A 144,179-nucleotide genomic window follows, 5' to 3' on the forward strand; every position below is an offset into this window, starting at 1 on the left:
CACCATAGCCGAAGCAGTTTAAAAAAGATAAACATGTTTAGGTATTAAAAGGACAAAGTATATGGGAAATTTTCCTTTATTTGAATGAGGGGTGTCGAACCTCAGGCCCAGGGGCCAAATTCAGCTGTTGAGTTCCACAGAAGGCCCTGCTCCCTTTCTTTCCCTTCCACCACTTAGTGTTTGGTGATTCCCCAACTTTTGTGTAGCTTTTTATCCCCAATCTTAAAGCTCAAAAAGGCTCTCCTAAGGCTTAGTTACTGGCAGTATAAGAGCTTTAAGCTAAAATATGTTGTTGTTGGTGGTGGTGGTTTTGTATTTTGGCCCCAGCCCTTTTTCTTTTGGCCCTGCCCACTTTTCCCTTAAGCCCTGCCCGCCATTGGAATGCATCCCCCAAGAGCTTCTCCAGTACTGAATTGGGCCCTCAACCTGAAAGAGGTTCTGCTCTCCTGAGATAAACACATCTGCTCAAGTTTAAAGAGGGAATTCTCCTGCATGCTGCATGTTTCTGCTTCAGCTTCTTTTCCTGCAGCAATGTAGTCTGGGGCTAATTGGTGAGAGTGTGGTGTAGTGGCTAAAGTGTTGGACTAGGAGTCAAGAGATCCGGATTCTAGTCTCCACTTGGCCATGGAAACCCACTGGGGGGGGGGATCTACACTACTGCTTTTAAAGCGCTTTAAAGCACTTTGAAAACGTTTTAAAAACTGTATTTGCAGTGTGTCCTGGGCCCCAACAGTTGTCAAAACTGTTATAAAGCCCTTGCGGGGAGGGGTGAGGACAGAAAACCACCTTGCCTGGAGCCCCTTCAAATGTGGTGCTGGGCTAGTGGCAGAAGGCGCCCTTTAGCAATGCTGAGGCAACTGAGTTTCCACTATCAGCTCTATGTGGAATTAAAGCAGAGATTCCACGTGGCACTTAATAGAGGCCTGGCTCCATTGTAAAGGAAAGGTGGTGGCAAAGGAGGACAAATGTTGACAGCAGAAAAAAAATGAGTGAAGGAACTACTTGTTAATTTTCCTCCCCCCCCCCCCCAAGTACTTGTTATGAACTCACCAACAATATTTTTTAAAATGACATGTTTTAACTTTCACAATGAAGCCAGCAAAGTATCTTCCAGATTCGGAGAGGGGGGTATATTTGAGGAGGCAATTCAAAGCAGGACGAGGCTGAGGAAGGGTTAACCTTGAAGCTTTAGGCATTGAAGTGTAATAAGTATAATAAATTAATGTGCTAGTTTGTTTATATATATATCACTGTTTCACTTTTTCAAACCCCCAAAGGGAAGGGGGCACTTCCTGTCATGCGACATCTCACAGGTTTGCATATGAACCAGACATCTCGCTGTTTTGCAAACCTCTGGGGAGTATCAGTGCAGGTGTGGGGATTCCCCTATTCTTTCTCAGAGTTCTCCGATTCCCACGGTGATGCAGAGCTTGGAAAGCATCTGATTTCCAAGTGTTGTGCAAGTCAGAGAACACTGGGTTAAAGAATGCCACTTGCAGGGTAGCCATTCGGGGCTAATCCCATCGTACAGTTGCTGCCCCAACAAAAGTAGCCCTATTGTTCAAGTCAAAGTGGTCCTGCTGGCTCTCACGCACCGGCCCAACATACATGGCACCTCGAAGGATGGATTGTGGCACAGTCAAAAGGGCAACTGCCACACCCTGAGATATGTGACCACTCTCCTGAAGGGACAAACTCAGCATTTTGGGTTGGAAGAGCATGGTAATCATCAGCCACTGGTTTTTGCCTCTCTGTAAGCCCTTTCTCAAATGTCACCCCACGATTTGCTTTTGTGAAAAACCAGAATGAAGGAGGTTCGTTTGTTTGTTTGTTTTTAAATGCAACTCCAACTGTATCAATAGCATTTTGCTCAACCCCACTGCCTACGCTGGCACTGCAATTCTGATCAAAAACAAAAACACCAGATCAGGTCTGAAAAAACATCAGGAAGGGAAACACAGAAAACACTGGTAGTCAATGGTGTAGAAATGCCATAATTGATTTCCTGTCTACAGGAAGTGATCAAAGGATGACCAATCCAGAGAAAAGGGCCAGCATAAAAGCATGCACAAGCACATCACCTAGAAATGTGCCCATCATCACCTTTTACTGCAGCATTTTTCTCTTCCACTGGGTTTTGTCTGGAAGGATTATCTGCGGAGGTCTCATGACTTTGAGATAATGGTTCCATGTTTGCTCCTATAGGCACAAGATATTTTAAAAAAAAAAAAAAAAGCAAAAGGTGTGGCACTATCCTAAATGGATGCAGGAACATTCAGTTTTATGGAGTTCCATTCAGTTTTATGACGGCTCCACTGAGAATCAGCAAACAAACTCACATACGGAAAATGATCATTGACATTAATTTGCAGCACTCAGAAGCCAGGTAAAGACACATGAATAGGGGGGAAGTGGGATTGCAGCTATGTCCTGTCCTGATTTAGGTGCCTTCAATCCACTGTATACCACCCCTGTTCATGTCCAAACTGTGCATGCATAGACTGGTCCATGTGATCAGAAACCCTATAATCCTGCACCCCAACGAACACATACATTTGATTTTGATTGTCTGTAAAGCACTAACACTGGGATCTAAAAGTGTGGGAGGGCTGTTTACCACTTTCCCCAATATATGTTTAAAAAATGGGAAGACCTTACAGGTAAAGAACTCCATGTGTTTACACGGTGTCTGACTGCCAATATTTTTAGAGTCCTCCAAAACTGCTGACATCATCACATTATGCATTAACCTGCACCTGTCTCACATGACTAGCTGTCAGCAGTGGGAAAACACATAAATAACTGTGATAGTGTCATGTCATTTGTTTTAATATCACGTATTAGAAGGATGGAGAGAGAAAGGGGGAAAGAGCAGCAACAGCGCCACATTTCTTGTATATCTAGTTCTGCCCTATGACACCATATATACAGTACATCACTAGTATTAAACACATCACCACGCAGTGATAAGCTTAAGCACAGTTATTTGGAAGCGGGCACTTAATTCCAAGGAAATGTGCATAGGACTGCAGTGCTCCTTTATATTATATTACCTGTTTCATGAGGTTCAAGGTGCTCCTTTGAAACTACTGGGAAGCTGCTGTTTGCTGACGTTCTTGTGACACATTGCTGAAAGTTACACTTCATTATTAAGGGGTTGGTTTGTGAGCATCTCTTGTCCTGAACCTGTAAAGAATTCTTCAGAGGGAGTTGGGCCGGAAATAAAGCAGCTGGGACTCCTGGAAGGGATGGGATCATAGCAAGTAGGTGGGGAGGAATACCAGGAGAAACAGAAAAGCCTAGAAGAACAAACAAAAACAGTAACAATGATTAGTATAGCAATGGATGGCAAATGGATGATGTGGGGTCTGGAGACCAAGTTCTATGAGGAATGCTTGAAAGAGCTGGGTATGTTTAGCCTGGAAAATGGAGGTTAAGGGGAGATGTGATAGAGGCCTTCAAATACCTGAAGAGTTGCTATGCCAAAGATGGAACAGACATTGGCCATGGCTAGACCAGGCCTATATCCCGGGATTGTCCCGGGATCATCCCTGTACATCCAAATGACACACAGGGGATCCCGGGAGCAGGCAGGGATGACCCCTCCATTTGCCTGGGATAATCCTTAGGTCTAGCTAAGGCCATTTTCTGTTGTTCCAGAGGGCAGGAATAGAATAATGGGTGGAAATGGCAAAGAAGATTTCTGATAAACAGATGGAGAAACTCCCTGATGCCCTGACTGTAAACACTGTTCAACAGTGCCTCAGGAAGTGGTGGGCTCTCTGCCACAGGGATTTAAGCAGAGACTGGACACTATCAGGGATGCTGTAGTTGAAAGATACCTGCACTGAGCAGGAGGATGGACTAGGAGATCTCCAAGGTCCCTTGCAATTCTAACATTCTATGATTCTATGGATTCCATGGCCAGAAAATATCTATTAAACTGACTCTGTACTAAAAGAAAGCACTTTTTCAACCTTGGACATGACCCAGAGTGGCAACCACATAGTGCACCTGAATCTTTCTGAGGTTTTTTTGACAGCTCTGGCAAGAGATCACCTGAAGTGCTTCTTAAACTTCACAAGCTGGAAAGTGAACAGAGAATTTAGCACAACACTCTTAGGTGGAAATTTGCAAGAAACGCTGCTCACCACCTCCACCACCACCAGTTTCCTTTTAGCCCTGAATGCCAAACGAGTTGCCCATCCTTCCCCTATATGCTTTCCTAAGAATGCTTCCGAATACACATATGGTGAAACTATTCTGTCTACGTCCATCAATTAACAGAACAGTATATTTGGCATGTAACATTTCCATAGGCACTAGAATTGTTTTTGTACAGAAAATCAAAATACCATTTGAAGAAGAATCCCACCTATTCTCTCTTCCCGAAATCCACTGTAAGCCCTAGCATCTGTCCTGATACTTTCTGATGAGTTTAAAAAGTTGATATCCTTGATCAAGATGACCTAGATACCTGTGTTTATTTTCATGGCCTTTTGAAAGTACGCTAAGAAATACAGCAACTTCCTGTAGTACCTGGATTATAGAATGTAATGATTTTCTGCTGTTCTGTTACTAGCCGTTGCAGTTGCTCCATCCGATGCATCATGAGCTGTTCTTGCTCTCCTGGACTCTGAAAACATAAGATAACAAGCACAGCCAAATACAATCCAGAAAAAGTTGGACAAGGCTAATCCCTACTGAAAGGAATGTGATTAAAGATTAGTCATGGGATAACTAAGGCTACAATCCTGTACACACTTACATGAGAGTGAAATCCACTAAATCCAGTGTGATTTACTCCCAAGTACTCAAGTTTAGGATTGCAGTATATATCCCACTTCCTTGCTTTCAACAGAACTCAGACATGACTTACCTTTAGCTGCACTGTGCCCAGTATGAATCCATTTATGTTAATAGTCTAGAAAGGCAAATGCTCTCTTTAAGACATTCACCTTCAGACATCCTTGGTACTCCAGTGTGTGAATGTGTGAGATAGAATATGTGTGCACAGAGCAAAACAGAGATTCATGCAAACAGCCCCACAATACATTTTTCTTTTACATATACATTTACATGAACTTTCATACACAAGTATTCACGTACATGTCAGGAAAAAAATTAGTACTAGAACCAGCACTTACCCATAGAAGTGAAATCCCTAATAGTATTATACATTTTTTCAGAATACCTGAAAATATTGTAAACCATAAAGATATAATCATATGGTCAAAACACTTCAGGATTCATCATCTACTACCCAGCTCTCATGTTCTTGTGTATTTACATAATTAGCACAAGTACTATAAACATAAAGCATTAAAACACTCCCAAGGTCACTTTTATAAGACCATGATCGCTGCTTTGGATAACTGGTACTATATTGTACAACTGGAATCCTAGATCCTATGCAGAACACTGAAGTGGCATGATATCTCAGAGGGCTTATAATCCATGCCAAGTAGGTCAGGGATTTAACATACATAAGAGGGGATGGATCAGCGGAAAGTCAGGTGAAGAAGATGGATACCTAAAAAGACCAGGTTAACTGACCAGATTCCCACAAAGAATCCTAAAAGTTGCAGAGCTTGTTGAGAGCCCTGAGAATTGTGTTAAGGATTCCTAGCTTCCTTCACAAGAGCCCTGCTGTATCAGACCAAAGGCCAATCTAGTCCAACACCCCAACCAGATGCTTCTATGAAGCCCATAAGGAGGATGCAAGTGCAATAGTACCCTTATGCTCATGCTCCCCAGTAATAGGTTTTCAGATGTGGGAGTTACTAGGCAATATAATCCTGTAGCATAGTCTGAACATGAGCTTGTGCGAAACCTAGGGAGTGAGATGAAGTGTAAGAAGAGATAAGGGGGGGAAATGGAGAATAAAGAGGAAAAGAAGAAAAATAACTCCCCAAATAGCTCAAACAAAGTCAGTTATTTTTCATATCTGTATTCTGCCCTTCTAAGGAACTTTGTTGTTTGTTGTTTATTCGTTCAGTCGCTTCCAACTCTTCGTGACTTCATGGACCAGCCCACGCCAGAGCTCTTTCACAACAATCCGATGAGGTCCACTATGTTGAGAGTTGGTAACGGGCTTAAGGTCACCCAGTGAGTTTCAAGGAGGATGAAGGACTTGAACCCAGGTCTCCCTTGTTTAAGCAAAACACTTAATCCCCTAAAACACAGAGACCCATACTCCTTTTGCCACACCAGGGACTTTAGCATGCCAATCTCAGGGACAGTGCACATGGCTATCTTGTTGGCTGCTTTTGTTCTTAGCTAATAGCAATGTTCAGCATATGACAAATAGGTCATTGACTGGTTTACCATAAGCAAGTCGTAGAATCTTGCACCGCACAGCTCCAATCTCAAAGAAAGTATTATGCTTCTTTCTGTAGCATTTGCCATTACAGCCTCATTTTTGTTCTAAATAGACACTTATCTGTCAACCGGGATAGAGCCCAGCAGGTTGTATAGTCATTAGGGGATTTGAGTCATAACAAATGCAACTTATTTCAAATGAAGTACAAACTCACCTGTTCCTTGTTTTGACAAAATAAGCCTTCCTGAGCTGTCAAAAGAGGAGAAGTAGCAGCAGAACTTGGGATTCCCATGGTTTCATTATTTTTCCTGGCAGGGAGTACTCCTGCCTGAGTTGGTGGTAATAAATGAGAAGGGGAAATAAAGTTTGCCAAGTAATTGTATGGCTTAGCATTCTGAAAGGCTTGAGTGTAGCCCAGGTCACCAGGAAACCCAATATCTCTTCCCAGCATGTTGCTGTTTGGAGAAGTGTGCAAGGATGTAAACTGTTCAGAGGAGGAATCACTTATGTTGTTTACCCAGCCTAGACATAAGGAAGATGAAGAGCCCACTTTTTCATCAGTTGTGCTATGTGTGAATGGCTGATCTGGTGAATCATTTGCAGCCCACTGAGATGCACAGTCTTCACTCTTGAAGGTAGCTGCTTCCATTTCCCACCTTTCAAAATCCTTGTTAAAAAAATATGACGAATATAGCTGAAAACAAGGAAATCACACTGAAATTGATCCTATCATCTTCCATGTTGATTTTAACAGGAAAGCTTTGTTTTTGCACTGCAGGAGGTTCTTTCTTCCATAACAACTAGAAAAAATATTATGCAATAGTCAGGCCACAAGTAGCTAACTGCAAACATTAGATAATCTACATGTGTATGTATAAGTTTTGAGATGCTTTCCAATCTTTGTCATCCTCACAACAGATCCTGTTAGATGTTTTTCATGACTAGATTTTCATAGGCAGTAGTTTTTCACTACTTTTCAGATACACTCTCCAGTCCTAAGACCACCATGCTATCTGCTAGATCATTATGGCTTTCACCAACTGAGCAGCTGAGAGTTGGGAGGACAACTGAGAATTATTGAAGGCTGGGGACTAGAGTAATTGAGATAAATCAGGGAAGATTCAAGTTTGCTCTACTTCTGCCTCTTTATTACACTTTCTATGGTAATGAGAAAAAGAGGAAGGTAGAAGTATGAGGATGAAGTGGAGAGAGAAAATGACAAATGTCAGTAACCAAAGCCCAATATTTCTCTGAAAGTCCCTGCAAATAATTACTACATGCTTGGGCACGTGAAGACAGCAGTGGTTCTTCTGTCCTGAATCCAGCAGTAGCTGTCTTGGTGCAAACTAATCATGTTGATTGAGGCCTTTGCAGAGGCAGACTGTAGAAGTACTTGCATAGTATGGGTTGAGCCTCTTCCTTACACATACACACACCATCACCACTTGATAGCATTGGTCAAGTGCACAGACCCTTCCTGTCCTTCACCACCACTTAGTGATGGAGGTCAAAAGATGCTGTGCACACTACCACACTGCCCACTCCTGAAAGAATTTCAACCTGGAATAAGAACCAAGAGCCTTGGGGCATACCCTTTCATGAACTAGAGATTAATCTGGAACAAAGGTGGGCAACTTGTGGCCCTTCAGATGTTTTAGCCTACAACAATCTTTAGTCCTAGCTAGCTTAGTCAATGGGGAGGGATGATGAGAGTTGTAGGCCAAAACATTAGCTGGGCCACAAGTTGCCCACCCGTGGCCTAGAAGGTATCTCATGGGACATCTGGATATCCCTATACCTAAAGCAGCTCTGAAAAATTCTTGCCCTCTCTATGGTACATTACTTCACTACTGCCCTGAGCAGTTTAATCCACTACAGAATTATTTAAGGCATAATCCTATGTGGATGCTCATATTGGTGAGGTAGCCAGTGCAATTCTCTCCACACTGGTTGCAAGGGGGAGGGGGCTGGGACCTCAGACTGAGCACTGTCTCTGACCTCAGATCCAAGAATCCAAATTAACCTATGCCCCTCCCATGCTGTCCAGGGCGCATTGGATCATTTCCCAAGCACTCATGAATATTATTTTAATGTTTAACCCAGCTTCCCATTTTTTACCATGGGCATGTCTACACGAAGGGTTTGCCCCAGGGTGGCTTCACGGTAGCGGCACGTCATCTACATGATGCAGCTGCCATTGTGAAGCCACTCGGGGGCAAAACCTGAAAACTCTGCTCCAAAAAAGTCGGGCACTTACCCCAACTTTTTTGGCAGCGGAGCCCATGGCACCCCCTTACCGGTTGCCATGGGCAGCCCCGTGGCTCTGGAAAAGTATACAGAAAAAACGGGGGGGGGAGGAGAGGAATAGGGCCTTTCCTCCCCCCTTTTTTATTTTATAATCTGTATCTGCGGAGCTCCCCAGATTCAGATAATACAAATAAAAAGAAATGGGGGTGGGTGAGGAGGAACGGGCAGCCAGAGGGAAGAGACGTGGTTCGCCCAGTCCCGCTCATGTCCTCCTCTGGCTGCCTCGTTCCTCCCCCCACCAATTTTTTATTTTTATTATCTGTATCTGCAGAGCTCCGCAGATACAGATTATAAAATAAAAAGGGGGACGAATGGCCCCATTCAGGCCCAGTGCTGCCATAGAGGCAACTCAGGCGGCGGCCTAGAGCGCCAAGCAAACGAAGCCGCCAAACAGCGTACCCAGAAGCTGCTCTCCTAGAGCGGCTTCCGGGCGTGCTGTTCCAAAGCTGCCGCCCTGGCCTCCGCCCAACCCCAGCGTCCTGGCTCCTTTGAAGCCCGGACACTGGGGTTGGAGGCGGAGGTTTCAGTATGATGCGCGCCGCTTCAAAGTTTCCGTCCCAACCCCCAACCCCAGCATCCTGGCTTCAAAGCCAGGAACGGGCATGAAGGGGGCGGGGCGGAGGCTTCAGTAAAGCGTGCCGGGAAGCCACTTCTGGGTGCGCCGCTTCAAAGCCTCCGCCCCAACCCCAGCATCCTGGCTTCAAAGCCAGGAGAGGGTGGTGAGCGGGAAAGCGAGGGGGGAGCCGGAGCGGTGAGCGAGCGAGCGAGCCGGGGGTGGCGGGCGAGTGAGCGGGGAGCCAGAGTGGTGAGCGAGCAGGCGAGCAGGCGGGGAGCTGGAGCGGGGAGCAATTGAGCAAGGGGCGGGCGGGTGGGCGAGCGGTGAGTGAGCAAGTGGGTGGCAGGCAAGCGGTGAGCGAGCGGGCAGGGGGGGAGCGGTGAGTGAGCGAGCAGGCGAGTGAGGGGGGGCGGTGAGTGAGCGAGTGGGGTGGGTGGGGTGGAGGCTTTAGAACGCGCCTGCCTAGAGCACAATATAGTCTGGTGCCGGCCCTGGCCCCATTCCTCTCCTCTCCCCCCCCCCATTTTTACTTTTCCAGGGGTGCAGGGCCAGAAAATTCACACTTGCCTTCCTTCCCGTGCAGATGCCAGGAAGAAACGCCTCGCAGCGTCAAAGTGCCACCATAAAGATGGGGGACATGTGTTGTTGAGCGGGAGAACAATTATCAACACACACACACACACACAAGTTTTAAAACTACAGTGAGTGTAAACACGGGCTATGGTTATAACTATAGCCAAACAATGATAGTGTATTTGATGCATTTCAGCTGAAATTCTGAGAATCAGCTGATATTAACTACGATCCTGTGCAGAAATCTCCAGCTAACTGCTTTTCATAAATAATCCCTTTGTGTTCAGTTTGGAGTCACATTTTTCTCTTCATTGTTCAAGAGCATCAAGGTGCCAGAGGCAAACACACAACTGAAATGTGGGGACAGGAAGGGCTTTGTTGCACTACACTTGGGCTGCAATCCTAGTCACACTTACCTTGGAGTAAGCCCAATTGAAATCAATGGGATTTACTTCTGTGTATAGAGATGCATGGGATTGCCAACTAAACACAATTGGACATTCTTCAGAGTAACATGCATAGGATTGCACTGTTCTGCTTGCCGGGGGATACTATTGGGTGCACGGTTCATACATGACAAATGTGTGGTTTCCTCTCCTCTGGTTAATCAACCAACAACTCGATTTATATTAAGTGCAACTTCCAAATTCACTGGGATTTACTCCGGGGTCAAATTCTACACTACTGCTTTAAAGTTCTTTATAACAGTTTTGACAACTGTATATGGAGTGTGTCCTGGGCCCCAACAATTGTCAAAACTGTTATAAAGCGCTTTAAAGCAGTAGTTTAGATCCTGCCCGGAGAACCATCAGAATTGCAACATGCGAATATTATTAAAAACCCACAAAGCTTTTCTGGGGGACCTCATGATTGTGCATCATCTATATTACGGACGAAGTGTGTTCATATTAAGCCCTGAGGAGAAAGGGGGGTTGTGGCAGAGGAAAGATCCCGCCCCCCTGCCTCCCTGCAGCGCTCTTCCCAAGGGCTCCCCCCCCCGCCTCCCCGGACTCACTACGACTGTCTCTGGATTTGGCCAGCGCTGTTAAACCGCCTTGGACTTGAAGAGAGCAGAGAGAAGTCCTTCGAGCAGGCCGGAGGAGAAGAGGTGGAGAGAGGCTGTCGTAGCTACAGCAACTGTAAACAGTGGACGAGGCTGCAGCTTGGGGAAGCGGCGTAAGCGGCGGGGCCCCGGGGTGGGTGGGGAGTTGGACAGCCGTGGAGGGACTGGACTCGCTTCGCCCCCTGAAAAAGAGCCACTGCGCTTCTCCTTGCTGGGCGCAGCTGGACCTGGGGCTTCCCAGGGTTGCTCGCCTGGGGCTTCCACGGCCGCTGTCGGGCACACGAGGGGAGAAGAGGGCGGACTGGGAGAAGTGCACGGCTTGGCAGCTGGGAGGTCCTTCTCCCTGCCTCACGAGGCTCAACGCCCAGCCCCAGCCCCAGCCTCCGCGGCCAACGACAACCGCTCCAGCAGCGTCTCCTGGCCCCACGTGGCTCTGGGCAAGGCAAAAGGTGGGGCAGGGGGAGGAGGTGTTGCCCGACACCCCCCCGCCCCACCAGCAGCAATTTCAGCCAGTTAGGTGGAAAGTTCAGCAGGGAGCCCATATAATACGCGAGGGAACATTCCCACAGGAGCAGTGTGGCTGAATAGGAGCAGGCCAATACAGGGCTAGATACATGCAAGATCACAACCGCTCATGTGCAGGAATTTGCCACTCCAGAAGTGCAAACTCAAATTAGAATCTCCGCAGCATCTGCAAGTGGTCCACACCCTTCCAGCTACTAGTACCCTGGCTGCTTGTAGAAAAGGTGCTAAAGGGCAAGGTATCTGCATTAAAGAGATTTCAAGGTGCCTCCTTATTCGATCAGGGACCTAAAGCGACGTCTTTGTAATGTTGCAACGCAGGGGAGGCTGATGGCTCTGTGTCAGCAGGACAGTGAATCTGCTGCAGTCAGAACTCTAAAGGAGCTATCCAAGGTGCTGGACCTTTGTGGGGGCGCGCGAGGGTTCAGGACCTCGGATAGCTCCTTTAGAGTTCTGGCTGAAACCCAAAGTAGTTTCACAGCCCCACTGACCTCAGAGCTATTAGCCTCCACTGTTGCAAATACCAGAGTGTATGCTCGCCCAAACCCCTTCCCTTCCAGAATTTATATATGCACGCTCATTTTTTCCATAAGGCTTACAACAGTGACAATATTTTAAGCATTTCCCCAACTGAGACAGCCTTGATAGCAGTCCTGCTTTGCAGATGGGGGTGGGGAAGAGAGGGGGCTGGTTCATATATGCATATATGCCACTCATCACCCAGCAAGTTAAAAACCAAGCACTCATAAGAACTTTACTGTATGTAGGGCCCCTTCTGAAAAGTATTGCAGCTTAGAACATCATGCGAACATGAAGGATAGTGCCCCCCCCCCCCCATGTTCACCAGCAACTGATGTTCACAGGCATACCACATCTGATGCTCGAGGTAGCATATTGCCATGATCAGAAGCCACTGCTAGACTTGTCTTCCATGCATTCGTCTAACCACCCTTTAAAGCCATCCAAGTTGTTGACTATAGTGCCTCATCATGTGTAGATAATTCCATAGTTTAACTATTTGCTGTGTGAAGAAATATGCTTTTGTCTATCCTGAATCCCAACATTTAGCTTCATGGGATGACCCCAGGTTCTAGTATTATGAGAACATTTCTCCCTATCTACTTTTACTACACCAAGCATAATTTTATATACTTTTATCATATTAGTCAACTTTCTTCTAAGCTAAAAAGCCCCCAGTGTTATGATCATTCCTCATAGGAGAGCTGCTCCAGATGATCATTTCTGCTTTCCCTTTTCTACAATGCAAGCTGTGCTGAGAAACATCAGAAACAATGATTGGCCAAGGTGTCATATATTTTCTACATGCATTTGCATGTTTTTCAAATTTTACAAAAAAAGATGACACAAAGCTGTCATTCCCTACAATGCGTGAAACAAGCCTAAGATAATTAGCCTTGAACAGGGTAAAAGAAAAAAAGAAAAAGGGAAGATAAGGGGGAGACATGATTTTAAAAAGCTTACAAAATTATGCATGGGGTGGAGAATGTGGGTAGGGAGACATTTTTCTCCCCCTCTCAAAGTACTAGAACCTGTGTCATCCCATGAAGCTGGTTGGTAGGAGATTCAAGACAATTAAAAGAAAATTTATCACACAGCACGTAGTTAAACTGTGTAATTCGCTACCAACAAGATGTAGTGATGGCCACAAATTTGGATGGCTTTAAAAGGTGGTTAGAAAGCGATCACTCCTGATGGCTATGTGGTACCTCCAGTATCAGAGGGAGTAAACCTATCTAAACCAGTTGCTGGGGAACATGGACAAAGTTGTGCTATTGCATTTGTATCCAGTTTGTGGGTTCCTGATTGACAGCTGGTTGGCCACTGTGAGAACAGAATGCTGGACTAAATGGACCCTTGGCCTGATCCAGCAGGGCTCTTCTTATGCATATAATATAAACAAGGTAGAAAAATAAGTTTTAGAAGAAGCATGAGGTAGTAAGTCAGGAAATAAACAAGATTTCAAGACATCTTTCCATTTAAAGTACCAATTTGGACTAAGGTAGAATGGATGTACACTAGACATTGAGAACAGTTTAATAATATTAACAAAGCTGGAGATTTAAGTAGTCTTATCCAACACAGTATTCACACGTTCAATGGCAATAAGGAAGAGGAATTCTTTTCAGCACCATGTACATTGATGGTGCTATATAAATAAATAATAATAATAATAATAATTTTCTGCTTGGCCATTCAGGGCCATCCCTAAAGACAATTGTGTGATCAACCAATCATCCTTGTTTTAATGCATTCCAAATGCTATTCAGAAATACATCATGGAAATTCATAGTTGCCATTATCATGCCATCACCCTGCCACATTCACAAAGTTTTATTGGAGGGTGGGGTCCAAGCAATGTCATCATCTTCTATTTGTATTCCTCCCATGTTTTCCCAACACTTCTTTTTTCTAACTATAGAAAATCCGTGGAATAGCTGTACAGTGCCTGAGACACATCAAAACCCTGCTTCTTAAAACAGAAGAGTAGCACTAAAGAAATCTACACCTGTAGAGTTTATGCTGCTATTAGGCCTCTTCCCCCCACCCCCAAATCATCATCATCGTCATCATCAGATTTGGTAATCTCTCAAAAGAAATGGAAGAAGCATCAGGAAAATGGAGAACTTTTTTTTTAAGGAGAAGTGCTATCTTGATAAGCTGGAGTGTTGGGCTGAAAACAACAGAATGAAATTTAATAGGGAGAAATGCCAAGTTCTACATTTAGGAAATAGAAACCAAAGGCATAGTTACAAGATGGGAGATATTTGGGTCAGCAATACTAAAAACGAGAAGGATCTTGGAATTGTTGTAGATCACAAGCTGAATATGAGCCAACAGTGCAATATGGCTGCAAAAAAGGGAAATGCTATTTTGGGCTGCATTAATAGAAGTATAGCTTCCAAATCGCATGAGGTACTGGTTCCTCTCTATTCGGCCCTGGTTAGGCCTCATCTAGAATATTGTGTCCAGTTCTGGGCTACACAATTCAAGAAGGATGCAGACAAGCTGGAGCGTGTTCAGAGGGCAACCAAGATGATCAGGAGTCTGGAAACAAAGCCCTATGAAGAGTCTGAAAGAACTGGGCATGTTTAGCCTTGAGAAGAGAAGATTGAGGGGAGACATGATAGCACTCTTCAAATACTTAAAAGGTTGTCACACAGAGGAGGGCCAGGATCTCTTCTCGATCCTCCCAGAGTGCAGGACACGGAATAATGGGCTCAAGTTAAAGGAAGCCAGATTCCAGCTGGACATCAGGAAAAAAATTCCTCACTGTTAGAGCAGTACAACAATAGAACCAGTTACCTAGGGAGGTTGTGGGCTCTCCCACACTAGAGGCCTTCAAGAGGCAGCTGGACAACTCTCTGTCAGGTATGCTTTAGGGTGGATTCCTGCATTGAGCAGGGGGTTGGACTCGATGGCCTTATAGGTCCCTTCCATCTCTACTATTCTATGATTCTATGATGACCCACTTTTTATTAGATGCCCCATAAAGAATAAACAAACAATGGCAAATAAATGCCTAGGGCACTATCCTAGCTTGCCACTGCACTCCCATTCTATCTGTTGCACAAGCAGGACTCACCAGTAGCATAACACGAAGTTCGAAAAGCAACCCCGGTAACAAGCAGAAATGCTTGTTTCTGGATCAGGACGGATTAATGGAGCTTCTTTCTGCAAGCTTCACTGACTTGCCCCATTTTGGAATGAGTGTTTCTGCTTGTCTTTGGTTGTTTATAGAACCACTAGCATGCCAATGGCTGGACTGTATACTAAGACTGGTCTGTAACCAAGTTGTGCTCACACATAATCTCTGCCTCCCTCCTCCCGGATGTACCACACTTAGTACAGTTTTATTGCTATAAATGTAATTTAACTACCTTTGATATTTTAATAACCAGTGCTTTTTATACTGTATTTTGTATTTGTGCTTTTAACCTGTTGGTTGTTTTATTATGGTTTTAATTTTTGTGAGCCGCCCAGAGAGCTTCGGCTATTGGGCGGTATAAAAATGTAATAAATAAATAAAATAAATAAATAAATAAAAAGAGGTGTTGTTTTATTCCAAGTGACTGCTTCAAAATTATGTGCCTGGGGCATTCAAAGTTGAAGAGATTTTATTATACTCTAGTAACACGTTTTAGAATATGTTTACAATCTTGAAGTGCAAATACGTGGGTTAAGAACCAAGCCTCTTGAGCCTTTAACTATTTAAAAAGGCGTTATCAAATGCCATCTGATATAAGACTCAGGGGTGGTTGCAAGAACTAAGGGCTGCCCTTCGTTCTATGCACATTTTCCTAGGTGTAAATACCACTGAAAACAATGGAATTACTTTTGACTAGACATGCTTAGGATTGCCCTATAAATCAATTTTCAGCACCTTAGTTCCCTATATGGGTCAAAGGCTTTTATGTAACTGCTTCTCATTTTTAAAAATGTCAGATATTAACAATATTGCCTCTACTACCTCACTCATTCATCATACTTCTGAAATAGTGGGGATAGCAGTCTGGGTTTTGGTTAAATTAATCAGAAATATTATTTATGTATTTCATGTATCTCTCACCTATCTTCCATAAAACTCAAGAGAATGTGTATAGAATTCCTAGACAATCTCCCATGAAGACACTGACTAGATCTGCCTATCTTCAGCAAAGTTGCATCATTGTGTGATTTCACTGAGACCATGCCTTAGTAGCAGAGAGAAACCCTTCCCCTTGTCAATAATAAAGAACTGATAGTAGCCAAATATATGCCACATCACCATTTTCAATGTTGTGTTTATTATCGGACTGCCAAGTGTTCTTATTCAGAGCATGTTTAAAACCATGGACAATAATTTGTACGCATCTCTTCACACTGCTCCATCAGTATACTGATGATAAAACCACTGAAATACTATACCAACTAAAAAATTCCCCAGCACTGAAAAAACAACTAGATCTGTGGGCAATATGATGAATTTAAAAAATTCTCTTAATTTGTGTGAATGTGTATGCGTGCGTATGTGCGCGTGTGCATCTTCACTCTTCTACTGTAGCAAATCTCAGACAAACAAACATAAAATGTTCCAGCACAGGTTATTAATCACAAGCCATTCCAGCTATGAAAGGATAAAGAACGCAGGGGCTCCTTTATTTTTTAAAAAAGCAATCTGTCAAGTGTTAATCTCCAAACTGATTGTACATCTGAGTTACGAAAATTAATGTAAAACTAAAAGAAGTGCTTTTAAGAAATAATTATTTGTGAGTGCTACTCAGCCATCAAACAAGTGTACAGTGAAAGAGAGTAAGGTGCTTACTAGCAAGGCATGCAGATGTATAACTGATCAAGTTTCATTAATATTGTTGATGAACTCTGATCATTTCTGCTGATGCAATTGTTCATTGCCAACTGCATCAGCAGCAAATGCCACACTACCTTCTTTTCTGTGAGAAATGTGCCCTGCCTCTTTTACAGAGGCTGAAGTTTCACTTTCTGTTGTTGCTGTTCCTGATTTGGCTACATCTTCTGTAGACCTCAATACAGCTGTACTCTGAAGTGGCTTTTGTTGATGACTGCCATAGTCTCCAGTGTCCTCAAAGAAAGATACTCCGTCTTCTTTTCTGTGGAGGGTAGAATGTGTTTGCTCTCTCTGTCTTGCATGGCCTGAAGTTTCACCTTTGAAGGATGCTTGCACTGGTCTCAAATCAGTCTCATTCTCAAGTTGCTCTTCTTTACTGCCATCGTAGTCATCTACGAAAGCCACTCCATCTTCTTTCCTATGGGGAAGGCTTTCTGCCTGCTTTATAGATTTGGAAGTTTCGTTTTTGAGGGATGTTTCATCCGATATGTTTAGTTCTTCCACTGACCTCAACGTGGTGGTACTATCCATTTGTTTTTCTTCACCACTATCATACTCATCTACGAAAGCCACTCCATCTTCTTTTCTATGGGGAAGGCGTTCTGCCTGGTTCATAGAGACGGAAGTTTCATTTCCATCTGATATGTTTAGTTCTTCTGCTGACCTCAACGTGGTGGTACTATCCATTTGTTTTTCTTCACCACTATCATACTCATCTACGAAAGCCACTCCATCTTCTTTCCTATGGGGAAGGCTTTCTGCCTGCTTTATAGATTTGGAAGTTTCGTTTTTGAGGGATGTTTCATCTGATATGTTTAGTTCTTCCACTGACCTCAACGTGGTGGTACTATCCATTTGTTTTTCTTCACCACTATCATACTCATCTACGAAAGCCACTCCATCTTCTTTTCTATGGGGAAGGCGTTCTGCCTGGTTCATAGAGACAGAAGTTTCATTTCCATCTGATATGTTTAGTTCTTCTGCTGACTTCAACGTGATGGTACTATCCATTTGTTTTTCTTCACCACTATCATACTCATCTACGAATGCCACTCCATCTTCTTTTCTATGGGGAAGGTGTTCTGCCTGTTTTATACACTCCGAAGTTTCATTTTCAAGGAATACTTCATTTGATACATTTAGTCCTTGCACTGACTTCAACCCAGTTATACTACCAATTTGTTCTTCTTCATCACCATCATAGTCTTCTAAGAAAGCTACTCCATCTTCTTTTCTATGGGGAAGGCGTTCTGCCTGGTTTATAGACACTGTTTCACTTTGAAAGGATGCTGTCTCGGATACAGCTCGCTCTTGCACTGGCTTCAAATCAACTAAACTCCCACCTTGCTCTTGTGGATCACTGTCAGACATTCCAGCAGCTAAGGAAGCCATTAACTCAGCTCTTTTCTGGGGAGTCCAAGCCCCACGGTCCGAAACTGCGCTTTTAAAAGATGTTGCATCTGACTTCAATATGCTTTTAAAGGATTTCATACTAAATCTTTTTGAATATTCAGATGTACTCCCTTCATGAGAAATTGATTTTGTGTCTGAGGAACTTAGACTCTGTAAAAGAATTAATGAAATTATTATAGTGGCAGGATAACATTAAGAATCTGATGCAAACATAACTAAATCTATATATGTCCAATTTTGAAAATTCTCTCCATCTGCACCGCCATAAGTATCGTCACTGTTCTCAGAAATGAAAGAAGCTACACTCAACTGAAAATGAAACATTTCTCTCCTTCAAGTAACAACCCTCCCACAAGCAGGCAATAATTGAAACAATTTTCAGAGAGTATTCACTGCATCTAAATCAGCCTTCCCCAGCCTGGTGCCCTCCAGAAGAGTTGGACTACAATTCCCATCAACCCCAGATGGGGATGATAGTTGATATTGTCCAATTCATCTGGAAGGCTGGGGGAAGCTGATTTAACTCATAATTAATACTTATTTTTGTGGTACTTTTAATTAGTCGTAGAAATAGACCAACCTGGCATGAAGACTAACTCCATAACCAAGTTCATCTACACATTAGGCCGGCGTAGATGCAACTCACACAATACAAAATCCAATTGCATAGCCAGAACCTACTCGCGTAGAAAGTATAAAATAATGGTTTTTACCCCTAACGAAGGACTTGGAGATTGCCAAGGAACTATGGTGTTCGTTATTTCACATACGGAAGCATTAAGATAGTTTTTCTTCGATTGTACTGCTTCTTTTTTCAGCCACGGAATAAAAGCAAGTATATTTGCTGCTGCAATATTACAGACCCCAGTTACTACAAAGCCGATGGTGTAACTGCCATATATGTCATACATGGCTCCTGAAACAAATAACATTGTTTACGTTGTGTACTTATTCAGCAAATAATTTTATCTCATATGTTCCTATATCTTACATTATACTGACAAATGGAAAAGAGATTTAAAAACAGTACATTTCTATTTTTAAAGAGATTTTTTTAAAATAATAGGATGCACATAGCACAGGAAAGAGATTTGCTAAGCAATGCAAGGGTGATCAGCACTTGAACAGGACACAAATGTGGGGGGTTGTATGTGCTGCTAACAATGCTAAGTTATAATTGCATTAAAAAGACAACAGATTCACTTTGGTTGGTTTACCTGCAAAGGGTGGACCAAAACAACTAATTGCATTGACAGCCATCATAAATCCCCATGCAACAGGCATTTTCTCAGCCCCCATCAAATCAAAAGTAAGGACAGGTAAGAGAACATAGTTTCCTGCATCAAAAAATCCTAAAAGAGAGCAAATTGCTACTAGAGAGGCAAAGGTTTTGCAGTGAGGAATAATAAAGTACACCACACCTGGAAAACAAAACAAAAGTACATTGTTTATTTTATATGAACAAAACACATTTACTAATTCATTAAAACATATGACAGCCCACCTAGACAATTACTAAGAGAACCTAGTCCTGCTCACTCAACACATTTCTGTTTCTTAAACAGCAGCTCTCCTTCCACAATGCCACATATAAAGCTGTTCTTTAAACTCAGGAGTTTCCTAAGAAGTTTGTATCATGGTACAGACATTTGCTATTCAAAGGGGAGAAATGCTGAAATTCCACTAGGCTTAACGCTCCATCGACAGGTGAGGACAAATGTACCCCAACAGAATGGTGATGGGTGGGAGGAATTTTAAACTTTGCGCTAATCTTCTTTCACTATTCCTCAACCATGAGGAGCTGTGAATTGCCATGTAGTGTTTTCAGGAGCTCCCCTTCTAAATCTAGTGGGGAAAAATGATGTTTTAATTCTTACAGCTTGGTGGAGAGGAAGAGTCAATTCTACCCCTACTCTAATGACTGGGGCCATAGCTAAACCTAAGGTTTATCCCTGGATCATCCAGGGGTCAAACCTGTTCGTCTAGGTGACACACAGGGGATCCAGTGCTCAGGCAGGGGCGAACCCTGGATGATCCCAGGATAAACCTTATGTCTAGCTGTGGCCTAAGAAAACTGTTAAGCCATGAACATGAGATGCTAGGGTTCAAAGCGACTCCGCATAATGCCATTTAAACACATCCATTACTGGCTATGACTATAGATGCTTAGATGACAACCTGATCGTTGCATTTCCTATAAGGAAAGACAATTGGTGAAAAAACAATATTTTGGCCATTACCTTAATAGACAAATTACTCATTTGTCTTAGTATCACTGCAAATGGTATTAAGGATCAAAAGTACCCACAGGTTTACAATCTCCTTTATAAAGCTGAATGCTAAAAAGTTTGTTGTTAGACAGAACATTCCTTGTGACCCAACAAAACTGGGTGTTTCTTTCTTTGTTTGTTTTTTAATCATAGAGATCACATTAAGTAAAACTTATTAATTTGGCTTTGGAGGTCCTTTTGAACCCAACTGTGAGACTCTCTTGTAATGCTTTGGTACCATATAAGAATTTTACAACTGATGAACAATTAGTGCCATTCAAGGGAAGGTGTCGAATAAGGCAGCATATGCAATCTAAACCTGCAAAGTGTGGCATAAAATTCTGGCTGTGTTGAGATTCCAAACAATGTACGGTTATGATGCTGACATTAGACATAAGGGTAACACAACAGCTTGAAATAAGGGCCAGAAGTTGATAAACTAGCACACTTTCAGGGTTCCAAATGAACTATAACAACAGATTACTTCTTCACCAGTGGGAGGCAGGTTCGCAAAATGAAAAAGAAAAACCAAAACAGAAATCCCTCCCCCCTACTGTTTCTTGCCTACAGCTCCAGATATAGGAACATCAGCATTTTGGGTTTTCAAAAAGATTTGACAGTTCTTAGTTAGGTATCAAAGCAATTCTTAACAACATTTGTATGCCACCTTCGTTGAGGAGCTTATAATAAATGTACAAACAGACAGTGGCCAATTGTGATTTCCCACCCACCCCAAATATCATGGATATTAACTGGTGGAATCCTAGGGGTGGAATACTATGGATTGCAAGTTCATTTATTTATTTTGTTTATTTATTTATTTATTACATTTCTATACCGCCCAATAGCTGGAGCTCTCTGGGTGGTTCACAAAAATTAAAAACATTCAAAGTATAAAACAACAGTATAAAACCATAATATAAAATACAGTATAAAAGCTGCTTGGAAGTATTGGGAACTTGGAAGCATCTGAGTTTCCTCTGCCCTTCCAGGCTAACGTTGGCAGAGTGGAAAGAGTGGCAGAGGCCATCTTTGTCTCCCCATCCTCTGATTGTTGCTTTTTTCACTAGACAGGCTGGAGGAGACGGGAAGGAGACTGGAGCAGGCTCAGGATAAATCATAACCTGGCCTCTCCAGCCTCCTCCCTCTTCACTCACCAGAATGCCCCCTTTCCCTCCCTCTCTGAGGTCAATTTCCTGATGCCAGAGAGGCAGCCGGCATAGTTCTATCTGTGCCTGCTGCAAGGAGGTGGGGATGGATCTCTGGTTTCCCCTTCTGAGTTTGGAGCACTGTGTCCAACCTCAGAGGGAGGAATCCGAGCCATTCAATGGTCCCTGGGATGTGCGCCCAGGGACCATAGGATCACTTTCTAAATGTCTACACTGTTTGGAAGTTGAACAATCAATGATGGTGCGAACATCCTAAAAAGTATATCTTCCTAGTAGCCCTTGGCCTAGACCTGATCAAGTCCTATGTTGATTCTAGGGACATGGCCAGCTTGCCTGGGACATTCACAGGGGCAGCCTCAGGACTGGTAGCACTTGCTACTGTTGACACTAAGAGAAGAGGCGGGTGTCATCTCTGTTGGCAGCAGGATTATTTAAAATTAGAATAACAATGTGATCCATGTCACCATTTTGTCTAATTCTGCTGGCATCCACAAGAGGCATTGTTGTAGCATTGAATAACACCTTCATGTTATATTAAAAGCTTTCTGTTACTCAAACAAAGAAACAATCATTGCCAGAAACATAGAAGATTAAGTCAAACACTTACCAACAGACAATATGGATGCCTGGTTAAGATAAAGTCGGTCAATTCTTTCAATATCACATATCTTTCCAAATAGAAGACAACTAAACATGCTGCTTACTCCAATTCCTACCATAATGTAGGATGCATCATCCAATGAAATACCCAAGTCACCTGCAAGTTTAAACTGTAAGACAGAGGTCACTAATTTTAATTTCACACATTGCTTTTTCTGACACATCGGTTTACATTTTTCAAAATTTTATGAGCTAATTACAACTATGCTAACAAGGTCATTAAGTACTTCAACTGTTTCTTGTGAGTCACACAGGGTTTTAATGCACACTGCTATGAAGCAGCAAAACATACATTTATACGATTAACTGAGAACCTGCCAGATCTATGAATGTTGACTAAAACATTCTTAAACAAGAACAATTACCACTCAGGGTCCAAGGGTCTGTTTTTGAGCAAGGTGCTGGGGCATTTAGTGACCTCTCAAAACCAGGTAGACTTGAAGGAAACTGATTATTTGGATCCATCCCAATCCAATTTCAGGCCTGGTTTTGGATTGGAAACAGGCTTGGTAGCCCTAGAATGGTGGGGGCAATGAAATTCTATTAGTTCTCTGGGGCGAGGGGGGCATTAGGGAGTGGGACAGGGTCCGTCACAATTGGCAAGAACACAGTTGGGTCTCTGCCACCCTGCCCTGAGTGACAGACCACTCCTGCCACGAGGAGCTGGTGGACAAAAGCCATCTCTTCCTTCCTCATTCCCTTTTGAAGACAGGGACAACCCTCGCTACCACTTCTGGCAAAAACTGCTAGTAAGCAGTACTACCGAACCATTGCTGGCACTTTCTCCAATAGCCCACCTTCCTTTCCTCCTGATTATATGAGGTAGAATAGGTGGGTTTTTTTCCTACAGAGTTGAGTTTTTGAAGAAAGCACTTCCAACACCTTGCTGCTGCCTCCTGAAAAGAAGAAAAACAAAGGGAAGAGAAAGAAAAAGGACGGCCCTTTCTTTCCTCCACAGGGAAGAAAGGAAGTGTGGTTTGTCTCCCTACCCATCTCTCTCTCTCTCTCTCTCTCTCTCACACACACACACACACACCAGGAAGCAGCAGTGAGGCAGTCCTGGGTTGTTTCTACACCTGCCTTCCCCCCACCAACCCACCCGGGATCATCCCTGTGCATGCAAATGACACACAGGGGACCCTGGGAGCAGGCAGGGATGATCCCTCCATTTTCCTGGGATAATCTTTAGGTGTAGAAAGAGCCCTGGTGTTTTTGGAAGAGTTCAGCTTACAGAAGACAGAGCACCTTTCCTTTCCACCCCAGAGAACTGCAGGTGAAAGAAGAGATGGTTTAATGCAAGCAGGGCCGGATCTACACTATTGCTTTAAAGCGCTTTGTAACAGTTTTATAGCGCTTTAAAGCAGTTAAAGCGCTTTATAACTGTTATAAGGCGCTTTAAAGCAGTAGTGTAGATCCGGACTTTTGATGGAAGGCCAACAGTACTTGCCAGATTGAGGAGACCCCTTAGAAGTGGTGATGAGGAAGTTTATTGAATCCTGGCGGCTACAACAGCCATAACTCCGCCCAGAGAAAAAGGACCTAGCCAAAATCATGCATGCACTAGTTACATCCAGACTAGACTACTACAACATACTCTGTGTGGGGCTGCCTTTGAAGATAACCTGGAAACTTCACGAGGTGCAGAATGCAGTTGCTCATGTGTTTGTTGGAACCAGATAGTCAGAATGTCTTATACCAATTCTGTACCAGTTGGTTACTGGTAGATTTCCAGACCCAATTTGAAGTGCTGGTTCTGGCATATAAAACCCTACATTGTTTGGGGCCAGATTATTTGAAGGACTGTGTGCACCCATATGAACTTGCCCATGTTTTAAGCTCAGTGCTGGAGGCCCTGCTTGTTGGCCCACTTTCCCTTAGACTGATGAGCACTACAGATGGGGCCTTCGCCATAGCGGCTCCTACTGTATGCCACTCCCTCCCAAGGGATGCATGATTAACTCCTCCAGCTGCACTATCCTAAAATACTTTAAAATCTAGCTGTTAAAAATTACTTTTAATTGATGTGTTTGCTGGATATATCCTGCTGTTAAATTGCTTTATTGTCGTAACTAGGAGATGGTTTAATGCCGGCTTATATTTTAATGTACTGTGTTTTTGTGTGTGGGTGTTTTTTTTCCATTTTCAATTTTTCTTAATAATGTTGTCTTACATTGCATTTTATTGTTGTTTTGCTGTGAGCCATCTTGAGTGGAAAGACAAGTTTATAAAATATTTGAAAAAAACAAACAAGCAAATTTCCCTGGGGAAATCTGCCAGGGAAGGCACATACCAGTGATGGGTGGGGCGGCGGCCAAAGCCAGCCCTATTCTCTCTCTCTCTCTCTTTCTGTCTCCTGCCTAGTCCCCTGTTCTCACCAGAGACCTGAATTAATCACTTGCAGAGGAATTTTCAAATTAGCCTGAGGTCTTTTTGAAAACAAGCACATCTTACATGGGGATCTGATCTGAAGCATATTTGAATCAGATTGCCACATAAGACCCTAGTAATCACAATGAGGATTAGAAACTACATACCATTTTCGGTTTGGACTATGAATGGCAAGTGCTGCAGTAATAAGTAACTTATTATTAAACTTTTCAATGTGTACAAACACTTTGAGTTTACTCTTTTTTCAACCAAGATATTTATTTGAAAGACCGTATTCTCCCTTATGAACCTGCCCGAGCTTTGAGATCTTCTGGAGAAGCCCTTCTTTCAGTCCCACCATCTTCACAGGCGCACTTGGTGGGTACATGGGAGAGGGCCTTCTCGGTGGCTGCTCCAGTGCTTTGGAGCATTCTTCCCGGAGAAGCTAGACTGGCTCCCTCCTTGATGGGCTTTCGGAAGCAGGCTAAAACTTGTTTGTTCCAGCAGGCCTTTGGAGAATAATCTGGTCCTCCATCTATGTTAATGACTTATAATTTTGTTGTGTATTTTAAACGTTTATGTTTACTTTTTTTTTAAAAAAAAAAAATCTTTTCCTAGGTTTTACAATGTATGTTTTAAACTTTGTAAGGCTGCCTTGAGGCCCAGTATTGGGCAAAAGGCGGGATAATAATAATGATGATGATGATGATGATGATAATAATAATAATAATAATAATAATAATAATAATAAGTTATATTACTCAATTTTGATAATTTTAGACTATGTTGAACATTGATTTTTTTTGTTTTCAATTTTTCTAGTAAAGAGCAACATTTGCATTGCCCTATTCCTACCTAGATGTTTTTTTGTTTTTAGTCTATGTTTATTTTATTTATATTCCTCCTTTTACAATTTCTAAACCCAGGGCAGTTTACAGGTGATATTAAATCAAAAGAATAAAACCATCATATGGGAATTATGGAACCTTATTCTTATATATGGTAACAGCAGCGAGACTATTATATGCAGAAAAAGGGAAAGGATCAACATTACCTACAATGGATGAATGGCTGGTGAAGATGTTGGAGTTGGCAGAGATGGCAAAATTTATGTCAATAATTAGAAAAAAGTCAACATCAGGGTTTATAATCAAATGGAAACCTCTTACTGACTTTTTGCGGGAACTAGAAAAAAAGGATTTCTTTATCTGTGGATTCAACGACTAAGAAGAAAACTTTATGATAATAGAAAGAGAGGAACTTTCTTTGTTAGTTTGTTTTTTGTAATTATAGAGTAAGAGAAAATATTGTTACATAGCTTTGCTGTGGAGCAAATCAGAAGCCCGTTTTAATTTTGTATGTTTTTTTTTGTTTTTGTTTCTGTGGTGTTGGCTTGTTTGTTTGTGTTTTTTGAAACAATGAAACATTTAACAGGAAAAAATAAAACCATCATATGAAACAAAAATTAGAACAGGTTAACATTTTTCAGCTTTCAATGGTGAAAAGCAACACTGAGCTCTGTGCTGGGAGTAGACAACAGGCTATCATTCAAGGCTTCAAACTGAATTGAAGGTAAAGCACAGTGATGACCCACAGCCTCATCAAAATTTGAAAATTATCCAGAAATAAAAGAAGACTTTTAACAGACTAAATCCACTTTCACATTTGGAAAAATCAGATACAAGTGAAACAGAAAAAAAGAGATCGCACTATCCAGCTGAAAAAGAAAACCCCAACAATATATTTGCATTTATTTTGTGTTATTTAAATATTCTAAGATATTTAATATAGTATCATATAGTAATTTTTATATAAACTGAGCCTATCGAATCCATCAGCCTATCCAATCCTTCAGACACCTGCTCAGAGACCTCACTGGGATTAGAGGAGAAGAGATATAACTGGGTGTCATCAACATATATCCGTACATTTCAAAAGAAACGTGTAGCTTTTAGAGAGTACATATTCAATACTATGAGTGAGATGGGGGATAAATCCCATCTGAGATATCTCACATAATCAATATGCATAAGCTAATTCTTACCATATGCACAAAAGGTATGAAGAATCCAAATTTTGCTAATCCAAGAGAACAGACCCAGACCTCGAAGATGCGATCCTTCCACAAGCTTAAATCAACAATAAAACCTCTTAGTGGGGATGTTTTAAACTTTTCAACTACACTTGGATGAGTTCTGTCTTTAAAACAGAAAGTCAAAATAAAAATAATTATTGTTTCTATAAATGCCATAGCTAATACCAATGAAGTCCCACCATCAGTAAGCAATCAAAATGGCAAGAGGTGTTTTGAACCGTAGTAACTCAAGCCTCCCAAGTGAAGAGTTAATGCCCTGAAGTACACCATGAATTTCTTCCAGAATAACCTGAATAACTGAATTACCTTCCAGAAACGAGTGTTTGCGCTTGTCTCAGGGCGTGCCCGCAGAAGCACTACGTCGTGGCTGCGCGTGGACCAGGGATGGCAGGGCTAGGGACCCAGGGCCCAGCAGGCTGAGTGCACCCACAAGGCCCCAATTGGATTCTATCCTAGGAATGCTACACCCTTAAGTGCTGGGGGCACATTGTTTAGATACATTCCTGGGCACAAGTTCACAAGCCAGAACAGTTCATGGAGAGAAGTGGCACTGGAAGAGGAGGGGGTTACTAAAACTCTTTACTTGAGCATGTTAACAGTGGGGGTCTGAGAAGCTAGGACGGAGAATGAAGGGGCCAACAAAACTGACATGCTCTGGCCACCTGGTTCCAGCCATTTCAAGACCCAGGGGCCCCAATCACGCCAGCCACTTCCTTCTGAAGTCTATGGCTATGGCACAGTTATGGCATTTCAAGTCTCCATTCCCCAGCAATATTTACTTCAACTTACCCCATGGCCTGTTATCATTATGATGTACATTCCCTCCCCGTTCTACATTATTGTCTGCTAATATCATCAGGATACGGGGTAAGTTGAACTAGGGGAGGGGAGAGAACTTGGCATGTGGTCATCCTTTTCAACAGCAACCCTCTGTTCTTTGTAAGAACATAAGAAGAGCTGTATGGGATAGGACCAAGGGTCTATCTACTCCAGCATTCTGTAGTGAATGCCATAGTTTAACTACGCACTGTGTGAAGGAGTAATTCCTTTTACATATCTGTCCTGCGTCTTCCACCATTCAGCTTAATTGGAAGACCCCGTGTTCTACTATTATGGGAGAGGAATCAAACCTTCTCCCTATCCATTTTCTCCATACCATGTATAATTTTATATATCATGTCCCCCATTACTCTGAAGCTAAAAGACCCTAAACATTGTAACCTTTGCAAAGGGAGGATTTGTGCCAGAGCCTTAATCATTTCAGTTGCCCTTTTCTGCACTTTTCAAGCTCTACAACAGCCTTTTTGAGGCATGGTAATCAGAACAGTACAGAGTATTCCAAGTGTGGCCACACCATAAATTTATATACAGTCATTATATTGCTTATTTTATTTTCAATTCCTTTCCTCAGGAACTCCAAAATGGAATTTGTATTTTTTTTGCAGCAGCCACACACTGGGTCAACATTTTCATCAACAGGGTTTAATCCCCCACCTCAGGTAGTGGATCCAGAAGGTAGATATTACAGATGTGCCTCACTCTCAGACTGATACATAGCAGAGGAAGCCACTCTGGAGAGCCACGCTGACCACTCTCCAGCTGTAGCAAATACTGCAGCAATGGAGCAGCTGGCACAACTGCCTGGAGCAGCAGGCCAGTGTCTTGCTCTAGGGGGTCTCAAACCAAGGTGCTTCAAACCAAGGTGCCTACCTGGTGCTTCTCTCCTGCTATGGAAAATGCTCCAGCAGTGCTGTCTACCCAATGCCTCTTCTTGAGGACTCCTCAAAGCAAGGTATCAGGAGACAGGGGTCTGTGGGAAGCCCCACCAACTGTTTCCATGGTGCAGCAAATGCTGCTGCGATGGAGCAGCTGGCCCAGCTCTCCAGAGTGCCTCCAACTCATCTCAAATGCTGCATTCTGAGGGGTTCTCAGAGCAAGGCATTCTGGGTGAGGTGGCCTGGAGATCGCCTGTGTTGCCGGGGCATATATGGTCTCTAGGGACACCTACCTGCCAATGCCTCGCTCTGAAGGAGGACCCCTAATTCCAGATAATTCATGAACATTTTTAAAAGCCCTGGTCCCAATACAGACCCCTGTGATTCCTTGCTGTTTACATCCCTCCTTTTGGAGAGTTAACATTTATTCCTGCTTTCTATTTTTTAACTAGTTACCAACCCATAAAAGGACTTCTCTTATCCCTAAGTGCTAAACTTACTCAAGAGCCTTTGGTGAGGGCCACTGTCTTTTGAAAGTCCAAGTGAATAAACTACCACAAGTAAATATTTATTTCTACCCTTAGTTGCTTGTGCATCTTAACTAATGATCCTGAGTCAATGTTACTGATGCATTAACAAGAAAGGGGCCTTGGACAGCCATTAGCAAAGTGAGATAATCAGATACAAGAAACCATTTCAGCAAGTGCAGTTTTTCCTTACTGTTCAATGATAAACTAGTTGCCTAAAATTCCCTCTTCTATTTAAAGTAGAGCTGTACAACTTTTGGACCCCAAGGGCCAAATTTCTATTTGCTGGGGGCAGGGTGGATAGGGCTCTGGGGGCGCATGTGCACTCTTGAGTGCATGCACATGCACTTGGGTAGGAAGAAACAACACACCCCGCTTCAGGATGCAGCCTCCTTCTGGCCCGTGTCCCCAACATGATTGTGGCTTATCCTTGATCACTCATCTGAGATTGGAGATAAGCAAGGAATTGGCAATAGTGCCACTGTGGTAAGTGCAGAGGTGTGTGTCAGAAATAGCTTGGTGGGCCACATGTAGCCCCCAGGCTCTACTTTTTGCCCCCCCAAATTAAAGGAACAGGAGCCATCTGGTTGCCCTATTGAGAAGAATAACGTATCTGTAAAAGGCATATAATACAGGGAAGAAGAAACCCAACAAAAAAGGCCAAGGGCAGGTACATACGTTTCTGAAGAGGTTTGTATGCAAATCCAGCAAAAATACATATTGTTAGAATTCCACTATAGACACGTAGACTAGCTCTCCAGCCAAGCGTTTGAATTAGGTAATGATGAAGTTTATTCTGTACAAAGGTTCCTGCCGCCCCTCCGGCCATCACAATCCCAGTTGCAAATGAGCGCTTTTTAGTAAAGTAAAGGCTTACCATGATCAAGCCTACGAAGAACAGAGAGCAATTGAAATGTGTTCCATTTCAGAATAAATTAAGCACAGTATCACCTCTGTTTTCATTAACACAGGAAACAGACCTGTGACAGAAGAACCTACATTCACAGGTATTTCATTGCACTGGCCCCAGTTCAAAAGGAAGAAGTAGCAAAAAAAGACTGTGGGGGTCCAAGGGCTTGTCTTGACAAGGGGAAAGCCCCGAGGTGGATCTGTAGTGGCAGCAGGTCATTTATATGACGCAGCAATCATTGTGGAGCCATCCCAGGGCATTCCTCCAAACTTCCACTTTAAATAAGTCAGGCACTTAACCCCGACTTTTTCCTCTAAGCAAGGCGCAGACGTTCATTGATGGCTGTCGCCTTGCTCCAGTGTTACAGCGAAGGTGTGGCCCGGCCAATGACGATCCCTGATTGGTCGCCATCGGCTGGACATGGGTAGGGAGTGGTCCAGCGGAACATCACAATTAAATTTTAAAAAAATTAAATAAAAAAACTGGAGCCGAATGGCCACCAGGCCGCCTCCACAGGCCACCGAGGCTGCGCATTACAACAAAAAGGTAGAAAAATAAAGAAAATGGAGGAGCCGACTCCCCACTCCACAACTCCTTTCTCTTCAGCAACAGGGAGGAGGAGGAGGTAAACAATGGGGGGAGGAATGGGGTATTAGGGGTGGCCCCGTGAGGTCTCAAACCCAGCATTTGTGCTCCTTTCCATGGGATTACTCAGGAGGAGCGCAAGTGCGGGATGTCAAATAATGAGGCGCCAACACAACCTCATATAGACACGGCCTGCAACTCTCTCTTGAACTCCACCGCACTAAAAAAAAAGGCATATGCTGAGGCCATTTACAACCAGACTTTGATGTTAGGCACGCTAAATGAAAGCAAGATCCACTGAAATCACTGGAACTTACTTCATGATGGGCAGGATCCAAAGAATGTCAGGCTGAGATTCCTTGGGCAGTCTGCTTTGTAAGAGCAGCATGCCATCCCCCTTCAAAAGCCACTCCAGAAAGTCGTGAGATCTTCTGGAGAAGCCTTCAATGCAGTACAAGCTGTGTCAGTCAGGAGGGGAAATCCAGATAATCAAGTCCCAGTGTGTTTTCTTAACAGGTTCTGGCTGAAAGCCCCCTGCTGATGTGACTGATACAAAGTAAAGCTATCAATCTGATAACTGCTCTTCTGCTATAATCTACAAAAGGAGTTGCAACTGACTTTCCTTTCCACACTATTAGGGATATCATGCTTGTTAGAGGTGTAGATCCTGTTATGATTCGTCCACACTGATGAGAAGAAAATACAGTTTTGTCCACACTGAGCTGAGAAGAAGATACAGTTCACCTGAGCAGTCATTTTAGCGTGCAATCCTATGGTTTCGCCCTGGGTACCTGTAAGCCCCTGAATTCAGGGATTTACGACTATCCACTGCAGGGTGGCTGCAGCACAGAGAGAATCCTCTCCTCCATCCGCCCTGCTACTTTAAATTATTTAATTAATGCTATAGCAGCCTTTCATGTAAGTGCTATTGTGGACATATTTTGGTGTTGTTTCTTCAATATAGCAAAAAACAAACCAACCAAAAAACAACAACCACTCAACACCACTTATATATTGGTCTTAAGTAAAAGAACAATTTAAAAAAACCAGAGCAGTGCCAACTGGAAAGTTGATAAATAGAAATAATATCTCCTACGATGCTTATTTTCAAAGATTACATACATAGAAGTATGCCACGTTTTTATTTTCCAGATTTTTGTTAAACTCTAAATATTTCAAGCTCAAAATAGTAGCCCCAAAATATAATTAAAACCAGCATTTTGTTGTGTGGGTGGGTGGGTGGGTGGGAATCAATTTGTATACCTGTTATTCCAGTTATATATTATGTTCATTAATTGACATGTGCAATGTCTACAACTTTAAAATAAGTACAGAAAAAGTAGTAGGATTTTTTTCAGTCAGAACAATTCTGGTCCTCAGTGCAGTCTCTTCTAGATGAAAACAGACTAGTCACAGTTATTTATGCTCTGTTAACATCCTGCTTGGACTACTGCAATGCATTCTATGTGGGGCTGCCCTTGAAGATGCTCCAGAAACTACAGTTAGGGCTCTGTCCAATTGGGATGTCCATCAGCCACCGAACTCGAATTAGCTGGGGAGTGAGAGGGAAGGAGGCTGGGGACACTGGGGCCATAGCTAGACCTAAGGTTTATCCCTGGATCGTCCAGGGGTCAAACCTGTTCATCTAGGTGACACACAGGGGATCCAGCGCTCAGGCAGGGGCGAACCCTGGATGATCCCAGGATAAACCTTAGGTCTAGCTGTGGCCTGGGAGATTCTTTGTAAGCCGGCCTCCTCAGTCCCCTCCCTGGGCACAGAACCGCCCCTTTCTCTCCTCTCTGAGGTCTCCTTTGTGACCACAGAGGCAGCCGGTGCAGTTCTCTCAGTACTAGCTGTGAGAGGGAGGGAGAGGAGACGGGGAGCTCAGACTCCTGGTTCCAATTTTGCAGCAGTGTCTCCGACCTTGGGTCCAGGCATCTGAACTATCCTATGGCTCCATAGGCACTGTTTAGGGGGCACAGGTTTGCTCTCTTGGAGAGTAGTGTTATTTTTCTAATGAAAATTGTGCTGCCTACATTATGGCATAACTTTTTCCTTCACTAGCTGGCATACATCAAAATACTGAACTTTTCAGAATACTGAACAAATGTAGCTGTCTAATTTTATTTTATTTTAACTTAAATTACTGAATTACTTGACTGGTTAAATTTTTTAATTGTGTTACCTGGTGTGCTAGCCAAGCTTGATCCTACACCAACTATGATTCCATGGGTGAGAAATAGTACACGTAAATCATAGGTATAGGATGAACACACTAGACCAAATATGACAACCAGAGCTCCAATTATTGCTACTTTTATGGCTCCATGTTTCACCAGAAGTTTTCCAGAAATAGGACCAAAAATCATAATGAAAGCATAGCTGACAGATCCAATCCAGGCTAAAAAAGACAAAGAGTTGTAATTAAACATGGGGAAATATTTACATAATAATATATGATCAAGTTAATTACTGTATGCTTCACCAGTATAAATTAGTCTAATTTCCAAGATCTATAGAAAAGTGTTGACATATAAAAGCTATACTGTTTATTTTTAAACACACCATCAAGCTATACTGTTTATTTTAAAACACACCATGGAAAATATTAACTCCCTGTACTTTTTAAAAGCCTCAGTTCTAATATATAAAAGTCATAATTGACATGTGATGATGACCTACCTATCCGTGAGTTGCTTGACTCAAATGTCTCAAGGAGGGGCAGCATATAAACACCAAAAGCATTGTGGAAGCCAGAGACAAGCAAGCAATGGACAGCTGCTGCCAGCACCACAACCCAACCCCAGCCCCCATCTGGAGGAGGATATAAAAAAGAAGAATCTTTCCTGATCTCGTCCAAAGTGCGGATTCTCCTCAATCTGCGTTTAGTCAAGTGCATCACAGAACGGATTTTATAAAGTGACCACATGACTGGGAACTGAGACCTGTGAAAAAGTGAATAACTATTGTTAGTCTACCAAATAGAAAGGGGTTGGAATGCCTATTCCACAGCCTAAAAGGTTCCTCATTATTGAGACACAAATCACAGTGCTACAAGAAAAGCTGAACGGATTGTATTCACAGGACTTGTTCTAAAAAACGTGCCATATGGGCAATTCCCTAAAGCATAACAACAAAATTAATTTAATAGGAATGTGCAAGTAACTCTATTGATGGTTTTATTTTCTTAATGGAATATTAAAGAAATATTGTGTCTTTGAGTACCTACTATGGGACTGTTCACACAACACGCTAACCCACACTCAATGGTTAAGTGTGGGTTGTCTATTGAACCATGGGTTAGTGTGCTGTCTGAACCCAGGGCACTTTCTGCGGGGTGGTTTGTTAACCACCCTGAACGACCCAACAACAAATCATGTGTTCTTAAAGTGGTTTGTTTGAGAAAATAAGACACCCTGCAGAAAATTCCCTGGGTTCTGACAACACATTAACCCACAGTTCAACAAGCAACTCACACTCAATCACAATGTGTGGGTTAGCGTATTGTGAGAAGCCAGTCTATGGACCTGTTCACTTGCGCATGTGGTGGGTGGGTGGGAATGACGCTGCGGGGAGCTGGATGCAAAATACTACAAAGGGGAATGCCACGTGACACCATGTGCTTCCTGTACCCACCCCCCTCCCAGCAGCCGTGCATAGAGAAAGTCTGCAGTGGCAAGAGCATCACCAAAAGTGGTGGTGGTTCTTGCCAGCCGACTGTATGGTTGACCGGTTTTTTTGTTCCCGTAGTCAGGGCAAATTATGGGGCACCCATCAGGCAATACACTACCACAGCCCATTATACCCACTGTAGAAGATAGGTACTGGGGCTGGGTACTTGAACCATCGTGTGTGTGTGTGGGGGGGAACACACACAACACGACACACTAAACCACTGTAGATCGCATTTTGACCGACCCATGATGGCTTAGAGTGACATCTGAACAGGGCCTGAATCTTCCCTATCTTCCATCTGCTTTGCTGTTATAACATTTTATTACCTGGGAGCAATTCAGTGGGACTCGCTTCTAAGTATGTATAGGATTGGGATCTAATCCTCTTCTAATTAACAGTGCAATCCTGTTTATTCATGTCTACATTGAAGCACGCCTCACTGAGTTTAATCAGACTTACTCCTGTGTAAGTGTGTATGGGATTGCAACCTAGAATTATTAAGTTACCTCAAACCCAAATCACAAGAACGTGAAACTAGAAATCTGCTTGCTATTAAAACAGTGAATAATAGAATAATGCTATTCAGCTATCCTTTAGCGAGTTCTTTTTTCTTCCCAAATTACTCTTTTCAAAAATATTCTATGGATCAACATATCTGGACATGTTCAGACATACTCAAGTTGTTCAATAAGATATTCTGTCAGTACATCAAACAACTTGCTTGAAGAAAAAAACCCTTTAACCTTTGATTATACAAACAACAGTGTTAAATGGAAAATGTTATAAATACACAATCATCCCACAACACCTTTTCTTTCCTCATATTTTCTTAAATAGTAATTTGTTTCTTTTTACATAGAAGAGTAAGAGATCATATAGAAATTAACCAGGAAATAGGATTTATAGCTTTTAAACATCTCATGACCATTTTACAATTGAGGAAACTCCAACGAGTGATTTGAATACTTATATTTGTGTACCTGCCATTAGATGAAGCTCTTGGTGAATGTATACAGTACAGTCTATACAGTATTTTTTTGTGCAAAATTCAGAACATATTTCATTACTAATTTAGAAGAAGTTGGCAACCCACTGCTAATACGCAGCCCTCAGCCTTATTTTATGTAGCTGCCCAGCACACACACACCCCTCAGCATCTCTTGGTCCTTCCTCCATCAGCAGTCACCACTGTGGCAAACTCCACTACATACACACCACACACAAGAAAGGGACCAACAGGCAAGCAAGTACATTCGTCAACTTCAAGGCCCAATCACAGACCATGGTGGCTGGAGCAGCATAACCTCCTTCAGGAAGATGCTCTAACTCAGCGGTTCTCAACCTGTGGGTTGGGACCCCTTTGGGGGTCGAATGACCCTTTCACAGGGGTCACCTAAGACCATCGGAAAACACATATTTCCGATGGTTTAGGAAACTGTATTGATTGAACTATGTCATGTATCATCTTTTGTATTATTAAAGCTATTGTTATGTATTATTTTCATTAGCAAACCATCCCATGGCAATGGATCGTGTAGAGAAGAACGAAAATAATTTTATGGTTGGGGGTCACCACAACATGAGGAACTGTATTAAAGGGTCGCGGCATTAGGAAGGTTGAGAGCCACTGCTCTAACTGGTCATGACTGGTCCTCTTCTTTCACCTTTGCAGTTTCACCTCCCCAATAAAGACAGGTTGCCCCTCTCCTTGAAGCCCCTCATCTGTAGCCCTTCTGCTCCTTTCATTCCTTTCCAGGCATTTCTCATTTCTATCCTAGTGCCAGAGACAACTCCCACCCAGTCCCCAGTGATGCAGCTAAGCAATTTGGGCGGTTGTATTATTTAGGCTGTGAAGCACAACATTAACATTTTCTCTTCGTCAGCCCTTCGCCACCATCCCTGCTTTACAACTGTTTCTTGATTCTTCCCTGGAGGGTGGTGCCCCTGATGCCAGTGGGGCTGTACATCCATTCCGGGTTTTAGTCAAAACCAGCCAGAACTCTAAAGGAGCTATCGAAGGTACTGAACCCGTTATGGGGATAGGGTTCAACACTTTGGATAACTCCTTTAGTGTTCCGGCTGGTTCAGACGGAAACTCAGAATGGATCCACGGTCCCACCGACATCGGAACCACCAGCCACCACTGATATGCTTGTGATGTAGAACAAAACGAGAGCAACATGTTTGCCAAACCTGATTTTAAAAAGTAAAAAAGTAATACTCTGTGCATACTCTGTACGCCGCCTTGAGATCCTAGTGATATAGGGCGGGATAAAAATGTTTTAAATAAATAAATGTGCACTTTCACATTTGGAACTCACTTAAGTCATAGCACCATCCAGACTACAGGAAAGCGCAAACCTTTTTGCCACTCCCACCCCCATCACCTGCCTCTCTTTCGAGGGTCGGGGGTCGCGGCGGACTAGAGCTCCGGGGCCCTGGACTGTGGCCCCAGCTGCACCACTGGCCCCGCCTGGCAAAGCCTCCACCTCCCCGATCCCCATGGAAGCCCGCTCCCGTCCCCTCCTCCAAAGCCGTGCTCAGAAGGGGAGCTGACCAAGAGAGAAAGCCACGCCTCGCTTCTCAAAAGGGAGGGGAAGGGCGGCTTATGACGCATCCGGCCTTCCTCCACGCAAGGCCACCGTTAGAACCCCGACGACCGAGCGGGGCTGGCGCCACGCCCACCCAGCCCGTTCCAAAGCGGGGGCGGGGACAGTGAGAACGCGGGCCGACTTCTGGAAGGGGCGGGGGCTGCTCTGCGGTTTGCGGATAGAGACAGAAAAGATCACATCGCGCACCTGGCCTGGCTTCCGCCTGGGCTCGCCGTTTTCCGTTTAAGCTGAGTCCTGCCCGGAAGATTTGCGCGTCAGCCTGGAACGTGGGAGCAAATTGACTAACGTTACCTCTGTTGCCGTTTGCGGTGTGTTTTGTAACGCCCCCCCCCACCCGAAATTCAAAACAGTTACCGACAGAAAGTAACAGCGGAGGAGCGGTGCAGCGTTTTAAATCCATTTTTTCATCATTTTAAAGCATAAAAATCGCGCATTGATTGATCTCTCGCCTTTTTAAGGGAAATGCGTGCATGGTCTTGGTAGTGAGGGCTGTGACGTTGATCAAAACAGACGTTGCGGGGAGAGGACCATTAAATAAAACCTTTCCCGGGGGGTATTTCATTTCCCCTCGATCCAGTTCGCCTTCCCAGCTGTTTTCCGGGGGCGGGAATGGGGCTCCTGCGGGAGTGAAAGCAGCTTTGGAGTGAATTCGATCGCAAAAACATGTTCCCCCAGTGCAGATCCTGAAATCGACCTCGCAGCCCCCTCGCTACACTTTCTATAAAAGTAGAAATAAAAAAGACCGCCGTCCCACCTTCACCCTATTGTACAAAAGGGTGGCCAGAAGGTACGTAATAACGTTGCTAAGTTACACGTCGACATTGGAGGGTTATCTTGGCTGCGTCCGGTATAGGGAAATAACAACCCTGACTGGGCTACATTGCAAAATTGCTCCAATTCACTTTTCTCCAAGCTGATGCCGTCGAGATGTTTTTGGACTAGAATTCCCAGAATTTTTGCAACTTGCCATGCTGGCTGGACTGATGGGAGCTGGAGCCCCAAATATCCAGAGGGCACCACCTTGGGGAAGACTGCTCTAAATTAAACCACTGGGCTCCACCTCCGGCCTGTGATATTAACAGTGTTCTGTATTACAGGATTGTCACAAACTGTTCTTTGCTTCCCCACCCCTCCCAATCTGCAAGATGAGGGTAATAGTGGACAACATTGCAGAGTTGTTGTAAACCACTCACTGTCAGCCCCAGCCTACAATATGAAGATAATAAATGTGGCTTGCATTGGCAGCTGCAAACTCATTTTTTAAATGTATAGAAACTTTTGATCACACACACAGTAATACCTGAGCTTTAATAATGATTTTTAAAAGCATATTTGCTACTATCTTGGCAAGCTGCTGCCCAATCACATCTATGCTCAATTCCTCCATTGTGTCATATATATCAGTTTTATGCTGCGGGGTGGGTGTTTGAGAGTCAAAAATAACCAAGAACACCCTAGAGATAATGGGCTGCCAATTTATAGAGGTTTTTTTGCATCAAGCTTATGGGTTTGTAAGGTTGTGAGTGAGAGTCTGTTGCTTTGATGAGGCAAAAATGGAAGTTTTGAAATGCATAAGGAACTCCGAGAAAGGTAGGAAATGTGTCAGACCAGTGGTCCAAATGTAACCCAGTATTGACTACAGCAGGGCAGGTTGGGATCTCTTGGTAAATCTCAGGACGATTTGCTGTATACCTGCAAGAGTTTCTGGATCTGATAGGTTTAATAGCAGCAACAGACCCTTTAAATTAGGCTGGTGAAATGGAGAAAGACCAGTTCTGGAAACCGAAAACAAATTCCTAGTCAAAGCCATGTATTCAGACGCACTCTGTTCCTTAATTGTACTAGATGTATGTCTATTTTGCACCTTCATCCAACTGGTGGACACAGGTTCTAGTAAAAAAACAAAGTAAATCCTGGAAGGCCCAAGTCTGACCTCCCCTGATCTACAGTGACTGACAGCAGCTCTGTAAGGTTTTTCCCTACCTGGAGATGCTGAGGATTGAACCGGGAACTTTATTTATTTATTACATTTTTAAACCGCCCAGTAGCCGAAGCTCTCTGGGCGGTTCACAAAAATTAAAAACATGAAAAGCATAATAAAACAACCAACAGTCTAAAAACACAAATACAAAATACAATATAAAAAGCACAACCAGGATAAAACCACACAGCTGAAATTGATATAGATTAAAATATGGAATTAAAACAGCAAAGTTTAAATTTAAGTTAAATTAGGTGTTAAAATACTGAGAAAATAAAAAGGTCTTCAGCTGGTGACAGAAGGAATACAGTGTAGGCGCCAGGCAACCTCTCTGGGGAGCTCATTCCACAGCCGAGGTGCCACAGCAGAGAAAGCCCTCCTCCTAGTAGCCACCTGCCTCACTTCCTTTCTGCAAAGCACATGCTCTCTTGCTGAGCTATTGGCCTTTCCCAAAAATCCTTCCCTTATTGATATATTGCTAGTCCTCAAAAATTAAAACAGGATGTGTTTGTAATGGACTCCTCTTGGTTGTAACCTATGGACAAGATATCATCTTCAAGATGAACAACAACCTCAGTTTCAAGATTCTCCATAACATGGAAATAAAGTAGGATTTTTATTTATTTATTGTTGTTAATGTTTATATACCATCTTATTTGTTACAAAGCCATCAAGGTGGATTTTAAAGTAGTATACATCGAAAATGAATTTCGTCTGGTTGAGAAGAGAAATTAAGCAAAGTTTTATTATAAAATACAGCAGTCTTGGATTTCAATATGTTTTCAGTTCATTAGTTAACCTAAAAATTATTTCCCCCTTTTCTCTTGTTCAAACACTAGAATGTTATGTAGGTTTCAACTGAATGAATCAAAGTGGAACATGCAATAAAATACACACACACCCCATCAAAATGAGAACAATACTGACTTTATAGTCTCGCCACCCACCCCAGCCCAAATGTATAACAAAACTCCTGCAGATTTTGCTTGAGCAGCAGTTGGGACGAAATGGCTGTTCTTCTCAAACTGTCAATAGACTTGCTTCTTCAGCACTCTGCAATGCTCTCAGGTCAGAAATGCAAGCCTCTCCTCTCCCCTTTTTCTGACTAGCCATTTCAGTTGAGGACAGTGGATCTCTCCGTCTCTCACACCATCTGCACCTGTCTCTTTCTGAGTCCCACTCCCCACCCTGTAGTAGGTTGGGGGGGATCTTCAGGGGGCTGTCTAAACGCGCAGAAAGCCCTGGGGAGGTGCGCAGTGGTGCGGTGTTGATTATACCACACAGTGCCCATCCTGGGGCTTTCCAGCAAAGCTGTAGAGAAAAAATGTTGGAGACTAAGCCTGACTTTCCTTCAGAGCGAGGCGAGTATAGCGTATCTGCCATCTATCCTTGCTCCGTAGTCACAGCAGAGGTGTGGCCAGGCAGATGGTGACCCGATTGGTTGCCGTCCACTTGGGCAGAGGGCAGTTGTTGTAACCATTCAACCCCACTACCCTGCAGCTCCTTGCACTCTCCATAAATCTCTGGAGGGTTGGGGGAATCCTCCAGGACAACATGGGAGGTGGCACTGGGGGAATTAGCAAAAAATGCTGCCTTCCTCTTACAGCAACGGATTCGAATCCTTCCTGTGGACAGAAGGAGTTCAGGGCCTAGGTGTTTACACTGGAATTGCCACTTCTTCAAATCATTGTTCTATGTTTTCCGAAACCTTTTAGTGTTCCTTTTGAGCGCTCAAAAGATCTAACCTATTTTTATCCAAACGGCACAGCAACAGGGAATCCTAATCTCCGTGATCAACAGGTGTCATTTTAATAACATTATAATGATGTCGCTCAGTTCAATAAATCAATGTGGTAAATATCACACTTTCATCATTCTGTTCGACAACAAAAATGAAACTACTAAAAAGCATAAGCACAAGCGCCTGCTTCACACATTACAAGAAAAAGAGTCCCTACATTTCCACAACATGACAATGTTGTGTTTGTCTGGAATGTCAGAAGGGGACAGATGCACTTGCAAACACCTTGGGAGTCTGGTCCTAATGTGAAAACAGGAATTCATGTTATTTGAAATGTTTATTGTGGTATAAGCTCCTGTAGGGAAGATATATGAAGTGAAATGAGAAGTACAAAATTGTTGACCTGGTTCGCATGAAATGCCAATTCATGGGTTAAATAACCCATGAGTTGTTGGGGCCACACTAGAGCAAGCAAGTGTGCTGCCTCCTGCCCACTCACCACTTCCACATTGCATCTATTTTTCTAAATGATTGTCAGTTGTGACATCCAAACATGGCATCCTGGGTTGTTGTAGGTTAAATAACATAGACTTGAGTTGTTTAGCAAAGCAGTGAGAGGCAGCATACTTACTCATGCTCGGTCTCAACAACCCATGGATTAGCCAACCCAACAGGGCCAGTGTCTCTGTTTGTGATGTGATTAATGATGTTACCTGGTGAAGCTGATTTTGATGAAGATGTATGCACAGTAGCTCCACTGTGTCATTCACACATTTCACTTGTCTGTCTAGAATGGGCAGTATCAGAACTTACCCTTGAACAATTGGTGCTTCCACATTTTTTGGATTTTGCAAAGCACAGACTCATCATTATTTTCATAAAATAATTTCTAAATTTCACCCCAAGAAATGCATAGAGCACAGGGTTCATACAACAATGTAAGAAGGCCAGACTTTCTGTTATATATTTTGCATAGGCCATTTGCTTTTCACGTGGGCAAGTTTTATCCAGTTTTCCCATCGATGCTGCCGTCACAAGAAGAACCACATTATAAGGGATTTGACATATCAAAAAAACAATTACAATTGAGGCAATGACACGTATAGCTTTGCTCCTTTTGGAATTCTGAGCCTGCACTAAGGTTTTGACAATGAAGGTGTAGCAAAAAACCATGAATAGCAGAGGGATGAAAAATCCAAATAAAAGCTGGAGACTTAATATCAGTGATTTCAACATTACATTGGACTCTGTATTGGATTTATGTTCGCAAATGTGCTTTGTTCCATTTGTTGAAAGTGGGTAGCTTTCACTGAACATGAAGGAAGAACTTGAGATTAAAATTGATGATACCCACACTGCCAAGCAGATCGCTTTACTGTATGCTAGAGTCCTTGACCGCAGCTTAAATGACTTTGTCGCTTGCACAATAGCAATGTATCTGTCCATGCTTATACAGGCCAAGAGCAACATGCCACAGTTGAAGTTAATTGCATAGATACCTTTGATGAGCTTGCAGATGAAATCACCAAAGATCCACTCGTCCAGAGCATAGTTTACCGCCCAAAAAGGAAGAGTGAGAACAAACAAGATATCTACAATAGCCATATTGCAGAGGCATATGTCGGTCATTGATTCAGACTTCCTATATAAAGCAAATGTTATCACCACAAATATATTGCCCACAAGGCCCAAGACACATATCAGTGAGTAAGCAATAGGAAGAAAAGTTTTTGTAAAGTTTCTGACTTCAGTCTTGTCACATGGCATTGTCAAATCTGAGAAATAATCGGCAGTGGTTTGTTCTTCCTGAAAGGACAACACAATCAGTTAAAACTCAACATTTCAGCAAGTTCTGTTTGAGGCAAAGGAAATGCTTTGTGTAGAAATACTTGACCTTGAATTAGTTTGGAAACTGAAATACATAGGATTGTGTTCAGGGCTGCATGACTGGAAGTCTGCTCACACAAGGGGAATTCCCTTCCATCTTCCAGACAGGATTCCCCCCTTGTTCTCGGGGCAGGCCTGTGACATGGTGTGCAGAAAGGGGCAGTAAACTATGCTCTAGACCAGTATCCCTGACAATCAGGTAGAGGTAGCTGGTGAAAGGTTTTTTTTCTTAAGAGAGCATGTCACAAAGGGTGGGACGCATTTATAAGGCTCATCACACAGGGGGAAATCGTGTTTGCTTACTGTCACTTCTCCTGCATGTGTTTGTCCTTCATTACTTCCTCTTTTGAAAGACGAAATAAACAATGTGCACATGGCCCATTTTGATCCCACTGCTTTCCCTGCATACAGCAGGAGAGAGTGGTAACTTCCATCTTTAAAAATAAGTTAGACTTACTGGGGGTGTTTTTTTGTTGCAGGAAGAAGATGATGATGGAGTACAACGTTGAACAGAAATATTTTATACAGAAGAAATAAGCAGTTTTTACAATGTTATATATAGAAATATTTTATACAGAAGAAATAAGCAGTTTTTACAATGTTATATATGAAGAGAAATACAGGCTTCTAGCATATTTTCAACCCATTTCGTGAGTTGCATCTTTAGAGATTATTAATTATTAACACCATTGAGAAGGCTATTGCCATGGACAGATCGAGGGACCCATTCCTCAACTCCACACTTAAACTCACTTGAAGTCCCAGCCAGAACTGTAAAGCCTCAAGACGTGGTGATTATTATTTTTTTAAAAAAATTGTAATGAAATGGAGTTGAGGAATGGCTCCCTCTACCTGTCCATGGCAATAGCCTTCTTGATGGTGTTAATAATCAATCTCTGAAGAAGCAACTCGTGAAACAGGTTGAAAAATATACCAGAATATAACATATATAACATTGTAAAAACTGCTTATTTCTTCTGTATAAAATATTTGTGTTCAGCGTTGTGCTCCTTCTTTGACTGTTTAATTGTTTTTCAAATGATGTTATCTCAGCCTCAGCGATGATGTTATATGTATAGAATTTAAATAATTGTTATAGGCGGAAAAAACTATATGTGATAAAAGATAAAAAATATTCTCTCACCCCAGTTTTGTATATTATTATAAGTTTAGCAGTTGTGCACCCTGTGCATTACATAATTGTTTGACTTTATTTATTATTTATGCAGCCCAATAGCCGGAGCTCTCTGGGCGGTTCACAAAAAATTGTCAACTGCTGACTCCTACATAGGTTTTCATACATTATAATATACATATTTTAGATATGTGATCTCCCATGTGAAACTTGCAGTTAAGCAGGAAATATGTCATATGTGAGGCACACTGGTTAGCACACTGATCCTAAACTCATTGTGAAGTATCCAGTGTTAGTCCTATTTATAGCAGACCCATTGAAATGAATGGGAATTAAATTAGACTAACTTTGGATACAACTAATTATTGGGAAGTCCAAGCTATTGGAATCAATGGGGGTTGTTTCAGGTTATCAATGGACTTAGTTAGGACTGGAATGTTAGGAACTGTGGACATCTCAATGAAACATTATTCTTTCTCTGGAAAGGAAAACTTGGTTGGGCATTCTCATCCTAGTTCTGGTTATGCGTACCAACAGACATGTTTCAAACAATTGGTTATGGCCAAAATGGCAAGATATATATTTGAAATATTAAATAAACTTATTCTCTGATGGGATGCCATACTTGTCTTCCATACACTTAGTAAATCTGCTAGGGAGTAAAAAAAATAAAAAATACAAACTGCCGAATACAATCAGCTAGTAAAAGCTGTGATTTCCAGGCCTACAACAAGATCTTATAAGTGTCTACTCAGAAGTGGGGAGTGTATGGGAAATTCAGTTCAATTCATTTTTTACTAGACCTTACCCAACTTGCACTTCTTGGACCCAAATGCAGACTCAAATGCAATCTGCGGTCAATGTCCATATATTTTATATCTTGCAATTCGATTTGCAGATCCAACAAATGCATTTGGCAACATGTGTACATTTGAAAAACATGCATGAAAAAAATATTCTTTTGAAAATTTCTTTAGAAAAATATGCTTATAATCAATGGGAGAAAAATGCATACATTTGAAAAACGCACACCATCAATGTATACTTTTGGGGAAATGTGCACCAAATTATGCACAGATGTTTGTGTGAACAGAAAAAAAAAGAAGCAAAGATTGCAATCTGGTACCAACATGAGTCAGAAAGAGCTTCAAGGTAGAATTCGGAGAATATCTATGAGCACGAATTTTGCTGATTCATATATCCCTATTCAGAAGTAAATCCCACTCAGTTCAATGAGAATTATTCCCAGGTAGATGTGTGTAGCACTGCAGCCTCAGAAGAAGAAACAGAACTGGTGATCTCCCCCATCAGTTTTAGGGGGAAATGCCATTGCTTCCTCCTCTAACATCCCTGAAAAAGAGCAACAATCAAGAACTTACCCAGTTCATAATGCTGCTCTCTCTTTCTTTTGACCAGAAAAAAAATGGTGGCAGGGGCAATTCAGCAAGGTCTACAGGGAACCTCAGTAGAGAAAGGAAATGGATTATTAAAACAAAACAGAAAAAATACTAATGTCCAATAAATCAGAAACTGGATAAAATCTAATTAGTTATGGTCCCCTAACCCTTTAACTTTTTAAAATAATGTTAGTGGCAATTGTACTGTCTTTTGTTCCATAGGCAGTATTTTGGTTCTCATTCCAGAATACTATATACAATAAACTGGTCTTGTATATATGTGTAATAAATGTGGCTGGCTTCGTTCAGATGATTGTATGAATAATTTAAGCATTTTTGTTCCAATGCAGCAAGAGAAATCTCCATGCAGAAGTAGCTTCTACAGTGCAATGTTCACCCAGGTTCCCCAAAGATGACATAAAGGGTGAGTTCGCATGTCACGACAGCCCACCCTGGCATAACCATGCAGTGTGGGTTGTCCATGAAACAACCCACAATGAGCCAGACAGACAATCAGGCTTACCGTGGATTGTTCGAACACTCCTGTCCCCTCGACCCTGCAGCCAGCTCCAACATGTAACCCAGGATACTCGGCAGCAGAACCCATCTTGACAGCTTCCAAGTCTTCCTCCCCGCTCCAGTCATGACCCCAATCATGTTCCCTGGCTTTTTAAATTTAATTGTGTTGGGTTTTTTTAGCTCCAACATTTGCGCAATGGGGACCATAAAAAAATTAACATTATTTTTTCGGTCCCAGGAATTTGCACAAATGTCTTCATTATTTTGTTATTATCCCCCCTCCCCGATTGTTCACAGTTGCAAAAATGTGCACTTATGGCTGTCAAGCTATATATAGCTTTGCCTTGTCTGTTGCCTCGTCTGTTTTGTGTGTCAAAGGGAATGAAGTGTACTAGGAAACACACAAGGTAAAGGACAAGACGGGACTGTATATAGGCTTGTTGCACAGCTGTTAAGAGGTTGTGGAGGGAAAGGGGACCAGAGAAACGGCCCCTTAGCAAGGTGATCCCCAGGGTTTTAAGTGTTGCACTTAAAACCCCTGCTAATGCACACTTCCTTGAGTCTCCAGCAAGTCATTTTAATGGCGATCTAGGGTCTTATCCCATTTTTGCACCTACTATTTGCTGTAATAGGAGCTGCAGAAATTGGGTGGACCCAAACCACTTGTTGGAGACTCAGAGAAGTGTACAACTGTCAGTTCCACACTTCAAAATCACCTTGCTAAGGGGGCTATCTGGTCCCCTTCTCCTAAGCTGTCAGTGGGTAATTTGCGCACAATTACCCGCTGAGAGGAGAGCATATTTGAAGGAGAATTTTATGGAAATCATAGCGATTATAATTTAGATAGACTTACCTGCTCAGTAAGTTGCCTTTTATCCTTTTTATTAAAATCTAGTTGCAAAGATGTTCTCCAAGGCTTAAAAACATATATGGGTTATCTTCTAAAACATCGTGCCAAAAAGAAGAAAAAATCTGTAATTCATGCAAATAAAACCCACATGCTCAGCTTACGTATTTTCCTAATTTGAAAAGAAATACTTGCTTTTCATATAGGGTTTCTGTGGTTTTTTCAGATCTCACAACCTGACAGCTCTTAGCTACCACAAACCAAAGCAACAGAAAAGCGAGGGGGAAAGTCACATGCACCTCCAAATGGGTTCTCAGGTACACCCAGCTTTTCCTGTCCCCTTTTTAGCATACATCACCAGCATGGTTCATTTTAATAATTTGTATAATTCTGCATAATTACTGACTCATTTATATACAAATTGCAAACATACAAATTCTCTTCAGCAAAAGGCACATTAAAGTATTTTATGCATATTAAGTATCATGCAGATGTTTATGCAGATGAGCCGACAAATGAGGTTTAGTGCGGCTCTTTTGGGTTTTTTGCTGCAGAATCCATTTGGCTGCTCTCCAACCTTGCTCCCCAAATGAGGTATATACTGTGATTCCCATCTTGCCCCATGCTTCAGTGTTTCCAATATTTATATGATCAAATGCTTGTTTAACACTTTAATTTTATTTAGTTTTATTTTTAACGTGAAAAAAACATTCAATGTGGAATGTGTGTAGCTCTTAAGGTTCTGCAATGTTTGAAAGCATCTAGCATGCGCATAGCCAGATCCTATCTAAATAAGTTCCACTGGGCTTAAGGTCACTTACTTCCAAGTGGCATGTGTAATTAGTAAACAGACATCAGAATAGGCTATTATTGCTCTAGATTGAGCTACACTGGAAGGCATAGGCATCCTTATGAAAGGGCACACCTGGGCATGTGCCCCGGATTTCCTTTTTGAGATGCCCCAATGACATGATATGCCTTAATGCAAGCCTGCTTCTTCCCTCAGAGGTTGCAGTGACTTAGGACTCACTCCTTGGCCAGGCTAAGGGGTGTAGTATGAAGGTAGAAGCGTTTTAAATTATAGAAGGCACTGTCACCTTTTCTTCAACAGTCCAATCATCCCTCTCTCCCTCCCCCCCCACCCCCCAGCCACTCCTGGAAGTTTGCATGCAATAAAAGTTTGAAGAGGGAGGAGCAAGGGCAGGAATTCCCTGTGGAATAGTGCATTTATTTATTTATTTATTTATTTATTTATTTATTTATTTTTACAATATATATATAAAGATTTCAGAGCAGTGAATAGTGGTTTTTTATACAACATCTGGGGTTTTTTAAATACATTTTACCATTTTTTTAAAAAAGCAAAGCAAACCAAAAAGAGTCATCAGCCACCTTACTGCATAAAGTTCATTAAGGTATGTATAACCCTCCCATACCCTCTGAGATGCTGCCCCTCTGAAAATAGCTGCTTGGGTTGGGAAATTCTCTCCCCCCTTCTCCATTTCCAATTACCAGTCCACATTACCTCTTCTTTCCTCCTTTATCTTGTCCTGGTATTTCTTTCTCTTTTTTATTCCTTAAAGAGCAAGTGTTGGAATTCTCGGTAGGGTGGTGGGTAAGTAACATACTGAATGCCATTATCCAGCAATGCAATTACAAACTTTAATAAAACCAGGAGTTAAAGGTGGTGGTGGTGGTGGTGGTGAAGAGATAAATACTCACTTATACACTCCTACATGTCTACTCAGAAGTACGTGCCATTATGTTCAATGGTGCTTACTATCAGGAAAGTGTACATGTGACTGTAGCCCAAGTTGTTTTTTGCAGCTTGATCCTCTGTATGTTTACTCAGAAACAAGTCCTGAGTTGAGAGCATAGTACGACAAGTACAATGCACTGCTTACCCCATTCCACTCCAGTGACTTAGCTTCTCCTTCAGTTCCCTCCTGTGCATGTTTTGCCAATTGTGTTTTGTCATGGACTGTAGCTTTCCTGGTGAGGAAAAGGCATTTTGTGCATGCCCAGTGGTATTACTTACTTACTTACTTACTTACTTACACACACACACACACACACACACCCCTCTACCTTAGCCCTAATATTTAAAACAGACTTCTTGGCTCAACTGTGAAGAATTAAGTTATAGGAAGGAGGAGACAAAGAGTGTGCACATAACAAGGAGGCAGCATCTGTTTGATGAACCATTGCTGGAGGATGGGAAAATGAGGAGGGATTGGCGTTGGAAGGTACAGAATGTATGTGGTTTGGTTGTAGTTTTCTTGCAACAGGTTTGGTCAGTGCTTAATAGCTAAAAGGGGAATGCCAAGGCTTTGACTTGTGTCGGATATATTCTATCACTATTAATTGTGTGGGGAGAGGTGAGCACATACACATACAGCCACACATAAATATATACATATTTGTGTTTGTGTGCGTGCGTGTGTCCATATGTATGTGCATATACCAAGGGTGGGCAACATGCAGCTGTGCCCCACATGCAGTTCCTGCTGCCTCCCCAAACTTGTAAATACACACACACACACCTAGAGTGGTCATTTTGAAGCTTTTTGGCCCTTTGAGTGCTCTATAACTACTATAGAGCACCAAAGGGGGTCAAAATTAGCAGCAGCAGCAGCAGCAGCTAATTTTGATCCTTTTGGTGCTTTGTAGTGACTGGACACCATTAAAAAGAAGGGGGAAACGGCTCTATCTTTCAGCACCATGGAGGGGGGAGGTGCAGCCCATGGGGGTGCTTTGGGGAGTGAAAATCACCCCCAGACCTCCCAAAGTTGCCCATCCTTAGTAAAGACATATTTACAGTATGTATGCATATACAGTACATATGCAAATTTATATCTTGGGCTTGTACCCCAGATGTTTGATGTCGCTAGCAACACCCCTGGTTGGAAGTCCAGAATGCTTCCCCATAGTGGAAGGAGGAACAAAAATCAAAATTAACTTCAAAAAATTGCCACTTCGCTGCCAAAATTCAGCTGTAAATTGAATTTGCAAACAATGTACTAAATGAAATGAATGTATTTTTAATGGGTTTTAATCTCTGTAAAGCACTGAGAGCGCTTTGGCTATTGGGGAGTAGATAAATGTAACCAATAAAATGAAATGAGGGGGGAAAGCTGCAGCTTCCAGGAGCCTGAAACTCTGTTTATAAATTAACAATTTATCCTTTATAATTCTAGAATGGACAGCTCTCTTTGTGGACACTAAGTGCGCAAGGAATAGAGCAGGAAAAGCTACACTTGTCAATATGTCCCTGGCACTACACAGCTGTAAAATGCAAAACCAGCCGATCTTGTCTGACAGATAGGTTGTACTTGGATTAATGATGCAGTGCATGATTCGAACGAGTCAGAAAATCTGTTCCTTTTTTGTAAAACAGGAACCACAATATGAGCAACTCTTTTCAAGAGAAGACAAGAAGGCAGGGCAGGTCCCATGCACAGTCAAGTATTTTAGGGAACAGCCCACTCTTTTCAAGAGCTGGCCGCAATCACAGTATGAAATTCACATTACAAAACAGGGATATTTTAACTGTAAGCCACTTTGGGGGCCCTATTTGGGCCAAAAGGTGACTAATACATATATTAGCAAATTTTAAAATGATTACAATTTCAAGCATGAATTCCTCAGGTTTTATGTTTCCTTTTGTTTCAAACTGGAAGGTTCTACAACAGTAACATGTAATGAATCCGTCAGTCCTTCTTTAAATTGAGAAATAGCATTGGCAAGAGAGGTTTAACCATTTTCCTGCTCCCCAAGGAACTTCCATAGGGTGGGGGCCTTCTAAGGGTATAGATGTGTGTGCATAGCAGAGATAAAGAAATTATATTGGGACACTGTCAATAGCAAGAATTAGCTATAGCTCCTAGTTGGAGGGGAATCAACGAATGGTTGATTTACATCTAGTTTTGCATACAGTTCCAGATATAGTTACTCATTTGATTTATGTGGTTGCAAAATCTTACCCATCAGCAGATTTCCGTATTGTTTTCTCTCTCATCTTGCAGATCATATATGTGGTAAGAAAACGGTGTGGATAAGAAAATAGGTCATCCAGCATTTGACAATGATGAATTGCAGAGGCATTTCTTCCAACAGGAAGATGTTAAGAGAAAATGGTTAGCAGGGGTTGGATGTCGGTCAGTCTTGGGAAGCAGGATTCCTAGTCAAACAGGATTACCGATCAGTTCCTCTGTAAAGAGAGGACAAACTAGGAGGGGGAAATAGGATCCTTGCCTTCTCTTTGAAAGAGCAATTCATAAGCCAGCAAATAGTGGAGTGCTTTTGGAAGGGAAATATAAATGTAATTGTATGCCCAACACTAAACCGCCCTTTTCTGCTAACAAACAGCATGGTTAAAAAGAGGGGAATATGTAAACTTTCCCCCTGTCTTTGATGGGTAGAGAAAATCCTAACGAGTGATTATGGTTATAGAAGATGGGAAGCACGTCATTCATCCAGTGTGGAAGAGAATGATGTCTGCTTTCTTTAGAATTAGCCAGTTTATATTTTAAAAAAGCAAACTACTTTTTAAGATTTGTTTTAGATTTGCAGCCCCATCTGTTCTAACTAGAGCCAATTCAGTGCTCACTAAAAGCAGTCCTAGCAGTTGCAACCACTTTCTACACTGTTTCCTGATATGTATATAACTGTCATATGTTTGTGTACTCAGTAACATTGGCCTAAAGTCTTTTTGTAGCCTAGGAAGAAAAATAAATAAATTGTGGGTGTAATACCAGCATTAGGGTTGATGCTATCTCTCAGCCCTCCAAATAAGAGGAATCAGAGTTCTAAAATATCCACCAAACATCAGCCTGTTATCAATATTACCATATAAATATTGAATTGAATCCAATGCTTGCTATCCATCAACAGAATAGAAACTGCTGGTGGGACAGATTTTCCCCTCCACACTGCTGCCCCGAGGGCTTCCCAAATCTGCTGTAGTAACTGCATATTGTTACTCAAACAGGGTACTTTAAATTGTCTTGTCTAACACAGTAATAAATTAACCACCCTATGTTAATTTACCTGCAAGGAACTGTGGTGCATGCTGCCTGCCAATATGAGGATGCAAGCCTGGGCAAGTGGTTGCTGTGGCTTGTCATGTCATCCAAATCTGGGCAGAGCAGGTTATTTGAAGGTTAAACAACCTTGCATAACTCAGTCTGGTTTAGGGCTATGCAAGGGTTGCCTAACTCTCAAATAACCCCCACAACCCAGATTCAGACATGACAAGCCCTGGCTGGGGCTTGCATCTTCATATTGTCAGGTAGCATGTGCTGCAGCTCCTCACAGGTAAATTACTACACACACTTGATCTTAGCCAAAAGGCCAAGAAGGTAAATTAACCCACAATGGCCTGTGTCTTACAAACTGGCCCAGTGAGAAGTTCCTCGGCAGTATCCAATGAGGTCATTCCTCTAACATAAACTATGTTGGCTAGCATAGGGGACCTCCAGCACAATGCCAATACATTAGCTTGCTCAGCAGGATTTCCCAGAAAACCCGTTGAACAACTGAACACTATTGCTGTGGCACTAGAGTTCCTTTAAGCTAGCACAATTTAATTTGTGTTAGCAGGATGACATTGCTGGATACTACCCCTTGGGACAAGATGACCATCCCTTTTAAAATCATGTCATAAGAGTTCTTAAAAACAGATTCTATAAAGTATCTTAGATCTTTAAATGACTCCCAATAAAATGTTTCATTTCAAAACTAGTGTTCTTCTTCCACCCTCCTCTTTTTAAAGAGTGTTACAAACTGAGCTGTAATCTGGACACATTGCTTTTAATGCAATCCATTATTAAAGGCCTGGAGTGGGGGGTGGGGAAACCATGCAGCCTGCTGAAATGCTAGTAGCAGCTTGAAAAATAGAATAAGCTTTGGCTATAACATAAACAACATTCTAGAAAAGTGGAGAGGAGGGAGAACATATTCAGTAATATGTAAAGTAAAGGCAGTACTTGAGATGATGATTGCATTTATATCCCGCCTTTTTTTCCTACAATGAACCCAAGGTGGTGTACATCCTCCTCCTCTCCATTTTATCCTCACAACAACAACCCTGTAAGATAGGTTGGGCTGAGAGTTTGTGACTGCCCAGTCACCCAGTGGGTTTCCATGGCCGAGTGGGGACTAGAACACTGATCTCCCAACTCCCAGTCCAACACCTTAGCCACTACACCACACTGGCTCCCAAGTGTGTGTCATTAAGGTATTTAAGAGGGCCAATCAGGTGTCCACAGGAAACCCACACATGGAGTTGACATTTTCATTGAACTGTCCAACACAAACCTAAGATAATTTTCTTGATCGGTCACAAGCCTGGGTCTTATCAGGTTATATTTGAAGTTGGAATTTTTTGCCCCAGCGTGCGTCACTTCATTTCCATAGAAAAGCCTCCTTTAACTTAATGTATCTGGTAGAGACATTGATTTAGTTTAGAGACTGAATATAATTTAACATACTTATATCCAGATTATTTAATGTTAATCTGGTTGTTATTTAAGAGACAGTGACTGTACACTGGTACAATTTTGTTTCAATGCCAACAATTGTGAGAAAGGCAGATTATTTCTAAAAACCTCAGGGTGATGACTTTAATAATTTAGCATGGTGTTTCTATCTCTATAGGTCTACAGTAATTTTTCATATGAATTTGCCTATGTGTAGGTCAACATGTCCAAGGAGGATGTTTCTTGTACATTCTTATGTGAAATAAATTTAATGTTGGTATCCATTGTACTCAACCAATTTATAAAATCATCCATTATGCAACACACACAAACTATATAGATATCACCAATATATCAGCCATAATATGAAATCCATTTTGTCGGATTGAAAATTACCTTCCCTATGCCATGTACAAAATTGTACCAGTGCAAAAGTGTATAAATGCAATAGAGATCAATATAGCTGTTCATTGAAATTATAGGGTTATCCTCAAAAAATGATCTGTTGGTCTGGGAAATATTGTGTTGTCTGTTAGGAGTTTTATTTATTTATTTATTTAATTTATTTATTACATTTCTATACCGCCCAATAGCCGGAGCTCTCTGGGCGGTTTTGTACCAAGGTTGCCAACAATTATGTGGATACCTCTTTATTCAATTTGTGCAGGTCTTGCCTGAGAAATTTGATAATAACTTGCTATCCCTCGAAGTATTTTTTGGAATACTGAGTATTTTTTTTCATTATACAGAATATTTTCTGCAAAAAAAAATGCAACCACACCATTAGCCTAAATGCAGAATATATGGCATTGTTCAGAAATCCCAGGGATCAATTTAAAAAATGTGGCTTTAGCTTGTCAAAGTACCTATGAAAATGTCCAGTTCTTCATGGAGGCATTTGTGGCTTCTATAATCAAATCTTATAATTATCTGATGGTGGACTTAAAATGCTTCCACTCCAGAATCTTACAGTCTTAGAATACCACTTTCCCCTCCAGATTGCTTGTAGGGTATGGAATGTTTCAGCTGGTTAAAAAGGCTTCAATTTTAATATTTAGCCATGTATTACTGGTATTTGTTGAAATAAAAGTTTTATTCCCCCCTTTTTTTTTTACTTAAATGTATCTGAGGAGTTCTTTTTGCAGGACTTAAAGAAATACATTGGGAATTTCGGTTTCATAAAGTGACCAGGGCTTAATATAACTATGTCACAGATAAGGTATTGCTGAAGGAGTATCAACTTTTCTACCATTAACCATTTCCCACAAAGCTTATGGATAAAAACTCTGTTCCTGCATTCCCTTGTTCATAAGCAAGTCTTGCTTTGATCTTTAACCATAAAGTCCACCAGCTGCTACAGCAGTCTTCACTCAGGTTTTCAATAGAAGCTTTTGTACTGTTAATCTTTGATGGACTGCACCCTAAAACAGCAATCCTGCATAGTGACATAGTTATATGTTACTATTTTGAAATAAATGCTGGGCCTTAAATCAGGGGTGGGAAGCCTGTAGCTCCCCAGATCTTGCTGGACTACAACTCCCATCATCTTTGACCACTGACCATGATGGCTAGGACTACTGGGAGATTGTGTCTAACATCACCTGGAAGCCCAGAGGGGCCCTACCCCTGCCTTAAAGGAACTTTAGATAAAGATGCTCTTTTTATACATTTGGCTTAAAATTGAAACAGGAGGTGTGATACACAACTGAACATTCTCAGAAGCAGGCTAAACACTGTTCAAAACCTACATGTTAAAAAAAAAAAAGACATGCAGACAGGGTTGTCAAAGTGAGGGATTCTCATCACAGAACATTCCCAAACTTTAAACAGCCTCTCTTGGCAAGTTTTTATTCTGTATTAAGCTGTATTTCAAAGAAAAAACTCATGCAAATAACCATTTATAGCTTTCATTAAATTAACAAACAAAAGGCTAGCTTAGAGTAACAAATGTTTAAATATATAAAAATAAGTTTAGAGTTAAGGCTCATATTTCAGCTGCAGTTTTCAGAAGTACCTAGTAATCTTCGCCACGCAGAACTAAGCACCTAAGTTACAACAAGGGACCAGCTTTCTAGAAACCATGGGGATTCTTAGTTTAGACACTAGTGTCTTTTAATATGCCCTCAGGTAAGGCATCCTAATAAGTCAGTTTTGAAGATCTTGGCTCATATCCCCTGGCCACTGAAGTAACTTCAACAGGTAAGAAAGAGAAATTGAATTGACAACTGATCATTATAATTGGGTCAACAGAAGAGCAAGTTCAAACACTGTGTTTTCTTGGTTTCTTCAGCAAAAACGAGATGGTTACCATAAAATTAAGGCATGTCTGCCATTCTTCATATGCTTTGCGGATTTCTTCCCTTATTAATTCTCACAGATCAGTTATCTTGGTGTGTCTGTCGCCTGCAACGGACATCTTTCTGGGAACTATCCGACATCTTGCATGAAAGATTTAGTTGAATTAGACAGCAATACTATGCTCCAAAATTATTGGGGTTTTTCAGTCCTTGCAAGTATAAAAAATCTTTCCCCCTCACCAGGTTTGTTGGTTGTTGTTTTTCCTTTGAAACACAAGGCACAATCGGGGAGGGAATATTTCAGCAGTGTGATTGTCTTAATATATAGTCTACAAAGGTCCTCAATCCAACAATTTAAAATTTCTGTTCTCTACTCATGCAACTTCCTCTAGGTAATCTGCGTCACCACTTAACTGAGAAATGGTGAAGTCTTGTGTGAGGTCTTCAAGCTGGGAGGGGAAAAATATATGAAAATGTTAGATGAAATTTATAGAATATTTTATAGCTAAGTTGTTATTTAAAATCCTGTCATAAAAGGTCCTATCAACAAGATCTCAACATCAAGTACTTTCCTAAGAGCAATTCTGAATGTTTAAGTCCCACCAAATTCAGTAGGACTTATTCCCAGGCAGCTTTATAAGAACATAAGAGCAGCTATGCTGGATCAGACCAAGGGTCCATCTGGTCCAGCATTCTGTTCACAGTGGCCAGTCAAGTGCTCATGGGAAATCCCCAAGCAGGACATGAGTGCAACAGCACCCTCCCACCCAAGTTCCCCTGCAACAGGTATTCATAGGCATACTGCCTCTGATACTGGAGGTAGGATATAGTCATCAGGACTAGTATCTATTGTTAGCCTTACCCTCCATCCAAATTAGTGGCCATCACTATATCTTGTGGTAGCAAATTCCATAGTTTAACTATGGGCTGTGTGAAGAAGTACTTACTTTATCTGTCCTGAATCTCCTCATAATATTAAAACCCCGGATTCTAGTATTATGAGAGAGAGAAATGTCTCCCTATCCACTTTTCCCACACTACGCATAATTTTGTATTTGGGTCAATCATTTCTCACAATAATCATATGCTTGCAAACAGCATATAAAGGAAGTGTGTAGGCAGCTTAGCACGCTGGTTTATTATACTATGTGAATAAATGTTTACACTCCCAACCCCACGCAAAGTATAAAAGTCATACTTTATCACTAATATTGAAGTCTTCTAATTCCACAGAAATATCATCTATTTCTTCACCAATGCTGGCTTCACTTTTCTCTGATCGATGACTGGTACTAACAAAAGGAAAAGTTAAAAGATGAAACAATGAAGCTCTGTTCTCTAACATTAAAAAACCCTCCTTATTAAAGTGAAATATCTATGAAGAAAATCTCTAGGTATTTAACTTTATACTTTGATTTCTTTTGGAATAATTATTTTGGGATCAAAAGGTGCAGTTAATTATGCAATATGAAGGGACTGAAAGGAATATTCCTGCACAGACCAATGTGAATGCAAGATGCCATGTAAACTGAACTGGTTAAAGATCCAGATGAAAAAAAAAGATCATAAACTGGCACCAGAAATTCCAGAAATCAATATTTGGAAGTACCGATTTACATGGAGTTTACTTCCAAAGTGAGTGTATGAAGAAATGCTGAAGTGATGTGAGCATTTAATCAGATTACATTTGGTACATGCTGAAAGTGTACTGAATTGCAATGAACTGAGCAAAGGAGCTAGTTTTACAGGAATGATTTACATGTTTATTAAATATGTATACAGTAAAATCTGAAGCACATATAAAATATTAGAATGTCAAGAAATTGATAGAAAGGCAACATCTTTCAAGATTATTTAAATGCCATATATGTGCTAATTGTAACAATATGGAAATATTAGAGCTTTATACTTTGAGAAATGATACATATTCTGGATTCCAGCACAGAGCAGGGGGTTGGACTTGATGTCCTTATAGGCCCCTTCCAACTTTACTATTCTATATCAAATGTAGATTAATGTTTCCCTCCCTGAGATATAGCACTCTAGAAACTGAAGTATTTTTCTCTTACCTGTTGAAGTCATCAATATATTCATCTTCATCTCCTGTTTGAAAATAATTAAAAAGGAGCATTAGATGGCTTGAGAATTCCCAACCTACATGTGATAATAAAAGCTCTGAATCTTGTCCTTCTACAGAAGAGCTACTTGCCTAATTCAAGTGATGCCAGTTTAGAATTCACCATCTTTACATCTTTCAAAATTGAGTTTGCATCTGTAAATCAGAAATTAGCAAGATCAAATATGTAAAACTATTTCTTACAAAACCTACTCAAGTTGCTTCTTAATTAGATAGATGATGAACAACTATGCATCTTAAATCTTAATTTTGGGGTTCTATGTTACAATTATGGGCAGTATCCAATAAGGGTTTTGCACGTGTGGCTAGCCCTGATGGATGCAGTCCATGCACAGCCTCTACACTTATGGCTGCAATGTATCATTTGGGAGGCAAATCTCCTAAATGAATGGGAACTACCCTACAGTTTGTATCCAATGGCTGCATCACAGGAAGAGCACAAAGGGAGAGAATATCCAGTGGTCAGTGTTTACAGCACAAGACAATCTATTGTACAAATCTCTGTAAACGTTTTTGTAACCCTTTGAAGAAAGCCTAAAGAAAGAGGACGAAATGTGGTGGGCTTTTCATCAGGAAAATTGTTCACAGCATCTTGAGATGTTCAGAGCATCTCTCTCTGTATTCACTTTGGATTCTCACACACCTTGCAACTTTGCATCAGTGGAAGGCAGCTCATGCAACCAATCTTTTTGTTTATCTCTTTGCCACTGTGCTCCCCTAAAAATCTTTTCCAGAGGATCAGGGGACCTTCCTGAACAGTGAAAGCTGTATCATATGGCTCTGCAGTTCACAGGGGGAAATCACCCAAAATAGGGCAGAGGAATCTTTGCCAGCAGAGCTCCCACTGGAGAAAAATCCATCCACCTGATTTCAGACAGTTCCCCCATTGCACAGCAGATCCTTACAATATAGTTCTCCTTGTTCATGAAAACCCCCAACCTTCTGGAGGAGGTGGGAAGGGCACAGAAAGCTGTTAAGTGAGAGAAGAGAATGATGTGTTGCACAAACAGAAGGTCGCAAAAAAGGCTTTCTATTTACATGTTTCTGAAGTATGAAGTCAAGGAACTAGTTTACCTGAACATTCTCCAATATTACAGGGAAACACGGGAGTGTTTCCCTGTGTTAATAGGCGATCAGTGAAAAGAGCATTCCACCATGTTAAGGCCGTAATTGGGGGTGGATCATTCTGATGTTCATAAAATGGAAAATGTTTCACCAATCTTTCTGAAACGGAGACCTGCCAGAAAGAAATGCTGGTTTTACATACCCTGCCGTTTCAAGAGTTTGGTGAAATATTGAGGGCGGGATGGCAGTTCAAAGTACCAAAGTGGGGAAAGCCTCTCCGGCTCAAAATGGCTCTTTGGTACTTCCGGGTGGCAACGATTTTTTTGCACACTAAAAGCTCCGAACTGGGACCCTTACCCTTCAAACCGGTGGTGGGATTTTGTCCCCCTGTCCTTCTAGTTGGTGGAATGGCTTTTCTTTTTTCAAAATTCGGTTCCATGGTTTTTTAATGAATATTTTTTTGCCCTATTAAAGTGAATACAGACTCATAACTCCTAAATGGAGCATGCTCAGTAGCGTCGCTCTCCCCCCTCCCTCCTGTCTCAGATAGATTGGAATGTTAGAAATAAGATGGCTGCCTGCCTGAAATAAGATGGCCGCCTGGCTCATCTAGGAGCCATTTCCTTCTGCAGATAAGCCAAGGCCCTGTCTGGGCCCTCTCCTTCCTCACAGTGCTGTGGAGGCCAGGGAGGGAGAGAGAAACTATCTGCTTTGCTTGGAGGGAGGCCCTTCCCTGGCTCCAAGGAAAAAGAAAACCTGGCTGGCTCAGGTAGGGGTTTGATAAACTTTGTTGTGTGTCTATGATTGTGAAGAGGGAGGTGTGTGTGTGTGTGTGTTTGAAGTGCTGGTGCATCCTTCTTAATTCAAAGTATAAAGAATATATGGCAAATTTTCCTTTGGGGTGGCAGTTCCTCACCCAAGCCTCTTAAAGTTTAAACTTTATGGAAATAAATATTCAGACTAGGAATGAGAGGAGGTTAACCCTGGCCTATCTGCCATGAGTTTAAACTTCTTCAGGTAGTGTGTGTTTCTTTAAAAGGTGCTGAACTACATTTTAAGTTTTCTTTTATAGATTTGTGCGTGTTTTGGTTGTACATAGAAAATATTTTCCTTTCTCTGTGTACCTGCTTCTTATAAGCTAAATCTGCTGTTTTATGTTTGTATGAAAGGAAAACGTTTTCTAAAATGTACATTCATGAATCTTATACCCAAAGCATTACTTCACACCAGAGAAATGGGTAAGGGACCTAGTTTTTTGCTACAACCTGGCACCCTCCAGTTGCTGTAGACTTAGATTCACAGAATCATAGAATTCAGTGCCCCTCAGTAGTTGCAGTAGTCCAGGGCATGTAGTTCTCTTCATCCTCCTCTTCATTTTATCCTCACAACGACCCTGTGAAGTAGTGTAGGCTGAGGGAAAGCCAGGAAGGGAGGGCGTAAGGCAATAGTGGGGGCTAAAGACAATAGTGGGGGCTAAAGGCTGACATGTTTCTCTTCATTTTATGGCCCCACTCTTAGCCCCCACTCTTTCCTTACTCACCCCCTTCCCAGCTTTCCCTCAGCCTACACTACCTCACAGGGTTGTTGTGAGGATAAAATAAAGAATAAAATGAGAGAGAGAGAGAGAGAGAGAGAGAGAGAGAGAGAGAGAGAGAGAGGATGCATGGCGTGCATGGGGCAGTGCAGCTGGGTAAGTTTTAAAGCCTGGACATCATGGTCTTATGCCCCTCTCCTCATTTTAGACGGACTTGTGTAAAACTTTAGTTGTGAAGCACATTTATTTTCTCACCCCACCCCTCACCCCATCATCCTATGTTTTCAACTGCTCCTACATTTCTTATGTTAGAATGTTGACTTGCAATGATGGGAGTTGTAGTCCAACACCCTTGGAGGGCACCAGGTTGGGGAAGGGCTGCTCTAAACAAAAAAAGAGAAGTAGGTGGCCCTAAGTTGTTCGTCATCAGTTTTCCACAACCCCACAGTCACCTCTGCATATCCTATTCTCCATCCTGTCCTCATGGTTTATATCTGCTTTGGGATAATGAGAATTTCACTGGCACTTTCTGCCTCCTTAGGGAGGATGTGGTGTTAAAGGCTTGTGAGCCTTAACTCCCAATTTCCCTGCTTTTTGGAGTTTGGTTGAAAACTGTAGAGCCTTTAACGTTGTTTTATAAACCATAGTTTTTTTGTTTATTGAATTATACAAAGTAACTCAGGATTTTTGCTCTTATCAATATATGGAATATCCAGTGGTTTCGCAAGCGGCCACTTTCTGCTTGCACAACCACTGAATACAACCCTATATTGATAAGAGCAACCACGCTGAGTTATTTGTATAATATCGGAGAATATTCAGGTAAATAGTTCCCTGACTTCATATTTCAGAAATATGTAAATAGAAATCCTCTAATATTATTTTAGTGTTTGTTTTAATTGATGAGTCTTTTAAGGAAATGAATATAGAATCTCTTTGGGTCCATTATATAAAAGAAAGGGATGTATCCAATGTTGTCAGTCCACCAGTAGAATGGACATCACTAGAAGAATGAATTCCCCCTCCCCTCTGCATCCTTCTGTGTAGTTCCAAAACCTCTCCAGAAGATTGGGGACCCTCCAGAGTAGATTTTAGGCACGCACAGGGGAGGACAAAAAGGGGTGGCCCTCTGTGTGACCTTGGACTGAGCCCAAAAGTAGGATAAAAACTAATAGGTTTTAGTTAACATTACTGGGATGAATACAAATTATTATTTAAATGTAACAACTTCCAAAGATGATTGTTGTTGTTTTTAAACAATCTATATAAATTAGAGTTGATATTATACAACTATGGGGAATGCAGGATTTTACTGAGGCACACTTTTGCCTTACAGTCTCTTTACACATCTGAACTAATTCTTAGAGTAATGTTGCTGGAATATAGCAATGAACAGAAACGCTACCTCCTTGATGCCACCTATGAGTCCTAAATTCTTGCACTGTCATAGCCAGTAGGCACAAATTCTCTTTTTTCCCCCCTCACACAACAGGAACTCTCTATGGATTACATTTTCTCTGTTGGAACTAAGTAAAAATTCAACTTGTAATGCAAGATTACTATAAAATTTAGAGGACAGGGGTGCAATTTCTCACAACGGTTCTTTTCAATATACCAAATGGATTTATGTACTATACTTACTGTTGTCAGACTCCTTCAGTGGAGGTGCTCCCGTCAAAGAACTCAGACCACTCTTTATGGGTGGGGCATCAGAAAGAGATGCAACATTTCCTTCTTTGCTCGAGTCATTTTTCCTTTAATAAAAAAGTGGTGAGAGACAGTCACCTTCTAGCAAAATGTGTTATGTAGCACTGAATAATGAATAGTAGCTCCTACTGCTAGATGTGGCAAGCAAAGCCAGAAGAATAGGTTTCTTCCCTATTCCAAGCATTCTGCCTGTCTTCACTTTCAGGAAAACTCTTGACATCTTATACAGAATCATTATTTAGATCAAGGGAACTTCTACAATACAGTCCAGAGAAAGGGATTCAGATGTAAATATAAAACTGTGTCAGTTAAGATAGAATTCTGAATTCAGTTAAAATTTTCACCAGAAGCTAGTCTGAAAAGACACAGCCTATCAGAAAACTATTCTATGAACACATACAAATTGGTCTCAATAACAACTATTTTTGGATATTTCAATTCCTCAGTAGTTGAAAATACTGCATTTACAAAATAGCAGTAAGACTGCAATATGAGAAGCACTTCTAGTGTATGCAAGGGCTTCAGTATATTCACTATCGCTTCTCACTCCCAGCACACACATTTTATATTGTGTTGGAGGCTGCTTCAGGAACTTCACTGAGTTTCTGGGATCAAATGCTTCTGCATAAATAAAGACATGAAGGTAAGTATTTCTGAACTTAAAGGTGTTATTGTAAGTAGGAAAATGCGTTATTTTTTAAAAAATTAGTAATTTCTATTTTTAGTGGTCTCTGCAGGTAGGGGAAACACAAAAAGGCAATCTGCAGTTCAATCGACAGGCCTCTATTATTTTGAACAAAATAACAGCTTCTAAAGACTATTCTTTATCTACTCTAAACTGTAAAAGTGCATGATCCCCAAACTTTAAATGCCATTAAATCTAAAGGAACTATTTATATTAGAAGTATGTTTAACTTACCAGCCATATGATCGTTCTGGTTTTGGTATGGGATCATCAAAGAAAGAATCTCCCTCTGCATCATCTTCCTCTACTGCTAGATTACTCTTTTCTTTGGTAGCTATGTCTTTGTTTGGTTGAGAAATTAGTTTTGTTTCATTGGGTAAGAAGTGAATGCTGCCTTTGCTCTTTGCGTCTCCAGACGAGATGCTTGTATCATTATGACTGGTTTCACTAACCTTAAAGAAAATACATATTCCCTTAAATAACGTCACAGAATCTGTTTCTTTCAGCTGCAATCTATTTTTAAATATATAACAAGCAATATTTCAATAATTTACATGACCACAATGTCACATTGGGGCGATTTGCTTGTAACAACAGCCCAGCAACTGATGGATGTGTCAGGAATGTAGAGCAATGTTGCCTGCAGCAGGCCTGCTTCTTTTACTTTATTGCACAACCCACGATGGGATCCTTCATAGGTTGTGCAGCATGACATGCAAACCTGGACAGCTGACTTGATTAGCCCCTGATCAACCTAGCAGTCCAGGTTCACACATCACACTGCACAACCTACAAAGGTGCTCACCATGGGTTGCATGATAAATAGGGATATACAAGAATAAATCATGCGAAGGTGCCCTGTCAGCAACATGGCAGGAACACAACTATCAGGAAATGTTTGCAATTTCCAGAACTTGTATTCATGCAGGTACACAGTTTCAGATGTGTGGGCACGAGCAAGTCCCTCCCCTCAAAATATACATTTCATGCTTTAACCTATGGAGGGTGCAGACATTTTTGGTTAGGAAAAAATGTCCCCCCCCCCCAAATCATTTGGGGGAAAAACTTGCAGTTTAAAACTTGGATTACCCAGATCGAACAACACACATTTTTCCTGATTAGAAAAACAAAACAAAGACGCTTGTGTTCGAGAATGTAAGCGAAATGAAATGAGCTTCAAGGAAGAATTCGGAGAGCTCCAATTAACTTGAACACTGCATGCTCACCCATCCCTAACACTAAAGTGGAAGCTCTGGGCACACTGCAGACAGCACCCCCACACATTCCCATAGTTTTTAAACTGATGTGTTGTTAGTACATGCAAAAGAGATCATTAATAATTTATCTAAAAATTTGTTGCAAAAAAATTGAAGGCATCAGAAGAAATCCCAGTTCTGAAAACTTGTAGAGAAAGCAGATTAAAGATAGCTATAAAAGAGAAGCTTTTTTCACCCTATCAATTAAACAGTTTGAGACTCACACCAGCTCTGGATCAATTTTACACTGTAGCCCTAAAAAATATGTACTTTTATGTTTCATTATATTTGCTTTTAAAATCTGTAAATAACTCTTATATCAGAGGAGTGCCCAAGGCGATATACGAAAGTTATTCAAAAAAACCTACTGTTAAATAAAAGTGTAATTAAAACTACATAATTAACAAAAGCAAAATTTAAAAAATGCAGTGATCAGTAAAACAGCAGCAGCATTAATCACTCAGAAGCTTAATGGAACAAATAAGTTTTAGAAGATTAATTAAAACAAGTAATATAGCTTGGCAGATATATTTCTTTTTACGTAGGATCACATTTTTTTTAGATATTACTTATATGTTCTACCACTCCCCCCAAAAATAAAGATTTTTGTTTGTTTTTTAACACTTGCAACAAAACATCCGTACGGTCAGACTCTCACAATTGAAGGTAAGAGTACCATTTACTTTGAATTACATTATTTTTATATTATAAATCTGATGCCATTATATAGTCGGGTATTTATGGCAATTTAACTAGTTCATTAGATAGGTAGTTGGCATTAGCAGCTGCTTTAGGAAATTCATCTAGATTTTGGTACTAACAGGTACAATTCTGTATAACCTAGCAACAATTTTGGATTAATTAAAGTAATTCTGAACGTTTAAAATGTGCTACAATTGCCAAGTATTATTATTACTCCTCTGCAGTAACAGCATGCTAGAAGAAAGGGTGGTAACAAAACCATGGTCCTTCCCCAGAGATTCACATACTGAAAAAGCTGCAGAATGAAATGATGGGTAGGCTTATCATTCTTTATTCTTTTGCTATTTCGCATACACAAGTGGATTTCCTGAGGATGCATTACTGTCTTCATGTTTAAAAAATCTCATTATAGACAGAAAATAAATCTTTGAAACAGGTTTATCTGAAGACCTTTAAAATGGAAAACTAAATAACTTGGTGATTCTTATCCCACTCAGCTGCAATATTTTAAAGGGAACAAGTAAAATGTTCAGAATTACTCTGGCCTTATCACAGTTTTTGGCATCTTTTTTTCCTGCTACCTCCATTGTGGGTTAGATAAGAATGTATCTGAAACAAACTACAACTTTCCATTTAAGCGTAATACACTAAAAAGCCCCAGTCACTAAGAACCAAATACTATATGATGAAGGCAGATCCATATGTTTAACCCTTGGTCAATAGATGGGGTCAAATCCTAAAACATTTGTGTCTGTCCTCTACAAACCCATTCTGAATTGCTACATCTCCTAAATCTAGTGAGAATTTGATATTTTTATTTGTACAGCTTTGGAGGTCAATTCTACCCCTATTGAAATTACTGAAAAGTCAGAAGGTGCTAGGAGTCAAAGTTACCCAGCAAAATACTGTTCAATTATTTAGTTACTCTTCATGTCTATAGATGCTTAGACCAGAGCAGGTTCTTTCAATTTCTTGTGTAAAAAGAGGCTAGAGAGTGAAAATACAATGCTATAGCTATTTACACAACAAATTACTCACTTTTTTTCCTTTTAGGAGCCAATATTACCCCATACCATAGATATACACAACCTTTTAGAAAGCTAATTAAAAAAGAACTTATTTTTTCTCCATCACATCTCAGAAAAACAGTCTTCTCATCAAAACTATTTGTAGCGTTCTTGTTGAGCAACAGTTACTAATTTGGCTTTTGGGGTAATTTTGACCCCAACTGCATCTGCAAGTGTTTGCAACAGCCTGCGCCTTCATCTCAGCAGGTGGCAGTCATGAACATTTAGATGACCCATTTTCTCTAATTACAGAAAGATCTTTGCAAAATGTGTTGTTGAAGTTTGCCTCAGGCATCTCTGTAACCCACCAATCAAGAGCAACAGTGACAGCTTTGCTATCCTATATCCACATAACTCAGAGTAAGCCCCACTTAATTCAAAGAGACTTATTTCTGAGTAGACTTGTATAGCACTTTGCTCTAATTCTCTTTTCTTTAGTTCATATAAAAATAGCAATCTCAGATACATAATCAAGCCTGAGATCATTTTTAAAGCAAACAATGGGGAAACCAGATGGTCTCCACATACACTCAAACAATGGACAATGGTATTTTTATTTTCAAATATAGTAGATATTCCCATTAAAAGAGGCAGCCTCATAATTGGCAGGGCCTATCAATGCTAACACCACAAAAAGAGGCAGGTGTCATTTCTGTGGTTAAAGAAATGACAGAAAATTGTAGCAATTATGTGCTTCATGCAATCACTTTGCCTGTCCCAACTCATGCACTTAATGTGGTAATTATGCATAGGTTATGCAGGTAGCATGTATCATGGTTGCATATTTTTTGGGGGAAATGTGTGTGTATTTATGATAAGTGTGTGTGTGTGTGTGTGTGTGTGTGTGTGTGTGTGAATGCCACAATATGCTGTTTCATGTTTTAAAAATGGTGAGGTTCAACATACATCTTTATTGTAGGAGTTTGTACTTCAAGTTGTTGGGTATTATTGACCCCAATCATTTTTATTAAAAAAAAGCTCCTAGTAAATGTGCATTTTTTTAAAACTTGCAAATGGTGTCATGCTGAATACTATCCCCTTATATCCCGTATTTTATTATTCTGGCTTTCTGGACACACATTTGACCCCAAAACTGGTTTGATACAGTAGATTTTTATTATAATTACCATCCGTACGTTAAACCCAGTTCTTTCACAATGACATACAGCCACCTGCCTCCCTGCAACCCCTCTCCTCAAGAGCTTTTTTCCAGTCAGATTCATTTACATTCTCATCCTGTCCTAAGAAAAAGTAGTATTAGGAAAGAGACTGCAGGAAGATAAGATGTGGGCAGGGAGAAGATTCTGTATTCCTCATTTTTGCTCTCAGAACTCTCCCATCACTCTCTTTCTAGTCCATTGTGGCAGAACTAGGTCTAAACAACCAGATCATCCCCAATCATATCTACATTTGGCTCTAAGAAATCTTCCAGAAAATTCTCAGATTTGGTTTTTTGAAAAGGCTCCAAAGGAAAAGAATTCTGGAACTACAAAGCAGCCTTTAAAACCTCCTCTACACATGTCCCTACTATATGAGTTTGCAACCATGTTTCATAGCAAGTATTATCTTAGAACAGGCATTCACCCTCCTCTCTCCCTCTTCTAAGATAGTTCCTGCCACCTGAAGGTTTTTTTAAAAATAAATAATTAAGTACTTTTAATTATCTGTTGCCTAATTAATCAAAAGCAACTTTTAGTTGATAAAAAGGTTTTTAACGGTTTAATCCAAATAATTCACCAATCAAATGTACTGCTACTGCTTACTGGTACTTTTAGCAACAACAACAAAAGTGGAAGAGGTTCAAAACCTATGTTTCTGTCTGAGTATCTAAGGGAAGGCAAATTTAACAAAGGATTAATCCCCATCCACACCCAGTAAATTCAGTATAAATACTGAGGGACACTACAGGTTATGCTGAAACTTACACATCCCAAACACCATGCTAGATAAGAGCAATATCTTGAGGTATGGATGACATATTTGCAGTGGACCAACCAATTCTTTCTTCCACCAACCAAATTAGAAATTCGCTAGGGAGACACTGGAGATTTATCCCACCCACCACCGGGTAGCTGTTTTGTTTTGGTTTTTTGCTCATAAACATCCAAAAACATACATTACTTCACTCCATTCAAGAAGAGTAGAACTAGACACAATTGTTAATTGTTTCTACAAGTTGTTCAGTTCACAAAGATAAAAAGTTATATCTGAAAGAATAGGTAATTTAATTTACAGCAAGAAGACAAATACAACCTTTGCCAAAAGGCTTATAATGTTAAGACTAAATGAGAGAGAGAGAGAGAGAGAGAGAGAGAGAGAGAGAGAGAGAGAGAGAAGCAATAGCCAAATAACCACAGATTCATAATCTTACTACTTGTCAAAGAAATGTACTTATCTGTTTTTTCAAATGGGGGCAAAAGCAGCTAGGGATTTTCAGCAAAAAATCAGCAGAAGAGGAAAAAAGGTTAAGAAGCCTCACAGGAGACAGAGAATGTCTCAAGCACTAGGAGAAGACACTTTTGAGCTCACCAGGCTAGTCATCAGATACTCTTATATTGCATATGCAATCTGCTATGCTAGCAAAAAAAAGTCCATTGCCATTGCAGAGCTTTTTTCTTTTCTTTTTTTAAAATCTGCAGTCAGGCAGTTAGGGTTTAAATAAAATGCCACCTGAGGCTTAAGTGTGTATTGTTCAACTACAGATCACAACTGAAGGCAAAATTAAAACCATCACAAGCTGTACATATTAAAATGGAGGCACCCAATCCCAGCTCTTGACAAAGTGCTTGCAGCTGCTAGTGGGACTAGATGTTGCTTTTATCTTTGCCAGCCTCCTGCCTTATAGGTACAGTAAGCCTTAAGACAGGAGAGAGAGGCAAACACAGCTATGCCGTTTCAAATGCCAACAGCTAGCCCTGGCTAGCATCTGTTCCAGCACCATGTGGCTAGGAAATGAAATAGAGTTCTTAGGTGTTGGTCACCATTTCTTCCTGCTCCCTCTCTCAAAAGGGGTAGGAACGAAGAAAGCGGAAGCCAGCAGTTGCTAGAACATCCTGTTATGGTCAAAACCTTCAGCAGGATGTCCTAACACGTTTGCAACATGTTTTGGAGGACAAATCGCTCATCTCCTCTAAAATTAGGTTTCTACAATTAATACAGATTGATTACTGGAGCTGTCCAGATACTAATTGGAATTGCTTTGTTGGATGATATTCAGGTTTTTGTGCCCACCTATGTGGACAAAGTACTTAGAAAAGTCAAGCCACTTATATGCTTGATCTTGGCCCCTCTTGGTTTATTGCATCTAGCATTTTATTGCAATTAGGGCTTAGGCTATCTTTAAAAATGGTCTGGAATCTTCACTTGTTACAGAATATGGTTATAAGAGTACTAACAGGGACTGGGCATTGCAGACATATATTATGCCAGTATTTTGTCATCTTCACTTGCTCCTAGTCAGTTTCCCCAATGTAATTCAAAGTAGAGTTTTTGACCTTTAAAGCCCATCACAGTTTGGGACTTCAATATTTGAAGGATTGTATCTTCCCACATGTACCTACCTACACCTTGAAATCATCATCTGAAGTCCTGCTCCAACTTCCCCTAAGATATGGTTGGTGGCTACAAGAGAAAGGGCCTTTTCAGTAGTGCCCCGCCCCGCCCCCCAGTTGTGGAATGCTCTCCTGGCACCAGGAATAGGCCTTTCTATTTTTCTAGGTTTTAAAAATTATGTGTTAATTCTATACTCTTTGGAATTTATTCTACTGCTCTATTTCAATTGATTTACTGCCATGGAATTTTTGTTCTTCTGACATCTATTTTTAAATGAGCAATTCCTGACTTGATAGTTGTTTATATTTGCTACGTTCTACTGTATTTTACTATATTCATTAGTGTAACTGTGATTACTTTAATTCTTGTTTTATCTTGAAAGCTGCCCAGAGAACTACTATTATAAAGTATTGTATGTATGTAAACAGCATGTACAAATAAAACAATACACGGATGGGTTCTCACTCTCTGCCTTCTCCTTTTACATCCTTCAGGCAGAGTAAAAGCCTGGGAGATGCCAACCAAATCACATACCATAGAGAGAACTGAGTAGGTCTGTGTAGTGAAATTCAAAAGATCATTGTATATTGAGGAATTACTGGTGCAGCAGTTCTCTTGGCCATGTCTAGAGTGATGTTTGGGCCTGCTTAGCTATGCCTTTTCCCACGGCTATTTCTGTTGACAGTAAAGGCCTGTAGTTAGCCACTTTTTATCTTAGGGTAGTGGAGATGAGAGTTATTGGTGCTGGGCTAGCTGGCTGCCAATTTTTGAGGGTGGTTGTTTTACAATCTACAAGAATATATGAAACACTCTTGAAGTGATTGGGCCATGTCCAGAATATGAGTAATCAGTGGGATAGTACATGATACTCTAAGATCCTCCCAAGACAGAACCTCACTGTAGGCTGAACCAGACATGTACTATGGGGACCATTCGTCACTACTTTTATCTGATTCACTGATCTGATAAGCGTATGGGGGTTCCAGTGATTGAAGGAATGTATGCTTTATGCTTTTAATGTACTGTCTTGTTTTTTCTTGCTTTACTAGCCTATTTTAGCTAAGTAAACTTATTTCCTTCACTCATTGGTGTGTTCATTGCTTCTGAATATTCAAAAAGAACACTGCCCATTGGCAGAACACTGTCACCTCACTGTTGCATGGTAGAAAACAGCATAGCACCAAGGAGGTAGCCTATTCTGGCTCTCTTCATGCTATTTGGGCTAGCTTGCAAAAGATGCAAAAGGATGACTGATGGAGTGGAAGAAGACCGGCAGTGTTCAGGAAAGTAAAACAGGAGATGGCTATCCATTACCTGAAATCTTATTTGCAACTCTGCCATAATAGTTAAAGGTATTTGCATAAAGGACAGATCCAAGATCATATCAGATAAGCATTCAAGATTATCCAATATCCAAGATTATCCAGGGAGCTTCAGCTATTGGGTGGTATAAAAATGCAATAAATAAATAAATAAATAAATAAATAAATAAATAAATATACAAATCACGTTATCTCAGATCCAGTATACACAACATGCTTAATGAGTGATCATATGGAAGCCAAGCCTGCCTGGATGGAATTCTAAAAGCTTCTTCTCACCAGCTGTGTCTTTCAGCAGGGAAAGCTGGACCATCTTAAAGCACTTTCCCGCCTCTCATCTGATGAGATGAGGCCCAGTCAATGCATACTACTGAAAGCAAGTGTGCAACAGCTGGGTCTCCCCAATCCCATCAAAGCAAGGGGCAGGCAAATGTTTTAGGATTCCAGACAGGGTAGGTTTGACATTCATGAGTTTACACATTTGAAGTGTCATTGACCATCAGATAAAACAAGACAGTATGCAGTAACATTACTGGACTCAACTGTGTTAGCATACCTATTTATTATATTTAGGGAATTTGAATATGTGACCTTGTAATAAAAAGGCACTTTAGCTCACTATGTCAGGAAGGAGGGCAGGCAAGCAGTCACGCCATAAATATTTGTAAAGCTTACTTAATAAGCTCTGCATAAAATTTACATAAAATTGTGAATGTTGTGCCTCCAAGTTTACGTTACATTTATATATTTGTGCAGTTAGTTTACCAAATGCAATTGAGACAGTTGCATTGATTTTTAGTGCAAGCTGCTCTTTCTTAAAAGTGTAACTAGAAGCACCTGACAGGTCCTTCTGCTCATGCATTTTACCTGCTCAGCCGTGTCCAAGCACCTTTTCTGTTTACGATGTCCTTTATACCTTGGTATCTGAGCACAAGAATAAAATAACGGCACAAAAATGAAAACAAATTATATGTGGGTTACTTCAAGTGAATCTAGATTCTTGAGATCTATGCTGTCATTCTAAAAACCTGCTTAAAGGTTTTGTCTACTAAATAGCATTCTTTCTCTGCTTGGCCAGTGGAAAAGTATATGAATTATGAGCTGAAACCTCCAACTGAATACCCTGCTACTTAAAAGTTGCTGGCTTCAAATGAAGCTGTATTAGAGATGGGACAAATTAGCCTGACATATTTCACAGACAATCTGATCTGCCCCAGTGCACATCTAAGATTTCAGCATTCATATTTAACGATAGTACAACTATTTTGAATGCGGTCTCTACCAACTTGGATATACTTCTCGGAGTAACCCTAAAATTAAATCAAGCATTACTAGACAGCAACTGGCCATTCTCCATTTCAGGTGCACATGTTTTCTGCAGCTACAGCATTTCATTACTTAGGCTGCAATCCTTTGGACACTTACAGGGTTAAGCCCCATTCAATAGTGGGCCTTCTGAGTAATCATGCCTAAGACTGCACTGTTAATCCACCTTCTAAATAATCTTGAGTTTCAAATATCTTATATATTTCACTCATTAATCCTTTTATTGATTTATTTTCTTTTTCTTTCTCTTTTTGTAAGATCAAATCCTCAAATTTAGTATTCTTTCTGCAATCTCTATTATCCTTTAGCCATTTTTTGTTCCATTGTTCCATTTGGATACAATTGAACCATGATATATTTCCCCCTTTTAATTTTTCTTTTATTTCTTCCTTAGTTCCCATCTTCTCCATTCAATCTCTTATTTTAAGTACTTTTTCAACTTAATTTCTTTACCAATCCCTCTTTTAAATTTTCAGGAAACTCCCTCATTACCACCACTGGTGTTATTGGGGAAATGACTGGAACCAATTTCCTTTTATATATTCGCCATATTTCTAACACATTCTTTAAAAGAGGGTTCTCAATTCCCCTCCTCCACTTTGAATTATGGTCCTTAAAGAATATTTCATTCCAATCTCTATTAAGATAGGCAGAATCACTGTAACAATTTTCCTTTGAACCATCATTTTTTGTTAGCAGTGTTCAGACAGACTTTGTTTAAAAAAACACCACAGTTCAGTATCTTAGCAAACAAGGAAAGGATCAACAAACAATCGATAGTATATCCTATGTATTCTAGTGTCTTCAAAAAATAGCAAAACCACATGTTATCTTCAGACAAACATTGCAACCACGTTGGGAAATTTAGCAGTTCCTTCCAAGCAGTGGAAGGAACTGTTGTGTTATTTGCTATAAACATTCAGGAGCCTTTAAAACCAAACCAAACCAAACCAAACCAAACCAAACCAAACCAATAAAGTGACTGGGGAAAACCAAGTGGGATACATTTTATCTGCTCTGATATTTGAGAATATACTGCCATCTTGCTTTCAATATTTTCTCTGCAATAACCAGCACACTTCACAGAAAACAGAAGGTTTTAACACTTCATTTCAATCACACAAGACAGTGTCCTACAAGGACTTTAAAAAGGACCAATTCATCCAGCAGGTTCTCCCACTGCTCCTCGCCCGCACCCCCAGAATAGGAAGGTTCATATGCAATAATGCTGTGAGAACAATAGATAATGGAACTCCAAACCACTAATTCTGGTAACAAAAACTTACATGACTCAACCTCATCGGTGAGACTATTCTTCTCTGCAATGCAGGTCTGATAGACACCAGCATCTCTGTTCTCTGTCCCACAAGCAGCACATTCAAGTTAAAACAAAGATAGCCTTTACTATCCCCAATCACTTCAGTAGAGATTTTAGCCACACTGAATAGATTATCTCTTTATATTAGTCACAGCTGCATCAAGTGCTTTGCCCATAACTGCCTCTTCCCCACCCATCAGTAACACCAGAAGTCCTAACAATTCATGCCAGTTCTATACTTTCATCTACAGTACAACAATGATAGACAACGAGGTGACCTGTAATATTTCCTCTCGCAAGCCCAATGCTCCCCAAAAGAAGAGCAGGAAGCCTCACACTTGCATTTATTCATCAGTTCTCTTTCCCCAGCAGATCCAAGAAGCAAGTATCTGGTTTCTGGAAATAGAATGCTGGATTAGATGGATCTTTGATCTGATCTGGCAGGGATTCTATATTCCTTCAATTTATGAGCCCTGCCTCAAATCTTCCAAGATTAGCAGAGAACATACCCTGACCCTTTGAAGTCTAACCCCTTCAGATAGGAACTTGCAGAAAATATTTATGATTCACTCATGGAACCAATATTTTCCAAGTTAGTTCACCCAATTCAGAAGCCCACCTCTCACCCCCCCCCCCTTAATGTACATCACTCTTGCGCCAATTTATACTATAAAAAAACCAAGAAACTTGTTAAGAAACACAATATATGATTTCTGGGACAACAAAAAAAGTAGAGAAACAAAACAGTTACAGAAAAATGAAAATGCAATTACCAACTCTTATGATTTCTAATAATGAAAAGCTTTAATCAATATAAATATGGATGACCCCCTCTCAATCTTCTGCTGAATCATCTGTTACAAAAATAATATATTGACACATTCCTTAAGAATCACATATTTCTACATTTTTTTACTGGCAGCTTCTCCCTTTGAGGAATTCCTTGTTCTTTTGCGAAAACTGCAAGATTCTTTCAGCTGATATCAACAATTATTAGTCTCCCAACTGAAGACTACTATACATCTCTATCAACCCTCCTCTCTTCAATCAACAAGGTTACATAATAAGAATGGCAGTGAGATGGAATACATGCCCCACTTTGTCTCTACCAAAATTCAACTTGCTGCTGGAAATCATAACAAGTTATAATTCGATAAGGGGGAACAACAACAAACACCACCATTCCCAAAGCCTAAGATGCCTCTTATCTGATGCTAAGGACAGACATTAACAAGTCTGTGAATCAGCAAGCCTCACATCCCAGACTCATGTGGTTCAGAGTTATATTTTCATCTCCTATCAAGCATGACAAACTTGCATTAGCCCAGGCTTGCAAAATTTATTAAGCACCAAACTGAGAGCGACTTGATGGGTCACAAGAAAGCCCTATATAAAAAGAAACTGAGGCTGGTACAGGAACAGTATTTCCCCCCTTAGGTTTTAGTATAACGAGCCCTTGCATCATGTAATAAAAATGCTTAGCGATTCACTAGAGGCAGCTAGTGAATAGAAAATTTTGCAAAAAGTACCCCCCTCCCAAAAAAAGCCCCCAAAAATGTGCATAGAAAACGTGTGAAACCTTTGACCAATAACCTTTTAAAGTTAATGAAGAGACCTACGATTCAACTAATAATTTTATTCGAATGGTGCTAATACAAATTAGAGTGCAATGCTATGCACGTCTATACAGGGAAAAAACCCTATGATTCCCAGCATTCCTGAGCCACCATGCTGGGAGTACTTAACAAGAGTTTGGATAACTGCACAATTGTGACATACAATATATTGTAGCCGTGCTGCTGCTCAGTTAATAATATATTATTCTTCTCATGTTATAAAACATTTAAAGACATGACCATCAGGTCAGGACTGAGTTATGGAAGTTTCTGAAAAATTCACTTTTGAAGGTTTAAAACACATTTCTTACTTGTTATATTATGTTTAATTCTAATGTTCTGACTTACCTTACTTGGCAATGGGTGTATGTTAGACCTTCCATCTGACGATTTTGGAGGAGAATGTACACTCTCAGATATTACTGGTGCTACCTAAATGAAAGTTTCAGAAAGGAAAATAAATGTTGCCTAAGTTTCAGTTTCATTAGAATACCAACAGTGTAGAGATTCTCTCTCCAAATATTGCAATTTTGCAACGTATGGCTCATTATTTAAAAAGTGACTATATCAATATAAACAGTTTAATAAAAATGGTTGGGATAAAGTATTACACATTTTAATAATTCTTACGTGTCCACTGTTAGAAATTCCTTTCTTCTGCTGACATCTTCTGACCACTTCCAGCAGTAAGGGCCCATCTACTGTAGTTTTAGCTTCTACAATTCCCAAGTCTTGTGCTAAATTCTCCCGAGCCTCAAGTGCATTTAACTACCAAAAAAAAAGTAATTCCATGCCATCAACATAATATATATGATTCAATTGTTTTCTTTAAAAAAAAGTTTGGTAGGAAAGTGGTGAAAAAAACATTTGGTCCAAAAGTGCATAGACATGACACCCAAACCAGTCCCAAGTACTATTAAAGATACAGTATTAATATCCCCTCTCCCCCCTTAAAACACAAACATGCCAGTGTCATGTATTTTTCCTTCCAAGTTCCAGGTATTCAACTACTCTGCTTTACCTGGCATTGTAGATTTTATTACCCTTGGCTTGGCATATGAATCTCAGCTAGTTGTAATGCTTGTCTTAAAAATGGTATGGGCATTACATCCCACAGGTTCTTCTCTAGCTTGTATTTAAATTCAAGCCAAAGAGCTCCTTCTTCCAATTCAGCTGCTACTCTAGCATTAGCAAAAAGGAGGGAGATCATAGTCTTTCTTACCACAAGTTACTGGAACTATTTTTCCGGGGTGCTTGACAATGCACCTAGAAAAACTACATTTTTCATTATTCCAGGTGCCAGAGGAAGCCAGGCCTAGAGAGAGGAAGAGGGAAGGAAAAGACACCCCTCCTTTCCTACTGTTGTGTCTGCAGCAGTTTTCAAAGAAGGAGAGAGTATGTGAACTCTCATGCTGGCCAGTGCCAAATCACCAGCAGCCACCAGGTAAAGGAGAGGAGAAAGGCAGTTCTGGGATCAGGGAAGAACGATTTAATTCTCACCATTCTCCACTTTTGCTAATGTGATAAAATGTAGTCTACCCCACAGGTAATTGGGGGAAGTTCTCATTATTGATAAATTTCAGTTTGCATTCTGTTTATACTCTGAAACTATCTACACCAGCCTCTTGGATCAAATTTAAGTGACATCATTTAAGCCAAAAGCAGATGTACTGTATATGCCTCAGCTTTTGCAATGACAACTTCCCTGCCTGGGAGATAACATGTGTAACTGATGGAAGACTGCAGCCTAAGGGCTTCTAGGGGAAGTACTATGCTTCCAGGGTAAAATAAATGGGGTCAAGATAAAAATTAAATAGCAGGGATGAATTGTTTAAGAATATAAGAAGTGCCATGCTGGATCAGAACGAGGGTCCATCTAGTCCAGGACTCTGTTCATACAGTGGCCAACCAACTGTTGACCAGGGACCAACAAAGCAGGACATGGTGCAATAGCACCCAACCACCCATGTTCCCCAGCAACTGGTGCACACAGGGTTACTGCCTCAGACCCTGGAAGTAGCACATAACCATCAGGGCTAGTAGCCATTGATAGCCTTCTCCCCCAGGAATTTATCCAACCCCCTTTTAAAGCCATCCGAATTGGTGACCATCACTACATCTTGTGATAGTGAATTCCATAATTTAACTATGCACTGTGTGAAGAAGTACTTCCTTTTATTTGTCCTGAATCTCCCACCAATCAGCTTCATGGGATGACCCTGGGTTCTACTATTTTGAGAGAGGGAGAAAAATGTCTCCCTATCCACATTGTCCACACCATGCATAATTTTGTATACCTCTGTCATGTCTCCCCTTAGTCTCCTTTTTTCCAAGCTAAACAATCCCAGCTGTTGTAACCTTCCCTCATAGGGGAGATGCTCCAGCCCCTTAATCATTTCAGTTGCCCTTTTCTGCACTTTTTCCAGCTCTATAATACCTTTTTTAGGTGTGGTGACCAGAACTGTACACAGTATTCTAAGTGTGGTTGCACCATAGATTTGTATAAAGGCAGTATGATACTGGCAGCTTCAGTCTCAATTTTGTTTAGAGAGTGAATTTGGAGAAGAGATCCTGGGGGTTCTCTAGAATCTTTGTCTGGAGAAAAGTGCATTACAGTGCAACCCTGTACATGTCTGCTCAAAAGCAAGTTCCTATAAGTTCATTGAGACTTACTCCCAGGTAACTGGGTATAGACTTGCAGCCTTAAACATCCCAAATCCAAGTTCTTAAACATGATCTAAAAGGAGCCATCCTGAGCCTGGTGCCTTCCAGGTGTTTTGGACTACAACTTCCGACAACTTCAGCCATCATGGCCAATGGTCAGGAATGCTGGAAGTTGTAGTCCAAACCATCCAGAGGGCACTAGTTGGGGAAGGCTGATCTAAAGTAAAAGTTACCTTGTAATTCAATATAAAGGGATGTGCTCTATTTTGAGTTTTAAAAAAGAGATCTTTAATAATGTGTGTAAAATAGAAGTCTTTTTTTTGCTTTTAAAACTGTGATTTAAAAAATTGTTCTTTTAAAAAACCAATCCAACCTACATGTTCTCTAGTCTCTGCAACCTGAACGTGCCTGCTGATGAAGAAAAGGAAAAGGAAAAAAAAAAACCTTTTCTTTCACAGCTTGTTTTGTAATTTTTTATAATCTATTGGAACTCTCAGGAACTGGATCTTTGCCCCAGTAAAATTAGGGAAAACTAAGTAAATAGTAAGCAAGAGACACTAAAGACTTCCCATAGTCCAATAAGGAAGACATTAAATGTGTAAAGATGTTTAAATGGAAGTTCTTCATGTTCCCTGCAACTAGTAGCAGCAATGTTTTTGTCATAGTAATGGAATAACAAAGAGAAGAATTGAACATTCTCCATGCCCAGATCTAGCAACCTTTCCTCAGTAGAATAATTAGATGCATACAACCTGTTTACTACTGTTCATAATAGTGAGCCTGCAAATCAGGTCTGGTGGAGCTTGTCCATATCTAATCATGAGCAGCATTTTGTTACAAAATTGTCCACATTTTAAAAAATGATGCATCTGTGAAAATACAGTTCTAATTTCATATAGAAGGTTACAGCATACACCTACACAAACTGCTAGCTTTGTCAATAGTTCATGCAGCCTAAATATCTATTATTCCACTCCCATTTTAGGCCAACTGCCAAAAGAATTCATTGCTATTCCATAGCAGGTTTCCACAGTTAGTATGTAGGTGCTGGAAGCAGTGTGGTTTAAGTATGCTACTGGAGCTATATATGATGTTTTCGCAATCAAGGTCTACTGTACATTGTTGAACCTAACAGCATAAAGTGAGTTCTTGAACTATGCAAGACCAGGGATAGATGGCAATGGATTGCCACACATGCTGTTATGTCAGCTAACAGAATTCTATTATTACAACTAGGGCCCTGTAACAAAATACTAGTTTGGAGTGACTTTCTTCAGGGTTGTAACCACTTCATACACATACACACACACACACAGAGTCAGTCAGGATTTTATGCCCACTGAGCATGCCCAGTTCTCATTAGGCTGGTTTTTTTTTTCAGGGAGTGGGGGTGGGTTGAGCTTGTACCCAATCCCCACTACACTCAAAACCTTGGATTTCTCCGTTGATTTTTATTAGCAATTCTTATATCTGACACTGGGGAAATATTAGAAAAGCTTATCAGTGTGAACCAGAAAATATTTACAGAGTACTACTGGTAACTATACGCAAGGTTTAAGAAAACAAAATATTGTTCCCCCCATTCCAAAAGAATTTCAGGCTCTTTTAATCAATCCATGCAAACAAATGTTCTGGTATATTAATTGGACACGAAAAAGTTAAATATGTCAGCTTTGTCTAGGTGCATAAGAACCATCAGAGAGCAAAACAGAAACAAGAGAAACCAAAAACAACTCTGAGGAATCCCAATAGCTCCATCCAGTGTTGCACTGTGGCACCATCACATTGTGTTTATTTATTTATTTAGAATATTTATATACCGCTCCCCATTGAAAAATTTCGGAGCGGTGTACAAGGTAAAAATGAAAATAAAAACAGAATAAAACAGTTAAAACAAAATTTAAAAAGAAGCAAAAAACAGACACCCATCACTCTTGCCATTCAATTGCTTGTGGACATGAAAACAACGATTTCTAGGCATACTCAGAATTAACTATGGTACAAAGTGTACAACTTAACAGCTTACTTAAACCACATTCTTTGGACCATTCAGGTTCTAGTAAACCGATATAATACCTCATTATAATGTTTGAAATAAAAATAAAGAATGCTTACTGTGCTTGATTCAGGCTGAAAAACAGCCAAAGTAAAATCAAGATTGAAGAACTGAAGAAATTCAGCAACAAGACTAGCCACCAATCGACCTAAAAAAAGAAATGTCACATTCAATTTTCCTGTACTGCATTCCCATTCACTTTTCAGAAGGCATAATTTAGCTAACTAAACATATTTTGGATTAAAAATGAAAGAATGGTTTTAGCATTCAGGAGAGATTTTGGGAGGCTGGAGTTAAAAAGAAAGAAGTGCATTTTAATCTTTGTTAATGAACTTCAGCAACATCCTACATGGGTATCTCCCACATTTATCTACCATATGCCAGCATGTTCTTTATATTGGCATGGTTCGCACAAAGCACTAACCCATGGTATCGGTCGCTGAATTATGAATTGCTGTACTCTTAAACTCTTGATCTGGCATTGTATAGCAGCTAAGAGAATGTAATAAATGAATGAAATATATCTGCAAACTTCATGAAATGCAGAATTGTTTCCACTTAGGCTAATCAAGATTTATCTTTAACTGTGAGGTTTTGGCCTTTATTTTGATTGACTTTTTAAATTGTTAATTGTTATTTATGAAGCAAACCTTCCAAGTATTTTACATTCTCTATGTTCCTCTTTACAACAGTCCTGTGAAGTATATTACTATTATTTAGGGTGACCATATGAAAAGGAGGACAGGGCTCCTGAATCTTTAACGGTTGTATTGAAAAGGGAATTTCAGCAGGTGTCATTTGTATATAAGGAGAACCTGGTGAAACTTCCTCTTCATCACAACAGTTAAAGCTGCAGGTGCCCTGACATCTTTTAAATCTGGTCACTATAGTATAGCTCCTGCACCTTAACTGTTGTGATGAAGAGGGAATTTCACCAGGTTCCCAATATATACAAATGACAACTGCTGAAATTCCCTTTTCTATGCAATGTTAAAGATACAGGAGCCCTGTCCTCCTTTTCATATGGTCGCCCTATATTATTTCTATTTTACTTATGGAGAAACAAGAGGATAAGTTGCCACAAAATGCACAATAAGCCTGGCAAAAGTAAAATTTCTATTTCCATGGTCTTAATCCACTGAAACTCACAAACTGTCAATCTCCCTTTCTCTACAACATTGTCATTATTTGTGAAACAAATCCTGCATCTTTAAAGAACAGAGACAGAGCTTACCATCTTTTGTATTTAGAAACTTTTTCAAACTTTCATTTACCAGAGGAGTTTTGTTCTGCCAAAAAACGAAAAGAAAATAATTAAAGACATTACTGTTCTGCAAAGTATTATCACAAATCATTACCATTGTTCAGACTTTAGAACAAATACATCCTTAAACTATTACCCATAGGATGTTTTCCTCTGCCACTCCCAGATTATGGAATGACCTGCTAGGAGAGATTTGTCAATTTAACAGTCTTCCAGATTTTAAGAAAGCTAAAAGACTGATCTCTTCAAGCAGGCCTACCCAGCTGAATTTTAAGATGCTGTTTAATAATGTGCTGCTTTTAATAATGTATTAGTTTTAACTGTTTTCATTATATGTATTTTATGGCATTTGCATTTATGTTGTATCCCGCCTCGATCCGAAGGGAGAGGCGGGTAACAAATAAATAAATATATTATTATTAGTATTAGTATTATTATTATTGGCTGTCTCTCTAGGATGGGATTTAAAAATATAGTTTTATTGTGGTTCTGGTCCTTCCTAGTGGGGAGGACCCAAAATGTGGTGCAGTTGGACTTTTGTTCCACTCCTTGGCTATTGACATTTGGGTACCTCAAGGTTCTGTCTTGTCCCCCATACTTTCCAACATCTACAAGAAACAGCTGGGAGAACTCATCCAGAGGCTTGAGCTGAAGCATCATCAATATGCAGATGACACATAGCTCTACATCTCTATTCCACCATCCAGGGAAAGAGATGAAACTCTGGACAGGTGTGTAGAGACAGTATTGGGACAGAGGAAGCCTAACAAGTTGAAGCTTAATCCAGCTAAGGTGGAAATACTGCACTTTAGGAAATCCACTATTCTGGATGGAGGTTTAGATCTGACTTTGAAAAGGCCCATGCTCTGCCGAAGGACCAGATGTGCAGTCGAGGAGTGCTCCTGGTCACAGCTCTATCTATGGAGGTGTAGATGGTGTTGGTTATCGAAACGACATTCTACCAGCTTAAGATGGTTCATCAGGTGTGGCCTTATCTAGAGAAAGCTCACCTAGTCAGTAACATGTGTACCAGTGGCATATGCCTCGGTTATATCCAAGTTAGATGACTGTAATGTGCTCTAGTGGGGCTATACTTAGAGACACTTGAGAAACAGCAACCAATACAGAATGAAGCAGCAGAATGCTTGTAGCTGCTCCAATTACATTATATCTATTCCATACTTGTAACAATGGCTGTCTATTTGTTTCTCAGCCCAATACAAGAAGCTGATTTGGCTTTTAAAGCCCTAAATTAGGGGTGGACTACATGCGGCACCCGTGGCCTTGAGTGTACCCCACCACTACAGAGATCCAAAAGTGCCAAGTTTCACTGGCAAACTACCATTTTTTTTTGCTGCTAGTTTTGCTGAATTTCACCAGTGGGACAGCAGCAGCAGTGTGACCCCAAGTGAGTCTAATGGATGGAAATTAGCCACTGGTCCACCTAAAGTTGCCCACCCCTGCCCTAAAGTTTGGAATACCTGAAGAACTGCCTACATCTGTATGAGCCTGCCCAAGCATTAAGATTAACAACTAGTAACAGTCATTAGACTGGCAGGTAGTAGGGGCAAGACAGGGTGGCCATACACCTTTGGAACTCCCTCACCACTGCTGTCCTTAAAAAAACATGCTGAAGACACATTTGACAAATCTTTAGCTGCTGCTCTCTGGTGTTTTTAATTGCAATTGTATTTTTGTGTGTGTAGTAATCATGTAAGCCACCTTGTGAAGGCAGCACACCATAAAGATGGGTTAAAATATGTAAAATAAATATATAGAAGATATCAATTATTGATATTTCTATTTAGCCTGGCCATCCTTGCATCACACACTACCAGAAACTGACACGGATCAATATGAAACACCAATACCAATTTTGGTATTTTCTGTAAACCGCCTAGTTTTCTGTAAACACCAATTCTGTAAACACCAATTTTCTGTAAACCGCCCAGAGAGCCCTGGCTATGGGAGCGGTATATAAGTGTAATAAATAAATAAATAAAATACAAAGCTGGTCTGGGTGCTCTATGACTAACCAATACAAGTAATTGAATTTAATGCTATAGTACACTTCTAAAACTACGGTTCTGAGTTGAGGTGGGCCTCATTAGCAGCAAAATCAACAGCACCATTTTTATTTGTGTGATGGTGTTGACCAATTCCTTACCTACTTCTAATTAGTAAAATGCAGCAGGGGATTAATGACCCTAAGATCTAGAGAAATAAACACCCTGTTTTCCTGCAGTATTTAGCTTCCATCAGGTGTAGACTTCAAAATAGGGTGACCATATGAAAAGGAGGACAGGGCTCTTGTATCTTTAACTGTAATATAGAAAAGGGAATTTCAGCAGGTGTCAATTGAAGAGGGTGAAATTCTCTCTTCATCAGCACAGTTAAAGCTGCAGAAGCCCTGCTCTCTTCTGCATCTGGCCACTCTACTATAGCTAGTGTAGCTTTAACTGTTATTATTATTATTTATTTATATAGCACCATCAATGTACATGGTGCTGTACAGATAACACAGTAAATAGCAAGACCCTGCCGCATAGGCTGAAGAGGGAATTTCACCCACTTCAATTGACACCTGCTGCAATTCCCTTTTCTACATTACTGTTAAAGATACAGGAGCCCTGTCCTCCTTTTCATATGGTCACCCTACTTCAAAAGCAATCTGAAAGCCCACCATCTTTCCCCCATCATTTCAGTTTGCAACAATAACCCCATTGAGTCAGCCCCTCTGATTGCACTATCTAGCTTGGGAGAATAAAGTTGGTCAGACTGAGGGCTGCTCAAACAAATAAGGTTCAAGAGCCTGTGCAGTAATAATACACTAGAAAATAGGTGTAAATTATGCTTGAATAATTAAAATGAAGTTTTAGCTCCTTACCTCTACTTTTTCTTGCTCTTCTAGTGCTAAAAACACAGCTGCCCGCAATTCTGCCTGTAACAGACAATCAGTATTTGCATATTGTAACTACATGCATTAAGAAAACTAGAAACCAATGCAAACTGCATAGAGAAATTATATTATACACGTAGCTTTCATTCTTCTCCTGTTCGTCCAATTTCTATCCTGTGATAGATCACTGATCTTATAGGGGGAAATTGTAAACTGTGCTTGTGACATTACTTTTTACTCTTGTACTTAAGTTACAGAGTGAACCAAAGTCTCTAAAAGGAATTCCACTTTGGCTCTGGTTGTGACATAACAATATACTTGTCACATTACATTTGTTCTTGTACGTAAGTTACAGAGGGAGCCCAAGTTTCTAAAAGGAATCACACTCTGCCAGTGATATAGCAGAAAAACTAGCAAGAACATTTCTTAAAGAAAACACTAATAATTATACAAGACTATTAGTGAGAAATACAGTACCAGTCCTGCATGACATATGCAGCAAACAGCAACATATTTGGATTGTTCACACAACAGTATGGTTGTTGTACAATACCCTCATCAATGAAACTGCAGCATAGTGAACTCTGTAGTGCCCCTGAATATGTGAATAACACTATAAGGGTTCAGTTACTATAAGGATTAAGTTACTTATGGATCAGAAACAGAAAGCAAGAATAGAAGCAAGTGGTAAGTTCTCACAACAGAAGGATATAAGAAGTGGTCTCAAGGATCTATATTGAGACTAGTTCTTTTTAATTTGTTCATAAATGACTTACAGTTAGAAGTGAGCAGTGAGGAGACCAAATTTGCTGACAAATTTGTCCAGGGGACATAAACAAAACCAGAATACGAAGAGCTCCAAAAGGACCTAAGTGAAAGTGCGGCAAAATGGCCAATGTGGTTAAATGTAACTGTAAAGTGATGCCCGTTGGGGCATTTTTTTTTCTAATTTCATATGTACATTGATGGGATATGAGGTGGCAGTGACTAATCAGGAAAGGGATCGTGGCAGACAATCCAATGAAAACATCCACCCAAAGCACTGCAGCTATCAGAAAAGCAAACTCCATACTAGGGGTTATTAGGAAAGAGACTGAAAATAAAACTATCATTACTGCAATACCTGTATACAAATCTACAGTGTCACCGCACTTGGAATGCTGTGCAGTTGTAGCTGCTGTATCTCAAAAACAAAACAAAAACAATATTGTAGAGCTGGAAAGGGGTATCCAACGAATGGTAGGAGACTTAGGAAAGACAATGGGAAATACTTGTGTTCACACAGTCTGCGAACTATGGAATCTGCTACCGCAAGGATGGGCACCAATTTGGATGGCTTTAAAAGGAGACAAATTCATGGAGGATAAGTCTATGAAGGACTAGCAGTCCTATATGCTGCCTCTGAATAGGAGTTGCGGAGGCTACTGCCCTCACGCCCAGCCTGCGCGCTTCCCATTTCCAAGGCTGGCCACTAAGAGGGGAAACAGGACCGTGGAATACCTAGGCCTTAGGTCTGATCCGGCAAGGCTCTCCTGATGCCCATCAACCCTGATCCCCGACAGGAAGAGTTCTACGCATGCGCCCTGAGGCGAAGCCTGCGCGTGGCATTGTTACCTAGTCCTAGACCGTATTGCCCTGAGGGCGCGAATGACAGTTGGCGACGGTTAGCGCCGTTAGGGTCGTCTGGTTCACCCGCGAGGGCCGCGCAACCACCAACTTCCTACGACACGCCTCTCTCGACGTCTCGCGGAGCCGCCCCCCGGTTGGTAAGGACTGATAGCCGCCACCCATCCCCCATGAACGCCTCACCTTGATTTTATTTAGCACCCCAGTCGTCTCCAGAGTCTGCACGAGGAGGTCTCTCAGCTCGGTATCTTCTTCCGTCGCGGTCGCCATCTTGCTTCACCCTGACAACCGCCTAAACTGAACTAGCGACGAACCCAGTCCCGCAGATTCGTTGCTCGTGGACGGGGAGGGGCATTTGCGGGGGAGGAGGGAGGCGGAGCACTTGAGCGACCGGCCTCGCAGCCACCCGGCGGAGGCGGCGGAGGTGACTCTAGGTCCGCCCCAGGCGCCTCGAATGTGCGAATACGAACGGGCAACCCGCGACCCAGCTCTGCGATTGGCTGTAGGGTGCGAGAGGCGGGAGGTTTAGAAGGCGGCGTTCTTCTCGGAGAAGAGGGTCTGCCGTACATTTGTTAAAACTAAGCGAGTCTCTCGTGCCTGCAGGGGAGCCTCAAGCGGCTCAGCTTTTTGAAAGAGAAGTGGAACATAAGTGTGGTGGCGATGATGATGATGATGATAATAATAATGCTTCGAAGGATCTGGGGTTTGTTTTTAGTCAGTTGCTTCTATGGGCAAAAATCCAATGTAAGCCCCATTTAGAGTCGTTACTAACTTAATAAAGAATCCTAATTTCACATATGCATTGATGGGATGTGACTAACCAGGAAAGGGATCTTGGGTCATGGTAGACAATCCAACGAAACATCCAGCCAAAGCACTGCAGCTGTTAGAAAAGCAAACTCCGTACTAGGGGCTATTAGGAAAGAGACTGAAAACAAAACTGCCAATATTGTAATACCTTTATACAAATCTAAGTCCCATTCATTTCAATGGGTTTCTAAGTGAGACTTACTTTGGATTTTACCCTATCAAACGCTTGGAGTAGAGTTTTAGTGCCTTTCTTCCCCTCCTTTTCTGTTGACTTAGGGCTAACACCTGCTCACCTGTGAATAAAACTTATTGTGATCAGTGGGGCTGATTTCTGAGTAGATATCTAAAAAATTGTAATGTAAGCAAGTTTAAAGGTAGAAATGGCAAAGCAGAGATGTGGACTGCTGTTCTGCTTCCCTCGGTGTGTGACGCCTATGCAAAAAGAGCTTATGGATCTCTGGATGAAATCTGTGAGTTCCCATTTCTCATGTTTTTCAGGTGCGTTTGAACCAACTCTTAACTTGGACTGCTGTTCAATGTAGGTTCCTTACTGCTGGAGTAATTTAAAGGATATATCCCAAGGGCAGACTTGCCCAAAGTAGGAACTACAGACTACAAAGTAGGAACTACATTAAACTGCAATCCAATGAACTCTTACAATCCAATCCGATCTTTCACATTTTCTTAGAAGTGCTCCATAATTTAATTGGACTAACTTTCAAGTATCTTAAAATTTTAGCCCTCAATATCTGAATTACTAGAACATTTTTTTAAAGAGCAGTATCATTACGGGCACAAGCCTATGTATGCATGTTTAGACAGCAATAAGTCCTACAAGCTGGCTGGGGATTGTGCCTTAAATGTACCTCAAAAAATATTTACTTACACTTCAGTCAAAACTATTTAATCAAATACAAGTCCCATTGAATTTAAGTTCCAGCTTGGTGCATTTAGGACTGTAGCCTTACATGCTGGAAAATGCATATCAGGAAAAATGTAATGGGATCAAGTGGTTGAAAGTCTCAAAAATTATTTAGACTGTGAACACAACTCAGAGTAAACATGCATAGGATTGGGCTGTATGTCTGGTTCCTGTACCCATTATAATATTAGTTGTTTAAAGCAGCAGAAGGGCAAAGCAAAGAAGGGTATTACTCCAAAACATTAGATAGCCACAAAATCATAAAGGGTCATAAATTAAAATGTCAACCAATCCTCATGAGTTTGAGCTTGTTGCCATTTTTCAAATGAGTTATATGCCCAATATAACTGACAAGAGAAAAACTCTGTGACCTTGTTCAACAGACCCTGTTTCCAAAATATTTGCTCTCATGGATTTTGCTGCAGTGTACTACTTTATAGAACTTCAGTAGGAAACTGCCTCATTCTTTAATTCGAATGCATAATCCCTGTTTGCTTTGTCATGCACAATGTAAAATTTTCAAGTAAAATTTTCTGAGGCAAGGTTAGGAAAGGGGAAGCACCAAGAACAGTGCACGATAATTCTGGAGATTTTTATCGGTACAGACGTGCCCAAGGCAACACTTCCAGCAAGGCCACTTTTTGCTGACTTTGTAAAACAAAAAATATGTTGTTGACAAAGATGTAATATGCTATGTTAATTGTTTATCTCTGCATGGTGGCTCTCCCATACAGAAACAAAATAAGCCCCCAAACTAACAGCGTGATCCTATGCATGCCTAAGCTTATTCAAATCTTCTTGGAATTGGGCTGTGAATGTTTTGTTTCTGTTGAAAATATCAGGACTGATGTTCGCTGTTTCCAGAACGATGCTGCAGGTGGCACTAAAAACCTATGTTCTGACCTTTAAAAGCTACATCTACCTAATCTATCAGAGAAATTCAATTCCATAGTCCTTTTTCTAGCAGCTACAGTGTTTTGAGACAAGCTTTTTTTCCATATTAATTTTTAACCTAGTCTTGCATACCAAAAGGTATTGCTAGATTATGGTTTTCTTTTACTCTCCACTATAGAGAAATTGTATCCCACAATTTTAACTTCCTGCCTGATACTATGGGTGCTTCCAGAGGGTTCCTTCAACCAACAATCAGAAGGCATTGTATCGCAAATCTGTATTTTTTTCTTTAAGGGATTTTCTGTGGTAAAGAAAAAGATGAAAGAAGTAGTGGGACAACATGGGAGGGCCTTGAGTGGAAGATGATAAAATCCGTGTATAAGGCATGGTGATGGAGGACTTGATAAGCACCCTATGTATGTTTCTTCAAATGTTCCACTACATTCAAAAGAAGCTACTTCCAAGTAGCCTTAATATGTTTGTAGTAAAAGTGTTTTGACATTAATTGGAGACAAGGGTGATGGTGTGCCTGTGAGCCAGTTCATTTGTTCTGTGGGTACACTGGCATTTCATACGTGATTGCTACAGTAAACTTGTAAAGGATGAATGAGAGACATGTTTCTGCAAACATTGAATGAGAGACATGTTTCTCCAAACATTTAAGGTGCATCTAGTAGACCTTTGCTGGGGAATCACAATTGTGATTGCATGTTTGAAGATGTATACCACATATTTACTGCAGCAAACTCAGCATTGTTGTGGCAATAACTACTGCCTTATAAAGTGTGCACTGGCTTTCAATGTGGCTCATTCTCAAATAACAACCATTACAGCTTAGCTAGCAACTTCTTTTGCATGAGTCCAAAACCAGTCACACACTGGTGGAAGACAAGAAGTTGGAGATAAAGACTGGGTTCACACGTCACGCTAAGCATGGTGGTTTGTTATTGTGGATGGTCGCAGATTGGCCTAGTGTGATGTCCAAACCTGCAGTGGGTTACCTGTTGTGGGCAGCTTTGTGCAAACAAGCCATCCTGAGAACCCAAGGCTTATAGTAGGGTTATTTAGGGTGGCTTGTGCTTAGTGTGATGTCCAAACATGGCTGGGTGATTTTTTCATGGGTTGTCGGGAATGACTAGACTAGAGAACCAGCTTGCCAGAGCAGCAAGACCCTCTGCTTCTTGCAGTTTCACTGGTGCTGCTGCCATTCTCCCTTATCTCTTCTTAGCCCCAGGATATATCTTGAAGAAAGGACACTAGGGAGTGTCATGTTTGCAATTTAAACAAAAACAGTCCTGCACAAGTGCACAGGAACAAATGAAAGCTGTTAAGAGGTTTTTGTAATTTCCCCCTCTGTTTTACTATTTTGCAATGAAATTTGTGCAATTTCCCCCTCAGTTTTACTGGGCTTCCATAAGATTTACACAATTTCCCCTTGCGTTTTACTTCTTTGCCATGAGATTTTCTGCTGGCAGCTCCAGGAGAGAAGGAGCTTTAGGGGCAGTGTGTAATGTGAAGTAGCCTTTAAAAATTTGCTAGGTAGGGAAGTGCTCTTTCTGCAATTGGTTTGTTGTTGTTGCTGGCTGATGAGGGAAACTTTTTGCATCAGATCGCAAAAAGGAAAGCAAAGTAACCTTTAAAAATCAAAGGTGTTTCCTAGGAAAGAAAATGTCAAAACGGAGGATGAAATTGACAGTGACAAGCCGCTGGCAGCTTCAGGAGAGAAGGTGCTTTTGGAGTGGCATTTTTACTTCAGTGTCACTAGCAAGGGAAGCCCTGAAGTGGAGAATGAAATTGACAAGGACATTGACAAGAGGGGGGTACCAGTATGCTTGGCTAAATAGTGGATAAGCAGTTTTTTGCTCTTGTGCACATGTTCCCACATTCATAACATGTGCGTAAGAGCAAAAGACTCTTGTGATCTGATATAATCTTCATGTACATCTGATAGCTATCAGTGGCATCCAGTGAAGGAGATATGGCAAGCACAAGGGGTGTGTGTGAAAGTGATTGCTGGCTGCAGGAGAGAAGGCATTTTAGGGGCAGGTGTAAGGGAAGTGCTGAAGTGGAGGACACTGACAGGGGGTACAGGTATGCTTGACTAAAGAATGGACAGGCAGTCCTTTGCTCTTGCACAGGAGCCCCCTGCCCTGCCCCCATTCATAAGGGCTCAGAAAATTGTTTCCTTTTAGCAAGCTGAAGCGGAGGAGTGGGGAGTTTCCCTTGTCAGCCAGCAACCCCAGTGGACCAATTGCAGAAAGAGTGCTGACATCGGGAATGAGGGTTTCTGCCACAAAGGCCTCTGTGATACCTTCCGGCAGCAGCCTGGAGGGATAAGAAGGACTAAAGGAGAAACAAGTCTGAGGAAGCTGCTGAGTGGATGATTGTCTGTTGGGAGTAAGAGACAAGCGGCCCACACACCAGGGCTACTTCTCAGGTTTTATTGAAACAATATAAAATTTTGCAAAATGTGTTTATCTGTGCTTGATGTGAAATGTGTGTACACATCATAAGCAGTGATTCTTCTTTCAAACTGGCTTCAGTTTTCTGGGTGTATGTGATAGTGACGAGGGGTCACGGGGTGGAATTATTGTCTCTAGCATGAGTGGGGAAGGGGTACACTCAATCACTAATGATGCCATTCATCCCATTGTATGAAAAACACTGCTGTTGCAAACTGGAGGCGTGGAAGCTGTGAGAGTCCAACGTTTCAGTCCACAAGATCAGCAGGAAGAAAAAGTATGTATCGATCCCACATCCCCAACTGCAATCAGTTTGACGAAGAAGGTTCTCATGAAAATCGTTCACGCCCCACTCTTTCAACAAATGTTGCATGTAGTGTTACATATTCATTGCAAAATATGTTTTAATTATATCTAAAATTATATTGTACTATGTATAAATTTTGTAAAGGTTCACTTCTAGGAATGATTGGACTGGTCCTGTAGCTATTACCCATACATCAGGAGTGGATAACCTCAGGCCCAGGCTCCTAATCCATCCATCCAACCATCATTTGAAGGTTTCCCAGTTTTTGTACAGTTTCCCCCCCCCCCCCCGGCCCCATTCTAAAAGGTTGAAATGCCTCTCTTAAGGCTTAGCTCCTGTCTATAAGAGCTGTAAGCTAAAGTATGCTGGTATTTTGGCCCCATCCCTTTTGCCTTTGACCCCTCCCCCACTGAAATTTGGCCCTTGAGAGTGCCTCAAAAATTGAATTCAGTTCTCCGCATAAAAGAGGTTCCTCACCCTTGTCGTACATTAACACCCATCCACCACCAAAATAGCTTTGCATTCTCAGCACTTCTTACTTCCCCCTTTCCATTTGCTGTAGTGCATCATCTGATACTTCATATTTTAATACTTAGAGATATTTTAAGATGATTATAGACCCCTACTTCTAGTTTTCCAATGCAGCATTTTTACAAATTTAAGCTGGACTTGAAACCTTGCAAATTATAAAATGCATTCCAATGCACACTTGTAGTTTACACCCATTGATTTCAGCAGGGTAAGGCATAAGTAACTGCGTAGGATCAGCTCGTTGCGGTACAAATACAAGCACGTTTACTTTAATCAGAAATTAAATTACATTGATTTCAATGGGACTCTTCCTAGCTTGTGAACATAGGATTGCTTCCTTGATTGAACAGTGGACCTTATTTCAGATTTAAAACACCAAAGATTGTGCTGAATGCCTTGCATTTCGTGGCAGTTTTTAAAAGTCTTCTAAATATGTTACGGTGCTACCGGTCTTCTTTCTAAGGGAGGCGGGGTGGACGGGTAATTTGAAGGGTCATCTGAGTATGTCTCGACAAATTCGACAGCACAGCCGGTGTGGGCGGGATTTAGTGCTTGGCGGAAGTGCTGGTCTCTCCTGGGAGGTTAAGGGCTGGTGCACCCGCTTTCCTGTGCTCCTCCATCACAAGCCAGGTAAATAGTCGATGGGGTTGAATTTTGAGTTGTTTCGAAAAGCCCCATCTCTCGAGCTATGCTTCTTCGGAAGTAAGTCTCCCTGATTTTAATTGGACTTTTAAATAAGTATGTTCAGAGGTGCAGCTGGGTATTAGCCTCGTTTGCTCGAACGCCAGCACCGCGGTGGTTCATGGCATCGATTTCCAAAAAAAAGCGTGCAAAGGATTGTAGTTTTGCATCCAAGCGATTTGGCGTGCAGTCCTGTGTAGATTTACCTGAAAATCTCCCCCACCCCCCCATTGAACTCAGTGGGACTTACAGGTAACCGTGAAAAAGATCGCTGCTATCCGAGTTGCTTCCGCGCGGGAGGTTAGAGGTAGTGATCGTTTATGGATTCCCCCCCCCCTTTTTTTTTTCTTTTTCTTTTTGCAATCATCTCCATTCGAAACTGCAAGCCCTGTGCACCCTTGGGAGCCTGTACTATAGAACTCGTCAGGGATTACTTCCGTGCAAGCCTGCAAAGGAAAGGAGCGGGCTGCATATGTTTGTGTATTTAGTGCTTTTGCAATGGGTGAAGCTGGCTCTGATTAGGGAGCTGCTTCATTGTTTTCCAATGTCACTCCTCTACTTCATCCGAGATGCAAAGCCAAGAATTATGGCAGATGTCCGTGTCAGAAAGGAGAAGAAATATGGTGCTTCAGCTAACTGGCAGTTCTGTGTGCAAATATACTTTGGGAGAATTGTTTTTAGTTTCAGGATAAGTTACTGGTTGGGATATACATTTTCTGGAGCTGCTTCCCACCTCCCACCCCCCATTGTTTGGCTGGGGCTGTTTCCGTATGGTTTGGCTGATGGGCTTCTTGCTTAGGATGGCTATGGAGCAAATGCATAAAAGTGTAACTTCTTATTATTACATTTTTATTCCATCGTTTTTTCATACAACAAAAGGTGGTGTACATCAGGTTCCCATCCTCCCTGGTAGACAGCTGAGTACCTCAAGTACCCAATGCCCCTCTAGTGCACAATGGCTTGCCCATTCTGGAATGAACTCCAGACTTTTCCTCTGGCTCTGCAAAGGAAGTTTGAAGCTGGCTCTTTTGACAGTTGGAACCCTTTGGCCTGCCAGTGTCAAAGCAAGCCTCTCCTCTCCCCCATATCGCCCCTGGCTTCAAATATTGGGGCTGAGGAGAAGAGTAAGTTAATGTCCCTGATTGACCAAATAGCACAAAGTCTCCTTCCCTCCCCACCCATCGAAAAGCCTCTATCAAAGGTTGAGTTTCCCACCTCAGAGAGGCAGCCAATTTGGTTCTCTCCACACCAGCTGCAAGAAGTCAGGGGAGTGGGTCGGATCTCTGATTGCTCTCTTAAGGCTGAAACCCTATGAGTGCTTGCCTAGGAGTAAGCCCCATTGAGTACAATGGGAGTTACATTTGAACAAACTTGTATAGACTGGCACAAATGGGAAGAGACAGCCAATGCAGCATTTACTGAGTGATTCAGAAACAGCATTGCAAAAAATAACAATTCTGATGTCGTCATGTTAACAGGGAACTGAGAAAAGAAATTAAGGAAGTTGCTCAAATAGCACAAGAAGTGAGTGGTGAAGAAGAGGAATTGGAGTTCTGCTGTATTTTTTTTTTCATCATGTTTGAAGATAATTCTGTTTTGACATATGATTTGATCGGAGTTGGTCCTGTGCCAAGGAATCTGATGCATTAATAGAACTGAATCAGTTTCAATACAAATACTCTGGTTTAATTGACTTGCTCATTGCAGTTTATCTAAAGTTTAAACTTTAGAGGGATGCTTTGTTGAGGGAGAACTCGAAGCAGTTCTCAAGTTTAACTTTGAAGGTTTTAAAGGAATTTTCAGTTTTGGCTGCAGTTACTGGTTTAAGCAATGCCTGAAAATATTGTAGGCTCTAACACGTGTTTTGTATACACAGAAGGCTCGTTCTGGTCCCTCTGCCCACATGTGGAGGGATCCTATAGAGAATTCCCCTATGGTGTACTGTTCATCCAGTCCTGTGTTTTCTTCTTTCTCCTGCCACATAGACACAGGCATCTTCTTTCCAGGTTGTTAGTATATCACAATGCCTCTCCCATCTGTGTCCCTCCACCCCTGCTCTGTCAAGCTCTGTGATTTTGAGCTCTCATTCCTTGACTGGGAGTGGGGTGGGGCTGAGTAAGGTCTTGGAAGTGTGCACAGGTTTTCCATTCCCTGTAGTGTCCTGTGTCCTGCAGGGGAGAGGGAAACAGAACTCTCTTATGCACCATTGAATTCTTCCACATGTGGATGCTGCACCAACAGTAGGATTGTAACGAACTCCAATATAATGATGTCGAAATAAGAGAGATTGAGAAAGAGATTTATTTGGACAATCTGGGAAGCTTAGAGTGCAACAATTGCTTTCTGTAAGATATTTTAATACTACTGGAAACAGAAAAACTTACTTAAAGAGGCATTAATGCTAATTTTCCTGCTATGCTGAATTAGTTTTATAAATAGTGTGCCTTCTGCTGAACACTATTCACTACTTCGTCTTTCCTATTGGAAAATCATGCACAGTTTTCAAGAAATATTGCAAGTTAAGGGGCAACACTCAGGACAATATCCACATCAGCCAGTGGGACCCACTGCTAGGAGCAACTGAAAACAAGTGGAAAAAAATGTTTCCAGAATGAAGCAGGTCAGCAGAACTTGCACAAGGAAGACTCGCTTCTTTTAGAAAGAAACGTTTCCACTTGATTCTGGAATTGATTTTTGAACTGCTAGTTTTCTGTTGCATAACTGAGAGCGCAGTGGCAGTATGGCATGCTACCCTCAGTCTTTAAAGCCTTGTTTTACTCAATTTGTATCAGCTATTTTAAATGTTTTTCTCTTCTACTTTAACAGTTACCTGGTTGTGGTATTGTGCTTATCTATTTGTTTTCCTTCATAGATACCTTGTAAAAAATTTAAAAATGAAACCTGTGATCCCGTACTATTTGATTTTTGGATGCTTTTGGCTTGGTATCTTTTTCGAATCTGCTAAACATATTTTGGTTCACAGGTAAGTCCTGCATAGAGTGTTAAAAGGATGCTGGTATCTAATTCCATAATGACTACTGTAATCCAGTGAGCAAAGGCAGTCTGGAATAGCTTAACTGCAGTGGGCAAAATTCAGTGTTGTGCAAGTAGACTTTGGCTTGCCTAGCAGGACTTGCCACTCCACTCCTCCACCTGTGCCTCCCACCATCTGAATTGGAGGACCCCCCTTCCCAATCCTCCAGAGGAGAATTTTAGGGTGTGCAAAGGACAGGGGAATTGTCCCCCTCTCCATTCCACTTACAGCAGCAGTTCTGTCTGCAGAAGGAATTAATTGGACAGATTTTCATAGAATCATAGAATAGCAGAGTTGGAAGGGGCGTACAAGGCCATCGAGTCCAACCCCCTGCTCAATGCAGGAATCCACCCTAAAGCATCCCTGACAGATGGTTGTCCAGCTGCCTCTTGAAGGCCTCTAGTGTGGAAGAGCCCACAACCTCCCTAGGTAACTGATTCCATTATCATACTGCTCTAACAGTCAGGAAGTTTTTCCTGATGTCCGGCTGGAATCTGGCTTCCTTTATCTTGAGCCCGTTATTCCGTGACCTGCACTCTGGGAGGATCGAGAAGAGATCCTGGCCCTCCTCTGTGTGACCACCTTTTAAGTATTTGAAGAGTGCTACCATGTCTCCCCTCAATCTTCTCTTCTCCAGGCTAAACATGCCCAGTTCTTTCAGTCTCTCTTCATAGGGCTTTGTTTCATCCTGGTTGCCCTCCTCTGAACACGCTCCAGCTTGTCTGCATCCTTCTTGAATTGTGGAGCCCAGAACTGGACGCAATACTCTAGATGAGGCCTAACCAGGGCCGAATAGAGGGGAACCAGTACCTCACGTGATTTGGAAGCTATACTTCTATTAATGCAGCCCAAAATAGCATTTGCCTTTCTTACAGCCATATCGCACTGTTGGCTCATATTCAGCTTGCGATCTACAACAATTCCAAGATCCTTCTCATTTGTAGTATTGCTAAGCCAAGTATCCCCCATCTTGTAACTGGATTTGGTTTCTATTACTTAAATGTAGAACTTGGCATTTATCCCTATTAAATTTCATCCTGTTGTTTTCAGCCCAGCACTCCAGCCTATCAAGATCACTTTGAAGTTTGTTTCTGTCTTCCAGGGTATTAGCTATCCCACCCAATTTTGTGTCATCTGCAAATGTGATAAGCATTCCCTGCACCTCCTCATCCAAATCATTAATAAAAATGTTGAAGAGCACTGGGCCCAGGACTGAGCCCTGCTGTACCCCACTCGTTGCCTCTCCCCAGTTTGAAAAGGTTCCATTGATAATTACTCTTTGAGTCTGATTCTGTAGCCAACTGTGAATCCACCTAAAAGTTGTTACATCTAGCCCACTTTTAGCTAGTTTGTTAATCAGAATATCATGGGGCACTTTGTCAGAAGCTTTGCTGAAGTCCAGATATATGACGTCCACAGCATTTCCACAGTCCACAAGGGAGGTTACCCAATCAAAAAATGAGATCAAATTAGTCTGACAGGATTTGTTCTTGACAAATCCATGTTGGCTTCTAGTAATCACTGCATGGATTTCAAGGTGTTTACAGATTGACTTCTTTATAATCTGCTCCAGAATTTTCCCAGGGATGGATGTCAGACTGACTGGTCTGTAGTTCCCAGGTTCCTTCTTTTTGCCCTTTTTGAAGATAGGGACAACGTTAGCCCTCCTCCAGTCGTCTGGCACCTCACCTGTCTTCCATGATTTTGCAAAGATAATAGACAAAGGTTCTGAGAGTTCTTCCGCTAGCTCCTTCATTACTCTAGGATGCAGTTCCTCGGGCCCTGGAGATTTGAACTCATTCAAGAAAATTAGGTGTTCTTTGACCATTTGTTTATCAATCTCAAACTGCAATCCTGCCCCCTCAACTTCTGCTTCACTTTTTCCAGGGGGGTCATAGACCCGCTTTTGGGAGAAGACTGAGGCAAAGTAGGAATTGAGCACTTCAGCCTTTTCTTTGTCATCTGTTATCAATTTGCCATCCCCATTAAGTAGTTGAACCACCATTTCTTTCCTCTGTCTTTTACTACTCATGTATCTGAAGAAAGCCTTTTTATTGCTTTTAGCATCCCTCGCTAATCTCAGCTCATTCACAGCTTTAGCCTTCCTGATGCCATTTCGGCACTTCTGTGCCACCTGTCTGTACTCTTCTTTTGTAGCCTGGCCTTCCTTCCAATTCCTATATTTTATGCTCCTATATCCCATTTTAGACAGGAGCTTTTGCTTCATGAGATCTGCATAGCTTGTCTTCCTTTTACTCAGGAAAAGTGAAGTGTTAACTTCCATTCTGCTGTGTCAGAAGGCAGGACTTGATTTGTTTTTATAACTAAAAGCTGTCCCCCCACCCCCAGTGAAATAAAACTTCAGCTTCCTAGAAACTGTGGAACTCTAGGAAAATGCTAACTTACCACTAAAGGTGATCTTTTAGAGATCAATGCACAGAGAGAAAAGAGCGAATAAAACAGTAAGAGTGAATAAAAAAGGAGATGTCCCCACAAGACCTTGAAATAATTAAATGGGCCCCAAGTCATGCCAAGGAATAACACAGGGAACCTTCTTGGCATTAGTGAGTTTGCTTGAGTTCTTTAGTAACAAACCCTTGGATGAGGCTGACTGCCTTTCCTGCATTCGGAGAGGATGCCATTTTCCCTTTCATATCCACCAAGATGAAACAGTCAGGAGTGAGATGTTCAGAAACAATGAATTCTCTCTGGGAAGCTCAGAAGATCTCCTGTCCCCCTTGTATGCTTAGAACATTAGTTGGAGCACCTTTATACCAAAAGGTGTTTTAGCAATGGTATTCTGGTCAATTTGTAGTAATTTCCAAACATACTTATTTGAAGAGACCAAGATGTTTGCCCATGGCTATGACCGGGTTTGCCCATGGCTATGACCTGGTTTGCACGATCACCAAAGCTTAAACATGACCAAGCACCATTTGGCTAATTAGCTGCCTGGGTGCAGCTTGTGTTGCCCTAACCCGGCAGACATGGCTTGTTTGATGAGGAAACAATCTTCAAATAACCCAGTTGCCTGCTGTCCGTTACGGGTTTGGATGTCACAATAAGCCATCCTGACACAAATTGCTCACAACTGTTCCAGATAAGTGCCCTACATTTTACTCTTAGAATATAACATTCTAAAGCAGTTGTTCCCTAAATGTGCAAACTGATCTCCAAAGCAAAGTGATGGGTTCCCTAATGAACCGTATTACTATTCGTTTGATCATTTTCTTAAGAAACATGGAAGTTAGTTTCTTCTAGTAATTTTCACTTTTGCTCACAGTTTCACAAAATGTATTTTTCCTATTCATCTCTAGTAATTTTCACTTTTGCTCACAGTTTCACAAAATGTATTTTTCCTATTCATCTCATAAGATGAACTATCTCAAGATTTCCTCAAAATGAATATAGTAAATGACTGCCTGGAACCATGGTCCAGCAAACACAAGGGAGTGCACAAGTATGTGCAATTGGAGATTTTTTACTGCAGCTGCTATACTATTGAAGAGGCAAGCCTTGTTCTATATGGAAAAATGCTGTGTCTCTTCAGCAGTTATGGTGGCAGTTTCAAGACAAACTTCCAGCTTTGCTTGGAGACTTCAGCTTGACATCCTTGAAAAAAAAGGAACTGACCACATAAGACTGAAGTTCTCTATACCAAGCAATGGAAAATCCCATTGTACTACTAGTTGTAATGTATGAAGTTTGTGGAACAGTAAGTTTTAACACTTTGTTTGCTGCTTTTTGCACATCTTAAAAAATATAAAATGTAATAATTGTATGTTTCAGTGATGCTTACCCTCATAAGTGGGAGAAATTATACTTGGTTCATCATTGGCCAGTGACTGTCTGTAAGGTGAGTTGTCATTTTTAAAGGGGTGTATTCATTCAAATATATGTCTAATCATATCCTGAAAGGATAACATAACCAATTTCAGAAGAGATGGAAAATAACTCCTTATTGATTTGTCCACCACATAAAGAGTGGGGAAGGGAAATGCAGTTTTCAATATGTTTATTTCTCTTGGGTTTTCCCCCAGAATTATAATCCAGGATCAATTATAGATGATAATGATAAGACCAGTTCTAGCTTGATTTTATTTATTTAAAACGTTTATGGACAGCCTTGTATCTGTTTCAAGGTGTTTTACAGAAATTAACAATATAAACAGAACAAATCAATACTAATGACTGCAGTGCAATAAAGCATGCTGTGGGCCACAGAACTTCTAAGTTATGTAGCTGGGTTTAAGAACCAGTGCAGGCATTAGTGCAGCTGGATTGCCTTCACAAATAACTGGCCATGGGAGTGGTCTGTTCAAGGCCCACTATTTGGGATACCAGTAATAATATAAGAAGTGCAGGGTGGATCAGACCAAGAGTCCATCTAGTCCAGCACTCTGTTCACACAGTGGCCAACCAGCTGTCAATCAGAGAACAACAGAGCAGGACATGGTCAACAGCACCCTCCCACCCATGTTCCCCAGCAACTGGTGCACACAGGCTTACTGCCTCAGATACTGGAGGTAGCACATAACCATCAGGGCTAGTAGCCATTGATAGCCTGCTGACTATAGGTAGAGTGATGCCTGCTGAGCTTTCCATAACTGGGGCCTCTAGTGTGGACGTGCAACAAAATTCCTGTCAAATTGTGGACAGGCACCTGCATTTCATCCTAACTCAGATCACTGCTTGAGAGGGTCAGCAGTTGTCACAGCCTTAGGTAGTTAATTATGTGAAGAATTTATTAAAGTCTATATGTTATTTTTAATAGAAATGCATTCTAATTGAATTTTGCTTAAATGGGTTTCAGCACTAAGACAGTTTAGATGTATTCACTTCAAGTGGTTTCACACAAACTACATGTTGTGTTTCTTGCCTCTGCAATAATGAGAATATAAAACCTATATTAGCTAGACTAGAGCGTTATTTCTGATCTAAAATGATACCCCTTTGCTTTCTGCTCTGCAGCAACAGCAGTCGCATGTCCAAATGGCATGACTGAGGCTCAATGGTACTGTTCTTGTTGGCTGTGAAAACAGACAAACACTTTATTTTATTTTTGCTTAAAGAAGCTAAAAAGAAACTTAATGGCTACATTCAAATAAGCAAGCCTTTTTGCCCATGCTCCTTTATGGTATGAGCAATTAAACCATTAACTCTCTAACCACAGTTTCCTATTTTGTCTGAACCAAGAAACTATGATTACCGACTACTAGTTGGCTATAAAGTACCTCCAGTATCGGAGGCAGTATGCCCATGTATGCCAGGTGCTGGGGAACATGAACAGGAGGGTGCTATTGTACTCATGTCCTACTTGTGGTGTTCCTATAGACAGCTGGTTGGCACCTCATGCTACAATTCAGTTTTGAAAAAACCTTCCATTGAAGCTAATGGAAGGGTTTGTTCAAGCCTACTCACAGGGAAGGGTTAACTCTCCCCTCCACAGCTGCTGTGACACCCCCCAAATCCCTCCTCTCCTGGCCCATTGCTAAGATTAGGTTTGGGAAAATCCACTGGATTAAATGGAAGGCTTTTTCGAGCTTAGCTGCAGCATAGGGATAGGGGATCTTCTTGTGAGGATGGATGAATGTGTGATGATGGTGTGAATAAATGTGTGTGTGTGTGTGCATTGCTTCTAAAGTGCCTCTGAATCCTAAGGCAATGTTGGGGAGAGTCTGGGAGCAAGATTTGGAGACATTTGGAAGCGGGGCTTCTCAATGTTTTCCAATGCTTCTGAAGCCAAGGCATGGCTGGAGAAGAGGGCCGTGCTGGCTCATCTCTTGCCAATCAAAACGTTGCACTTGCTACTGGTTTGAAATGATTTTGCGGTTATTTAATGAATGGTATTCAGGTAGGAATATTTTATTTTAATGTGTAAAACTACTTCGAAGACAAACTGGTGAATACAAGAAATAATAAAACATTGTATGATTCATATTCAAAGTTCCATAATAGAATGTTCTGTGCAAAGCAATTATTATGATTGGTCATGTCTCCAGAATTATTATTATTTTTAAAGAGCCTCTGGTCATATGAAAAACTGCCTGGTAAAGGCCAGATTCTTGATGGGCAATTAATACTCTGTAGCAATCTGTAAAATATAATCATATATAAAAGTAATTGCAAGCCAAGTATCAAAATAATGCCACTTTAATATGTTAGAAAGATTTTTTTAAAAAGGTGGCATTATTTTATTTAGATGCTGCCCTATCCTGAGGGATTTAAACTAGGGGTGTGCACAGACCCCCCGCTCCGCTTCACTTGCAGATCCGCCATTTTCCGGATCGGGCCGCTCCGCCCCGCCCCCGCTCCGCCCACTTCCGCTCCGCTCCGCCCGGAGCTCCGGATCCGGATCCGGAGCTCCGTTTCCCCCCCCCCCCATAGGCTTGCATTGAAAGCTAAAAAATTATACAACTTTTTTTCTGTTCAAGTTAGAAACCTCATGTTTGGCACCATGACACCTCATGGGGATATACACACGCATGCCAAGTTTCAAAGCAATCCCATCATCCCCTGATTTTTGGCGAATTTTTGAAAATTGGGCACCCCACACACAACATCCCTGCGAGGTGGGCAGGGGAGGAGGGAGGGAAGGCAGGCAGGCATGCAGCTGGCATTTCTGGGGGCATAAGGAAGTGAGCCAAGGATAAGCCAGTAATGCATATAAAATGGAATAAATCAATCAATAAACAAAGGAGGGGTGGAATTAAAAGCAGCAGTGTTGCTCAATAAACAACAAGAAGAACTTTTTTTAAAAGGCTATATCTGTCTTTTACCAGCAATAGGGGGACGTGCCCGGGGGAGGGGGAAGTAGCTGCCAGTTCAAGACACTGACAGCCACAGCTCTGAGAAGAAGTAAAACGCTCACTTCGACTCAGAACAGGCATTGCTCCACCACTGAAAAGTGACCATTCACTTCAACTCATGATAGGCATTGCTCCACCGTTTTACTCTCTTTGGAAGGCTCTAATGGCCTTCCAGTGCAGGAGAGAGTGGGGGCACGTCCACGATGAGATGCCCTAGGGGAGCTCATCCCCTTGCACCACATCGATTCAGTTGTTCCCCAAGGTTAGGGTGGGGAGCAGTGCTGTGTTTCTATCTCTTATTCTTGGCTTAGTATATGATTTCAGGTTGTGTTTGTGCATTTGGTGGGGCTACTGTGTTAAAAAACACGGGGAAAAGCCCGTTCAGATGAAGAAAGAGAAGTTTCCCAGAATCCCAAGTTACCTGTTTTGCCTATGCCCTCCTCCAACTTTGGGATCATCATGACCGGGAGCTGACTCTGCCCCTCAGCCCTTTGAAAAAGGTATTTTTCCCGCCGATTTTTTAAAAACGTCTAGCCCGCGACCCGTACGATGCAGAAAGTTGAGAGTGGTCTCAAAATGACCCCCATCCACGACTCTCTGTGCACAAGAATTTCCAGAACGATAGCTTAACCCCCCCCCCAGTTATCCCCGATTCTTTCCCTCAATGCAATCCTATGGGCGAAAAGCCGAAAAGGCAGTTTGAGCCGCGCGGTTGACCCGATTTTCACAAAAATATAGCCCGCGACCCGTACGATGCAGAAAGTTGAGAGTGGTCTCAAAATGACCCCCATCCACGACTCTCTGTGCACAAGAATTTCCAGAACGATAGCTTAAACCCCCCCCCCAGTTATCCCCGATTCTTTCCCTCAATGCAATCCTATGGGCGAAAAGCCGAAAACGCAGTTTGAGCCGCGCGGTTGACCCGATTTTCACAAAAATATAGCCCGCGACCCAGACAACGCAGAAAGTTGAGAGTGGTCTCAAAATGACCCCCATCCACGACTCTCTGTGCACAAGAATTTCCAGAATGATAGCTTCAAAAACAACGTAGTTATGCGCGATTATTTGCCGCAATGCAATCCTATGGCGAAATGTTTTCAAGATGGCGACCGGAGCGCTCCGCCTGAACTCGGAGCTCCGAAAAATGGTCGCTTCTCTTCGCCTTGCTTCTAGGGGGTCCGCGGTCCGCTCCTACTCCGCCTCTGGGTAAGGCGGAGCAGGCCAATCCGCTACTGCTTCTACGCTCCTAATCGGAGCGGAGCACATCCCTAATTTAAACTACAAACAGTAAAAGATATGGAATCAAGAGAAACATTGCAAACATTTTAATGTAGATGGAAGAACATCTCTGGATTTCAGATGACTCTTCTTGTGCAGTGCTGTTTCGCTATGTCTGAAACAGCCCTTCCATGAATGGAAGATGCTTTACATTCATGGAAGGGCACCTGTAGATGCAAAGTAATATTATTTACATAATAGGAAAAACCTCAAATAAAATCAGTAACAAATGTTCTGCTCACTGTTAACTATCACATATGCCCACCAAAAGCAAAAGAAAGAAGAGTGTAAAGGCCAAAGCAGATATGATGTTAAATTCATGAATGTAATTAACGTGCAGGGTTTTATAAAAGGTAAATACCAGCTGCACAGGGGCTGAACCAATAGCAGGATCACAGAGGGTGAAAAGGGAAAGTCTCCCTTTCTTCATTGCTATGTTCCCAATGAAAATTGCTTCTCTGAAACTGCTATGTACATAGAGAGGGAAGCCTCTTATGGGTGTCAATGATGGTTTCGTAGTAATCAAAAATAGCAGGTGAGGTTGGAAATCCATGTCTGGGTTGTACCATTTTTGCGTGTTCCCACACCTATGTAATATTCCTGCACATAGAAACCTAGCATAACAGAAGGTTAGGCTAGAATCCTTCTCTGTGACATGCTACTTTCCTATGTGCAGGTCTTCTAAAAGAAGAATTATGGAGGAGTATTCAGTCAGGTAAGCTCCCACTAGGGTTGCACATTTCTGAATGGGCTCCTGGCCCTTTAACAGCTATTTGGGCCTAGCAATTACCGAGGGAATACGTTTAAATCCATACCACGGAAGGAAGTGTGTGCCATGCGAAGCCATTTCGTGCAATGTGCCCTTTGTGCCTTGTTTTGCTGTGTGGATGCACAAGATAAGGGTTTGATGAGAAACTTCAAAGGCATTTTGTCCTCGCTTGCTAAATCTCTCCAGTCAAGCTTTCCAGACCAAATCAAAACTTTTGAGCTAAGGTGATGGTGTGGGAACACAAAATGGAAGCAGCTGGTGTTCTTAATGCCACATTGGTGCATTTCTCACATTATTAGAAATCAGTATTTTTTTCTTCTTGATAGTTGACAAACTGTTCCATTTTTTTGCTGTCATATCTTCCCAGATACAGAAATCAGTAATCTGTAATCCTCTCAGCCATCTTTCTCCCTCTTTAAGAAGATGAGCACTGTTATCGTTGGTAGTCTTTTGGAATCAAACCCATTTTCCATGAGTCCTTGGTCATTTTGTCAAATCTGGCAACCATATTTAGGATTCTTGAAAGACTTAACGAAACCAAGTCCGGATAGAGCTAAATCAAATACTACTTTAACAGAAATCTCTTTCCATCTATTACTATAGCAAAATGCTAGATTTGGTGGGGAAAATATGACTGAGTGCCTACTTTCATTGCTGCTGTTCCAATGAAGGCAGTCTAATAGCATATGCCCTGACATATGTCCTGAAAATAACTATGGGCAGTATCCAATGGTGACATTCTGCAAACTCAAGTAGTGCTAGCAGAGCTCTGCTGAACCTTTCCATTACTCTTGTCCAGCTGGTTGTGTATGCAGTTGTACAATCGGTTGCACTACGGGTGCAAAGCAGTTTCATAATGCAAGCAGAGTGCACAACAAGTTACACAACTGATTGCACGAACATAATGCAAAGCCGGATAATATGTTCGCGCAAACACAACTTTAGTTGGATTCTTCTCTTGTGCGTAGTTCAGAACCTAGTTTCTTCTAGCACAACATTATTTGCATTAATGGAATGACACCATTGGACACTCCCCTATGAGTTGAATATTTGTGTCATTTATCCTAACAAATATGTGTGTTTTGTTTAGCATAAAAACTGGCTTTCTCTGATGAACTGATGGACTTGTTTTCTCTAGATGAGTAAAAATGATTGCAAAGATCCAGAAATGTACTGGACAATTCATGGGCTCTGGTAAGATTTTAAATTTGAAAATAATATTTCATTCTGTCACATTTCATTAGAAATTGAGAATTTGATTTAGATGACTTGTAGAACTGCTTTCAATCTCCTGTGTAAGCCCATGCTATCCTATATCCAAAGTATCTAGCTAAATGTCTTTTCTTAGAAGCCCACAAAGGAAAAAAACCTTTTAACCTTTTAGATAAGTGATGCATTAGATCCAGTGACTAGGTGTCTCTTGAATCAGAATCCTTCTAAGAATGGCGCAGGATGCTTAGCTGTATGGTGACTCTGTTCAACCACAAACTGATGGTTTTAGTAATACCTATGGCAATTATTTTCTATCTACATTATACACAGCACTTAAAATACTGAGTGCGGTGCTGGCCACTTATGCCCTATCTGTTAACAAATTGATAGCTTCTTATACTGGACATTTCTTTAAAGTAACATGTCATCTCTCTTTGTTTGGAATATCTAACCACCCAATCTTGAAATGATCAAGACAGGCAACAATTCCCAATGCATAATCACATTTTCTAAATACCTTCACATTACTACCCGTTGTCCTCCACTTCCATGAAAGAATACAAGAATGGATCAGAATCCCCTGGTTGAAATGAATGCATTGCCACTCCTTTCTTTAAACTATCACTGAATGTTGTCATTTACATATTTTTTTATGCATCAGGATTTATTTGGGGGAAAGAGGAAACAAGATGTCCTGGTATGTGCTCTCAGATCCCAACGCACATTAAATGCTTTAGAGCAAGGGTGGGCATCTTGTGGCCATGGTGTGGCATGCGCCACCAAAATTTGCAACAACCAAGAAAAGGTAATTTCCTGCCGATTTTCTATGGCAAACAGTTGCAGAACACTACAGTGCCCCAAATTAGCTTTTCTGTAAACCAATTTTGGCTACTGTAGGTTCCTTAGTAATTTGCCAATGAAAATCAGCAGCAAATCAGCATTTTTTTTTTGCTGCCAGCACCCTGCAGAATTCTGCTGATGCCTTGTAGAATGAGGCCCATGCAGGGGTGGATGGGTGAAAATGGCCCTTGGCTATTTCCAATGTTGCCTGCCACGACTTCAAAGGAACTTTTCAGTAGATTGTTTTTGTTTTGTAGAGACTTGTTGTGGAGAATAAGAATTGAGGATGGGGTTTGTTCAAGTTTTGCATTTTTTATTATTTATTTATTTATTGGATTTCTATACCGCCCAATAGCCGAAGATCTCCGCGTGGTTTACAAAATTAAGACAATTCAAAGTATAAAACAACAATATAAAACCATAATATAAAATACAGTATAAAACACAACCAAGATAAAAACAGTAGCAATGCAAAAATACAAATTTTAAATACAAATTTTAAACAGCAAAGTTAAAATTAATTTATAGACTGATAAAATACTGGGAGAAAAAAAAGGTCTTCACCTAGTGTCTAAAAGAATATAATGTAGGTGCCAAGCGAACCTCCTTAGGGAGCTCATTCCACAGCCGGGGTGCCACAGCAGAGAAAGCCCTCCTCCTGCTTAACGTTCATGCTTAACATCTCTTGAGAAATGGAAGTAAGTTGATACTGTGCTAACATGCAGACTTGCAGCAAAAATTTAGAGAAATTATGTTTACTCAGAGGCTTAGTTTAAAAAAATCCAATGTTTATAGAATCTAATGTTTTCAAGCTTTGTTTTAATAGTATTACCCAGCTGAATTTTAGAATGTAATTAGAATGTGTCCTTTTATAAAGAGTTGCTTGAGTTTCAATAATTTGACAGTACCATTCACAGTGCCCTTTTGGTTTTAAGGCTTTCTAATAGCACAGCTAAGTAGCATGACCAGCTGAAAATCAATTACACTCTTTGTGTAATTTACTATGACTGAGTAATGCCAGAAAGAGTTTATTTCATGGCTTGGGACACACAGATGAAATATATTGGCTAGGTTCACACAACACGACAACCTACACTCAAAGTTGAGTATGAGTTGAGTGTGGGTTGTTGAACCATGGGTTGTGTCAACCCAGCTGCACTAACAATCCGTGGTTTGTTAACCACAAACAACCCAACAACAAAGCATAGATTCTCTTTGTAGGGTTTCCAGTTGTATTGTATTGGTGTTTTAATTATTGTTTAATTTGTTGTTAGCCATTTTGAATTTTCTTTTGGAAAGAAAAGGTGCATAAAAACCTTGGTGTGTCAAATAGGAAAGTAGTTGAAGAAGGAACAAACAAAACCTTCCAATACCAATGTTTTACTAATTGATTCAGACTTATAATGACGATTTAGTACAATTTATATGATCTGATATTGTTTGGGGGTAGATGATCTGATATTTAGATGATCTGATATCATTTCCCCTAAAGATTATTCCAAATTTGCAACATTTTATACTGTTTAATAATAGTTATTAAATCCAGTGTCATGTGGGTGGACTTCCCCTGGCACAACAACATTTTCCTCTCTCCTCCTTCACCAAATCTGAGGGTCCCCCAAACCTCCAGCACAGACTGGAGGGAGCTGCAGGGGAGGGGAAATTGTTCCAGTAACGGATGCCATTCTATTACCAGGTGGATGGACACCTTTGGATTTCACCCCTCATATCTGAATTTTGTTCTGGTTATTCCATAGGCCTGATAAAACAGAAGACTGTAATAAAACCTGGCACTTCAACATATCTGAACTTCAGGTATGAATCAAATGAAAAATTAAATCCTGAGCATCATTACATTTTATTTGTTTGTTTACTCAATATTTTTCATAGCTTGTCAATTGTTACTCAAGATGAATATGCATTTTATTTACAGACATTTTCTATCTTGTCCATTCCATAGTTTGGGGTGGCTAGCAACACATTAAAACCTGCTTTAAAGCAGCTTTCCCCAACTTGGTGCCTTCCAGATGTTTTGGACTACAACTGCCATTAGCCCCAGCAAACATAGCCAACAGCCAGAGTCTATGAAAGCTATAATCCAAAACATCCATATTACCATGCACAGTTGTTGTTTTCCGAGTAGAACAGAGGTGGTGAGGGGGTAAGTTCACTGCTTGCCCATCGAGCCCCCATCCTAAGAGTTTGCAGAGTGGCCCAAAGTGTATTACTGGGCGTAGCCCTCTTCTAGCCAAGAGATGTAATACAGGGTTTGTTCCTTATGCTTTACAGTCGTTGGGCAGAGCTGGGCAGCTGTGTGCTGTAGCCTTGCATAGGATATTAGCATACCTGTGCTAGCTCCGCAACGTATACGCTGACAGCCTTATGCTGTCCCTTGACGTGTCCTTACCTTTAGACAGAGTGCAGTTTTATAGCATCATTTATTTTATTTTTTTGGCTAGGATATCATGGGAGACATGAAGCAATTTTGGCCAGATGTGCTTCATCCAAATCATACCAGTTTCTGGTGAGTTGTGGCACTTTTAAACATATTGGTAGGTACTTTACAAAAATGTTGTTTTCAGTTGATTTTCCAAAGTGGAAATTCCAAAAGGAGCTGAATGAAAATAAATACAGCGCAACTTTGAACAATTCTTCTGTCTCTGTTTTACTGCTGTTTTCACACACACATTTTTCTGTGTTTAGGTGTGTAGAGTAGCTGGCATAATATATTGCCCGAAGCAGTCGATGTACCAGATCTTGATGCTACTTTCTCAGACAGAGTTTTGAATTTCTGGAACCTGAGATTGTATATTTGTGGGGAGGCTTTATTCTTTGTTTAGCATCAGGTACATATATTACTGGGAGCAATCCATCAAGCATGGATGATGTGCAACCTCTGTTGATTCTAGTAAGGATGACTTTAAGAATTTTCCACGACCATGGTTTCTATGACTTTTTTTATGTGCTTGTTTTTAAAACATGAATACTCTGCTTTAGCAGTTGTGTGTGGGTTGTTGTTGTTATTAATCATATTAGGGCACTCAGTGAAGCAATCACTTGCATTACCATTCAGATCCATTCAGTTTATAACTTGTCACAAGACTTTGATTGGGACCATACGGAAAGAGGCCCAAACTAGAAATCAAAGGGAGCATATCACTGCTATCATCTATAGCACTACAAGATGGCATGTGACATAACATTCAATTCAAAATGTTCTTTGTCCTGTGCAAGTGACAGCCAATGAAGCTGAGTGAGCCTGGGATAAATAGATGTAATCACATCATGTCATATATTGTCTTTTGTTAAATGCTACTGAGGAAGCATTTACTGTATTGGCAAGTTTGTGCTATAGTTGCAACAAGGGAACCATGATGTATGCAAATACAATTCCATATTGGGAGCCCAAAGAAGAAACTGCTATGTTACATAGCATAGCTATACAACTTGTACAGAAAATAGACAATGGTAGATGGAGAATAGGGTGCAGTTTGTTGTAATGTGCTCTGGTTTTCACTCAGCTCCCCAGCTGCCTCATGAAACTGTCTGGGAGAACACCCAAACAAGTAAATCTCTTGAGCACTAAACGCCCAAACTCCCAGCTCTTCTGTTCTATACCAGAGTTGTTACTATTTTTCTAACTCTGTAACCTTGAAAGGAAGAAGAATCAACACAGAGCTTCAGTGTTGATCCTCACTAAAGGAGGGTATCCAGCAATTAACCTTTGTCATTTCATGATGCAGTCAAGCTGGTGACTTCATCCTTGATATGTGACAAATGAAAATCTGCCAGGAACAAGACACAAATGAAAACAAAGCTAGTTTTTCTTTACACTAGAGCTTTCAGGGTTTATGGTTTCCATAGTTTCCAGTTTCCTATGAAGCAGAAGAGGCAGAAAGGGTGCATCTCTGCACAGAAGCGTTCTGCAAGTTTTTCTCTTTCTGATGCTGTGCTCACGGGTACCTGTCAAACTGGAGATGGGTAGTGCTACCAATCTTGAATTTCCTTTATAGCCAACACTTGGAGCGTGAGGAGAAATCCTTTTCAATAATTCATCATCCCAAAATGCTGTATTAGATATAATTTTATGACATACTGAAATGGGAGAATATCCTTCCTCTTCAAATGTTATCTGTTAGGATTTATGGAAATAAGCATTGTGACAGACATTTTCTGAATAATGTGTGATGTGGAGAGCAAAAATATTTAAGAGAAGAAGCACTCTGTGTTGTTGGCTTAATTAGGAACACATTTGAGATTTTCTTCTGAAATTTCAAATATTTTATTTACAGAATTTCTTGTAGCCGTCTGAATAGATGTGTGCTTAAAGATTGACCTACCTTTTTTTCTTCTTCATGTAGGAAGCATGAATGGGACAAACATGGGACTTGTGCAGCAACACTGGAAACTCTTAATTCTCAGAAAAAGTACTTTAGTAAAGCACTGGAATTCTATAAAAAAATTAACCTTAACAGGTGGGGAAATTTTGCAGTAAAAGGGGAGCTCCAAAAATGAGGTGGACCCTGGATCACTCTTAAAATGACTTGGGGGAGACTCGGGGAGGGGTGGAATGGGAGCAGGGACAGCCAAGGGGAAATCCCACACTTTAAAACTTAAGGGTAACTTTGTGAAAGGGCTGATCTGGCCCTTTTTCTCCCCCACCCCAACTTGTTGGCTTTCAAAGGCCGTCAAACTAGCTTATATGCAGCCCCACCTTGTCAATTACTGTATATGTTTCCTAGTACACATTTTCCCCTTTGACTTCGAAGCATGCAAGGCAATAGGATGCAAGATGCAATTGTGCATCTCTGCAATTGTGAAAAATTGACTTTTTTTCATTACATTTGCACATTCCTGGGGAGGGGGTGCACAGCAGACAAAAAGGGTTCTGCCTCCAAGTCCCCGGAATCAGCTGAAAAATTGAGGGGGAAGGAGGGGAGAACAACCAATGGTAAGCTTGATCGTTGCTTGGGCTCACCATTGGTTGTTCTGACGACAACCCATGGTACATAGCTTATTTTGAAGGGTGAGTTGCGTTGTGCAGACTCACTCTGTAGCTTTCATTATTTTTTCTTCCCATGGGTTCAGTTGCCAGTGAGGTTCAAGTTTAGTGGAACGTCCAACCAGCAGTCGTCAACTACTAATTCTAATTCTTATTGAGGCAACTATTCTATCTGTGGCTGAAAAACAAAGTAACCACTGAACACAAGAAATACAGGAAATTGTGGATCAATAAATGAAATCTCATTATTCCCCAAAATATCTAGTAAGAAAATAAAACATGTCTACACATGCTGGAGGGGAAGAATCAGAAATGCTTTGTGCATACTTAGTTCATAAGGTTGACTTGTTGTACCTATTGGGTCTTGTCATTATCACCCCACACAAAATATGACATGGCTCGCACCTCAAGCAATTGTTGAATAGAATTGTGGGTTGCTAAAGGAGGAACATTCCAGAATTGTAACCCATGGTTTACTTGTTCCTCCTCTTGCAATCCACAATTATGTCTTCAGACATCACACTAAACAACCCAGTATAGAGCATCCCTAGGTTGTTTAGCTCAGTGGAGTGGAGCAGTGAGTGCCTGAACACTTACTTCTTCTCATTCACAACTACCCACATTTTAAACAAACCCTGAGTAGCCATGATATGCAAGCTAAGTTTGAGCATACCCTAGAAAGCTCAACGCTTCCTTCCAACTGAACGCTGGAGACAGGCGAGATAGATAAAGACGTAAAAGGCAAGCTGAATCAGACCAAGGTTCTTTTGCAAGAGACTTTGTCTAAAGCCTTTTGGAAGTCCGAGGAAACAATGTCTGCTGCATCACCCCTGCCTACATGTTTATTGACACTCTGAAATAAGCTTTATATTTGAAAAGCGTGTCCCCCATTACTCCTCTTCTCATTGAAGACCCCATGTTAAGCTTCCAAGGAACTCTAGGATTTCCCAGAACATCATTTGAAAGCTACTGCCATATATAACGGATTAGATAGTAGCCATCATAGATTCTGCACACATCCATAAATACAAGTAGTCCTAAAATGAAAGCATTGCCGTCGTGAAGTGTGTTCCTAATGTGACTATATTCGTAGAAAATTCATTTCTAGCCATTCAGTTTAGTGGTTGTAGATTCATACTACTGACAGAAAACAGAATTTAACTGTTATGACACAAACTTTCCAATCACACAGAGGCTTATGGATCCAAGGACGCTGCTCCCCACCTTCCCTATACATGCAATAGATACTATAACAGTTTGTTAGGCAAGCCAGCCATAAAAAGGTGATGCATGGAGAGAGCTGTTAACCATTCCAGGTAGTTGAGACAAACTATGTTTCTTCAAGTTTCATATATCTTTTCTGTCTAACTTTTTTTAAAAATGCCCTCTTATCATGATGGTTATTTTCTAATTATAGCATAATTGTGTGAAGTGAATTCTCTCTTTTCAATGCTAGATGAAAGTTGTCTCTCTTTCAGTTATCTCTTGAAAGTGGGAATAAAACCAGGCAGTACCTACTATGAGGTAAGAGGAGACTTGGCTTTCCATTGTGTTCAACTGTAAAAATAGCAAAATTGTAACATTTTAATGTTGTACCATAAGACAAAATTGCTCTTTTTCAATATATACACTCTAGGTTGCTGGTTATTTTCCATCATTACAGATTTTGTTTAAGATACTTGATTATGAAAATATTTAATTTGTTGAAGTGATGTTTTGAGCCTTTCAACTCTTTCATGTTTAAATCTTCAGCTGGCAGCCATCAGAGATGCTCTTACAAGTGTTTACAGTGTGGAACCAAAGATTCAGTGTCTTTCTCCAGAAGAGGTATCTTTTTATTATTATTAGTGATTTCCTTGTTAATCTTTCCTCACTCCTTTTTCGAAAGATTATTTTTAATATTTGGAATCTTGATGGGGGGGATACCCCTGATTATTATTATTTTTAATCAAAGCCTTCTTGAACATTTGTATCCACTGTACTAGCTAACTTTTCAGCCATCATAAGTTCTGGAATTCTGGATTTTCCTATTACTACCTTAGATAAAATGTGCTAGTTTTCATTTCCTCTCTTCTCCAAGATGGTTAGCATCTAGGTATCTTCTCCTTCCCCCCCCCTGCCTTTCCTCGAAGTAAGAAGCCATTGTTTATAGTTGATGTAACTACTTTATGTATATATTTATGCTTACAGCAGGCCTAAGAAAAATAGTGATTTGCCCTAGGCCATTTAATGAGTGGTTTGGCTGCTCTTCTAATGAAAAATGTGATTTGTCCCTGAGATTGGCCTCTGAACCAAAGGACTAGAAAGCAGCCAATGAATATGTTGATGGATTCTGAGCTGGCAGTAAGGAAACAAATCTTGAAGTCATGGAAAAAGTTGACCCTTTGTGCAAAATTTATCCATAAAGGTGGGATCATTGGGGAAAGGATCAAAAAATAAAACTGCCAATACCACAATGCCTTTATACAAATTTATGGTGTGGCGACACTTAGAATACTGTGTACAGTTCTGATCATTCAATTAAAAAGGGGGCAGAAATGGGTAATGAAATGATGAAAGGGCTGGAACAATTCCTTAGGAGAAGAAATTACAACATTTGGGGCTTTTGAGTTTAGAAAAAGGTTGAGTAAGGGAGAGCCTGATAGAGGTACAGTATATAAAATTAGGCATAGTGTGGAGAAAGTGTTTCTCCCTCTCATTACCAGAACACAGGGTCATCCAATGCTTAATGGGAGAGGGGAGATTTAGTACAGAAAAAAGCAAGCACTCCTCTCCTCAATGCACAGGTAAATGACATGATGTGCTGATAGCCGCCAACTTAGAACCAAACTAGATGTACTTTTCCTTTCACAAATAGCCAGGGCAGGTCCAAGTTGGATTGGGAAAAGGGGGCTTTAAACTTTTGCTGCAGTCCCAGTTGGAATCGAGTCCTCACCCCATATCTGCTATTTGAAATGGGAGGAAAGCTCCCATTAGTGCCAATGGAAGATTTTCTCCCATTGCAAATAGTAGGCCCGGTTCCAATAAGGACTGCAGCAGGGATAAAGGGGCAATGCTCCTCGTCCCTCACAGCCCTAATCCAGCCACTCCCCCTGTTTCCTATCCTGGCTAAGGCCCTTAAATGCCTTTAAAAGGGGATGAGACAAATTGAAGGAGTATGGCTTCTAGTCATGATTTGACTAGTATCAATGGCTACTAGTCACGATGGTGAATGCTACCTCCAAAATCAGAGGCAGCATGCCTTTGAATCCTAGCTGGGGAGTAGAAGCAAGGGATGGATATTGCAATCATATCCTACTCATGTGGGCTTCCCAGAGGCATCAGAATGCCAGACTAGATAGGCATTTGGTCTTATTCAGCAGGGCTCTTTTTCTGTTCTTTCAGCTAAGCAAGGATTTGAATATTCATCTCCTGTGTCCAGTACAAAATTGATCCATTAGCACCTACTGCCTCCCTTAACATAATTATTGTCTGTCACACATTCTTTCTAAAGGACATACAGGGTTCCCTTCTGCTTCCCATTTTTTATCTTCCAAACAAGTCTGTGTGGTACGTTAAGCTGAAAGGGAGTGACTGGCCCATGAATGACTGCCATGGCAACAGGAAGCTAACATTGTTCGGGCCAGGAAACCTAGTCATGCCCACTCAGGAGAAAGAACCATAGAGTTGAATATGACCGAGTCCAGGCATGGGCGGCGGCAGCCCTGCTCGCCTTCTCCGCAGAGTGTTCGGGCACCCTCTCTCCCTCCCTCCCCCTTCATGGTTGAGCAGCTGAGCGAAGAAGCACCCCACCTCCTCTTTTGTCAGGGAGACTGCTCTTCGACACACATGCCCCCAACGAAAAACAGGATGGTCCAATATAGTGCAAGGACAGCAATACACGGGACAGAGGAGCGGCTGTATTGTGCAAGGAAGGGGAGAAATGGACTTTTCCCACTCCAAAATAAGTATGAAAAGGGAGGGGAAGAGGCAAGATGAGCGCAGAACAGGGACGACATCATATGAGTACCACGCTGCAAAAATGCATATCAGGCACGGCAAGAGTGCAATAAATCACTGGTGTGATGGAGTTCATATCCAAAGCATTTTCCCCTTTTTTAGTTAAGGTTATTTGGCTCTGATAGTCAATAAACAATTGCTGACTCCCTCAAAATTAGAGAGTATAGTGCATCTTTTAGTGCAGATGTTGTTTTTGTTAGTTTTGTATGTATGAGGTGGTGCTCCCACTGAACACATTTCATAATGATAAGCATCTGCTCTTCTTTCTCATTTCCATGAGACTGTCATTCAGTAAGATGTTGTTGATCCCCCTTCATGGAAAAGTGGCAAGTTAAAGATGCTTTTAGAGCTTAATATGAGCCATCAAAGTAGTTTGATTTTCATGGCAATAAACAGATGCAACTCTTCCTTTTCACACTAGATTTTGTATGGTTATATTGAGCGGTTGTTTTTAAAAGCCCTTTGAATGACCCAAGCAGTATGAAGCTGACTCCTGAGAGCTGTTTCAGGCATGTGCAAGAGCTTGAATCTCCCCTTGAAACAATGTCATGTGCTGCTGTATGGTGTTGAACTTGTTTCAGTCCAAGGGCGTTACTAGACGAGGCCTTAGCGTGCTTTGTGGGCTGGTTTTCCTGCTGTGCGTCCACATGACGCACAGGGGAATCCGGCGGTAGGCCGCGCTGAGGCCTGGTCTAACGTGCCATAAGCGAATTCGCTTATGGCGCGCCTTTTCCCCAGCTCCGGCCTCAGGCCGGGGCTGGGGGAAGTCTAGTGACTTCCGTGGCTTTTTGCGGCTACTCGCTTACTCGCGAGTAGCCGCAAAAAGCCGCGGACCTGGCACAGCGCTCATCGGCCGGGGGGGGGGGAAGAGAGGGGAGGGGGAAGGATGGCAGGGTGGGTGGCAAGGGGGGAGGGCGGGTGAGATCGTACCGCCGCCGCCCGAGCAAGCAGAAAAACGGACTTACCAGTCCGGCGGCTTCGGGGCGCACGCAGCCCCTTTAACAAAACAAAAAAAATGGACGCTGCAGGGACCCGACGTCCCTGCGCGTCCGACGTCTGGAAGCCTGGGCAAGGCGCGCTAACGTTAGCACGCCTTGGCCCCGCCTCCCTGCCGGCATAAGCCGGCACGTCTAGCAAGGGCCCAAGGGTCAAATTCAAGCTCTCCTGGACATTTTCAGAGAAATATATTTCCAGAGACTGGCTGGGTGCTTTGGGCTTTAGGCCATTCATTCTTTTTCTTGATAAGAACTACTATGAACTGCATGATGTTTTTAATATCACTGAAGAAAAATTTCTAATTGCAATCATTGGAATCGTTTTTACCAGGGATTAAAACAATTAAACATGGATTTTCTCTCCATCTGCTGGGCTCAGATAAGCGTACGTTAAAGAAGTGCATCACTTCTTTAATATGTTGTTTCTGTTTTATCAACTAGTGAATAACACACTTGCCAATTCAATTAATCACTAGGAACAAAATCTTTGATTAAATATAGCTAAAAAATAATTAAGGAATCAATGTGAATTTTTAAAGATGCTGACTTCAAAGAGTGCCTGTATTTTTTTCCTTCTACAGAGGAAAAGCAGTTGGGGGCGGCAAATTTGAGCAAAATAGTTTAATTACTGATACATTTTAGTATCTTGGCTATCTTGACAAGGTAACAACTGTTCAAGCAAAACATTTTGTTAAATAGTCAGTACATGGGGTATTTATTTGATTGTATTTCTGTAACTGTAAATGTGATCTGTTTCTAATTAGATGTTGTAATTAGCTCTTAAAGTTTATGTAGTTTATAGCTTCATTGCACAACTGACTAACCAGTGCCATTGCTTTATAAGCTATCTATATTTCTTTTGCTCCCTTGCAGCTGGAAATGCCCGTACTGGGTTTTTAAAAGTGACACTCCAGTTTTGATTTATTTCTTCTCCTCAGGGTCAACTACAAACAATTGGCCAGATAAAATTCTGCCTCACCAAGGAGTTTACACTGAGAAACTGCACAGAGTCCACATCCATTTCTTCTTCTTACCATGAACACTTCTTCAAAGAAGAGGAACTGTCAATCTGCAATGATACCCTAACATATTATCCTTCACATTTGCATACTTAGAAGTACTTGCAAATGTTGCTGCCGAGAAAACATAACCTTTTTTTTTTTTTTACTCCAGAAGAATATTGTGAAACTTTGCTTGAAATGTTTAAGTTCTCCTTGTTTTGGATGCACCACACACAAATGCCAATATTGGTATCAAAACTATCAAAGATGGAGAGGATTCATTTCTGTGGATTAATTCTTCTCTACATTTGTGCTACTAAATTACCATTGCTTCTGTTTTTTAAAAGTGAACTTAATACATTTTAGGAATTTCTTCTTCAAGTTAAGTGGTTCTAAATACTTTTACCTGCCAGTGATTTCAGTAAACCAGACTTTCAAGTTAGTAGGTACTTGCCTCAGGTTTTTATGTAGTAACTTAAAGGGTGTGAAAACTTTCCCCAAAGAACTTAATCATTTCTGCTGTGCAAATACTATTGGCAACAATGAAGGTGCAATACTCATATTCAGAAAAGGTAATTTTTTTTTAAGATTGCACTTTCGGAGGTAACTATCAGTTGTCAGTGAATCTCCTTGAAGTAATGGGGGCTTTTTGTTAATTCTCAAGATATTGAGTGATTTATTTTCCTTGTTGGGTTCCAGGTCTCTATCTTCATTTCTGTTTTTATGGTCAAGCCCTGAATATCCAGTACTGGTTATGATAGCATTTCTGTTTGTTTCTACTAAATACATTTAAGTAGTTTTCTACTCTAAATGTTCTGTGGTAGCAATCTGCAATATTGTATTGCACAACTGCTGCCTTTCAGTTTTCAGCTGTTTCTTTAAGCTTATTAATTGCATTGTGTGTCACTTGCTGATCTATTGTAGGCTTAAAAAGCGTAGAACAGATTGTGGTTTTAAGCAAGAAGTACACTACCTAGCCCTTTTGCAGTGATTTATGCTTGACATATTTTTTAATTCTGAATTGCCAATATAAATCTCAAAGGGTGAAATTTTGCAAACAAAACATCTATCACTTTTGGGATTCTTCCCCAGTTTTGAGTTCTAGCCTAAATTTTTGAGTTCTGGGTTCCATGTATGAGATTTAAAATCACCTGGATTTTATCTAATCTAATTTTTACCATCAAAAATAATTTGAAAAGATTCAGGGTCCATTTATCTCTGACAGAATCCATCACTTTCAAATATATGGGGAAAACCATGTAACTGATGCATACGGAAAGCTGTTGTGTGCACGCGTACACACACACACGCACGCACACACTTTTCTTTCTTTTTTAAAAAAGGAGCTAGCAGGGAGCAATTATGTGTTGCTTTTAAATCTAAGTTATCTCTGTAAGCTAGTAATGTGCCTTAAATGGTACCCTTCACAGACATATGATTTCCCCGCCCCCTGTATATAGAATGGTGGCTGTTTATACCAATAAAACTACTATTTGCATATGATTTACTCTTGTTTTTCTTCAGTAATTAATTTTTAAATAAATTCTCATTAATTTTAAAATAAAACCCAATAAACTTAACACAAATTACAAACTTATCAAACTGCTCACTTGAGGGTGTTTGACCCTCTCCTTTGCACAGGGTCTTGTTCCACCTCTGGACTTTACCACACAGTTATTGTGAGGTTACCATCCCCCTACAGACTGTTTCTTCTCCAAAGGAGAAGTTTGCTAGGTGCTTCGAGGGGAAAGTCACATTCATGCTGAACTTGACAAGATTATTGATACCATGATGAAGCTGGATCAAGGAGTATCCCCAACCTACATAGCTGGTCTTTCCAAGGGATGTAGCCTCATTTAGATCAAATTGCATGCCAATTTGCCAGACATGAGAACTGCCTATCCACCTTCCTTCCATCTTGTCAGGAATATACATCAGTTTATTGACTCTCATCCAATCCATTGCTGACTCTAGGCACCAGTCTAGCACCTGCACAGCCTCAGATGACTCAGAAATAGAGCTAGGTGTCATCAGCATTCTGATAACACTTCACTACAAGCTCTCTGATAACAACCTAGCAGCTTCATGTAGATTAAAAAGCAAGAGGCATAAGAGGAAATCTTACAGGACAGCACAGTACAAATTCCATGGAGTTGAGCAGAAATTTCTCAGTGGTACTTTCTGGAAGAAATACATTTCTACTTTGGCTTGGTGCTGATGGTATTTGTAACTGGATCTGATTTAATGACAGCATCTTCCCCAAAAGGGTGATGTGATCTTCCCATCCAGTGCGAGGAGACATCTATCATGGATTAACTCCTACTGACAGATCAGGCCAAGCTTTTTGCCTTGGTCCTGGCCTCTGTGGCTCCTCCCAGCCAGTTTGTTCCTTGCCTTTGCCTAGGACAGTGCTTGATCTTATCTCTCTTGCTTTTCTTTCGCTCCTTAACAAACTTTCCTCTTCTATTTTAGTCCTTTCTTTTAAAAACAAAGAAGAAAATATTTTGCTGACCTTTTTTGGGGGGGGGTGGCTCTTCTGTCTTTTCACCACAAGATGGCACCACCTATCAAAAAGCTACAAACCTAATAAGGAAAAAGAAAAGGTGTCGTCGGTAGGCACATCTGGACCCCAACCACCACTCACAAGGCAGCCCCAACCCCGCTGAACCTTGAAGAGCTGATGGTTGCTGCTGTCTGATAGGAGTTTTTGGGATGGCCTGGAGCATTCAGACATGGCCGATGTCTGTGCCTCAATGTTGCCATAGCAACCACAGTGCAGCAAACAGCAGAGCCCTTGTGGAACTGGATGATACAGGATCACGCACCTAGTTCATAGCTCCTGCTTTGGAGGAGACCTACCCGGACATGAATCTGGATGAGCCTGAGGGCACATAAGCATTCCTTACAACCCTGGCAGCAGGAGGAAGCTGCGACGTGCCCATTATTTTCCTGCCAAAAATCAGTTTTGTTGCCCCAGGATTGTGTGGCCTGTATTTTGCAAGAGATAATATGGAGCCCCAGCAGCCCCGGGCACTCCCTCCTCCACATAGCCCTCCCCAGGATCAGGCCTTGTTTAAAACGATGCAGCAAGCCATTAGAATGGAATTGGCTCAGCTCCCTGATCAATGGATACAAAGAAATAGCACTGTGCACTGCCTTGAGCCAAATCTGGGTTGAAATGGGCTGATTCGGTACCGGGTGGGCCCGAGGCACCCTGAGACTGAAGCACGTTGGCACGGAAGCCTCGGGGTGCCTCAGGCCAATTTGGGGGCACCCACCAGCCTGCCCAGGAAAGCCTACACAAGGCTGACCATGAGTCCAGGTGAATCCTCTCCGGACTCACCTCCCTCTCCCTCCCTGGTCACTTTCCACAGTTGCCACTGCTGAGACTTACATTAAACCATGTCCTCCCTGAGACCTGAGCTGTGATTTAAGTTAACACGGGGGCTCTGTTTTTAATATATGTCTGCAAACTATGGCAGCTGTAAAGCGGCTGCCTTAATTTTTGGCCATAATGTATTAAAAACAGAGAAGCCCCATGGTAATTTAAATCATGGCTTGTTTCTCAGGAGAGCACAATTTAAGGTAAGTCACAGCAGTGGCTCTGGGTTGGGAGGGTGAGGGGAAGGGGGAGCAAGGGGGCTGCAAGCAGGGAGTTGGTAGCCCCATGGACTCTCAGTTGGCGTTGCACCCAGAAGCCTGCAAGGCCAACTCACGGGGGGAGGGGGAAATCTCGCTTCAGCACAAAGACAAGGCGGGCACCCCCCAAAGTGCCCCGAGTCGAAGTGTAACCATTTCAGAGGCTCCAAAATGGTCTCTGAGGCAAGGCAGAGGAGTGTACAGCCCTACAAAAAATGCAGTGAAAATTCTGCTGCTGCTGCTTCCCCACAGCCAAAGAAAAAGAAGAAAAAAGAGAGCACTTCAAGCCAAACTAAGACGTCTAATAAAACTAAATTGCCCACATCTTCTGCATCAATCTATGATTTCCCTGACCCCTCTCCTCATGGTCAAGCGAAAGCATCATATGTCAAAGAGAGTCTTGCCTGAGCACCCTTCTGGCTTGGATTCTCTCCTTTTGATAGGTGAATGGTCAGATCCTGGGACAGTGGTGAAACTTCCAATGTAAGGTTATTTAACTGTGACAATTTTTTTCCTATTCTATTTAAAACTATGGTTTCCCTGAACATCCTTTCAGGAAGCAACTAAGCATCCTTCCAAGACTCTAAACCAGCTAACGATGAGATACTTTTTCATTCCTCCTTTGAAACATTGGTAAAAAACTAAATGGAAAGCCCCCTGCCAAGGCAAACGGGCCTCTAGCATAGCTAAACAATACTACTCCTTACCACAACTGATTATGAGAATACTTCAGGTTCCTCTAGTTAATGCTCCAGTGGCAGCCTTCTTTCAGGTAGCCATAAATCCTAATGATGGGGACTCCCCACTCATGGATCCTAGGGGGAAAAGTATTGAAGCAGTGCTGAAAAGAGCTCATGAAACTGCTGCTTTTACTCTCAGCGGTTCCTCTACAGCTTCCTTCTCCTTCCGAGCCACTCTCCTGTGGGTTGAAGGTATTAACAACCATAATGAGCTCGATAGTTTTTACTTACTTATGAGCCTTTTCCAATTATACAAGACATACACCTTCATTTCAGATGCCACACAGGATTCCACGATTTTTGCAGCACATTTTGTTCACTGTGGTTGAAACACTGGAACGTGGATGCTTATTCTAAGGGAAACCCAAGAACAGTTCCTATCACAGGAACACACCACTTTGGAGTGGAAGCCTTCAAAAATATTTTAGTGGAAACAGGATAAGAAGAGGGTGATGCTCTCTTCATCAAAGAGTGATGAAAGGAGATTGCCTAACCAAGCTCCCTCCTTCGCTTCCTTCAGAACTCCATTCAGTTTATCATTTCAGCACACAATTATTTTATTTATTTATATCCCACCTTTTTTTTCCTCCAATGAACCCAAGGCGGCATAATCCTCCTCCTCTCCATTTTATCCTCACAACAATAACCCTGTGAGGTAGGTTGGGCTGAGAGCCTGTGACTGGCCCAAAGTCACCCAGTGGGTTCCCATGGCTGAGTGGGGACTAGAACCCAGATCTCCTGACTCCTAGTCCAACACTTTAGCCACTACACCACACTGGCTAGTTCACAAAGCTCACCTAGTTATACATAATTTTCCTACATGGAACCTGCATGCAACCCTTTCTGCTTTCACATCTCCACCCTTTGATCCTCTCAGAACTCTATATTTCCTCTCACTTAAGTTTTTATTTCTGGTAGCTATAACTCTGCCAGGAGAGTTTCAGAGTTATCAGCTCTCTCCATGAGGGGACCACCTCTGTATGTTTAGCAACAAACTCTGGCACACATTGGTTGGATCTATCTTTCATTCCCAAAATCAGCACTCTCTTTTACAGAAGGCAAGAAATGGTTCTTTCCTCCTTCTGCTCTGATCTTTCTCATTCCTTTGGGCGGGTCTGGCACATATTGGATGTTAGAAGGACCATCAAAATTTACCTTAAGTGGATGGAGGATCTCAGATGTTCTGATTCCTTATTTGTTTTCTTTCATTCTACAGCCTTAGGGCAGAAAACTTCCCATGCTACCCTTGCCAGGAGGCTCAAGGCATATATTTTAGCAGCCTATGAGGTTAAAAAAAAAACCTCCCTAAAGCCACACATGTTACAGCACACACTGCCAGGGATGCATCTATACTGCACCCTCTGGCAGGCTGGCCACCCCTGTTGATACTAGCATTTATTACCATTTTTTTCTCATCAGGTGTGCCAATATCCAGAGAGAGGGTCCCCCCCCTTTTCCTTCCTACCTTCTGTTTTTGGCTTACTACATTTATCGCTCCTCAGTAACTACCCTGTCCAATCACTCAGAAAAGAACTGGTTGGGAAGACTCAATCAGTGCCAATCAATGCCCAAGATTTGGTTTGCTATAACTTTAAGATTTAGGATTAACCGGTGAGGATTTTGGTTATAGACCTTTCTCTTCCAAGTGTTGTATTAAATAATAAAGACAGTACTGTATATAAGTTGGAGAAAAATATTTGTTAGTCAGAGATGTTTTGAATGTAGCTTAGTTGGGAGTTTCAAAAAGTAACCAGAAAAAGTGTTCTTTATCATCAAAAGAGATCCTTTCCATTTTGTTCCTCCTGTACCATTCAGAACCACATCCTTTGTAGGAAATGGGGGTGCCAAATATGTGAAGCTTTGGAGGGGAGGGTATTAGCAGTTAAGAAGCAGTCGGAAAGAATGTGTTTAACTCTTCACTCACTAGTTTGTCCTGCAACCTACTCTTCCCAGTCTGTTCCCCCCCTAGCTAAAATGTCTCTGCCATTCAATTTATGGTGTCTGGAATCTCGAAGACAAATCATGTGTATATTTCAAACAACAACAACAACCCAATGGACTTCTGATTTGCAGGTCTCACTGTAGTAGAGCCTGCTGAACAAGGGAGGATGAGACCTGTGTAGGAGGCTCTGGCTCCTTTGCACCCTCTCCGGGCCACTGACCTCTACTGCCTGCTTTCCCAGACATTTTTTGTGCCTGTCTGGAGTGGCAGGGCACGGCACCAGATCCGTGGTAAACAGGTGAAAGGAAGAGGGATAGGCCATGGTGCTCCATGAGTCTCCTCTGTGAAATACCACTACACTCACATTAAATACATTATGTAAAGAATATCATTTTAAGAGGATGTATTTCTCCAAAGGCTACAATTAAAGGTCCCCATGTTTGCTCACCTATTTTTTTAATCTTAGGGACTAAGTGCATCTCTGTTCCTGGATCTTTAATGCTGATTGGCCCATGAGAGGGAGGGAGGGAGGTGCCTTACTCAGCTGACCCACTTTCTCCATGCAAAGAGAGGCATGGAGGTGGGCAGGGGAGCAAAGACAGGGCAAAGTGCATTCAGTGTCATTGGAAGAGCTGGAAGGACCCTGGACCAATTAGAACCAATCCAGCCCCTGGATCAAATTAGGTTGCCCACCCCTGGATTAGAGTGTCAGACTAGGATGCGGGAGACACTTGTTCGAATCTCCACTCAATCATAAAGCTCACTCGGTGGCCCTGGGCCAGTCACTCACTCCGCCTACCTCACAGGGCTGTTCTGAGTATAAAGTGAGGGTGGGGAGGATAGCTTGTGCTACCTTGAGCTTCTGGGAGGAAAGGTGGAACATAAATAAAATAAATACTTCCATTGCTTCATCTTCCATTTTATGGGGCTCTTAATATTCCAATAAATCCAGTAGCCAAAATGTGTGTGTCTGTGTTTTGCCTGTTCTCTGTCAGCATTATAATGTATATTATATATTCTTCTGCTGCCTTTCAACAAATCAGTGCTAATCCAGCCAAAGCAAGACCCTATTGGCCCTTGCTTTCTGATGTGCAGACATACAGGCACTTTAAGTGGGAAAATCTAGTTGGTCATAGATTGTGCTTATCCTAATCAGTGACTTTCCCCTCCCTCCATAAAATATCTATTGATATACCATTTCATTACAGTAGACAGGAAAATGCTTTTTGTTCATGTTAATGCATGAGTTCCATTCTCAAGAGAAAATTATTGCTGTCAACTGGCTCTTCATTCACTTCAACGGGAGTATCTGTGTGTATTCATTGTTTTGTGCATGTGGTGAGTGAGGAACCAATGCCTGCCCAAATTCCATCATGTTAACTATGACACATGCAGGGCTGTGAACCAGGAGATTGTATCGTATTGATGATACGCTGTATCCTACTACAAAGCTGATAAGCCAACACATTTCAACATGAACATAAATGCTACACTGTATTGTGCTTTTAAAATGCTTTTAAATTTGTATGAGAAGCTGCCGGAGAAGAAATTGCTAGTAGCACACTATGTCCTATCTTGTTGGATTTTCTGCTGAATTTCTTCCCTTATGTTCCATTCATAATTGCATGTCATTATGACATGGAATATTCCTCAGTAATGTAGTTTGGCTCAGGCTGTACAGAATATTACTTAGAAGATGTTTAATCAGCCATGTACTATTCTGCTTTGTTCTCTTCTTCCGTTAGTAAATTGTTAGACATTACATAACTGAGCACAGAGACGCAACATCATTTTCCAGAGAGAAGAAGTAATTCCCCATGGCAATTCTTTCCCAAAATTAGGGGTGTTCTTCTGGAGTGCTTCCAGACAGAGGGCTCCTAAAGCTTCCAAATAGAAGGCATTGTGTACAGCTATTCCATCTTTTCCACCTTAGTAGATTTTCAGAAGTAAGAAAAACAGTGCAATAGGAAAATGGGAAGACAACCTAAGTTCATTAGAAGAGCCATGCTGGATCAGATCAAGGGTCCATCTAGTTCAGCACTCTGTTCACCCAGTGGCCAACCAGCTGTCGACTAGAAACTCTCAAGAAGGGTATGGGTGCAACAGGACTCTCCCACCCACGTTCCTGGTGTACATAGGCTTACTGCCTCTGATACTGGAGGTAACACATAGCCATCAAGACTAGTAGCCAGTGACAGGTTTCTCCTCCAGGAATCTGGACCAAACTTTGCTGTTTTAATTCTATATTTTAACCTATATCAATTTTTGCTGTGTGGTTTTAATCCTGGTTGTGCTTTTTATATTGCATTTTGTATTCATGTTTTTAAATTGTTGGTTGTTTTTATGCTTTTCATGATTTTAATTTTTGTGAACTGCCCAGAGAGCTTTGGCTATTGGGTGGTATAAAAATGTAATAAATAAATACATAAATAAATAAATCTGTAAAATTCCATGAATGGAGAAGAGTGGTGGGTCAATCAAAGCCTCATCTGGAAGCACCCTTTGTTGAAAGTAGGGCCCAATGTGGACTGCCTTTTTCTCAAAGCCCAATGTGGACTGCCTTAAGGAACTGAGAATTCCTCCCTGATAGCCTCTAACCTGGTTTTGTACTAATACTGACTGAGCCAGGAAACAATGCTCAAACATTAGTGTTAAGAGGTATGGAATCTGTTGCTTACACCTACAAGTTATGTAGCATTGCTATGAACATGACCTTATAAATGACACTTTAGCCCAATAGATTATGTTTATATGTCTTTTCTTTTTTATTTAAAATTAAAATAGGCTAACAGTGAAGGAGAGTAAGGCCTTAGCTAGACCTAAGGTTTATCCTGGGATTGTCCCGGGGTTGTCCCTGCTCCCGGGATATCCTGTGTGTCATTTACATGAACAGGGATGGTCCTGGGATAAACCTTAGGTCTAGGTTGGTTTTTTTAAAAATAACCAACCTGGACAGCTTGAAGTAGCCTGGATAGCAGAAAAATAGCAAATGGGGGAAAGCTGTTTAATTGTTTCCCCTCTGGTTGTTTATCAGCTTAAAACTGATAAACTTCCCTTCCCAATTTTATTTTTCACTCATGAAGGAAAACATACCAAGAAGTGATGGTGACCTCCATATCTTTCCCTGGGAGTAAAAGAACAGGTTGGGGGAGGGTGATTTTGAACTTCCCTAAATGAGTGATTTATAGCACGCTCATGATTGGCCACTCACGGGAGTTTGCAGGTACATTAGAAAACATTGTCAGCAGCTGGGACATCTGTGCTATCCCCTGGAAACTGCGCAATTTAAAAAAAAAACAATGTGGTATTATCTGGATATCATGGGATCTCTCCATCACTAGATGGCGCTGTCCCAATAAAACACAATGGGTCCTTTGGGAGAAGGGAACAAATCACATGGCCACATGTGAAGCAGTGGGTTGTGATGGTGGGAATATTGCAAGGATGAAAGCCTGGTAAGGTGCAGGATTTTTCCCGTGTGTAGAGAAGCTCTTTGAGTTGCGTTTTGCTTAGATAGATAGATAGATAGATAGATAGATAGATAGATAGATGCAGCGGAGATGAAATCACAGATATCTTTTAATATACTTTGAGGTGTGTTAGCAGGAGATCGCACCAAAACAACAACAACAACCATGGTGTGTTAGCAAGTACTATGGTTTTATATTGAACCAAACACAAACCCCAACTTGGCCAGAGAATAGTAAGCTTGGTGCTTTCCACCTTCAACCTCAGTGAGTGGTGGTGGGACCACCACAGACTAAGGGGAAAAGCCTGAACAGATATGTTACATAGCTAGGTTGGGCGTTATCAGATTCTAATCAAAACCACCAAATGTACATATGCCCCTAAACGAGAAGGGAGTAAAACTGAGCAAGATATGCATGTCTCATACAGTGATTTCACTATCACCACTTTTTGAGTGTGTGTGTGTTTTGAAGTTCTTTGGGCTTTAATCTCTGACATACTTTTTCTTGGAGCCCCAACCTGCCTTGGTGGCAAGGATCGTAGCTAAGGCCCCAGTTTGGTTTGGTGCATCTCTGATGTCCCCTCCTTGAACCCCTGTGAGGAAATCAAGCTCTTCAAAGAGTTGGCCTTGCCCCATAGGCTGTTTTGGAGGTTTTAAAAGCAGGAGACACCAGAAAGGCATTTACATTACATGTTTACGAGTCTTGTCTAGATGCCTATCCATAGCCTTATAAACTCAAGTGAGTGAATGCTAGATGCAGCCAGATCTAGCATTCCCTATTAGCTTAGCTTTCCCTCCACTCAGAGTTCCTTTCACTATGCTCCTAATGCTCACCTTGTCCTCATATGCCTTTCTTTCCCTACTCCCATATGTGTTGGGGTCTTCATATTACCTAATCCTTTCCTTCTCATGCTATCATCCCTACCTACTCCTCCCCTTGCAGAACAGACTGTTCATGCATGCCCACAGTTTCGTTTTAGGTTACTGAATTGGCTTTGCTAAGACTATGGCTAATGCCCTCACACTATAGTTCTCATGAAAAGTTTGGAGGTTCGCCACTAGTGTCATGCTTATATTTAAAATGGTTTGCTCTATAGAGTTGATTTCTCCAAAATCAACTTGTGCATTTCAAATCCATGTTTGTGACCAATAAATGTGCCAAGTGGCTTCCCACTAAATCTTATGTGTGAAATACCTTGGGTCGGGTTTCCTCTTAGCCATAGACAAAGTATGACCAATGTCTAAAGGTCCTTTTACTTTAGTGAATGTGTGTCCATGAGAATGTGGGCCTGGGTGCACTAAAGGGAGCACATTTGGTAATGGGTGCCTGCTAAGAGTTATTTTTTCCCCTTAGAATTTTAAAGCAGTTAGTAGGCATGATAATAACTGCTAAATAATAATAACAAATTAATAAATTAACTGCTCTGGATGTATCAGAGAGCCTTGGGTGCAAAGGTGTCATAAGGTAGGGGATGTTGCCTGGCAGCCAGCTGGTGCCAAATCAGTTTCTTTTGTTAAAAAACACCACCGCCTGCATATTCACAACGCTTTATAGTAGTCATGGTGGTTTCATCCTGTTGGCAGCCTGTCTTGATTTGCTCTGCCATGTTATACTTCTGGCTGCTTAGCCAGGGGATTATCTATTTAGTTAAACCTGTTTAGTTAAACTCTGGGTTGTTCATCCAGCAACAACCCGGACTTATGGGTTTGGATTTCAGGTAAGCAACCCAGGGAAGGGGCATCCTTGGGTTATTTGTTGCTGCAGAAGCAGAAGGGCAGAAACCAGCATGTACACTGGCTCCTACTAGATTTCAAACTTCCCATGTTTTGTTAACTGTAGGCTATAGGCAATGTGCGAGCCAGGTCTATGACTCAATAAAGTGTACTAAGCCCTTCAGTTTCTGGATTCAGTCTGTTTTATTCAGCTGCTTCTGCTAATACTTTTTAAGCCTTTGTTTCTTAGCTCCTGTGAAGAACTGTCAATGTTAAATGTTCTTCTTTTATATGCTGAAGGCATGTTAGATAATAAGATTACAAAATGGCACAGTTACTGAGGGTGAGATGCATCTTTTATATCAGTAGCGACATAAGCTACATATCTGAGCTATTGCTAAACTCTCAAATTAAAGAGAGATTCCTTGCTTTTCCTGGAGGCTCAATTTCATTTTTCCAGTGACATAAAATCTATTACATTTGTATTGCTACAAGTTCTGAGTGTTTCCATCAAGATTAATACACAAGAGTGACATGGTACCTTTAGTTCCAGTTCATTTCAATCAGTCACTGCCCATTGAGCTTAGGGCAAAAGGAAGTTGATGTTCATGGATCAACATTCTAGCTTCATCACTGTCCTCTGTTACAGATAAATATGCACATTCATTATATATTGTTGTTCTGTTCTGTTCTATTTATTTCTTGCCTTTTATCTTGCTATTTTCCCAAGGAGCTCAGAGTGGCATATATGATCTCACACACACACCCCATGTTATCCACACAACAATTTTGTCAGGTAGGCTATGGTGAGAGATAATTAACCCCACTATCGGTGGGATCCTGTGCATTTCTACTCAGAAGTAAGTTCCACGGAGTTCAATGCAGCTTACTTCTAGGAAAGTGGATATAGGATTGCAACCATAGGGTTTTGTTTTGTTTTACAGTTTCAATGTAGGGATATTGTCTTGTAGTTATATATGTTCCAATTACTGTAATAATAATCGGATGTCACTGGGAGCGCAAGTTAATGACTAAGAATTCATCTTGCACGAAATATAGAAACCCATTAAGTTATTGGAAGGCAGAAAATTACCTGCACTTAAATTGCAAGTATTTATCATTGTGCAAATTAGGTTTTACTAGACAGTTAATCGTCTTTAGCTCCCTTGCTGTTAAAGACATGCCTGTCTTTCAATGAGTGTTTAAATAGCTTTCTTCCTCACTGAATGTTTGAATGCACAATGTATTCTCTTATATGGAATATATTTATTTATGCAGCTTCCTATTGAAATGAAATGCCATGAAAGGCAGGAGTGGCAAATTCTTATAAGATTAAATCTATTCAGGGGTGCAATTCTAATTTTAAAAGAACGTAGGCTCCCCACAGGTGATAACAAGCAGATGATCTCATCCACAGACTACATATCAAATCACAAACAATATAGCCTGCATATATGTGGCATACTATAAAGCAATTAAGCATTTGTAAAATGGGTTAATTTCTCTTGCCTGTCTTAGAAGACAGGCTAGAAAAATGTATCCATTGTACAGATTGAGTACACTAGTGAAACGTAATTTTAATTATTTCGATTTTCTTTTAACCAAACACAAGCCCAGTATTAAAAATAACTATGTAGGCTGAGGCTACCCTGAATGCCATAGCTATATAGTTTCACTATAACAGTGAAACTATTATAGCTATGTACTTTTGCCCTGTTTCCCTTGGACTGTGTTATCTCTTGTATTGCAACCTCCTGCCCACCCATTCAGTGCTTTTTGGTTCAGCCGCATGGAAGAGTTTGGGTTTCTGCAGTAAAATGCAAGTATAACATGCTCTAAGAATGAATAGCTATAACAAAACAGTGGAACAAGACGGTGCAAAATTAGACTTGCCCCTGAAGAAAGTTATATAATCAAATTATTTTGAGCCTTTTACATATAATAAACGTCCATTTAATTTTAATATTTACAAAAATACACCCCCCTCACACATTGAGAGGAGAGTGAAGTTGTGCCTAGTAGTTGCATGCATGCACACACACTGCCAATGCACATATTCACCTCTGCCTGTACATTTCGTGTGTATCATATACATGCACAGACCTTGGCTAATCAGGTTCCCCCCTTGGGTGGAGGAATTGTACGTGCATACATCAATATGTGCAAACAGCCCCTTCTTACATGTGCTAAATGGCAGGAGGATGTGATGACCAGGCATGTTGTCAATGAGGGGTGTGGTTGCTGGGCATGTTGGTGGTATGCAGCCAGCTCGTGTGGTCCCATGTTTCCCTCATGTGTTCTTTTGAACCCTCCTATGACCATTTTTGTTAAGCCGTGTGAAGCTAAAGAAAGAAAATTCTCAAATCAAATATATGATGATGCTGCAGCAACAGTGGATGGCATGGGTGGCAGCAGGAAAATAATGGAAGACAGAGCTATGTGTGTCATCTGCAGGGCCGATGCTAGGCCTGAGTCCTTGAGGCCCTAGCCCAGAATTTTTCCCCTGGGCCCTGGATCTATTCCTCAGAGTCCAGAGTGCCCATTGGTGCCAATGGAAAGGAGGTAGGTGGTGGTGTTATTTTGCCATGCAGGAAGAGGCAATTTTCGGTTGTCCAATTTTTATTGTTTCATAAACATTCATAACATAAAAGCATTACATAACAACATTACATCCAAGGAGAATGGAAAAAAAAGAAAAAAGGGGAGAGGAAAGAAAGAAAGAAAAACACACACACAAAGGTTAAGTTATATTTTCCACTCTCTACATATTACAAATGTAAATTATTTTTACTCCTTGTTTGATACATTTAACACAAAAATCAACTTCTTTTCTTTCTTCTAAGTTAACTATATCTCATACACTGAATCCACAGACAAATACATCATTTTTCTCTGTTTCCTGCAAAAAATTTATTAGAGGTTTCCGTTCAGATATGAATGTAGCTGTTGATTTATCTCTCATTATCACGGTAAGTTTTGCCATCTCTGCCAACTCCAATATCTTCAATAGGTATTCTTCCATTGTTGGTGTTACTTCATTTCCCCACTTCTATGCATACAGTAGACTTGCTGCCATTGTTATATATAAAAACAAAGTTCCCCCTTCTCTTTCAGTTGGTTGGCCATTAGTCCCAATAGTCCCATTTGTATATTAGTCTTTAATCTTTTTTGAATTAAAGAATGTATTTGTGTCCAGAAAGTTTTAGCTTTTTTACAGGTCCACCAGAGATGATAGAAAGTTCCTTCTTCCTCACATTTCCAACATTTGCCTGAAGCTCCCTTATACATTTTAGCCAGCTTTGTAGACGACATATGCCATCTATGCATCATCTTATTAAAAAATCTCTTTAAGTCTTGAACATAATGTAAGTTTCAAACCCTTTCCCCACATATTCTCCCATTGTTCCATTGAAATGTTGTATCCAAAGTTTTGAGCCCATTTTATCATACAATCTTTTACCTGCTCATTTTCTGTTTCATACTTTAATAAAAGATTTTAATCTTTGAAATAACATGTTCACCGTTTATACATAATGCCATTTCAAATTCAGATTTCAATTGCTCACACCCACCATTTTTTTTTTGTCCATTTTAAACCTTTCCATAATTTGAACATATGAAAACCATTGACATATATGACCTTCTTTCAACAACTCCTCCCTTGGTTTTAATTTACATTCATCTTGAGACATTTCTAATAGGGGTGTGCACGGACCCCCCACTCCGCTTCACTTTAAGATCCGCCATTTTCGGATTGGCCCGCTCCGCCCCGCCCCCACTCCGCCTGTGCCCACTCCGCTCTGCTCGGAGCTCCGGATCCGGATCGGAGCTCCGGTCCCCCCCCAGAGGGGGGGTTACCAGGCCCTGCCACCATCGCCGCCCATGCGGCAATGGCGGCAGAGCCCGGTAAGGAGGAGGGGGGCCTTACCTGCCTCCGTCCGTGGTCCGTCGCCGTCTTCAATTGAGCCCGTGGTTCCACCAGGAAGTCTGGGCCGCAAGTGCGGCCCAGACTTCCTGCTGGAACCACGGGCTCAATTGGAGACGCTGACGGACCGCGGACGGAGGCAGGTAAGGGAGAGGAGGGCGGGGGGGTTACTGGGCCCTGCCGCCATCGCCGCCCATGCGGCAACGGCGGCAGAGCCCGGTAAGGGACCAAGGGGGAGGGGGGCCTTACCTGCCTCCATCCGTGGTCCGTCACCGTCTTCAATTGAGCCCGTGGTTCCACCAGGAAGTCTGGGCCGCAAGTGTGGCCCAGACTTCCTGCTGGAACCACGGGCTCAATTGGAGATGCTGACGGACCGCAGATGGAGGCAGGTAAGGGAGAGGAGGGCAGGGGGCGTTACTGGGCCCTGCTGCCATCGCCGCATGGGCGACAGTGACAGTGGCAGGGCCCGGTAAACCCCACTTACCTTTCTGGCGGAGCTCCGGATCGAGGCGAAGGATCCGCCTTTACCTCGATCCTCTTCGCCACGCTCCGCCGGCCCCCCAATCCTCTTCGCCTCCGCCTTAAGGGCAGGCGAAGCTCCCTGCTCCGCTACTGCTTCTCCGGTCCGATTAGAAGCGGAGCACATCCCTAATTTCTAATACATCATTGTATGTTAACCATTTATACATAGATGACAAATCCCTCCAATAAATAGCCTCCTGGGCAGACACCTGGTATTTTTTGACAAAACCTTGGTTTGTATTTATTCCATATTCTTAAGACAGCGCATCTCACATAATGATTGTTAAATTCTACGTTAACCTTAGCTTTGTTACTTAGCCACAAGTAACCATGCCATCCAAATCTCAATTCATGGCCTTCCAATTCCAATAGTCTATTTTTCAACAGCATCCAATCTTTCATCCACATTAAGCAGCAGGCAGAGAAATACACTTTGAGGTCTGGCAAACCCAGACCTCCTCTTCCTTTTGCATCTTGCAATATTTTCATTTACAGTGGATGCACTGTATTCACCTTGTTTTGGGGAAAATGTCAGGGTACGTCCCAAACTATTTTAAGTCACAGCTTCATGGAAAAGCCACATATAAGCAATGCAACACCACCATGCACCCACCATGGGGCTTTCAGACCATCTAGGCAGCCCCGGGCCCTGCCTTCATGGTGCCAAGTTGGCACCATGTTCCTCCTAAACCCTGCACTTTCACTCCTGCAGGGTGGCACCTGGTGATCCCCATGCCAGAATGGAATCTGGGACTTCTGGCGGTCATCCGGGTACTAGAGCTGCCCTCTTCCTGGCTTCCAGCAACCAGTTGTCATCTGCCCGGAACGCTCCCGAATTGACCAAAAAGTGAGGTCAGACGGTGGAAGTGCTGGGCTGACCTCGCTCACAATGAAAAGGTCAGTCTAAGTCCCTGACTTTTTAACAGTGCAGCTTCATGGAAAAGCCCCGTAGTGACTATGAATCTGCGGCTGAGTCATATTACTGATGCAGAATTCATTTGTATCCACCAAGGGGCTTGAACATGGATAGACAGCCCCCAATGGAACACTTTATCCTGTGTAAACCACCCAGAGAGCCTCGGCTATGGGGCGGTATACAAATGTAATACATTTTATTTATTTATTTATTACATTTTTATACCGCCCAATAGCCGAAGCTCTCTGGGCGGTTCACAAAAATTAAAACCATAATAAAACAACCAAAAGTTTAAAACACAAATACAAAATACAGTATAAAAAGCACAACCAGGATAAAACTACGCAGCAAAAACTGATATAAGATTAAAATACAGAGTTAGAACAGTAAAATTAAAATTAAGTGTTAAAATACTGAGAGAATAAAAAGGTCTTCAGCTGGCGATGAAAGGAGTACAGTGTAGGCACCAGGCGGACCTCTCTGGGGAGCTCATTCCACAGCTGAAGTGCCACAGAGCAGAAATATTATTATTATTATTATTATTATTATTATCTATAAATCTATAAATTTTAAATAACATGGTTTTAAATTTGTAATTTTGCGTTGCTGCTGTTTTTATCTGGTTGAGCTTTTATATTGTATTTTATATTATGGTTTTATACTGTTGTTTTATACTTTGAATGGTTTTAATTTTTGTGAACCGCCCAGAGAGCTCCGGCTATTGGGCGGTATAGAAATGTAATAAATAAATAAATAAATAAATAAATTATTATTATTATTATTATTATTATTATTATTATTATTATTATTATTTCCACTACTAAGCTGGTAGTGCAAATTATAGGAAACATGGTTGCTCTGCTAGCCCTTAGGCTGAAGTACAATCAGTTCTTGGCTGCTTTGTGCAGGGTTGGTTATTATTTGTTTCTTTATTAAAACTCTGGTGCAGATACATTGACAGCTACTGTTGTCCAGTGGAAGTTGCTGCCTCCAATGTCAGTGGGGCGGTGACTTCGTTCTGGTTTCAGAACTCTAAAGGAGATATCCAAGGTGCCAAACCCATTTTGGTGTTAGGATTCAGCACTTTGGATAGCTCTTTTAGAGTTCTGAATGAAACCCAGAGTGGATTTACTGCCCCAGTGACACAGGAGCCACCAGCCTCCACTGGTTGCTGCAGAATGCAATGGACAGAGATTCCAGCCGGGGAATGTGGAAGCGAGTGGCCCATTGTGTTAGGGCCAAGTCCCCACCCTCCACTACCATTATGCAGAGGACCAAAAGGGTCACACTACAAGAGTGTGCTTCTGACCTGATGGTTATTTAGAAAGATATATGGGTTTAGTCTTGGCTTTTCAGGTTTTGATCATAGGACTAGGCATTATACTGTATAGGACTTCCAAAAGCAGATCCTAATGACACATGGAAAATCCATTATACTTGCCAATGTTCGCTAAAGTGCCCTTCTGACACTCAAGTTTGCAATGAGAATGTATTAAAGGTATAGATTTACAGAAAAATATGAGACATCATTGCGTAGGTAACAAAGTACTACTAGTGGCATAATTTGGATGCTGCTCACACTGAAAGGTCATGGAGAAACCAATATTTATGAATACTTCATTAAGCTGGAAAGGCCATATAGTCGTACAATAATCCATACTGTCACATCCTGTAAGGGAGAATCAATTGGCTGGTAGATAACCCAGCAAGAGGTATCTACTGCAATGTGCAGAACCACATTTGGTGGACATCCTACAAATGAAATAAATATACAAGAAGGCACAAATGGGTTTTCTGGAGCTAATGTCCTGTTGCTAGAAACAGGAAAGCAAATTAGGCACCACACTTTCTCAAAGCATCGACATTGTTTTGTCTGATATATATTGCAACAAGTAGCAATGGCAGCTTGGTTTATGAAATCCTATGATGTTCCTTGGTTATCCCTAAGGATGGGGAGAGATCATCTCCAAGTGGAAAACTGCAGCTTCCATCTGGGCTGGGAACTTTTCCAGACCAGGCCTGGAACCAAATGCTTTCTGTCAGATCCTAAGCCTGTTTTAAAAATACATGAAAGGTATGCACTGGCCAGCCCTGGATGACCCCCACATCTCTGCTACATTCCAGACATTACCATTCATTCCAGAGTTTTGGTGTAGTGGAATGGATTCATTCTGCAGGGTGCTTTCATGCTGCATGTTTAGTATGAAATAGCTACACATTATTCACTCATTTTTTATGGGGCATCTACATTACATCATCATCAAATTATTGTTCTTCTGTATTTTTCCTGTGGCTTCTGTCCTTTCCTTTTCTGACTGCAGAAAATCCAACTTCTATGGGAAAGAATGAAACAGTAGTGTAAACTCTAAAGGTGTATATTGCCTTAGCACTACTTTTCCAAGTTTTTAAAGAGGTGTGGCTTTGATGGGCTCAGTAATGTATCAGATGTGTGAACTATGGATTGATTTTGACACATTTTCATTATACCTTTTTTCCCCATCAGCACCATTTTATTATTATTTTACTTTTAATCATCTTTTAATTTTCAATAAAACACAGTTTTGTCTATATATTGAAATTTCAAGCAATATCACTGAACTTTTTTTTAGTAAAAATCTAAAAATTTATTTTAAAATATGCTGCCTTTCCAGTGAGCGACATTTTTGCACGATGTTATGTTTTTTCTTTGTTTTTTGCTGATCCTTTAATTAGCACTAAAATATTTTAACCTACTTTTTTTAAAAAAGCTATGAAAGTACTTACACAATAGCACTTAAATAGAAAAGCAGATAGTACAAATGAAAGAACTGATTTTAAAAACTGATCAAAAATTATTTTTAAATGGTGTACTAAGAATTGTCCTTTTTTCCACTATGGCTATGGCACCTCCCACAAGTGTGGTTTGAACATAGGAGCACACACACACACACACACACACACACACACACAGAGAGAGAGAGAGAGAGAGAGAGAGAGAGAGAGAAAGAAACCTCATCCTAAGTTGTGGAAAGTCAGTTTCAATTGACAGCTACTGGGCTGGGCTGGCCATGCAAGACCTGGCAAGAGCATGCAGGGGGCCATCAGGGCTGATGTTGCTCTCCACAGGCTCATTTATTTCTTCTTATTTGGTTTTATGATTTGTGAGTTTAAAATGTGAAACTGTACATGTTCAGAGTTTTTTTCTTTTCTTTTTAAGATCAGGGTTCACTAATGGGAGTAGGGTGGGGAGAGATGTTACTTGTATGCTTCACAACTGAAGTAAAACACATGTCCACCCAACTGGTAAAACCATTAAGTCCAGGGCCTAAAATTACCTGGCCACACCACTGATTGAAATAATTGCTAATAGCTTGGTATAAGGTCAAACTCAGACTAAGTTCAGAAAGAATTTTAGACCAGGATACTCCTTTACAAACCAGGTTGTCAGAGCGCATGTTCCTCATGAAGCTGTGACCGGATTGGAGTCCACCAGGAGAAGAGCCTTCAGTGTGGTGGCCCCCTTTTTGTGGAACTCCCTGCCCCTCAAGTTCAGGCTGATGCCAACTTTGATCCTGTTCAGATGACACACTAAGCTACGGTGGTTAAGCATTTTGAGCTAAAAATTATGGCTTAGCGTGTCATGTGAACCATGACTTAGCATGTTGTGTGAACCATTCCTAACCATGGTAGCTACATGACCATGGTTTAAATACACTTACTAACCCTAGCCATGGCTTAGCGTGTTGTTTCCCACTGTGTTTTTTCCAGTGCCTCCTGAAAAGTCTTATTCCAGGAAGCATTTCTTGACTGACAGCCAAGGTTTTTATTGACATTCTGTGTGTGTGCATGTGTGTGCACATTAATATAATAATGATGTTTGATTGTATCTTTTACTGTTTAGCGCTCTGGAATCAGTTCCAGATATGGAGTGGTATACACATTAAATAAATAAATAAATATCTCCTTTGTCTTCTGCAATTATAAGTTCAGTGTCAGCAATATTTTGGATAGTTTTGCTAGGTTTAAATGTTGTTGTTGTTGCTGCTGTTGTTGTTTTTAGAATCAGCACATATTTAATCATTGATAAACATCATGTTGGGAAGCAATCAGATACTAACCATAGCAGAAGGCCAGGCCAGTGGATGCCAGAGCAAACAAACAAACAAAAATACAACAGGAAACATATACTTTAAAGAACACAAGAAGATAATTGGGCAGATATCAAACAACCCATTAGGGGGCACTTTAAGCAAGTAATTTATCAGTAAACATGTGGAATTCATATTATTGCTTAATTTTTGGTAGGCTGTAGGTGCTTAAAAAGCAATGAATACACAGAACAGAGGCAGCAGTTGCAATAAGCACCAGAAAAATAATGCTGTTCAGCATTGTATTTCTGGTGCTTAAAAAGCATGCATATTATAAGTAAGATAATTATCACTGTCTGTACTTTCTGCATTTCAATTCCTTATAACCTCCCTGTATACAACCCCAACGCCCCTACCATATGTATATACACTGAAACTTGGGGAACAATTCATGTTTCTGTGGAAGTGGACTACAGTCCATGGAAGCTGATGCCATAATATGGATTTGTTTTGTTTTTTTACTCTTTAAGGTGCCACAGGACTCTGCTGTATTTTGCTGCAACAGACTTAGAGCTCCATCACACCTACTTTTTTTTCCTGGTAAGCACCCATGATTTTGACTTCCAATTCAATAGTGCGGCAAGCACTGGTCCCTTTCACGATTGCAACTGTACCTGTGAACTCTCTTTTCACTTGTTTGCTCTCCCACTATTGTGCCTGCCCCATCCCTCCTCCTTCCACCTCCAGTCCATTGGTTCTTGTCGGGTGATGGATGTGGGCGCCTTCCCCCCTTGCTCTGGTTTTGTTGTCTGGTGTTTTACCGATTCAGCATTTAATCAGCTGGGCGCCATTTCTGCGGGCAGTGAGGGTGGGGTTGGAGCAGCAAAAGTCCATTCAACTGGCTCAGCACAAGTCCGTTTCTTCGAACAACAGACTCAGCAAGCTGGAGGAGAACCTCCCTGCCCTTCTCTTTCATTATCAGGACTGCCCCCAACAAAAGCAACATAGCATGTAGCCAGCAATACATGGGGATGGAAGGGCGCTTTTATTTCATGCAGAGAAAATAAATCACACTTTCCCCACCCTAGAAAAAGATGGAAAATGGAGGGGAAGAGGGGAAGTGACTGCAGGACCAGCACAACATCATGTATCATGTTTCAAAACGGCAAACTAGGCAGGACAAGAGTGCGATAAAATACTGGTGTGATAGAGCTCTTACACAGCCTTCTGAGAACATGCACATTCCTTGAATAGAAGCAGCAATTTAGAAATGCATATTTAATTTATTGTACATTAGCTTTTCATAAACATAAGAGTCACAATGACATAGCAAAGCAGGAATCCACTTAACTCTTCCCACTACACTTAGCAACTGTCAGCAGCCAGTAAGTAACATAATCATGACCTAAGCAAAATCCTATTTTACATTTTTGTCCCAAGGGAAAAAGCAAAAAGGAACAGAAGGAAGAGGAAGGCATGGGCCATTTGAGAGACTTGGATTAATATAAGCTGCATCTGATGTCGTGAATGTTTTTAAAGTTGCAGCTTTCAAGGCAAGCAAAATCTGGATTCTATAACATGACAATTTTGCACAAGTGTGCACAAATTCTAGCACCGAGTTTGCTTCATGGCTAAGCAGATATTTGAAATTGCATCTTCCACATCAGGACTCACCTCCTTATCTATGACACTGCACTCTGAACCATGTAGATGCAATTCTCTCTTTTACCTGTCTAAATTAGTTCATACTTTTGCACTGACACATTTTTCATTAGGCACTGAGGAAAAATAAAATCCTCACTGAATGAAACGATTAGTGTTTCAATGTGCCATTGGATAATGCAAGCAATTCTTCCTAGGGCTGTTAATACTGCAGAATAACTGAACAAATGTCAGAAGGGAATTGCCTTGTACTCATCTCTGAACAACTTTATGTGGTGGTAATACAGCATACCAAGTGTTTATGGGACACTAAGGACAGTATTTTATGATAAGCTCAGCAAACATGGTTTTTTCATTTTGCCTAGTAAGTAATTTAGATGTTCGCAATCTCTCCACCCCACCCAATGTTCATTAAACATCACAGGAGATGCTCACAACATGGTAATCTACACCTGCCATTATTTATTTATTTATTTATTTATTTATTTATTTATTTAAAACATTTAACATTTATATCCCACCCTATATCAATAAGATCTCAGGGCGGCATACAGATAAAAGCATACAGTATAAAAACAGTAAATATACACAGCTAAAAACTAGGGATGTGCTCCGCTCCGATTAGAAGCGTAGAAGCAGAAGCGAATTGGCCTGCTCCGCCTTGCCCAGAGGCGGAGTAGAAGCGGACCGGGGACCCCTAGAAGCAAGGCGAAGAGAAGCACCCATTTTCGGAGCGCTTCTCTTTCCGCGGACCGATCCGATCGCCATTTTGAAACATTTCGCCCATAGGATTGCATTGCGGAAAAGAAAAGGGGATAACTGTGTTGTTTTTGAAGCTATCTTTCTGAAACTTCTTGTGCTTAGAGAGTCATGGCTGGGGGTCATTTTGAGCCTACTCTCAGCTCTCTGCGTGGTGCGGTTCGCTTGCTAGAATTTTTTAAAATGTAGGGTAAAGGCGGGAAAAAGATTACCTTTTCGATTGCTGAGGGGCAGAGTCAACTCCCGGTCATGATCACATGATCCCAAAGTTGGAGGAGGGGATAGGCAAAACGGGTAACTTGGGATTCTGGGAACTTCTCTTTCTTAGTCTGAACGGACTTTTCCCAGTGTTTTTTAAAACAGTAGCCCCACCAAATGCACAAACACAACCTGAAATCATATACTAAGCCAATAATAAGAGATAGAAACACAGCACTGCTACCCACCCTAACTTTGGGGAACTGAAAAGATGTGGTGCAAGGGGATGAACCCCCCTAGGGCATGCCATGTGGATGTGCCCTCACTCTCTCCTGTACTTGGAGGGCCATCAGAGCCCTCCAAAGAGAGTAACCCGGTGGAGCAACACCTATCATGAGTTGAAGTGAGAGCTTTGCTTCTCAAAAGACTGGTTCTTAGACAGGACCAGTTAAATTGGCTGATGATTCCCCATCTGGGCACGTCCACCCCCCCTTATTACTGGTAAAAGACAGATATAGCCTTTTTAAAAAAGTTCTTCTTGTTTATTCAGCAACACTGCTGCTTTTAATTCCACCCCTCCTTTGTTTATTTATTTATTTATTCCATTTTATATGCATTACTGGGTTATCTTTGGCTCACTTCCTTATGCCCCCAGAAATGTCTGCTGCCTGCCTGCCTTCCCTCCCTCCTCCCCTGCCCGCCTCGCAGGGATGGTTTGTGTCTGGCTTTGACTCAGGGGAGAAGTCCTTCCTGCGCTCACTTAGAGTTTTGGAAGTTCCAAATCCATTTTTCAAGTGTGGAAGAAGATTCATTTAGGTTGATGAAATCTACTTCCCAATTCATGGAATGTTGGGATTTCCTTTGAAATGGCCCCATTGAGCTGTCTGCAGGTTTAAGCCCCGCCAAAAATCAGGGGATGATGGGATTGCCTTGTACCTTGGCATGATTGTGGGTCTAAATGGCATCTGTGAGTGTGCCCACTTCCCTTTTTTATCTGTCCAAATGTCAGAGAACAGTCCACGTCTGCAAATGGGGTGCCCGATTTTTATAAATTCCCCAAAAATCAGGGGATGATGGGACTGCCTTGAGTCTGGGCGTGCATGTGTATCCCTGGATAAGCTATCATGGTGGTGAGTTTGAGGTTTTTAACATGCACATTGACGGAGCTATCGAAAGGGGTGTGAATGGGGTGCCCGATTTTCATAAATTCCCCAAAAATCAGGGGATGATGGGACTGCCTTGAGTCTGGGCATGCATGTGTATCCCTGGATAAGCTATCATGGTGGTGAGTTTGAGGTTTTTAACATGCACATTGACGGAGCTATCGAAAGGGGTGTGAATGGGGTGCCCGATTTTCATAAATTCCCCCAAAATCAGAGGATGATGGGACTGCCTTGAGTCTGGGCATGCATGTGTATCCCTGGATAAGCTATCATGGTGGTGAGTTTGAGGTTTTTAACATGCACATTGACGGAGCTATCGAAAGGGGTGTGAATGGGGTGCCCGATTTTCATAAATTCCCCAAACATCAGGGGATGATGGGATTGCCTTGAGTCTTGGCATGTGTGTGTATACCTCCATGAGGTGTCATGGTGCCAAACTTGAGGTTTCTAACTTTAACAGAAAAAAAGTTGTATACTTTTTTAGCTTAATGCAAACCTGTGTGTGTGGGGGGGGAAACGGAGCTCCAATCCGGATCCGGAGCTCTGCAGCGGAGCGGAGCGGGGACGGAGCGAAGTGGCCCGATCTGCAAATTGTGGATCTGGAAGAGAAGCGGAGCGGGGGGTCCGTGCACACCCCTACTAAAAACAAATTAAACCATATCCTGGGGTGGTCACAAGGTCATCCCTGCATGTCTAAATGATGCACAGCTGATCCCAGGGTGAACTAGGGACAAGCACTCAGCAGCATCTGGGACTACTTTTCCCATTTTTTCCCCGCCATGTCAGGACCATCCTGAGCTCCACGGGTGGTGTGGCTCACCCTCCTGGGGTCCTCCCTCATCCCTAAGAGTAGCAGGGCTCAGGAAATGGGCATGGAATTGTGTGGTGGGACTCCGTGGGCATCGGGGGTGAGGGGGAGAGCATTAGAATGTAAGCCATATGGCAGGGTGTTTTGTATTTTGTTTTATTTTGTTCTGTACAGCACCATGAAAATTGATGGTGCTATATAAATTATTATTATTATTATTATTATTATTATTATTATTATTAATAATAATAATAATAATAATAATAATAATAATAATAATAATTTTCACCATCTTTGGGATGGCGCTCAACATCTTCCAGTGCCAAATTTGATGTGTGTGGGTTTTTTTTTTAAAAAAACAATCTCACCTTCACACAATTGCACAAATGTCTCCTCTTTTTTTTTTAAAGTGCCCTGGAATGTCCCTCTTTACTTCCGGGACACACTGGTGTGTGTCCCGGAAGTGTGTGTCCCCTGAGGGATAATCAAGAAGTGGAAAACTCCATGATTGTCCACTCTCTAGAGGGCAGCAGGTGTAGATGAGCCCATGGATATAGATACTGTATTTGTATTTATTTATACATTTTATTGAATATATTTTAAAATTTTATAACAACTTTCACAATAAATGCTAATATGAACACTCCAATAACCAAATAAACAGGGAGGTGGGGAGGGAAAAGGGGTACAACTTAAGGGTGAAATCCAGTGTCACATGAGTGAATGGGACATTCTCATTCTTTCTGCTCCCCATCTGCTTTGCACGGTCCCCCAACCCCCCAGAACATATTTTGAGGATGCAATTCAATGATAGAAGCCATGTGAGAACTTAATTGGATACCACCAAATGCAAATATTAAAAACAAAGTTATAGATAAGGTCATCATATCATCAGGTGACACACTTATACAGGTGAGTCTATAGATAAGATTAGCAAAATTCAGTTCCTTCAACCCAAATCTAGGCAAAGTTCTTGAAGTTGTTCTTTCAAAGAGACAAATCAACAAGGTTTAATCGTATAAAAGCTCATTGTTCAGATTCTGTTGTATCAATAAGGGACCAAAAAAAATGTCATTTTTACTGAAATCTAGTTAAAGTGGCACTCCCATTTTAATGAAATCTAGTGACACTAGAACTGACATTTATGGTAACTTTATTAAATATGCCAGCCTTCCCCAACCCGGTGTGCTCCAGATGTGTTGGATGTGCTCCTCAACCTGGTGCACCCCAGATGTCCCTTGGGAATGTGCAGAATTGCAGTCCAACAATACTGGAGGGCACCAGGTTGCAGAAGGGTTACTGTAGTATAGCAACTAGTCTATATGCGATATTGGTCTATAGTAAACATATTCTAGGTTCCCCTGTAGATATTTCTGCCTCAGACATTTGGGTGACTCGGTTGGGTATGCTGCTCTGTTGTGACGAACTTGGGTTTTTTCAACTCCAACCCTGTGAGGTAGAACAAGCTGTAAGGCACACTTTTGTCTATTATTCCTCAGAGGCAGGCTGGCACCACCCAGGTGTTAATAGCATATTTAATAACTCATAATCTGGTTACATGGAAATCCAGGCTTATGGCTTTTACATATGGAGAAGGATAGAACCAGTCCAGTTTGTGAGTAAGGCAACACCAGGCTAGGCAAAGAATGGAATCAACTTCACATTCCAGTTGAATATATCTATTAAACGAAGCAGAGAAGTTCTGAAATAGTCAATTGCTTTTAAAATAAAATGAAACATCAAACTACTTCACCAAACCTTCCTTATCAGGAGGAACCTGTTGTAAGAGGCAGGAGCCACACAAGCAGGATATAGCACTATGAAGGCACTATTGTAAATAATTAAATAAATAATATGAAAGTGCTATATGGCATGTGTCATGGGCCCCAACAGTTGTGGAGTGCACTTCAATATCACTATAAAGCAGTAGTGTGGCTCCTGCCTCTTACATGCTGCTTTCATAGTGCTATACCCTGCTTGGTGTAGATCTGGCAGAAGGGTGAATAAAAGGGAAGGGGTATAAAATTCACAGCCTGGCATGTTCTTTGTTAGCCAGAAAAGATATAGCGAGAAAAGCATGGGGTCAGGGAGAAGGTTGGATTTGGTACACCTGCCCTTTAAATCCTCTGGCACACTGGCAGCAGGTCACTTTTCTGTTCAGTCACTGAAGCTTTGAATGCTCTCGCTCCTCAGTGCTGGAGTACACATCTCACCTGATTTCTTTTTAAAGTGGAGAGCAAATTCAGTTGTTCCCATGCAGTAATTCTCCCTCTCAGTTATATGGGGCTCGGATACTGTTGGCACTGTGTCCACACTGGCGTGAGT

General features: G+C 41.3%; 4 protein-coding genes across 5 annotated transcripts; 1 reads left to right on the forward strand and 3 right to left on the reverse strand.

Annotated features, from left to right (window-relative positions):
- Positions 1-2,077: 2,077 nt before the first annotated feature.
- On the reverse strand, positions 2,078-10,846 carry LOC134398174 (uncharacterized). Its single transcript, XM_063125421.1, has 5 exons — positions 10,774-10,846; positions 6,537-7,122; positions 4,540-4,636; positions 3,054-3,299; positions 2,078-2,199 (listed from the first exon to the last, which is right to left on the reverse strand). Exons 2-5 carry the CDS (start codon positions 6,969-6,971, stop codon positions 2,078-2,080), a joined length of 900 nt encoding a protein of 299 aa, XP_062981491.1. The 5' UTR covers positions 6,972-7,122; positions 10,774-10,846.
- Positions 10,847-41,190: 30,344 nt separating this feature from the next.
- CCR6 (C-C motif chemokine receptor 6) lies at positions 41,191-45,454 on the reverse strand. Its single transcript, XM_063125422.1, has 2 exons — positions 45,371-45,454; positions 41,191-42,234 (listed from the first exon to the last, which is right to left on the reverse strand). Exons 1-2 carry the CDS (start codon positions 45,452-45,454, stop codon positions 41,191-41,193), a joined length of 1,128 nt encoding a protein of 375 aa, XP_062981492.1.
- A 9,059-nt stretch (positions 45,455-54,513) lies between these two features.
- Positions 54,514-85,084, reverse strand: CEP43 (centrosomal protein 43). Its single transcript, XM_063124453.1, has 13 exons — positions 84,969-85,084; positions 83,148-83,201; positions 80,231-80,285; positions 79,056-79,144; positions 74,907-75,044; positions 74,625-74,708; positions 70,884-70,940; positions 62,352-62,569; positions 61,367-61,479; positions 57,199-57,261; positions 57,059-57,092; positions 56,188-56,281; positions 54,514-55,438 (listed from the first exon to the last, which is right to left on the reverse strand). Exons 1-13 carry the CDS (start codon positions 85,053-85,055, stop codon positions 55,364-55,366), a joined length of 1,161 nt encoding a protein of 386 aa, XP_062980523.1. The 5' UTR covers positions 85,056-85,084; the 3' UTR covers positions 54,514-55,363.
- Positions 85,085-91,251: 6,167 nt separating this feature from the next.
- RNASET2 (ribonuclease T2) lies at positions 91,252-117,834 on the forward strand. 2 transcript variants are annotated; one of them, XM_063124456.1, is made up of 10 exons: positions 91,252-91,341; positions 94,265-94,375; positions 98,216-98,282; positions 104,421-104,476; positions 107,092-107,149; positions 107,794-107,858; positions 109,696-109,809; positions 111,815-111,860; positions 112,089-112,163; positions 116,269-117,834. In XM_063124456.1, the coding sequence occupies exons 2-10, from the start codon at positions 94,287-94,289 to the stop codon at positions 116,443-116,445; spliced, it is 747 nt and encodes a 248-aa protein (XP_062980526.1). In that variant the 5' UTR covers positions 91,252-91,341; positions 94,265-94,286; the 3' UTR covers positions 116,446-117,834. The 2 variants fall into 2 exon arrangements, with proteins under 2 accessions (XP_062980526.1, XP_062980525.1); XM_063124455.1 differs by having other exon boundaries at positions 91,281-91,413.
- Positions 117,835-144,179: the final 26,345 nt, after the last annotated feature.

This window comes from Elgaria multicarinata, chromosome 4 (assembly GCF_023053635.1).
Source record: "Elgaria multicarinata webbii isolate HBS135686 ecotype San Diego chromosome 4, rElgMul1.1.pri, whole genome shotgun sequence".
Taxonomy (NCBI): Eukaryota; Metazoa; Chordata; class Lepidosauria; order Squamata; family Anguidae; genus Elgaria; species Elgaria multicarinata.

Bases quoted from the DNA above. Each gene is read 5' to 3' on its own strand.
- LOC134398174 (XM_063125421.1), bottom strand. From the start codon at position 6,971: ATGGAAGCAGCTACCTTCAAGAGTGAAGACTGTGCATCTCAGTGGGCT. The intron at 3,300-4,539 runs GTACTACAGGAA...TTGTTCTTCTAG, and splicing joins CATTACATTCTATAATCCAG to GCTTTTCTGTTTCTCCTGGT. The intron at 2,200-3,053 runs GTAATATAATAT...TTGTGCCTATAG, and splicing joins CCTTGAACCTCATGAAACAG to GAGCAAACATGGAACCATTA.
- CCR6 (XM_063125422.1), bottom strand. From the start codon at position 45,454: ATGGGTTCTGCTGCCGAGTATCCTGGGTTACATGTTGGAGCTGGCTGC. The intron at 42,235-45,370 runs GTAAGCCTGATT...TTGTCCTTTCAG, and splicing joins GAGTGTTCGAACAATCCACG to GAAGAACAAACCACTGCCGA.
- CEP43 (XM_063124453.1), bottom strand. From the start codon at position 85,055: ATGGCGACCGCGACGGAAGAAGATACCGAGCTGAGAGACCTCCTCGTG. The intron at 57,262-61,366 runs GTAAGTATAGTA...TCTGATTTACAG, and splicing joins ACTGAAGGAGTCTGACAACA to ATGCAAACTCAATTTTGAAA. The intron at 55,439-56,187 runs GTATGACTTTTA...TTCCCCTCCCAG, and splicing joins ACTTCAATATTAGTGATAAA to CTTGAAGACCTCACACAAGA.
- RNASET2 (XM_063124455.1), top strand. The intron at 104,477-107,091 runs GTAAGATTTTAA...GTTATTCCATAG, and splicing joins TGGACAATTCATGGGCTCTG to GCCTGATAAAACAGAAGACT. The intron at 111,861-112,088 runs GTAAGAGGAGAC...TTAAATCTTCAG, and splicing joins CAGGCAGTACCTACTATGAG to CTGGCAGCCATCAGAGATGC.